The sequence below is a fragment of the Rhinoraja longicauda genome, chromosome 4, assembly GCF_053455715.1.
Source record: "Rhinoraja longicauda isolate Sanriku21f chromosome 4, sRhiLon1.1, whole genome shotgun sequence".
Taxonomy (NCBI): Eukaryota; Metazoa; Chordata; class Chondrichthyes; order Rajiformes; family Arhynchobatidae; genus Rhinoraja; species Rhinoraja longicauda.
In genome coordinates, this window is record NC_135956.1 from 1,734,306 (window position 1) to 1,871,209 (window position 136,904).

Here is a 136,904-nt window from a genome sequence, read left to right on the forward strand (position 1 = left end):
ATACAGTTAGTAAAATTTAATCAGGAGGACAGTGAAACCAGTGTTGGCGAGAGGAGGACTTCTTCAAAGTGGGCATACCTTGAGCACATCAGAAAGAGGAGGAGGACGTTGGTGTAAACAAGCATCTGCAATTCCTTCCGACACAAGTGTATCTTCGGACATTGTGTTAAACGAGGGAATAAATTGCTGGGGCCCTGGCAAAGATATTTGCATTATTGTTAGACACAGGTAAGGTACCGGAAGGCAGGAGGGCACTAATGCTGTCCTTTATTGCAGAAAGGATGAGATCACAAGCCAGGAACTTGTAAATATTTCACGTGCACAAATGAAACATTGAACATGAATGATCCCAAGCAACCATTCACAGAGATGTTTTCCAATCCCTGGGCAACTTTTCTCCTTGGACTACTTCCGTTTTTTATTTTCCAAACACAAATTAATTGCATCCACTGGAACGTTTTCAACCTTTCTCTCCCTACCAGGCTGCAGCCCCATCAGCCTGGGGCCCAGCAGAGTATTTGAGACAGCAAGTTAAACCCTGTGAAACAGGAGCAAAAGCAGCATTAATACTTAACATTTTGGCTGAATTCTACTTAAAGTTGTGGCTTCAAAGCAATATATGAAAATATTAATTTATGCCAAATTAGCAGGAAATGTGCTAATAAAGAGATGACCTGTGCATCACAAGTAACCACATGGCTGATCAACTAATACAATTAGCCTGTCTGAGACTTCCATTCAATTGCTATGTTTGCACATTGAACTGCCTGTCAAACTTGCCATACAACATTAAGTCCGATAATTAAGTTTCAGCAATGAGATAATTGTCTCTCGATCAATAAAACTTAGAAGTGAACGATTAAAAGTGTTCATTAGTTTCCTTTCTGACTTTTTTCTTTCTATCTCTCAAGCAGAGCTTCCTTTTCCTAATTGGAGGAACAGCGCCTCTTATTTTGTTTGGGCAGTTTACACCCCAACGGTAAGAACATTAACTTGTACACACTGGAATTTAGAAGGATGAAAGGGGATCTTATTGAAACATATAAGATTATTAAGGGGTTGGACACGTTACAGGCAGGAAACATGTTCCCAATGTTGGGGGAGTCCAGAACCAGGGGTCACTGTTTAAGAATAAGGCCATTTAGAATGGAGATGAGGAAAAACTTTTTCAGTCAGAGAGCTGTGAATCTGTGGAATTCTCTGCCTCAGAAGGCAGTGGAGGCCAATTCTCTGAATGCATTCAAGAGAGAGCTAGATAGAGCTCTTAAGGATAGCGGAGTCAGGGGGTATGGGGAGAAGGCAGGAACAGGGTACTGATTGAGAATGATCAACCATGATCACATTGAATGGTGGGTGCTGGTTCGAAGGGCCGAATGGCCTCCTCCTGCACCTATTGTCTATTGTCTTTTGACTTCTCTAACTTCAAATCACCCTTGCTTTCCCTCTCTCTCCATTTTCTCCCCTTTCCCAGTTCTCCCACCAGTCTTACTGTGTCTGACTACATCCTATCTCTGCCCCACCCCCTCCCCTGACATCAGTCTCTCGACCCGAAACGTCACCCGTTCCTTCTCTCCAGAGATGCTGCCTGTTCCGCTGAGTTACTCCAGCATTTTGTGCCTATCTTCCTTTTCCTCACTACTGTATATCTTTCTGTATCAAAGATTACATTGATTCACCTATTCTAATGAGTCCTCTTTAGTTATCAATCTTGAAATCACAAAGGTTAAGGAAATCATCTAAAGAAGGGTCTCAACCCGAAACATCACCCATTTCTTCTATCCAGAGGTGCTGCCTGTCCCGCTGAATCACTCCAGCTTTTTGTGTCTATCTATGTAAGTTAGTTCTGTTGTTCACCAGGGTCCTGTGTGCCCCATGGCTCTTGTTCTGCTACAGGGACCCTCCCCCCCCCAAGGTACGAATGCCCGACCTACGCAGTAATAAGTGTTTGGGATGGATATTGCTGGATTTGACAGCTGCTGGGGCCTGCAGGTATTTTCTATTGGGTGAGAAAGGGGCATTTATGCTAGACTTCCCTCCTCACAACCCTTCATCCCTAAGCCACAACATCCCTGGAGCTGGATGGAGCTGAGCAGAGTTGAGAACGCTTTAGCAGCCTCACTGTATAGGTTGGAACTGCAGATGCTGGTTTAAACCGAAGATCAAGACAAAAGGTTGGAGTAACTCAGCATCTCTGGAGAGAAGGAATGGGTGACATCTGGAAATGTCACCCTTTCCTTTTCTCCAGAGATGCTGCCTGACCTGCTGAGTTACTGCAGCTTTTTGTGTCTAACTTAGCAGACTCACTCACTTGCTCACTCACTGAGTCAGTGAAGCCACTGGTGGCCATGCCTCCCACATAGGGTTGCCAACTATCTCACTCCCAAATACAGGACAAGGTGACGTCACTGCCCCGTGCCCCACGTGACCTCACCCAGCTAGCGGCCACATGCTCCCGCTCCTCCAATGGCGGCCATCCGGGCCGGGAGGCAGGTTGCCACGCAACCTCCGTTAGGTGAACACACTCTGTTAGCCTACAGTGTCCCGGCCTACAGCGGCCCACGGGCCTAATACGGGACAAGGGCGGTCCCATATGGGACAAACCAATTTAGCCAAAATACGGGATATCCCGGTTAATACGGGACAGTTGGCAACCCTACCCCCACATCCACTTGCTCCCCATCACAACTGTCTCTGTGATCCCCTCCCACACATCGTATGTTCAATTCAATTGTTGCGGATTTTTCCCCTGCTTGAGAAAAATAAGACTCTGACACGGAGAAGGCTCTGTCCACCAGTCTTTATTAGTGTGGTATCACGGGGAACTCAGCTCTCTAAAGCGAGATAGCTACAGCTCCGAAGCAGCAAAGAACCTAAGGCTCTTTATACAGGTAGTTCACCATAATTCATCCGGTATAATCTAACCCGATATCACGATACAAAATGTGTCAGTCAGCAAATTCCTTAAGTAAACTTAAACACAGGATACGGTTACATCTGGGACTAGATAAGAACAACACTCACTTCTTCACACAAACATTGCAACCATTTGTTAAGTAATTAAGCAAGACGGTCTCCTAAACAAGACACCCACCAGGATAGACAATAGACAATAGACAATAGGTGCAGGAGGAGGCCATTCGGCCCTTCGAGCCAGCACCACCATTCAATGTGATTATGGCTGATCATTCTCAATAAGTACCCCGTTCCTGCCTTCTCCCCATACCCCCTGACTCCACTATCTTTAAGAGCTCTATCTAGTTCTCTCTTGAATGCATTCAGAGAATTGGCCTCCACTACCTTCTGAGGCAGTGAATTCCACAGATTTACAACTCTCTGACTGAAAAAGTTTTTCCTCATCTCCGTTCTAAATGGCCTACCCCTTATTCTTAAACTGTGGCCCCCGGTTCTGGACTCCCCCAACATTGGGAACATGTTTCCTGCCTCTAACGTGTCCAACCCCTTAATAATCTTATATGTTTCGATAAGATCCCCTCTCATCCTTCTAAATTCTAGTGTATACAAGCCTAGCCACTCCAGTCTTTCAACATATGACAGTCCCGCCATTCCGTGAATTAACCTAGTAAACCTACGCTGCACGCCCTCAATAGCAAGAATATCCTTCCTCAAATTTGGAGACCAAAACTGCACACAGTACTCCAGGTGCGGTCGCACTAGGGCCCTGAACAACTGCAGAAGGACCTCTTTGCTCCTATACTCAACTCCTCTTGTTATGAATGCCAACATTCCATTGGCTTGCTTCACTGCCTGCTGTACCTGCATGCTTCCTTTCAGTGATTAACCCTTTCACAGCTGAATTTCTTCCACAGTTCCTTTTGGGAACTTCCTTATCATCTCATGCGATTCTTCCACTTCATCGTCATCCGGATTAAGATTTCTCAGGTCAAACTTTAGTCCATTTATTATACTCCCGGTTGTTGCAGCTGCTAATACCACTTGAGCTCTCAAATGTCTAACACGCCACCACATAATTATAATGACCATTAACAGTAATGCAGCGATTACACGCATCACAACTATCGGGTGAACGGCCAGGTTTAATATAGCCGAAGCTTTAGGGGACCATCCATTAAAAACGTCCCACCAGTGATGTACAGTTAAAGCAGTGACTGTATCAACTACACACACCAGCTCACCCTCCATGTAACTCATTTCAACTCTTAGCTGATGGAGCCATCTCCAAGCTGCGCCAGATTTTCAGACACCTGACCACTGTTGTGGATCAATGCGTGCAGCTTTGTCAAATTAATCATGGGGGGGAAGGGTGAGCTCTTATGGATAGCGGAGTTCTAGATAGAGCTCTTAAGGATAGCGGAGTCTAGATTGAGAATGATCAGCCATGATCACATTGAATGGCGGTGCTGGCTCGAAGGGCCGAATGGCCTCCTCCTGCACCTATTGTCTATTGTCTATTGACATGTAAAGCTCTCCTGCGTTCTACTGCAAGAGTTCCTTCTCCAGTCTATTCTTCCCTTCATCTCTTCTCTTAAGGACGGCTGATGTAACCCTCGAGTTCGTCTAGACCGACCCTGATACGGCTGCTGCTTCTTACATGGAAATCTAAATTCATCTGTCAGGCATTGGAAATTAAACTGGCACAAAGCGTGTCCGCAGGGTACAGCCCAATAGGCTTGGTCTCTCAATTGTTTAGCTCTGGTCTTATTAAACCATCCTGAGCAGGGTCCTATTCTTTCTGCCTTCCAGGGTATTGTGCCATTGCCTCCTCTGCACATCATCTGATCGTCTCTACATAAATGTCGTGGAGTAAATACAGATTGACCACAATCCCGTAAAAGGAACATTATTTTACAATGCTCAGCCTTAAGAGCATATAGTTTGAGATTTCAGACTGGATGTCAATGTCCTGTCGAGACCTTCGGCTTCAAGTTCATTTGTGTCGGGGCTTCTTCCTTTTCTTCCGACAAATGCTTTCTGCACCTAATGGCGTGTATCCAATCGTTCTTTCCTTCAAGCCTCACCGCTGTTCGCATGATCAGCTGTACGAGGTAGGGTCACGTCCGCCTAGGAGAAAGAGATTCTCATTCAAGACTTTTTACATACACTTGGTCTCCTGGTTTAAATGGATGTACCACCTCCTTCATGGGCCTTTGGGCTTGCCTCATCTGCTCATGTCTCTGCTGGCACAGGGCTTGGGCATATGACAGGGTATTTTCATTTGTCCAGACTAGTGCCACCTTTCCTAATTCTAGTGGGGGTCGGCTTCCCGCTCTCATGGGTCTCCCTAACAGGGCTTCATGTGGATTAAGTCCTGTCGCTCGATGTTTCCTATTCCGGATTGAATAGAGTACTACCGGCAGGGCGTGTGGCCAGGCTAAATGATGTTCCTGACATACCTTGGCTAAGCTCTGTTTTATTTCTCCATTCATTCTTTCTACAATGCCTGAGGACTGCGGCTGATACGCGATGTGTAGTTGCCACTGGATTCCCATGACCTGGCTGAGTTCTTTCACCAATTTTCCCGTAAACTGTGTTCCCCTCTCACTGTTAATACTTGTGGGAACCACATACCGTGGGATGATCTCTTTCCATAATAACTTTACAACAGTGTTGCTGTTATATCTCCTTGTGGGGTAGGCTTCCACCCATCGGGTAAACATATCCACTATCACTAATAGGTACCGATAGCCTTTCGAGGGCGGCATGTGTACAAAATCAACTTGTAAATTTTCGAAAGGAAACTCAGGCATTGGCAAATGATCGTATTTTGCAGGAGCAGATGCTGTAGAATGTTGTTGGCGAATGGCGCATTGTCTTACTGTGCACTGTGTACTGTACTTACTGTGCACTGTGTACTGTACTGTACTTACTGTGCACTGTGTACTGTACTGTACTTACTGTGCACTGTGTACTGTACTGTACTTACTGTGCACTGTGTACTGTACTGTACTTACTGTGCACTGTGTACTGTACTGTACTTACTGTGCACTGTGTACTGTACTGTACTTACTGTGCACTGTGTACTGTACTGTACTTACTGTGCACTGTGTACATGTACAGGTCTTACTGTGCACTGTGTACTGTACTTACTGTGCACTGTATACTGTACTGTACTTACTGTGCACTGTGTACATGTACAGGTCTTACTGTGCACTGTGTACTGTACTTACTGTGCACTGTGTACTGTACTGTACTTACTGTGCACTGTGTACATGTACAGGTCTTACTGTGCACTGTGTACTGTACTTACTGTGCACTGTGTACTGTACTGTACTTACTGTGCACTGTGTACTGTACTTACTGTGCACTGTGTACTGTACTTACTGTGCACTGTGTACTGTACTTACTGTGCACTGTGTACTGTACTGTACTTACTGTGCACTGTGTACTGTACTGTACTTACTGTGCACTGTGTACTGTACTGTACTTACTGTGCACTGTGTACTGTACTGTACTTACTGTGCACTGTGTACATGTACAGGTCTTACTACCTTTGCAATTATTGGTGTGATACCGGGTGCATACCAATGTTGTTCCATTACATGTTGCATCCCTCATTTACCCAGGTGAGCTTGCAAATGTACCAAGCGAGGCAGGGGCAGGAATAATGGGTGCGGACAAACCACGCGGCCATCAGGGTGGTGGTATAAATTACTTCCCCGCTGACAACCCTCCCGCTCCCAATACCGCTGTTCCTGTTCTGTTGCCAGTCCTTGTGCTGTGATTAACTGGTCAGTTGCAATTGGTTGTTGAGATGCAGCTGGAGCTTGCTGCATTGGTGCTGTTAGAGTGCAGCTTGTAGCATTGGTGCATGTCGGAGTGTTGCATGTCGGAGTGTTGCATGTCGGAGTGCCGCATGTCGGAGTGTTGCATGTCGGAGTGTTGCATGTCGGAGTGCCGCATGTCGGAGTGCCGCATGTCGGAGTGTTGCATGTCGGAGTGTTGCATGTCGGAGTGTTGCATGTCGGAGTGCCGCATGTCGGAGTGCCGCATGTCGGAGTGTTGCATGTCGGAGTGTTGCATGTCGGAGTGCCGCATGTCGGAGTGCCGCATGTCGGAGTGCCGCATGTCGGAGTGTCGCATGTCGGAGTGCCGCATGTCGGAGTGTCGCATGTCGGAGTGTCGCATGTCGGAGTGTCGCATGTCGGAGTGTCGCATGTCGGAGTGTCGCATGTCGGAGTGCCGCATGTCGGAGTGTTGCATGTCAGAGTGTTGCATGTCAGAGTGTTGCATGTCGGAGTGCCGCATGTCGGAGTGTTGTATGTCGGAGTGCCGCTTGTCGGAGTGTTGCATGTCGGAGTGTTGCATGTCGGAGTGCTGCTTGTTTGGCTGCGCCGTCAGCGAGGGCATTCCCTGCAGAAACGTCATCCTGTGTCAGACTTTATAACTGCCAGTTGTTGTGGTAAGAGTGTGCGGGCAGACAGTCAGACAGTCAGACAGTCAGACAGTCAGACAGTCATACAGTCAGACAGTCAGACAGTCAGACAGTCAGACAGTCAGACAGTCAGACTATCCTCTTGCCCCAACAATGCTTTTATTTGTTCTTCATATTCTGGGTCAGGATTCCTCAGGTACGTTACAGCACAATACAGGTGGGTTTTCCAGGGGAGGACCTCCAGCATTAAGTGAAGTGTTTGGGTTGCTGGAGACAACAGTTGTGGGTTGTCTGGCAGTTTCATGGTCAGTTCCATGAGTCGGGTGGCAAACGGACTGCCAGCAATACTGGATAGGCGGTTGTTTATAAGGGGAAAGCCTAACTAACTGGTGCTCCCGGGACACAGGAACGTCCATTTGCATCCCGGTTGGGAGCAGTAAATTGTAGCCCCTAACTGGCAGAGGGCTGTCCGCCCAAGTAATGGAACAGGGGTAATGTTTGATACCACAAACTGTTCCATTACTTGGGTTCCCTGGACCTTTATAGAAATCATTTTCATCACGGCCTCCACTTGGGGGATTCCTGCCACTCTGACGGTTGTTATATTTGTGCCACTTAGGGGTAGTCCCACAGAAGGGGGTACAGACGTCAGAGAAGCTCTGGTATCTACCAAAGCTTGGATCTCTCTACCATCTACCGTAAACGTTATCTTGGGTAACTCCTCCAAGGCTTCAAAAGAGGTGTCTGTCCTTTCATGTATCTTGGGGCTTGGAGTTGGGATGGTTTATCTTCCTTTCTTGCTCGCTGGCGGGTCACTACCTCAGAGACTTCACGGGATGAGGAAGAGGGAACCTCAGTGGTTTGTGGTGCTTGGTTGCCCACTACCCCCCCCCCCCCCTCCCCAGCTGCAACTCAGCAGGCTGAGGCAACTGAGGCAGGGGTCTTTGTTCCCATGCTGTGTACCAATGTACCATGTCTTCCCAATATTTTGTATCCGTTCTAGTTGGTGGGTCAGCATCTCCCCTATCCACCTCATTCTGTTCCTGTGTTCTCACCATCTGGGCAAGCTGAGCTAGACTAGGATGTAACATGGGTATCTGGGGGTAGGGTGGTGACATAGGCAGTGGTGACAGAGGAGCACATTGATGGGCAGGCAACACAGGCAGGTTAGGAATCACCATTTATTCAACAAGTGTATTTTTGGACTCCGCCGAATCGATGGGCTTTGTTGATTTTGGAGGCTGGTGCCACTTGGCTACTTCTAACCATTTGTTAAAACAACCGATCACATAATCATAATCCCACTTTGTGTCTCCGTCCCCGTTTTCAACCGAGTCCTCCCCAACCAGTTATTAATGGTATTTTGAACCACCAATCCCCGTGAGACCAACCGTATAGATCACTGGAGAAAGGCAGAGTACTGTGAATCTCTGTTTTCCCAGATTACAATACCTGCCGGTGACCCTGGTAGAACCAAGGGGTGGATCTCCTACCTTCAGCCGCGCTTTCACCAATTCTGTGTGTCGTTTCTCCATCCCCTTCTTTACGAGTAGTGGCTTTTTCCTTTTGTTGGGAGCAGCGATAGCCGCTCGACCAACTTTATTTCCCATCCTGGTTTCTGGAAAAGATTTTACTTATACACAATACAAACTATACAAAAATAACCACTTATTCTTTACCCCCTCCCTCCCTCCCTCCCTCCCTCCCTCCCTCTCACCGGTGAGATTTGCAAGATCTGGTTAGCCGACGTCACTCCGTGTCGGTAACATTTTCTTCACTCTATTTCTGTAGCTACCCTTTGACCAGTCTTCCCTTTCAACTAAAGACTCTCCTCTCTCGCTCAGCTCAGCTCTCCCTTCCAGCTGAGCCAGCGACTGACTGACTGTGCCCTCTCTTTGTCAGCACACCTCTCAATTCCTCTTGCCTTCTATTGGCAAGAGTAACATCTTTTCTTCTAAATGTTCTGGGAATGGCGTAAGAGTTGCTATCTTGCTTTTGCTTTGTCTATAACTATCCCATCCTCGTCGCGGATGTTGCGGATTTCCCCCCTGCTTTTCCCCTGAAAAATAAGACTCTGACACGGAGAAGGCTCTCTTCACCAGTCTTTATTAGTGTGGTATCACGGGGTACTCAGCTCTCGAATGCAAGATAGCTACAGCTCCGAAGTAGCAAAGAATCTAAGGCTCTTTATACAGGTAGTTCACCATAATTCATCCTGTACAATCTAACCCGATATCACGATACAAATTCCTTAAGTAAACTTAAACACAGGATACGGTTACATCTGGGACTAGATGAGAACAACACTCACTTCTTCACACAAACATTGCAAGACAATCTCCTAAACAAGACACCCACCAGGATTAACCCTTTCATGGCTGAATTTCTTCCACATCAATGGACAATAAAAGTTAAACCTAAGGTAGACACAAAATGCTGGAGTAACTCAGCGGGTCAGGCAGCATCTCTGGAGAAAAGGAATAGGTGTCGTTCGGGTCAAGACCCTTCTCAAGGGTCTCGACCTGAAACGTCACCCATTCCTTCTCTCCAGAGATGCTGCCTGACCCGCTGAGTTACTCCAGCATTTTGTGTCTACATAGAAACATAGAAAATAGGTGCAGGAGGAGACCATTCGGCCCTTCGAGTCAGCACTGCCATTCATTGTGATCGTGACTGATCATCCACAATCAGTAACCTGTGCCCAACTTCTCCCCATATCCCTTGATTCCACTAGCCCACAGAGCTCTATCTAACTCTCTTTTAAATTCATCCACTCTTTTGAATTGGCCTCCACTGCCTTCTGTGGCAGAGAATTCCACAATTTCACAACTCTCTGGGTGAAAAAGTTCCTTTTCACCTCAGTTTTAAATGGCCTCCCCTTTATTCTAAGACTGTGGCCCCTGGTTCTGGACTCCCCCGACATTCGATCTACCTTCGATTTAAACCAGCATCTGCAGTTTTTATTCCTAAAAGTTAAACCTAAATGTGCACCAACTAATTTGCATCATCATATTTTTGTATTGATAAGACTCCACGAGATAATATGTAACAGGCCAAGAAGTCAGGGAAGTTATTTGTTACATATTTAAATCATCTGCCTAAACAGCTCAATGATGACTTGTATTTTATTAACCATGATATGTTTAACCACTAGATGGTGGTCAATATCAACCTTCACCTTGCACGAAATTCTAACAGTACATCTCTACAAGTGTAGCCTGAACAAAACTCTAAGTGCTGGAGGAATTCAGCGGAGCAGGCAGCATCTGTGGAGGGGATGGACAGATGTCAGAGTTGCGGTAGAGCATCTGAGACCCGGGTTCAATCCTGACCACGGTTGTTGTTTGTACGGAGTTTATCCGTTCTTCCTGTGATGGCCTGAGTTTTCTCTGGGAGATCCGGTTTCCTCTCACATTCCATAGACGTGCAGGTTGGTAGGTTAATTGGCTTCTGTAAATTGCCCCTGGTGTGTAGAATGCAGGATTACATAGAGCCTGTGTGAACGGGTGACCGATGGTCGGTGTGGACCCGGGGGGGCTAGAGGTCCTGTTGCCACACTGTAGCTCAAAACTAAACTAAATGAAAAAGGCACATTTCGGGTCTTGAAGAGGTGTCCTGACCCGAATCGTTATCTGTCGATTCCCTCCAGATTACACATGATCCATTGAGTTCTGCAGTGTCTCAATAGTCCATTTCTATCTGAAACTTGCTCATTGATAATGTTAGTTCAGAGATCAATGGTTCCTGTGTAATATTTTGTCAGTTCAGTTTCAATGATTTCCCTCCAGTGCACTTAAATTACTTCAGCTTTATTTTCCAAACAGAAATCATTTGCATTCATCGCATTATTTTCAAGTTGTCACTCCCCACCAACAAACCCCATCATCCTGAACTTTTAGCAGAATATTAGACAGCAAATTAAACTACATGAAGCAAACGCAACTGAGGATTTATGTAGGAAAGAACTGCAGATGCTGGTTTAAATGGAAGATAGACACAAAATGCTGGAGTAACTCAGCGGGACAGGCAGTATCTGTGGACAAAAGGAATGGGTGACGTTTCGGCTCAAGACCCTTCTTCAGACTGAACTGAAGATTTAGTTTATTTCAGCTTATGGTCACATGTACCGAGGTACAGTGGAAAGCTTTGGTTGTTTGCTATCCAGTCAAAGAAAAGATTATATGTGAATGCAATCAAGCTGACCACGGGGTACAGATACAGAATATAGATGACAACAATCAGTGCAAGATGAATCAAAGTTATGAAAAGTGATTTGGTAAAACCAGAAGGAAACACCTCACTCCCATGATGTTACTGTGAACAGTAGGTATCAACACAATTGCTCAGGCCTGCTTATTTCAGAACCCTTTGAGTAGAAATGTTTCTGTGTAACTGATACAGCAGCAACTGCTTGTGTGTGCCAGCCTTCAGCAAGTGAAATTCATTGCAAGCTGTATCACAAATGAAGGACAATCATGCATGCACCATATTTGAACGTCCAATCAGCAAATTTATCAAGCCAATTGAGAGGGTTCCCCGGGACATGAAAGCATCTACACTGACCAACAATCTTGAATCAAGAGAAAATGAACATGTGAGGGAAACCTTGGAGAAATGCCTGTCCAAGATGTAAAGTGGCAAGATCTTCCCAAGTGCCAACAGAACCTGTTGTACTTTGCTTCAGTTGGAGGCTGTGAAGCAGCTTCTTAAGAGGTTGAAATGCTGGAGTAACTCAGCGGGCCATCTCTGAAGAGAAGGAATGGGTGACCTTTCAGGTCAAGACCCTTCTTCGGACTGAGAGTCAGGGCAGAGGAAGACACAAAGATATGGAAGGTTAAAGGTGTGATACCGAGACATCAAAGGGGACCAAGTTCAAGGAGAATGTAGGATAGATCGTTGTTAGCTGGGGGCAGGTGACAACGGAGCATACAAAGATAAAATTTAATCAGGAAGACAATCAGACTGGTCGGAGAAGTAGGAGGGATGGAGAGAGAGGGTAAGCAAGGGTTATTTGAAGTTAGAGAAGTCAATGTTCATACTGCTGGGTTGTAAGCTGCCCAAGAGGTTCACAGCTTTGGGCAGCAAGAATGTGATGTGATTTCTATGCAAATGTGCGAAGGAAATTGAATTGCTGTTAATTAATTAATGCATATTTTGCACAGCATATTTTAAAAGGGGGACCAAGGTGCCTTGACCCAATCCAAGGATGAAAAAAACAAGCAACAGGTGAAAGTAAGTATGGAAATAGAATCAGTAACGTCTAAAGATCATTGGAGAAAAAGGACAAAGAAATACAAGAAAGTTGTAAATAATCCCACTGTTGTGAAATTGCCAAGTGATTGTGTAAGTAAATTCTTTAACTTGGACAGCTAATAACAGACTGCCCTCTGCAGTCTGGATGGGATCATTCACCCTGGCCCAAGTCTCTCAAATACTTACCACATTTCTTTGCCGGTCAGCTTCTCAACTTCATGGGTGACCCCCACAGGCACTTTGTAATTGTTACCTTTTGTACTTTATCTCATTGTGTTTGCTTCACTCGTCAGAAGGGACGTATGCTCAGTCCTTGTGGCTGACACCTGAACAGGCAGTGATGAAAATCTATGGCTATCCAAGAATACCTGTAGTCTGGTCTTCGTGTTTGATGGTGTATTGTTTATTAAAATCACCCCTTCTCACTGCAAACCCACATTGATACCACGTTTGCCCTCACTGCCATGCTGCTTCACCACGGCCCATGGCAGCTTGCAGCACGACTTTCCTTTGGTTTCCTTGGTACACAACACATACGTACATGCAAAAGTGCTGACCTACCTTCTCCCATTGAAGTGCATTTTACTGCTGGACTCCCCTTTGAGCTTAACATTTCCCTTCCAATGGACTGCTCCATCTAGAGTGGTGTTGATGCACCACTAGTGAACATTGACCACTGTAACTACCCTTGTTAATACATCTCCCTGTGTTTGAAGCACTCCTGCCCTGGGCTGTGTTTTCTCTCACTGTTTCAGCTTGTTTTCTATTGCCGTCATAGAGTCATAGAGTCATAGAATGATACATAGAATACATACATAGAATGATCCCCGTGACCTGCGTGGGTTCTCTCCGAGATCTTCGGTTTCCTCCCACACTCCAAAGACGTACAGGTATGTAGGTTAATTGACTGGGTAAATGTAAAAAAAAAAAATTTTTTTTTAATTGTCCTTAGTGGGTGTAGGATAGTGTTAATGTGCGGGGATCGCTGGGCGGCACGGACTTGGTGGGCCGAAAAGGCCTGTTTCCGCGCTGTATATATATGATATATGATATATGATATGATATGATACAGTGTGGAAACGGGCCCTTCGACCCAACTTGCCCAACATGTCCCACCTGCCAGCAATTGGTCCATATCCCTCCAAACCTGTCCTATCCATGTACCTGTCTAACTGCTTCTTAAATGTTGGGGTAGTCCCTGCCTCAACTGCCTCCTCTGGCAGCTTGTTCCATACACCCACCACCCTTTGTGTGGAAAAAAACCCTTCTTCAAGCTGAACCTGTAACCATGGCAATAAGATCTCCTGGCTGAAGACTCCATGGAGCCTGGCAAGCCCACCTGACTTGTGGTGTGCCCAATTAGGGCCAGTGCACCCCTAAATACGTGGCTTCCAGATCTCCTTACAGCCTAAGGCTATGATCCTGTGAACTCATTTCAAACACCTGAACTACCTTGTAACTCTAAAGTCCACCACAAAAGGATTTGAATGAGCATTTGAGATGCATGTCCTTGTTTCCTGCAGACCGATATTAATGTATCAGTGTGCATGTTTATAGATACTTCCACAATCAACAAAGTGACCTTAAATTGAATCTATCTATTACTCTCCTCAGCAATGTCATGGAGACTTCCAACATTCTCACCTGCATCTCTTTGCATGGTACCCCGGTGGGATTATTCCAGTCAGAGAAGGAACATTGAAGATGGCAGATGGATTGCCAATCAAGTGGACCGCTTTCCCTAGATGGAGTTGAGCTTCAGTGTTCCTGAGGTCTTGTTACTGGTCCTCACACCAGAGGTTTGTGGGGCAAAATAATGAAATTAGCTTGAATACATCCTGACACAACAACCTAAAACGCTGTGTAGAAAGGAACTGCAGATGCCGGTTTATACTGAGGATAGACACAAAGTGCTGGAGTAATGCAGTGGGTCAGGCAGCATCTCTGGAGAATAAGGGAAGAATATTGAAAAAGAGTTCTAACCCGAATCGTCACCCATCCCTTTTTTTCCAGAGATGTTGCCTGACTCGCTGAGATACGCCAGCACTTTGTGTCTATCTTCAACCTGAAACCTTGACTGCTTCCACGTCCCAAATGCTGCTCGACTGTTTTTGTTTCAGATTCCAGTATGCAGTTTTCTTTCTATTCCTAAACATGGCCAATTTGAAGACCACTTGACAACCTGAAGACTTACCATTTTTTTGGACCTGATCACCCTGACCTGACGATTGTCCAAAATGTGACAACTCCATTGATGCTGTAGTTCTGACTTGTGGTGACACAGCAACAAAAAAAAAAACCAGCCAATACCCCTTACTTTCTGAAAGTTACTATCTTCCAAACAAATCATACTGTGATGTTAAAGGGCTCAACTGGTTGAGCACATTATGGCTTGACACGATCCAACCCAACCTGTCCTGAATAAAATAGTGTACAACCCAATTTGAACCTGTCCCATCAAGGTTTGGCTGTACTCAGGACAGCTGAATCAAAGTTCAAACTGCAGATTATCCTTGGTTCACAGCTCATAAAGTTTCTGGATTTTCTTAACTTTTTAATTCCACCATCTGTTCTTTGGTTCATAGTTTTTTTTGTTGAACTTTGGTCTTCAGATGCCGTGGAACTGCTGTTTTTGCTTGGGTAGAGATGGAATTTCCAATAAGAGTTTGCTTTTGGTTAATGATTTATTTGCTCCTGGATCTTCTGGGTCATCTTGGTAGTGTTTTCTGGGAGGGAAACTGTGGCTTCACATGTTTAGTTTACTTTAGTTTAGTCAGCATGGATTTATGAAAGGGAAATCATGTTTGACTAATCTTCTGGAATTTTTTGAGGATGTGACAAGTAAAATGGATGAAGGGGAGCCAGTGGATGTAGTGTATCTAGACTTTCAGAAAGCCTTTGATAAGGTTCCTACACGGGAGGTTGGTGAGCAAAATTAGAGCACATGGTATTGGGGATAAGGTGTTGACATGGATAGAGAATTGGTTGGCAGACAGGAAGCAAAGAGTAGGAGTAAACAGGTCCTTTTCAGAATGGCAGGCAGTGGCGGGTGGAGTGCCGCAAGGCTCGGTGTTGGGGCCGCAACTGTTTACCATATATATTAATGATTTGGATGAAGGAATTAGAAGTTACACTAGCAAGTTTGCTGATGACACAAAGCTGAGTGGCAGTGTGAACTGCGAAGAGGATGTTAGGAGGTTGAAGGGTGACCTGGAAAAGGTTGAGTGAATGGGCAGATGCGTGGCAAATGCAGTATAATATAGATAGATAAATGTGAGGTTATCCACTTTGGCGGCAAAAACAAGGAGGCAGATTATTATCTCAATGGTGTCAGGTTAGGTAAGGAGGAAGTGCAGCGAGACCTGGGTGTCCTTGTACACCAGTCACTGAAAGTTGGCGTGCAGGTACAGCAGGCAGTGAAGAAAGCTAATGGCATGTTGGCCTTCATAACGAGAGGATTTCAGTATAGGAGCAAAGAGGTTCTTCTTCAGTTGTATAGGGCCCTGGTAAGACCACATCTGGAGTATTGTGTACAGTTTTGGCCTCCTAATTTGAGGAAGGACATCCTTGTAATTGAGGCAGTGCACCGTAGGTTCACGAGATTGATCCCTGGGTTGGCGGGACTGTCATATGAGGAAAGATTGAAAAGACTAGGCTTGTATTCACTGGAGTTTAGAAGGATGAGAGGGGATCATTTGAGACATATAAAATTATAAAAGGACTGGACAAGCTAGATGCAGGAAAAATGTTCCCAATGTTGGGTGAGTCCAGAACCAGGGGCCACAGTCTTAGAATAAAGGGGAGGCCATTTAAAACTGAGGTGAGAAGGAACTTTTTCACCCAGAGAGTTGTAAATTTGTGGAATTCTCTGCAACAGAGGGCAGTGGAGGCCAATTCACTGGATGAATTTAAAAGAGAGTTAGATAGAACTCCAATGGGCTAGTGGAATCAGGGGATATGGGAAGAAGGCAGGGAAAAGGACCCGTTTATTCCTACTCTTTGCTTCCTGTCCGCCAACCAATTTTCTATCCACCTCAACACTGAACCCTCAATACCGTGTGCTTAAAGTTTGTACACCAATCTCCTATGTGGGACCTTGTCGAAGGCCTTCTGAAAGTCCAGATATAACACATCGACTGGTTCTCCCTTATCCACTCTACTAGTTACCTGGCCCCATCCTACCTGACTGACCTCCTCCACAGGCACACTCCCACCTGCACCCTCCGCTCTGCTGCTGCCAATCTCCTGTCCCCCCCCATCCGGACCAAACTCAGATCCTGGGGGGACAGGGCTTTCTCCATCGCTGCTCCCACCCTATGGAACTCACTACCCCAAACCGTCAGAGACTCCTCCTCACTCACCACATTCAAAACATCACTGAAGTCTCACCTCTTCAGCACTGCCTTCAACCACTGAAGGTCACCTCACCTTCTGTCTCCTTTCTCTGTTCGTTTACTTATTTATCTATTTATTCACTTCTCTATGTTCTAGAAATCCCTGTAAAGCGTCTGAGTATTTGAAAAACGCTATATAAATGTAATGCATTATTATTATTATTATTACATCCTCGAAAAATTCTATAAGATTCGGCAGACATGATTTGCTTTTGGTAAATCCATGCTGACTTTGTCCGATGATTTCACCACTTTCCAAATGTGATGCTATCACATCTTTAATAACTGACTCTACTTTGTGTTTTTTTAATCGATTCCAGCATCTGCAGTTCCTTGCGTCTAACATTTAAAAGACATTTAGACAGGTACATGGACAGGAAAGGCAAATGTGTCAAATGAGGGTAAATGGGACTAGCTCGGTTAGGAAACTTGGTCGGCGTGGACAACTTGGGCTGAGAGGCCTAGTTCTGTGCTGTATATCTGTACTGTTTGAAATAACAGCAGATAATATTCCATATGGACAACAGTTAGGTGAGCATCTGTGAGAGAAACCATCAGGCCCTAATTCAGAAATGAATGATGAGCAACCTTGTAATATGAGGAGGGAGCAGAGAAAATAGTTGGGAGGGAAACATTCAACTGAAGTGTTTAGGATAGAAACTGAGAAAAAATGTTAGATGATATTAAAAAATTTGAACAATAGAAATATTACTTCAACAGGTATGAAGATACTTGATTCTTGATTAGTACGGGTGTCAGAGGTTATGGGGAGAATGGGGTTAGGAGGGATAGACCAGCCATGATTGAATGGTGGAGTAGACTTGCTGGGCAGAATGGCCTCATTCTACTATCACTTATGACCTTGAAGGTTCCTACGCAGAAAAGAACAGAAGTAACAAGGAGACACGAGTAACTGCAGATGTTGGAGGAACTCAGCAAGCCAGGCAGCACCTGGGGAGGGAATGCACAGACAACATTTCAGGTTGGGATACCTTTTCAGACTGATTACAGTAGTGGTGACAAACCATGACAGACACTCTTTATCGGGCACACTTTTGTCTCCTTGTCACTTACTCACCTGTCTGCCCCCCCCCCCCCCACCCCCCTCCCCTCCCACCCCTCCCCTCCCACCCCTCCCCCCTCACACACCCCTCCACCTGGATCCACCTGTGTAGGAAGGAACTGCAGATGGTGGTTAGACACAAAAAGCTGGAGTAACTCAGCAGGTCAGGCAGCATCTCCAGAGAAAAGGGATAGGTGACGCTTCAGGTTGAGACCCTTCTTCAGACTGAGAGTCGGGAGAACGAGATATATAGACGGTAATATAGAGATATATAGAACAAATGAATGAAAGATATGCCAAAAAGTAACGATGGTAAAGGAAACAGGCCATTGTTAGCTGCTTGCTGGGTGAGAACGAGTTGTAACTCATGTAGCTGGTAGAACGAAGTGAATGAAAGCGACAGGGAAAGAGCTGGCAAGTGATGGGTGGATACAGGTGGAGAGGGTCATTGGCAAGATGAGTCCTGTAAAACAGTGAAGGATGAGGACAGTACCCAAAGCTGGAGGACTAAAGCGTGACAAAGGTGGAATCTGATTAGAAAAGGTGGGGAATGAAATGTAGAACCAGAGGTTGGGTTAGTGGGTAGAAGTGAATGGTGTGGGGCAGGGAAAATGGGGGATGGAGTATAGAGGGGTGGTAATGAGTGGTGGTAGAAGGGAAAAGATGTGGTGACACAGGTAGGCAAAGTGAGAAGGAGTGAGCAACTAGGAGTTCCAGCTAGCCCTGGCTGACACAGTGCAAATGTCCAGCAAAGTAGTCACCTGGTCTACATTTGGACTCACCGATGCAGAGGTCACACCAAGAGCATGGGATGCAATGGATGAGGTTGAAGGTTGAGGTTGAAACTAAGCTCAAGGTGCATGTAAACCTCTTTCACCTGGTAGTGCTGCTTGGGTCCCTGAATGGAAGTGAGGTAGGAGGCCCAAGAACAGGTAGTGACACCTCTTGCAAGTTCAGGACAAAGTGCCTGGGGAGGAGGAGGGGTGGTGGGAAGGGATGAATGAACCACACAATTACAAAGAGAATGGTCGCTATGGTAAGCAGAAGGGGATGGGGGGCAGGAAGATGTGACTGGTGGTGGGAGTGCGATGAAGCATGCAGAAATGTAGGAGAATGATGTGTTGGATATGGAGGCTGGTGGGGTGAAAGTTGAGTCATAGAGTCATACAGTGTGGAAACAGGCCCTTCGGCCCAACTTGCCCACACCAGCCAACATGTCCCAGCTACATTAGTCCCACTTGCCTGCACTTGGTCCATATCCCCCCAACCTGTCCTATCCATGTACCTGTCTAACTGTTTCTTAAACGTTGGGATAGTCCCAGCCTCAACTACCTCCTCTGGCAGCTTGTTCCATACACCCATCACCCTTTGTGTGAAAAAGTTACCCCTCAGATTCCTATTAAATCTTTTCCCCTTCACCTTGAACCTGTTCCTCTGGTCCTTGAATCACCTGCTCTGGGCAAGAGACTCTGTGCATCCACCCGATCTATTCCTCTCATGATCTTATACATAAGCTGAAGACTTCCAGAAACTGTCCAAGCCACATGCACCAATAATCCCTGTATTGTCTGGGGAAATCAGCCACACCAGTGTGAACTTGTGTCTGGGGTTATGGGGAGAAGGCATGAGAATGGGGTTGGGAGGGAGAGATAGATCAGCCATAAACGAATGGCCTAATTCTGCTTCTATCGCTTATGAATTCTCATGACAGGGTGCAATAGGGCGTGATTTTGTTGTTTTTTGCATTTTGTCTAATTAACACCATTTGCATTAGGAATAATGAAAAAAATAACGCACTAACTTTATTTAGATTGATCCAGCTTGCTCAATTACAACAACTCAATTAACAAGTCAAAGATGGGCTGCTGTTGTTGACGGTTCGTTGTGTTGGTTCGTGTGGATGGGTACAGCCGGGTTTGGGTTGATTTAGATTTTGTACCCTCACTAGGGTTGCCAACTATCTCACTCCCAAATACGGGACAAGGTGACGTCACCGCCCCGCGCCCCACATGACCTCACCCAGCCATCGGCCACGTGCTCCCGCTCCATCATTGGCGGCCGCCCGGGCCAGGAGGAGGGTTGCTACGCAACCTCCGTTAGGAGAACATACTCGGCCCCACTCCCCGCGGCCATTGTAGGCAGGGACAGTGTAGGCTAACGGAGTGTGTTCGGGGAGCGGGACCGAGTGTTACACAGCCTCCGTTAGACGAACACACTCAGCCCCGCTCCCCAAACACACTCCGTTAGCCTACAGCGGCCCTCGGGCTAATACAGGACAAGGGCGGTCCAGTACGGGACAAACCAATTTAGCCCAAAATACGGGATGTCCCGGCTAATACAGGACAGTTGGCAACACTAGCCCTCACATTAAGTGCGTTTTCTTCCTGCCCTTCTGGCGACTGAACCTTCCCGCTCGGAACCGCTGCGATGCTGAGGAGCTGGCGGTGTGTGGCAGTCCGCGTTCCCGCACACATCCTGGTCCCGCTTTTGGATTTCGCTGTTCAACTCCAGCAAGGTTTGAGCCAGCTGCCGATCCTGGCATCGCATCTCCAGCTGCAAAGCAAAAGACGTGAGACAGCCTCCTCCCATAGAGCCACCGATGCCCAGACACTGGACGCCAGCCTGTGCCACAGATACACGGCAAACCCCGGGGCAAGTCGATACAACATGCTGCAGCAACTCAGCGGGACAGGCAGCATCTCTGGAGAGAAGGGGCACAGAAGCAACTGGCTCACTCGCCCCACCAACCATGCCTCTCCACATTGCCTCAACTAAACGCACTTACAGATCAGAGAAGAGGTGATTATCTTTTAAAAACAAGGCACGCAGATTGGGTATTTCGGAAAACATTTCGAAAGGCAGTTTGTTAGATCCTCCAGCTGGTGGGAACTCCTATCATCTCCCTTCATCTGCATCTTTTGATCTATATCTTCCTTATCTCTGTGTCTGCCTCTCCCCTGACTCTCAGTCTGAAAAAGGGTCTCAAAAAACAATTTTTTGGCTGAACCTTTGCTTGCCCGTTTACTTATTATGCTTAGCATCAAATTCGGTCCGATATGAGCCTTTGACTTGAATTATCAACTCTGTTTCTCGTCCCACGGATGCTACCTGACCAAAGTCTTTCCAGCATTTTCCGCTTTAAGGGCCTGTCCCAGTTACGCGATTTTTAAGGCGACTGTCAAAGTCGTAGTAGATCGGCAAAATTTTCTTTTACCCTACGACAATGACCACTGACAATGCCGAGTCAGGTCGATACAAGTTACTTTTTTAGTGAAACTAGCATCTGGCTAAGAGATTACACCGTCTTCGGAAACATTGCGAAATTCCCACTCTTATCTGACCGTCAAACTGTCCCCTCCAATCTACCTGTCAAATGTCCTGATGGTAAATAAATTGGTTTACCAATTACCTCCCGCACTCCAAATAAAACAAAACTGTAAAGATGGTTCTTGGACACCATTGTATCTTTAACTACTTTTATTAACACACATCACTGCCCTGGCTGTACATGGTCTGTCACGATCACTAGAGAGGGAGCTAGGGGTGGGGAAGCTACAATTATACCCACCGGTGAGGGAGTGGTTAACATGGACCTCGTCACTATTAATTAAAGGAGTACACACATATCATCTACATCCTTCCTCTACAAAACAGACAGTGAGTGACAGGGCGACCACGTCTCATGCACTAGGGTAAATGCAGACAGCAAGGCACAGGAATACAGAATCACACGTAATCGCCGTAACGGACAGGCGGCCTGACCAGGCGACCAGACCGGGTCCGAACCTCGCCATCACCTCCTTCCCCGACGGGAACAAGTGGGGACGGCGCCGTGGCACGTGGTGGGCTACGGACGGGAGAACCCCTGGGAGATGAAGGCTGCGGGGTGGGCTGCGAGGAAGAGGAGGAGGTCGAGGAATCCGGAGAAAACGGGACCGCAGCCGGAAGACGGACAGGAGAAGGACCAAGGGGGGGGGTTTGCCCCAGAGGAGCGGGCAAGGCACTGGGCCGCGAAAGTGGCAGTGGAGGGGCATACGGAGCCGCCGGGGGAGGGACTGGCTCGTCCACGAGCCGGAGGTGCTGGCGGGACCGGCGGTACACCGTGCCGTCGTGGTTGACCAGGTACGAACGGGGGGAGCCAGCAGAACCGATGACCACGGCCAGTCTGGAGCGGCCAGAAATGGACCTCATGCGGACGACCTGGCCGGGAAGAAGAGGGCGGAGGACACGGCAGGACTCGTCGTGGGAGCGCTTCTGAATACCGTGTCTGCGGGCAATGCGTTCCCGGACTAAGGCAGGTTTAAGGGCAGAGGGAGACAGGGACTGTTGGGACACCGGGACCGTGGGCCGCGTGACACGGGACATGAGACGCTGAGCCGGGGAACCCAGGACATGATCGCGGGGGATGTTGCGGAGGTTCAGCAGGGCCAGGTAAATGTCGGAGCGGGACAGGCGGCAACGTTCCAACAGTCCTTTTGCGCTGCGGACCGCGCGCTCGGCCAGGCCGTTGCTCTGCGGGTATTCCGGGCTGCTGGTGTAGTGCCGAAAATTCCACTGTTCAGCAAAAGCACGGAACTCGGCGCTGGTGAACTGGCTGCCGTTGTCCGATTGCATGCTGGCTGGGGACCCGAAGGTGGCAAAGTGGCGGCGTAGCTTCTCGATGACCGCGGTGGAAGATAGGGAGTGGAGCTGGTCAACTTCGAACCAGCTGGAGTAAGAGTCAACTAGCACCAGAAAGTGCTTTCCGTGCCATTCGAAGATGTCGGTTGCCAGCGCGGACCAGGGCAGGTTAGGGGCTGGCTGCTGCAGGAGCGGCTGCCGCTGTTGCTGTGGAGCGAGGCTGTTGCAGGTAGGGCACGCGGAGACTCTATCTCGGAAATAGCGAGGCATGTCAGGCCAGAAGAACTGACTCTGAGCGATGGAAAGGGTCGCTTCGGCCCTGGGATGGCCACGATGAGCAGTTTCGAAATATTGTTCTTGTAGTGCTGCGGGCACCACCACCTTGTGCCCCTTCACAATCACACCCTCACGCAGCACCAACTCGTCACGAACCAGGAAGTAAGGCACCGCTGCGGCCGGCAGGGAAGAACGGCGGCCTGGCCAGCCCCGTTTGATGATCGCGGCCAGCTGTTGTAGCGAAGCGTCAGCTGCCGTGTGCTTGGCCAGGGACTTCAACTGACTGGAGGGCACGAAATTGACGTTTAGGACTATCAGATCGGACGCCTCGTATGGATGTCGGGTTGTGGATGGGAGGGGCGCCCGAGACAGCGTATCAGCAACAAACATGTCCTTGCCCTTTCGATAAACCACGGTGAAAATAAAACGTTGTAGCTGGAGCATCATGCGCTGGAGCCGGGAGGAGGCCACGTGTATCGGCTTATTGAGGATGGTAACCAGAGGCTGGTGGTCCGTTTCAACAGTGAAGCAAGTGCCCAGGATATAGTCCTTGAACTTGGAGCAGGCAAAAACAACTGCCAGCAGCTCCTTCTCAATCTGGGCATAGCGTTGTTCCGCGGTCGTCATCGTGCGGGATGCATAGGACACCGGCAGTTGCACCCCGTCGTGGACCTGCAGGCAGGCGGCCCCTAGGCCAAACCTCGATGCATCACATGTGAGAACGATTGGGCGCTGGAGGTCAAAGTACTTCAACGTAGGCATGCTGATCAGCTTAGATTTGAGGGTGTCGAATGCTTTCTGGTGTTGCGGGAACCAGGCCCAGGCAGCGTCCTTTTTCACCAGGTCCCTCAGAGGGGCGCTCAGTTCACTCAGGTCGGGGATGAACTTTCCCAGGTAGTTGGCCATGCCCAAGAAGCGCTGTAGGCCAGGCACGTCAGCAGGTGCAGGCATCTCGGATATTGCGGCTGTCTTTTGCGGGTCGGGCTTCAGCCCTGATGCTGTGAAGACCTGTCCCACGTAGGTGACCTCAGGGACCCGGAACCGGCATTTCTTCGGGTTGAGCTTCAGGTTGACATCTCGGGCCCGCTGTAGCACCTGGCGAAGGTGGTGGTCGTGCTCCGCGACATTCTTCCCGTAAACCAGAATGTCGTCGACAATGATGGCACACGGGAGCCCAGCAAACAGTTGTTCCATGGTCCTTTGGAACACTTCGCTGGCAGAGTTGATCCCAAACGGCATGCGGAGGAAGCGGTACCTGCCGAAGGGCGTGCCGAAGGTCGTCAGGTGCGAGGATCGCTCGTCCAGAGGTATCTGCCAGAACGAGCTCTTGGCATCGAGAACCGAGAACACAGTGGCAGGGCCGACCTGTGCAGCAACATCCTCCACTGTCCGCATAGGGTAATGCGGGCGCTTGATAGCCAAGTTCAAATCCTTAGGGTTGATGCAGATCCGTAGTTCACTCTTATCCTTCTTCGCAGCGACGACCATAGTGGAGACCCACTGGGTGGGGACCGTTACTGGCTTCAGGATGCCCGTGGCCACCATCTCGAGAAGAGTGGACTCGACCTTGTCTCTCATGGCGAAGGATACCCGATGTGGGGGACGGACAACCGGCGTGATGTCGGGGTTGAGGGCAATCTTGTAGCTGCAGGGCAACTTCCCCAGCTTCGAGTCAAAACGGTCCGGGTATTCGGCCAGCGGGTTTAGGGTTGCCTCCACCATGTGGACATCGCTGTGGAATCTCACCAATCCGAGGTCCTGGCAGGCCTCCACGCCGAGCAGGGGGACACATTTACCGTCTAGCAGAAAGAAAGAAAGGGGCCGAGAGGTCTTCAGCACCTTGCAGTGGAGAGTGGCCTTCCCCACAGGAACAAGTACACCGCCCCCATATGCACGCAAAACAGCACTGTCTGTAGAAACGAGCTCATTATCTCTTATCTTCTTGAATAGGCTTGTTGACATAACATTGGCAGCAGCCCCCGTGTCCACCTTAGCAGAGAAGGCCATGCCGTTCACCGTGACTCGGACGGTTGGGTCTCTTATCAGAGCAGGTGCACCTCGCAGGGAAAACACACGCATTTCGCTCGTGGAAGAGCCAGAGTCAGACAGGGGGAGTTCATCATGCTGGAGATGATAACCAGACGCGGTATCAGCACGTGTCAAGTAGCGAGAGGGTTTCTGCCGTGGCTGTGCAGAGTTCCCACGGGAACGGCAGGCCGCCGAAAAGTGGTTGGGCTTATTGCAGAGATTGCAGGTTTTCCCCAACGCCGGGCAGACATTAAAACGATGCGAAGGAAAGCTGCAGTTCGGACAGCGTTGGCGCGGCCTAGAGCTCGGCGTCGGGCTTGCCCTCTGTCGCTGAGGAGCAGAGGTGAAGCTAGCTGCGTGGACCACAGGGTCCGGTGGCTGTACAGCAGAGGAGACAGCCTCAGCTAAACGAGAGGCATGCAACGCCTCATGAAATGTCAGATCAGGCTTACGTAGCAGCTCTGAGCGCAGCTTACCATCCCTTGGACCAAAGACCAAGATGTCGCGGGTTAGAGTCTCAGGGGTCAAGACGTGCAGGTCGCATCTGCGAGCCATTCGGCGCAGCGTGGCCACGAAATTGTCAACAGATTCCCCAGGGTTTTGGCGTCGGGAGAACAGTTTAAAACGCTCTAAGATGTGGTTCGTGGGGAGGTCACACATAGCCGTAAATTTAGCAAGCAGACATACCGGGTCCTGGACACTCTCGCCTTGTCCATAGATGAATGACTCCGACCGCTCAAGCGCTTCGGGACCAGCCAGGTTTAGTAAAAGGGAGGCTTTGACCGCAGGGGCCACGGCAGGGTGAGCGATTGTGGCATAATGCTCAAAGTCACGTCGGAACACACTCCAGCGATGAGTGATGTACACACATATCATCTACAAAAACTATCTACTGGTATCTTCAAATGCCTTTTCTTAATTTAATATTACGTGCTTCTAAATGCATCTGCGACAACCTAGCAAACCTGGGGACAGCATGCGACAGCGCCCGCAATAAGCTACGATACCTGGCGACAAGCCAGCTGTCGCCGAGAAATTTCTATCTGGAAGATGTTTCCGTGACGCGCCGAGATCCGTTACGATTCATTGAAGACCCCTCACGATTATGCCCGCGGCATCCCGGCAAACGTTCAGTGACAGCCTAGTCGTCGGCATTCGCCTTAAAATCGCCTAAGTGGGACAGGCTCTTTACTGTCTCTTTGATAATGGTTGATAAAGTTCTTTTAAATAAATTTGGACACATTTAATGGTCAGCACTGCCACATAAAATGCTAATTATTAAATTTTGTGAAGAGACAACAGCGATATTGCAGATTACTGTCAAAGCTGAGGAGATTTTGCGAGCATCAAGAAAATGGTTAAATGATGCTGAATTAGTTGTAAGGCTGAATCACACGAAAAGAAGGCTTGGTTACTTGGTCAGAAGACTTCATCCTAGACCACAGACCCTTTTTCCTTACCTTAGGATTCTCACTTCACCTGGACTGTTCTCTCTTGTTTCTTGCCCTCACTAGATGTATTCACTAACTGCCCACACATGCACAAACATTTCCCCTCTCAAACCTCCTGTACACTGAGGACCAACATTGATATTTTCAAGAGACTCGCTGATTAAGACAGTGCTGTTGTAGTTTGGTGAACTGAGCTCTATCTCAGAGGCCAAACCTCACCTCTGAACCACAACCCCACCAATGAACATTTGTCGTTGTCTCCTAGACAATCATGGATCTCATTTTGATGGGAGATCTTCACTGTACAATCTACTTTTATCATCTCTACTTTTATAGTCTCTAAAGATTTATGACCAACCCCGCACAGCCCACTTCTAATTCCTCTCCAAGACCCAGTGGCCAAGCGGTAGATTTGCTGCCTTACAGCGAATGCAGTGCCGGAGACCCGGGTTCGATCCCGTCTATGGGCGCTGTCTGTACGGAGTTTGTACGTTCTCCCCGTGACCTGGGTGGGTTTTCTCCGAGATCTTCGGTTTCCTCCCATACTCCAAAGACATACAGATATGTAGGTTAATTGGCTTGGTAAATGTAAAAATTGTCCCTTGTGGGTATAGGATAGTGTTAATGTGCGGGGATCGCTGGTTGGTGCGGACCTGGTGGGCCGAAGGGGCCTGTTTCTGCCCTGTATCTCTAAAGTAAACTAAACTGTACCCAGGTGCTGGATATCTGGGCATTCATAATTTCAGCCTGCTCTTGCCCCACCAAGGTTATTTCTTCCTACCTCAACTCCATCCTTTTACCACCCTTCCCACCTGCACCTGCAACACCTCCGAGGGCTTCCACTCTATTTGATTCTTTGCAATTTCTTGATCCCAACCAGTTTTTCCTTGCCCAAAGGTGCAATCTCTCTGTACTCTCCTCTCCAACTCCTTACCATCAGCGCGCTCATTCATCCTTTCAGCTTCTGCATTCAATGGATCATCCTTTCCAATTTCTGCCACTTGCCTTCAGCTCTTCCCCTCCTCTTTCAGAATTCATAGAAACATAGAAACATAGAAAATAGGTGCAGGAGTAGGCCATTCGGCCCTTCGAGCCTGCACCGCCATTCAATATGATCATGGCTGATCATCCAGCTCAGTATCCCGTACCTGCCTTCTCTCCATACCCCCTGATCCCTTTAGCAAAAAGGGTCACATCTAACTCCCTCTTAAATATAGCCAATGAACTGGCCTCAACTACCTTCTGTGGCATAGAATTCCACAGACTCACCACTCTCTGTGTGAAGAAATGTTTTCTCATCTCGGTCCTAAAAGACTTCCCCCTTATCCTTAAGCTGTAACCCCTGGTTCTGGACTCCCCCAACATCGGGAACAATCTTCCCGCATCTAGCCTCTCCAACCCCTTAAGAATTTTATATGTTTCTATAAGATCCCCCCTCAGTCTTCTAAATTCCAGCGAGTACAAGCCCAGTCTATCCAGTCTTTCCTCATATGAAAGTCCCGCCATCCCAGGGATCAATCTGGTGAACCTTCTCTGTACTCCCTCTAAGGCAAGAACGTCTTTCCTCAGGTTAGGAGACCAAAACTGCACACAATACTCCAGGTGCGGTCTCACCAAGGCCCTGTACAACTGCAACAATTCCTCAGGGGTATTCCTTTTGCGACTCCGTGGTCTGCTCTTCAATTTCCACCAACCACTCCCTCTTATTGCACTTTCCATACGACAACAGGAGATGCTGCAACACCTGCCGTTTCACCTGTTCCATTCTCCATCAGGGGACCCCAGTCTTTGCAGGTAACTTGCACTGATCTCATGTACTACTTTTGATGCTTACAATGTGGTCTCGAATACATTGGAGCAGTCAAACACAGATTGGGCAACCTTTTTGTGGAGCACCCATGTTCAGTTTACAGGAATAACCTTGAGCTGCCAGTACCCTGTCACTTCAATCCTCCATTCGCCTCCCACTCTGGCCTATCGTGCACAATTCTAACAAAACTCAATATAAACAAAAAGAAAGGCTCCTCCAACATAGCAGCCTTTGGACTCAATATCAAATTCGGGAATTTCAAGGAGCTCACTTTCAGTTTGTATCAGAAGTGATTATCAACTCTGCTTTTCTCTCTTCACTGGCACTGCCTGCTTTACTCAGCATTTTGTACAGTTATGACCTGCATTTCACACCTCTTCCATGTCCCTCTGTTGGCTTTCCCTGGATTTCTCAAACAGACCTCTCTCAAGTCAACAACCTATTACCAAGGCAACACTGGCCTCATCCTTTGTCCTATCCATCCAAGAACCCCCTCACCCCCAGCCATCCCTCTCTGCAAATTACAATACATTTGTCTGCTTCCTTTCCCAGTTCTGATGGTATTTAACTCAGTTTCACTTTCTAAAAATGCTGCCCGAGCTGCCAAATGCTTCCAGCATTTTCAATTTTCATTTCAATCAATGAAGATTTGCTGAGCATTTGAAAATAGTTTTAATAACTGTTCATTTGTTCAAACTGAAAACTCATTTCATCTATTGTCCACCAATAATACAAAACTACATTTAAGTTTTATTATATAATTCAGTTATTGAAACAGAAAGCATTTTCATATAGATTAATAAATTATTTGTTAACAACAATAATAAAAATCATTCCAAAGTACGATACGATGTGATAGAACTTTATTTATCCCAGGAGGGAAATTGATCTGCCATTAGTCATAAAACAACAAGGGAGAGAAGGAATGGGTGACGTTTCGGGTCGAGACCCTTCTTCAGACTGAAGTCTGAAGAAGGGTCTCGACCCGAAACGTCACCCATTCCTTCTCTCCTGAGATGCTGCCTGACCTGCTGAGTTACTCCAGCATTTTGTGAATAAATACCTTCGATTTGTACCAGCATCTGCAGTTATTTTCTTATACTATATGTCATAAAACAACAAGATACATGAAATTAAAGTGACGAGTGGAAAGGATTGGGGATGTGCAAAGATTTGGGGAGGGGAGTCAGTCTACCCCACGACAGAAGGGGGAGGAGTTGTACAGTTTGATAGCCACAGGGAAGAAAGATCTCCTGTGGCGTTCTGTGCTGCATCTTGGTGGAACCAGTCTGTGGCTGAAGTTACTCCTCAGGTTGACCAGTGTATGATGGAGGGGGCAAGCTGTATTGTCCAAGATGCTCCGCAGTTTGAGGAGCATCCTCCTCTCCAAGACCATCTCCCATGAATCCAACTCCGCCCCCAGGATGGAGCCGGCCTTCCCAATGAGTTTGTTAATCCTGTTGCCGTCTGCGGCCTTCCCTCTACTGCCCCAGAACATCTACAGCATCATGCTGCAGACGTTGAAGGAGCAGAGCCTTCTCAAAAAGTACAGCCAGCTCTGTCCCTTCTTGTACAGGGCCTCAGCGTTCCTGGACCAGTCCAATTTACTGTCCATGTACACTCCAAGGTATTTGTACTCCCTGGTAAACTGCACATCCACACCATTGATGGAGACAATCTCCCTCTAAAGTCCACCACCAACTCCTTAGTCTTGTCAGTGTTGAGCTGCAGGTGATTCAGCCCACAACACTCAACAAAGTCGTTGACTGCACCTCTGGTTCCCTCCCCTCACTGATGCAGCCACTGAATTAACAAAATAATTTAATGCAAATGTTTTTCAATCTTCTACATCGGTTTTATTTCTTCAATAAAATCTGGTTGTATTTTTATTGGAGTTACTCTCAACTTTTATTGTTTAAGCAACAGTAAGTTAACATTTGAAATTTGTTTTAACAAATTTGGAACTGTCAACAAATGTTAAGTGTACACCTAGATTTCCATCGTTTCAACCACCCTGCACCGATGAAATTATCTGATTATATGCTCATTGTTCAGTTAAAACAATGTGCTATATATAACAAAATATTAACCTACATTAATATACAATCAGATTCTAAAATACAATTGTTCAACTAATAAAAGTATATTTCCCTGCAAAATAATGCCCAGTCTGAAGGGTCTCGACCCGAAACGTCACCCATTCCTTCTCTCCAGAGATGCTGCCTGTCCCGCTGAGTTACTCCAGCACTTTGTGCCTCTCTTCGGTGTAAACCAGCATCTGCAGTTCCTTCCTACACATCACAATTAGAAGCAGGATCCAGAATGTGTGGTATTTTATTGCCATCTGGTGGTAAAAGTCACTCATTGCTTCAGGATCACAGCACTTAAATACATAGCAACAAATACATCTGCCAGTCAGGTAGCACCTGTGGCAAGTAATGGACAGATGGCGTTATGGGCTGGGACCCTTCTCTTGTGTCTTTACTTGAATACATGTCAAAATACCAGAAAGTCAAGTAAAAAAGGGTCTTTCACTTGGAAAATGGAGAGTAACTTGTACCTATTCTATTCAAGTTGGCTTGTTGAATGCACCCAGATTTTAATGTCACCATAGTCTGCAATCTATTCAAATTAAGTCAGTGAGAGCAACACATTGTGCTGCTTTTATTAAATATTTATTTTAAAAAAGAACAAGGCAGCAATTCTCAGATTTTCAAGAGGATGTGCTGATCCAATTGTACCTGGATGCTGCACCTTGGTTTTTCCTAAAGGGTTAATAGCAAATGAATAAATGTATTGCAATCTTCCAGACAACGTATTACCTTATGTAGTGGATGTTCAAAATATGAATTCTTGATTAATGTAAGTGATACTCTTACATCTGAATAATTTACATATAGCCAATTAATTTGCAAAGCAGCATATCTTTGGGATGTGGGAGGAAACTGTGGTGTAGGCCGAAAATCCATAGGCAACAGGGAGACCATGCTAATTCCACATGTACGAAGAGAAGGTGACAATCAAACCCACTTTGCCAGAGTTGTGAAGCAGACAACTCTGTGTGACCCGTCAATGAGAACTTTTAAGCTTTGGATGAGATTTTAAACCAGGCCCCTCAGATGGAGAAAACAATGGGGTGCTATTTCCAGAATATCATCACCAATATGAACCCCCTCACTCAAATTTCATATTGCTGCCTCTCAGAGCTTGATTTGCAAATTGGCTGCCAAGTGTCTCAGAGTTAACACTTAAAAGCTCCAACAGTGAAACAGTGGAATAAAAAAATGACAGCACATGTAGCATTTGTTGACGTTTAGTTTCATTTAGTTACATAGAAAGTAGGTGCAGGTGTCGGCCATTTGGCCCCTCGAACCAGCACCATTGAATATGATCATGGCTGATCATCCAGAATCAGTACCCTGTTCTTGTTTTTTCCCCATACCCCTTGATTCCGTTAGCCCCAAGAGCTATAGCTAAATCTCTCTTGAATACATCCAGTGAATTGGCTTCCAGTGCCTTCTGTGGCAGAGAATTCCACAGATTCATAACTCTCTGGCTGAAAAGGTTTTTCTTCATCTCAGTCCTAAAGTTTAGAGATAGTGTGGAAACAGGACCTTTGCTCACCGAGTTCACACTAACTAGCGATCAGCTGAGGTACAAATGGCTGCCCACCAAGGGAACAGTTGACTAAATACAACATGAGGAGACCTGGTGAAACAAGTCAATAATGATCGCACAGTTGAATTTTCCAGCGGCTAGAATTGTACACAGAAAAGGTTTCTGATCAGGAAGCCCATTCCTTCCCTCCTGAGATGCTGCCTGACCCGCTGAGTTACTCCAGCGTTTTGTGATACTTTCTGATCAGAAGATTGATATACACATAACTATATTTAACTGCTTCAACAATGAATTTCTCCCTACAATGTTCAAGAAGTGCACTTCACTGATGACTGGTGTTGACATCAACGTATAATTTATCAAATAAAGTACTCCAACTATAAAATAAAGTACCCCAGTGTGAATTGCAAATTTTCTTCAATTTATGTTTATAACTATATTCATAAGATATCGGATCAGAATTAGGCCTGCTCCGATAGGCTGGATTTTATCTGAATCTCTTGACAAAACACGGTCGAGGCTTGCTCAGATACATGGTGTGAAAGTTGATTGTTATTTAAATACCAGGGAGCATCTGCTTCCCCTAAAACAGAACAAATGACCTCTCCATGAAATCAAGGTAAACATTTCAGTGATCCCCACATCCAAAAACTTAATGGTACTTAAAACCTCAAAAACATATACAAGTTCCTGTGTTTTATAAATCAGTACAATTAATACAAAAGTAAAACTGTACATATGACCAAATTAAGTTTTATATCTGGTTTTGTCTGAAACTTTGAAAATTAAATAGATATTGGCGAGAATACAAAAAAGAATCAGTGAAAACATATCAATGGGAAAATTTAGTTATAGACAAATGATAAATTTTCATATTTGTTCAGTTTTACAATCAAATTAAAGAGATCTGACTCAGTAAATTACAACTACACCGATCAGCCAAAACATTATTACCACTGACAGGTGAAGTGAATAACATTGATTATCTTGTTACAATGGCACCTGTCAAGGGATGGGATATATTAGGCAGCAAGTGAACAGTCAGTTCATGTGAAGTTGATGTGTTGGATGCAGGAGAAATGGGCAGGAGTAAAGACCTGAGCAACTTTGACAAGGGCTAAATTGTTATGGCCAGACGACTGGGTCAGAGCATCTCTGAAACGGCAAGGCTTGTGGGGTGCTCCCGGTCAGCAGTGGTGAGTACCTACCGACAGTGGTCCGAGGAGGGACAAAACCACAAACTGGCGACAGGGTGTTGGGCGCCCAAGGCTCATCGATGCGCGAGGGCAATGAAGGCTATCCCGTCGGGTCCGAACCGACAGAAGGTCGACTGTGGCACAAGTCACAGAAAAATGTTAATGGTGGTCACGGGAGGAATGTGTCACAATACACAGTGCATCGCACCCTGCTGCGTATGGGGCTGCACACGGAGGACCAACAGCATATTAGGCAGATGGTCATAATGTTTTGGCTGATTGGTGTACAATACAAATTATAAAGGACTATAAAATAGAAAGGAAAAATACCAATATTCAGTGATGTATCATCCCAAGAAGGAAGGGCATAAACTAAAAAAACATCAAAATAAAAGGGGAAGCAAAAAGAATCCAACTGATTGGAAATTGTCATAAATGCATAACGTATAAAAGTCTTTAGATGGGAGAACGGGAGGAAAGGTAAGTAGCGAGCACTGATACATGGTGGATGTGCAATGGGCCAAATGGCTTGGTTTTGCAGAATTCAACAAATTATAATAGTCTCTACAGTTTCAATGATTTAACAGTTATAAAATGGTCAGTTACACAAAAACCAATAGAAAATATTTTTCTGCAATATCATTCTATGGTAAACAAATGAGTACAAACAGATTTCACTGTAATCAAATAACAGTTGTACATTTTTAGTAACAATCTCCATGAACAGAACTTTGTTATTCTCACTAGATTATTCATAGATAAAGGTTTCAATTTCTTCCTTGATGGGTACCTCAGATCTCTCATAATGTGCATGAATATCACATTTTAAACCGATCTCACATTCACAGTTTCTAAACTTTGATATTTCTGCTTTAGCTTTTCGCCACTGCTTATTAATGTCCATGATTTTTTCCCCAATATATCGATTTACTTTATTTAGTCGCTTATGGATCTCATTGTCATCTTTGGCATCTTGTCGTATTCTAGTCAGTAATTGTTCTGGAGAAGAAATAGAATATTACTTAGTTTGATTAATAAAATAACCAAAATATCAATCCAGAGTTCTAAATTGTAGGAATTGATTTGCTTTTGTAAACAGAAGTACAGTTCGTCACATTAGCTCAGTGGCACCACTGTTGCCACCGACTCACACCATCACTCAGTGGCATTCTTGCCATGGACTCAATGAGTGAGGGGGGAGAATGGGAAGGTGAGATAACACATAGAAGGAAGACCAGAAACAGCATAATACAACACATGGGAGTAATACAAGGCTAAATTGCATCCACTTTAATGGAAGGAGTCCAACTAATGAGGCCGATGGAGCAAGAGAACCAATCAGAATGTAGGAAGATGACATTATTGCTATCACAGAGGCACGTTTAAAAGAAAGGCAGGACAGAAAATTCAAAATTCCAGGGTATAGAATCTTAAGAACTGATATCCTGCCCTAAAATTCACGGACTATCCCCTTTCTTGATCTCTCTGTCTCCAGGGGGTCAGACTATTGATTGTCGTTAACTACGAATCTACTGACTATCAGGGAACATAAAAGAAGTGGTGACATTGCAATATTGTTTAAGAAGTGAATGAGTGCAGTAATGAGGGAAGTTATTCTCAATGGTTCTTCAAATAGAGTCATATGAATTAAGCACAAGAACAAATAAACGAGGGCGTTTGCCGAGGATGTCCTCCAGGCCTCCGAACAGCCTGCAGGACTTAGAGTAGATATGTTGAAAATTCAGAGATATAAGAGTAATAGCATTTTAATATCAGGAGATTTCAACTTCCCCAATATAGAATCAGTATCCTACAGCACAGAAACTTTGGCCTGATGTCAATGCCAACAAGATGCACATCAAAGCTAATCCTCTATGTTTGTGTTCAACCCATGTCCCTCTAAACCGTTCATACCAACGTACCTGTCCAAATATCTTTTGAATGCCTTGCACTTACCTTTAACAATTTTCTTATAAGATTGAGGAGATTCTTTATGTCGACAAATACAAACTTAAACTTCTACAGGTGTACGGTAGAGAGCATATTGACTGATTGCATCATAACCTGGTTCAGAAACTTGAATGCCCAGTAATGAGGGAGATTGTAAGGGAAATTTGAATGCCCAGTAATGAGGGAGATGAGGGAGAGGGTCGTGAGGCTCTATCCAGTCCATCACGAGTACCGAGCTACCAACCATCAAAGGGATCTTTAGGAAACACTGCCTCAAAACGGCAGCCAGCATCATCAAAGACCACACCACCTTGGCCACACTCTCATTTCACGCCCAACAATGGTGGTAAAGGAGTCTGAAAACTGTGTTCATCACATTTAAGAATAACTTCTTCCCAACAACTACCAGGCTCATAAACACTACAAGAGACTTGTTTTAATCTTCAAAAGTCAGGGAGAGAGTTGGTGAGCATCCAATTATGTGAGGAGAGAAATATAGACACAATGAACAGCAGATGCTGGTTTACAAAAATGACAATGTTCTGGAATAACTCAGCAGGTTAGGCAGCACAAAGCATGGCAGGCAATAGGTCGATACAGGATAGTGGGGAGGGAGGGAGGGGGTTGAACTTATCCCAAACCAATTTTGCTTTACTAACACAGTCGTTGCCTGGTAGAACTTGTCCTTACCCTCCATAACTCCTCTCACTTTTTCCAAGTTAAAGGTGTAGCCACGGGCACCCACATAGGCCCCACTTATGCCTGCCTTTTTGTCGGTTCCATCAAACAGCTCTTGTTCCAAAGGTATACCAGCACCATCCCAAACTCTTTCTTCGCTGCATCATCGACTGCACAGGTACCAGTGCAGAACTCAGTAATTTCATTAACTGTACCGTTAATTTTCACCCTGCCTTAAAATTCACTTCAACTATCCACTTTCTTGATCTCTGCCTCCAGGGGGACAGACGTCTGTCAGACATTGTCGTTAACTACGAATCTATCAGTTGTTATAATAATAATAATAATATATTCCTTTATTCGTCCCACACCGGGGAAATTTACAGTGTTACAGCAGCAAAGTGGACAGCAAGAGAGCAAGAGATCATTCATTATAAATAAAAGATACATAAATTGTCATCAGATTTCTGTGTGTTCTTAGCTGTTATTGTTGACTGGTCTGCTGGGAGCAGTGCTGGTTGTGCAGTCTCACAGCAGCGGGAAGGAAGGACCTCCTATATCTCTCCTTCACGCATTTGGGGTGAAGGAGTCTGTCACTGAAGGAGCTACTCAGTGCAGTGACAGTGTCCTGCATGGTGTGGGAAATCGTTGTCCAGCAGCGATGTTAGCTTTGCCATCATCCTCCTCTCTCCCACCACCTGCACTGAGTCAAGGGGGCAACCCAGGACAGAGCCGGCCTTCCTGACCAGCTTGTCGAGTCTCTTCCCCTCCGCCGCTGAGATGCTGCTGCTCCAGCAGACCACTCCATAGAAAATGGCCGATGCAACCACCGTGTTGTAGAAGGTCCTTAGGAATGCCCCCTGCACTCCAAAGGACCTGAGTCTCCTTAACAGATAAAGTCTGCTCTGGCCCTTTCTGTATAGCGCATCGGTGTTTTCAGTCCAGTCCAGTTTATTGTTGAGGTAAACACCCAGGTACTTATGAGTCCACCCTTTCGATGTCCATTCCCTGGATGTTCACCGGTGTCGGGGGGACCTGGCTGCGCCTGCGGAAATCTACCACCATCTCCCTGGTTTTCCCCGCGTTGATCCGGAGGCAGTTCCGCTGGCACCAGTTCACAAACTCCTTGATCAGTTCTCTGTACGCCCTGTCATCGTCGCCTGTGATGAGGCCGACGATGGCAGAGTCGTCAGAGAACTTCTGTAGATAGGAGTTTGCAGAGCAGTGTACAGGGTGAACAAGAATGGAGCTAGCACTGTTCCCTGCGGAACCCCAGTGCTGCAGACCACCCTGTCCGAGACCAGGTCCTATGTCCTCACGTACTGTGGTGTAGCCTACACCTCCTCCCACACTGCCTCTAGCAAACATGTTTCCAATTTCTCTGTCTCTGCCACTTTTGCTCCCAAGATCTGAGATGTCCTCTTTCTATCAAGTTTCTTTCTCTCCTTTCCCCCAAAAATCCGTCTGGTGAAGGGACCCGACTCTAAACATCACCACATTCATTTTCTCCAGAGATGCTGCCAGACCCGTCGAGTTACTCCAGAAGTTGTCTATTTTTTAGAAGAGGGAAAGCATTTTTCAAAAATCAAAGGCAGAGTTCAGTGAAGGAGTAGGTTTTGATTGAAAATAATCTTTTATCAATATAATGCAGGACATTTTTTTTAAAACAGCCTTTTGACTGGTTGAAGAGGAGATGGCCGCCAATAAAAGGAAGAGAGCAGAGAGTGCGGGGGATTTTTTTTAATCTTCAAAATTTGAGCGGGGAATTGGTGAGCAGCCATTTCGAGAGCTGGGAAAGGATTTTTGAAAAATCCAGGTGAGTCGAGTGAAAGAACAGGTTTTGATTGAAAAGCATTTTTCAAGAGAAAGCAGAAATGTTGATCGGCTGAGGAAGAGACACAGAAGCCAATAAAAGGAAGGAAGGGTGTAGCAGAGCAGCCTATTTGGAGAAGGCTTGTGTTGGGGGCAAGTCTAGCACTGAGGCTTTGACTCAACAGGCGAGAGGCCTGAGGAAGAGTAACTGCAGGTTACGGTGCAAATTGCTTTTCTGTGTAGTTCTTCCTAGGTTTTTGGTGTCATGGAGACAGCAGGTGGAATGTTCCACCTGCAAGATGCTGGAAGTCAGGGGCATTTCCTGTGCCCCTGAAGCTTCACTTGGAGTAAGTGTGTTCAGCTACAGCTCCTGAAGAACTGTGTTAAGGAACTGAGGTTGCAGCTGGATGACCTCAGGATTATCCGGGGAGTGAGTGTCATAGATAGGAGTTACAGTTAGGTGGTCACACCTAAGGTGCAGCAGGACGTAGCTGGGTGACCACCAGGAAAAGGAGTGGGCAAAAAGATCAGGAATCCCCCGGGGCAATTCCCCTGCATAACAGTTCTGCTCCTTTGGATACTGTTGTGGGGAAGGATCGGTCATGGGAGAGTAGCAGCAGCAGAAGCAGTGACCCAGAGTGCGGTGTTGGGCCTGGTTGTTTCTGAGGCACAGCTGCGAAGGGAAAAGTCAGACAGAGCCAATGGGAAACGAGACTCATTAGTTAGGGGGACAGACGAGAGATTCTGTGGCTCATTAGTTAGGGGGACAGACGAGAGAGTCTGTGGCAGTAAACAAGACTCCAGGATGGTGTGTTTCCTCCTGGTGCCAGAGGCCAGGATGTCTCCAAGGGTTTGTAGAACATTCTCAAGAGGCAGAGCGAGCAGCTGGAAATCATTGTGCACATCGGTACAAATGACATAGGTAGGATAAAGGACGAGATTCTGCAAAGTGAATATAGTGAGTTAGATAGAAGATTATAAAACCCCGAAGGTAGTAATCTCCAGATTATTCCCAGTGCCACATCCTAGTGAGGTTAGGAATAGGTAGATGGGACAGATGGATTGATACAATTATTTTAGACCATTGGGATCTCTTCTGGAGCAGAGGTGACCTGTACAAAAGGGATGGGTTACACACCTGAACTGGTGGGGGACCAATATTCCTGCTAGGAGTTTGCTAGTCCTACACGGGAAGGTTTAAACCAGAGAAGCAGGGGGGTGGGAACCAGAGTAGTCAGAAATTAGAAGAGGTGATGTAAAGGTAGGGGTGGGCACCAGTAAGTTTCAAAGGAAGGACAGGCAACGAGAGACAGAGGAATACGGTGATACCAATGGACTGAAGTGTGCTTAGTTCAATGCAAGGAGTATTGTGGAGAAAGCAGATGAATTTAGACTCTGGATCAATGCTTGGGACTATGATGTTGTGGCCATTGTGGAAACAGGGTTTTGAGAGGGACTCAACCAGTAGCTCAATGTTCCTTGGTTTCATTGTTTCAGACGTGATCGAGAGGTAGGCAAGAGGTGAGTAGTTGCACTACTAATCAAGGAGATTGTCACAGCGGCACAGAGGACATACTGGTGGGTTCGTCTGCTGAGGTGATATGGGTACAGCTTAGAAACAAGAAAGGTGCAAGCACTCTAATGGGATTATACTATAGGCTCCCTAATAGCAAGCGGGAGATAGAGGAACAGAGTATTCAGACAGATTACCGAGAACCCAAAGCAACACTGTTGTCTCAGTGGGTGACTTTAACTTCCCCAATATTGACCAAAACTTGGTCAGTGCCAAAAGCTTAGATGGGGCAGAATTTGAGGTGCATCCAAGAGGGGTACTTAATATAGTATATATATAGATTGTTATATATAGATTTGAAGAAGGGTTTCGACCCGAAACATTACCCATTCCTTCTCTCCAGAGATGCTGCCAGCCCCGCTGAGTTACTCCAGCATTTTGTGTTTACCTTTGGTTTAAACCAAGCATCTGCAGTTCCTTCCCACACAAATTGTCCTTTGGCTTACCTTTAATAATCTGCACTTTGTAGGGGGAAAGAGGTGGTTTTGGAGATGACTTTGTTGAATTGCATGCAATTCCAGTGACACTTCTGTCCTTCAAGGTATCCACTCCCCACACCGCGACAGCCAAACACTTTGTGAACCTTGAATCACTTGGCTGACGTTTAACTGCTTCCCACTTGTCCTCATCAATCCATATATTAGCTCCAATGTGAACCTATCAACAAATAGTGTAGAATCTGTAAATTTCGCTTGTACATACAATGCACAAAGAATTCCCACCACATAAAACTATTACCTTTCCATCCTGAACAGAGTAGACACTGGGTTGAGCCAGAGCAATGGCTTGTGTGGCAGCCCATGGACACGACAGCATATTGTTCCCATTTTCGGTCTGGTTATCCAGATGATCAGAAGTTGTTGGAGCTGGAAGAAGAGGATGTGGACTTTTCTTGCAGGGATAAATTCTTTGTTGCATATTCAAATGATCCTGCAGAACTGAAGATACCGGAGGACTAGAAATTAGCTGATGAGCAGCTGGGTTGTCAATTAACTCCTCTTCAGGATTGGAACCATGGTATTGCTCTGGTACTGAAAATATAAAAACACGGAAATAAATGTTAATGGCCAATTTGAAACTAATTAAAGAACGGACATGAACCAGACATGGATAAAGCAAATGACAATAAAACAATCTGTGCGAGGTCCCAATAAAAATAAAAATAAATCTGAAAAACAACAGGATTAATGATACATAGTAATTTACACAGGAGAGTACTGAGGAATAAAGGATGGAACTAAACAACCATAAAATTGGTAAAGGCCATAGCAGTTTGAAACACAGCATTATTTATAACTCAAAATCTTCCCAAATGCAAGCCAGTGTGTAGAAATTAGTCACCAAAAAGAAAATGCCATAGGTCTTCTCACTGAGTTTAGTCAGAAAATCAACCAGACATGTTTTCAGAAGCCAATTCCTTTAAACCAAATGCTACATCAGATAGTTGTCCATTTACAAAAAAACCCCAAATATATTAGCATTTATGATAGGAAATATCAACATAGCCGGTTTACTCAAAGTATAAATGTTTAATAGCACGCTTATTCACCCAGAATAATGTTGGATTCAGCCATTTGATTCCTACTTATGGGTAGATCACAACCTCATTCCACGCGATACCACCATTCAAATTTTGCATTTAAACAGAGTAGTTGAAAAAGGCTGGATTAATAAGGTTTCAAGGTCAGTTTATTGTCACATGTATCAATTAAGGTACAGTGAAACTCATATTACCATACAGCCATACTAAAAAAAAAACACCAAGATACACAACTACATAAAACTTAACGTAAACATCCACCACAGTGGATTCCCCACGTTCCACTGCACATCTTGTATGTGTATGTGACAAATTGACTTGACTCAAATAAGGTCCAATCTCCTTCCTCTTTATTCTCCTGCTGTCGCGGCAGTCGAACCATCCGTAGTCGGGGCGATCGAAGCTCCCGCAGCCGGCGGTCGAAACCCCCGCATTGGGGCGATCGAAACCACCGCGTCGGGGCGATCGAAACTCCCGCGTCGGGGCGGTCGAAACTCCCGCGTCGGGGCGGTCGAAACTCCCGCGTCGGGGCGGTCGAAACTCCTACGGCTTGGAGTCCCCGATGTCAGTCTCTAACCAGAGACCGCGGGCTCTGTGATGTTAAAATCCCGCAGCTCCCACGGTTGGGGCCCCAAAGACGTCTCCTGACAGGGATCGCGAGCTCCGTGATGGCAAGTCCACAGTGCGGACGGAGATACGATACGGAAAAAAATCGCATCTCCGTCGAGGTACGAGATTAGAAATAGTTTCCCCCAACTCCCCCCCCCCCCCCCACACCCCACATAAAACAATCTAAAGAACAGTAAAAAACATACATCTAACACACACAAAACAGATACAAAGATGGAAAGGACAGACAGACTGTTGGCGAGGCAGCCATTGCTGGCGTCATCCGGTGAATAATTAATAAGCAGGAGATACAAAGAACTATTGCAGATGCTGGAATCTTGAGCAGAACACAAAATATTGGAAGAACTCAGCCTTTTCCCAGCCTCTATCGTATTACGTGGCCTGAGCCAATCATCCCTGTACCAGAATGATTTTGTAGTGCGGCCCAACTTGTTACTCCATGTTATAACATGTCACTACATCAATACTCACCTAACGCACAACTTTCAAATAACACTTCCATTTAGGACAACATAAATAAGACAAGTTTAACCCGGCTATTTTTTCAATTGCAAAGTCTTTCTCCATTGTAATGAAAACGAGTTGGGAAAAAAATAGTACAATGGAATTCAAGAATCAGTGGTTACGACCTGTTTTTTTAAATGGAATGTTTGGCAAGTGACAGAAATGAAATTGAAAGACTGAAATACCAATGGATTTTAAATAAATTCTTAGGAGGATCACAGTTTTAAGCACATGACTGATAGGATTTAAGTGCTGAAGTAAGTAAAAGGCAAATTCACAAATAATGTGTCTGGAACAAAGTAGTACAAAAATGATAGAGTTGTAAAATTGATCAAAAGAGATTGATGGAGGTATTGCAAATTATTAAGGGATGAAGTGGCAGATATTTTCAACATCTCAATTAAGTCCACCTCATCTTAACCCGTTTAAAATACCCCAAATAGTACATCCTAATATAATCAGGACTGCAGTTCCAGAACACTATAAATTACCCCCATACTTACTTAGCCGAGGAGTTTGAGAAGAGAACAGTTAGCAGTATGTAATAATTTAAAAAGTATATTCTGCAGAAAGAAATTAAACTCTTCACTAGTTAACTGGAGTTTGTTAGACTTCAGTTTGCAAAGTAGCAAAGCAATAGGCTGCATTAACAAAAATACACAATTAAATCTTAAAATGTACTTTATCCTATTTGATGGTGAATTTTATTCTGCTTGCCAAGAGTCATAAAGGATGTATGAAGATCAAGACAATTTGGTACTAAAATTCATTTACAAGTTTACCATTCCAAATATTAATAACTTGCTTCAGTTTGAACTAGCATTATATTTAAAGACAAGACTTACATCTAAATAACTTCAAAAGTAGTGCATTTTGAAGATCCATATTGAGGTCTCTCAGCCTTTGTAGCTCAGAAGCCATATGTTCATATTCTTTTTGCTTTTCTTCAACATACCGAAGTTTTGTCGTAACTTTTTTAAGTTCCTGAGTCAGCTTTTTATTGTGAGCTTTGGCCCGAGAATATTTGTGTTTTAGTTCATCAAAAATCTTCAGTGTTTGGTCGTCATCATCATCACTGCTATCTTCAAAGCAGGAGATGCTTTGAGGGGCTTGCTCCTGAGAGAAATAACATACATTATTTTCAGTATTCGTTCAATTCAGGAAACACCAGATTCTCTACAGGAGGAGAAACAGATATCTTCCAGGTATAAATTATGAGGAATAATTTAAGATGTCTACCACATTTCACCATTGTTTCATTGCTAAATTTCACAACACAAAGAGTGTTGCATCCGAATTTCGGAGTAAGCGTATGAAATATAACACAAATTACAAATATAAAGACTTCATGGCAGACAATGCAATATTGTTGATTTTCTGTTTTCAACTTCTCATTTGAAGTGTGATTGGATTGGCCATATTGCCTGAATGTATAACTGGCTGCTATTAAAATAGTCAACACTAAAAGTAAAATGTTTTTTATAGCAATATGCTTTTTATCACCTTGAACGTTAACACAATTTCTGCAACCTGGTTTAGAAACAAATAGAACAAATTACTGTATATGCTACACAAGAGGATGCTAGTATCCTTGAAATGTTTGTGTGGAAGACATTCTTCTTTGTCTTTATTTTATTCTGATGCTTTTTATAGGAAACAAAAGGAGAGAAAGGCAAAATAAAAGGAATCTTAAAAATGATAAGATTACCTCCCAATAGTTCAATTGATAAAGGAACTGGAGCTCATGAACAGGTCAACAAACCCTTAATTTGCTTCCTATTCTTACTATTAAGTCTGTCACGGGAAAGGGATGCATTCACTTAAACTCTCACAAAATATAGAGGGGATACATTTTTGATATTTTCCATTTCTTTTTGTTTTCAATGATCTCTTAAAACTAAGAGCACCAAACGTTGAATAGCTGTTGGATACTTCTCAACCCAAAATAAACTTTCATTATCTCTGCACGTCCTTCAGGCCATGAGGCTTTATTGAAATGTAATCACTGCTGTATTGTACAAAAGACATATTTACAAAGAATAGGCAAGTACTGGAGGGACTAGAAGAAAATAGAACATATGGAAAAAAACTGCGATGTGTGAATATTGAAATAATTTGAGGCCACAACTTGTTCCGGAATGGGAAAACATCAGCCAGAAGTCGTTGTGCACATTGGCACAAAAAAGTAATGTAGGAAAAGAGATGAAGACCGGCAAAGTGAGTATTGGGAGTTAGATAAAAGGTTAAAAAGAAGGACCTCAAGGGTAGTGATTTCTAGATAATTTCTGCTGTTACGTACGAGTGATGGTGGGAATAGGAAAATAGGACAGGTAAATGCATGGCTTAGGAGTTGGTGCAGGTGGCAGTGAATCAGATTTTTGGATCATTGGAATCCAAATCTGGGGCAGAATAGACCTGGACAAGAGGAATGGGTTGCCACCCGAACTGGAGGGGAACCAATCTCTGAGCAGACAAGTTGCTAGTGCTACCCAGGAAGCTTTAAACCAGACTCTCTTGGCTCGATGGGATCCAAAGCAGTAGCGAGGCAGGTGGGAGGTTGGAAGTTGGTACAGTCAATGAAAGCGGGTTCAGAAGACAGGATAGCAGGAGACGGCAGGGAACATAAAAGATGATTGAACTAAATCACATTTAGTTCAATGCTAGAGGCCCATGAGGTAATGCGGACAAGCTGAGCTCATGGATAGGTATGTGCGACTGGGACGTTGTAGCCATTACAGAAACCTGGGTATGGCAGGGAAAGAACTGAACAGCTTAAATGTTCCAGGGTATGTGCTACAGGTGAGATACAGGTGGAGGTAAAAGAGGAAGGGGAGTTGTTTTATTGATTAAAGAGAACATCACGGCAGTAGTATGAAATGATAGTACTGAACGGTCTTCCAATGGATGGGTTATTTGGCTATTTGGGTGGAGTTGAGAAATAAAAAGGGGATAATCATATTATTGGGATTGTACTGTAGGCCCCTGACAGGAATTAGAGTAATAAATATGCTGGGTGATTGCAGGTAACTGCAAGAGTAATAAATATGCTGGGTGATTGCAGGTAACTGCAAGAGTAATAGGGTTGGCATGGCAGGGGATTATAATTTTCCCAATATAGACCAGGAGGGCCTTAATGCCAAGGGCTTAGATGGGTGAAATTTGCCAAGTTTGTTCAGGAAAGCTTCCTCAGACAATATGTTGAGGGTCAACAAGAGAGAAGGTAAAGCTTGATCTACTCTTAAGGAATTGGGCAGGGCAAGTGACTGTTGTGTCAGTGACTGAGCATTTTAGGATCAGCTATCACAGTTATGTTAGCTTTAAAATAATTATGGATAAGGGCAGGGCTGGTCCACAAGTAGGGGCAAGGTGGTATTAGACAGAAACTAGCAAAAGTTAACTGGAGTAGGTTGTTTGTGAGCAAAGGGACATCTGGAAAGTGGAATGCTTTTAAAAATGTGACAGTGAGAGTTCAAGGGATGCATTTTCCTGTTAGAATAAAGGGCGTGGCAAGTGGGAGTAAGGAACTCTGATGAGAAAAACTGAAACTCTAGTCAAGAAAATCGAGCCCTGTATCAGGTGGGTTCAACTGTATCCCTGGAGGAGTGCAGACATTAAGGGGAATAATTAAGAAGGAAATCAGGAGAGCAAAAAGGTGGCATGAGGTAGCATTGGCAGATTAAGGAGAAGAAAAGAGATAACAGGAAATTATATTAAGGGAAAAGCTTGACGATAAGATAGGGACCCTCAGAAATCAAATTGGTCATTTATGTGTGGAGGTACAGGAGATGGGCAAGGTCATCAATGAATAATTCTCCTATGTTTTACTGCAGAGAAAGACATGAAGACTTGGGAGGTTGGGACAGTTAACAGAGATGTGTTGAAGACAGTCAGTATTACAGTCGAGGAGGTGTTGGGCATCCTAAGATGCATGAAGGTGAATAAATCTCCCAGGCCTAATCAAACATATCCAAGAACATTGTGGGAAGCTACACAAGAGATTGCAGGAGAGCTGGCTGAGATATATAAATCATCATTAGACGTGGGTTAGGTGCCTGTAGACTGGGAAGTTGTGAATGTTGTGCTTCTATCTAAGAAAGGCGGCAAAGGAAAAACCTAAGAACCTTAGACCAGTAAGCCTAATATCTGTGATAGAAAAGTTACTGCAGAGGATTCTGATAAGTTATATGTGCATTTGGGTAGACAGGGGTTGATTAGAAATAGTCAGCAGAAGTTCTTTATGCAGAAGGAGTAAAAAAGTTGACAAGAGCAGGGCCGTAGACATAGTCTATATGGACCTCAGCAATCCCTTGATAAGGTTCCACATGGTAGGCTGCTCTGGAAGGTTCGATCGCATGGGATACAGGGAAAGCTAGCTAACTGGATACTGAATTGGCTTCTTGGCAAGAAACAGAGGGTGGTAGTGAAAAACTGTTTTTCCGTCTGGAGGCCTGTGACTAGTGGTGTGCTTCAGGATCAGTGCTTGACCCATTCCTGTTTGTTATCTATATCAACGATTTGGATAAGAATGTATAAGGCATGATTAGTATGTTTGCAGATGACCCTAACAGAGGTGGTATCATAGGCAGCGAAGATGGTGCTGTTGTTTCAGTTTAGTTTACAGGCACAGTGAAAAGCTTTTGTTGCGTGCTAACCAGAGTGGAAAGACAATACATGATTATAATCAAGCCATTTACAGTGTATAGGTACATGATAAGGGAATAACATTTAGTGTAATGTAAAGCGAGCAAAGTCCGATCAAGGATAGTCCGAGGGTCACCAATGAGGTAGATAGTAGTTCAGCACTGCTCTCTGGTTGTGTAAGAAAATAACTGCAGATGCTGGTACAAATCGAAGGTATTTATTCACAAAATGCTGGAGTAACTCAGCAGGTCAGGCATCTCAGGAGAGAAGGAATGGGTGACGTTTCGGGTCGAGACCCTTCTTCAGACTGATGTCAGGGGGGCGGGACAAAGGAAGGATATAGGTGGAGACAGGAAGACAGTGGGAGATCTGGGAAGGGGAGGGGAAGAGAGGGACAGAGGAACTATCTAAAGTTGGAGAAGTCAATGTTTATACCGCTGGGCTGCAAGCTGCCCAGGCGAAATATGAGGTGCTGTTCCTCCAATTTCCGGTGGGCCTCACTATGGCACTGGAGGAGGCCCATGACAGAAAGGTCAGACTGGGAGTGGGAGGGGGAGTTGAAGTGCTCAGCCACCGGGAGATCAGGTTGGTTAAGGCGGACTGAGCGAAGGTGTTGAGCGAAGCGATCGCCGAGCCTGCGTTTGGTTTCGCCAATGTAAAGAAGTTGACATCTAGAACAGCGGATGCAATGGATGAGTTGTGGTAGTGGTTGTGGTAGGATGATTCATTTGCCTAATACAGCTGGGAAGAAACTGTCCCTGAATCTGGAGGTGTGAGTTTTCACACTTCTATACCTTTTGCCTGATGGGAGAGGGGAGAAGAGGGAGTGGCCAGGGTGCGTTATCAAGGGATAGTTATCAAGAATTATAGCAGGATCTTGATTAGCTGCGTAAGTAGGCGTAGGAATGGCAAATGGAGTTTATTTCAGATAAGTGCAAGGTATTGGTTTTTGGCAAGTCAGCCAAGGCAGGTCCTTCACAGAAAACAGTAAGGCCCTGGAGAGTGTCACAGAGTAATTTACAGATACAGCATGAAAACACTCACATGTAATCATTGGTTCCACATGATCCCACTTTCATATCCACACCTTAGACACTCGGGGCAATTTACAGAGGCAAATTATCCTACAAATTCACGTCTTTGGGAAGTGGGAAGAAAATGGAGCACTCAGCGGAAAGCCCCGCAGTCACCCAGGGTGAACGTGCAAACTCCACATGTACAGCACTCAAGGTAAGGATCGAACCTGGGTCCCTGGTGCTGCGACTCAGTGGACCTACCAGCTGTGCCACTGTGCTGCCCTGGTACCAGTACATAGTTCTTTAGAAGGTGGCTTCATAAGCTGATATAGAGAAGCGGCGGCTTCGGCACATGACTTGCATCAATCAGGGAATTAAGTATAGAAGTTGGGACATTACATTACAGTTGCACAAGATGTTGCAAGACCATGCTTGGAGCATTGTGGCCACCCTGCTACAAGAAATATGCCATCAAAGTAGAAAGGATGCCAAGAAGTTTTATAATTCTGCTGCCAGGACCCGAGGGCCTGAGCATTAGGCAGATGTTGAGCTAGGACTTGATTGCTTGGAGTGCATGAAACTGAGGGGTTATCTTCCAGAGGTGCATAATATCATATGGTGAATTGACAGGTTGATTGCACATTCTTCTTCCCAGGGTAGTGGAATTAAGAACTAGAGGCCACAGGCTTAGGGGATGCAAAACATTTAATAGGAACCCGAGGGGCAACCTTTTCACACAGAGGGTGGTGGGTATATGGAACAAGCCTCCAGAAGAAGTAGCTGAGGCAGGGGCAATAGCAACATTTAATAGACATGTGGACAAGTACAAAGGAAAAGTCAACACGGGGAGAAAAGATGAAATACGAAGCTAACTAATAATATAAAAGAGGATAGTGTGGCGGTCCCTGGGTATCAGGCCACTCCTAGGGTCAGCCCCCTCGGCACTTGACGGACAGGCTTACGGGGTTAATACTCAGGCCGTTTGGGGGAGTGGTTCATCCCTGCGGTGGACTTCGTTGTGAGTGGAGGCTCACAACCAAATAAAGAACTTTCTAAACCTGCCTGGCTTCCAGCCTTTTTCTGGCCTCAGCCAGGCCACTACAATAGCAAGAATTTCTTCAGTTATTTAAAGAGGAAGAAAAAGGCAAGAGTGGATGTTGGACCGCTGGAAAATGATGCAGGAGAAGTGATAATGGAGAATAAATGAATGGCAGAGTTAAATAACTTTTTTGCCTCAGTCTTCACAGTGGAAGACACCAGCAACGTGCCAGAAATTCAAGAGAGTCAGTGGGTGGAAGTTAGTGGAGTGACTATTACTAAGGTGAAAGTGCTTGGGAAGCTGAAAAGGTGGATAAGTCACCTGGGTTCTGAAAGAGGTGGATGTAGAGATTGTGGAGTTATTAATGGTGATATTTCAAGAATCACTAGTCACTAGTGGTTCCAGACAATTGGAAATTTGCCAAAATTACCCTGTTGTTCAAGAAGGGAGCAAAGCATGTTGTTCAAGAAGGGAACTATAGGCCGTTTGGTCTGACTTCAGTGGTTAGTAAGATTTCAGAGTCTATTATAAAGGATGATGTTACGGAGTACTTTGAAGTTCATGATAAAATAGACCGAAGTCAGCATGGTTTTGTGAAGGGGAGATGTTGCCTGACAAATCTGCTGGAATTCTTTGAAGAAGTAAATAGCAGGACAGACAAAGGAGGGTCAATGGATGGAGTTTACCATCGAGAAAGTGTCGCACGTGAGGCTGCTAAGGAAGACGAGAGCCCATTGTACCAAAGGGCAGGTACTAGCATGGATAGCAGGTTGGCTGGACGGCAGAAGGCAAAGAGTGGCAATAAAGGGGGCTGTTTCAGGTTGGCTGCCATTAACTAGCAGAGTTCTGCAGGGGTCGGTGCTGGGGCCGCTACTCTTCACGTTGTATGTTAATGATTTGGACGAGGGGATTGAAAGCTTTGTGGCCGAGTTTGCGGATGATACGAAAATAGGGGGAGGGGCAGATAATGTAGAGAAAGTCAGGACTCTGCAGAAGGACTTGGACAGGTTGAGGGAGTGGGTAGAGAAGTGGCAGATGGAATATAGTGTAGCAAAATGTGGAGTCATGCATTTTGGTAGTAGGAATAAAGGGATAGACTATTTTCTAAATGGGGAGAGAATCCAGAAATCGCAGGTGCAAAGGGACTTGGTAGTGCTGGTGCAAGATTCCCAAAAAGTTAATCTGCAAGTCGAATCGGTAGTCAAGAAGGCAAGCCCAATACTAGCATTTATTTCAAGAGGGCTAGAATACAAAAACAGGCATGTAATGCTGAGGCGCTTGGAGTATTGTAAGTAATTCTGGGAACCATATCTGAGGATGGATGTGCTGGCTCTGGAGAGGGTCCAGAGGAGGTTTACAAGGATGATCCCAGGAATGAGTGAGTTAACATATGATGAGCGTTTGACGGCACTGGACCTGTACTTGCTGGAGTTTAGAAGGATGAGGGGGGATCTCATTGAAACGTACCAAATAGCGAAAGACTTGGATAGAGTGGATGTGGAGGGGATGTTTCCACTAGTGGGAGTGCCTAGGACTAGTGGTCATAGGCTCAGAATTAAAGGACGTTCTTTTAGGAAGGAGATGAGGAGGAATTTCTTTAGTCAGAGGGTGGTGAATCTGTGGAATTCATCACCACAGAAGGCTGTGGAGGCTGTCAATGGATATTTTCAAGGCAGAGATAGACAGATTCTTGATTACTATAAGTGTCAGATGTTATGGGGAGAAGGCAGGAGAATGGGTTTAGGAGGGAGAGATAATCAGCCATGATTGATTGGCGGAGTAGACGATGGGCCGATTGCCCTAATTCTGCTCCTATCACTTATGACCTCAAATGGATATGAGCCAATTGTGATTAAATCGGAATAGTTTAGATGGGGTGTCTTGGTCGGCATGGTCTAGTTGAGCAGAAGGTCCCGTTTCTGCGGTGAATGACTCTAGTCAGCAGTCTGTCATATGGTGGTACTACAGCATATAGAATGAATGTGCGTAGGAAAGAACTGCAGATGTTGGTTTAAATCGAAGGTAGGCACAAAATGCTGCAGTAACTCAGCAGGACAGGTAGCATCTCTGGAATGGCATATGGAATGAAAATCAGCTTCATTTCATCTTTAATTTTGCCTTACTTGTGTTTTCCGTTTGATATCAATTTACGGGAATAACTGAAATTCTAGCAGCGGACAAAACATCAACTCTTGCCAGCTGGTCTTAAAACAATTTGAGGTCATTCATATACTGGAGCTATTCTGATCAATGATACACAATAAAATGGCATCAATGACATTAGTATACTGTACAAACTAACCAAAGCATTTCTTTCAATTGCAATGTCTACACAATTTAAAGCTTATGAAATAGAAAAACACTCATTTCGGCTTTGATATGATTTATACTCATCTGGTAAGAGGATAAATATATTTAACCACCCCAGAGGGGATTAATATTTTTTTTCTCACAAATATTATAATCCCTAGTCCTTCCCATTTCAGTGATAAAATTCATAACTTGTTAGATGTCACAAATTAAAAGATTCCAGATTTGAATAACTCAGAATTGATCTTTGGTTTCACTGACATACAAATAATTCAGTCTAGATAAAATATATTAGGTTTATTGCAAAATTAAGAGTACCGTCCATCCTACTTTGTAGTTTAGTTATTTCTTTAGGAGTCATTGAAGCATGTTGTAGTATGATAATAGGATGCATTTCAACACTTTTCAATGTAATCAGCAATGGATTTTAAAAAACACATTTATTTAATCCTTTTTAAACTGGAAAATACTTGCAGCATGTTTAGGCTCAGCAAGCCAAACTTCATGAAAAATAAATGAATAAACTGTCAAAGGTAAGATTAGCAAATGGCAATGCACCTTCCTTCGAGATCTACAAATGTTCCCAAATTTATCCCATTGCTTCAAGGAGTCAATGAAGGTAAAGTCAAAATAAACAGGCTTGAAGACAAATTTATCCAGAAATAGAATCTCCTTCTAATTCAGTTAGTAAATAAGTAAGTAAAGGCAACATAGTGGGTTGTTACTAGACTAATATGAGGCAGGTGCCACAGATTCAATCTCCAGAGTTAAGTTCCAGTAAGTGAATATAGAATCTAAATTAACATCACATAAATAAATTGTGCACGTAATGCTAGTATCAATAACTGTTGAAAATGAAGCTAAAGAATGATTATACAAACTAAGCTGATTCACCAATGTCCATCCTTACCCGGTCTGTCCTACATGTGACTCCAGACCCACCAATGTGGTTGACTCAAATTGCCCTCTGAAACCACTCAGTTTAAGGGGCAAATAGGCATGGACAATAAATGCTGACCTTGCCAGCAATGTCCACATCCTGTGAATGAATGAAAATAAAAGAAACTTTAGCTTTTTATTAAATAAATGGCTCAACAAAATGTTAAACACAAAGTGAATAATGCCGTTTTTCCACAACACTACATGGACTCAACAACTGCTACCAACATCACCATAAGGGAATTTCTGACGGCCAGTATCATTAAATTAGCCTCCTCAATCCTTAAGGATGCACAAAATCAAAACTTATGTTGCACAAAATTAAATTACAAATCTCCCATACATTGGGCACAACTTATTCCAACCAATTCTAAAAGTAGTAAGGGGAAAGAAGACCAACATACCATTTACCTTCTTAACTGCTTGCTGTACCTGCACATTAGCTTAAAGTGATTGGAGTGCAGGAAACACTCAAGTTCTGAACACCAATCTCCTTCAATCGCTCATACTGTATTTTACTCTGTTTTATTTTATGTTACCAAAATGGATAATTTAACAATTTTTCTATATTATATACTGCTATGTCCACACCCATTCAATTAGTCTGTCTATATTCCCTTGCAGCCTCTCAGTATTTTCCTCACCTCATATCACCATCTAGTTTTGTATCAATAGATAACTTGAATGTACCAAACTCATTCATCCAAATGTAGACACAAGGAATTGCAGATGCTGGTTTACCAAAATAAAGACACAAGTGCTGGAGTAACAGCGGGTTTGGCAGCATCTCCTGAGAACACGGATAGGTGACATTTCAGATTAGGATCCTTCTTCAGACTGATTGTGGTGGGAGGGGTGCAAACAGGAAAAAAGAATTGGTGTGGGACAAAGGCTGGCAAGTTTAGTTTAGTGCAATCCCCGCACATTAACACTGTACTACACATACTAGGGACAATTTACACTTATACCAAGTATACAAACCCAAGCTAATTAACCTACAAACCTGTATGTCTTTGGAGTGTGGGAGGAAACCGAAGATCTCAGAGAAAAACCCACAGTCACGAGCAGAAGGTACAAACTCCGTATAGACAGCACCCATAGTCAGGATCGAACCCGCGTCTCTGGTGCTGCAAGCTCTGTAAGATAGCAACTCTACCGCTGAGCCACCGTGCCGCCCAGTATTTAGGTGGATACTAAACGTTATCTATCTGTATTTGCCAGTAATGCTGCCTGACCCACTGAGTTACTCCAGTGGTTTGTGTCTTTTTTCCCCTCATCCAAATGTTTGTTATGGATTATGAACACCTGAAGAAAAAACACTTCTACCTTTGGCACCCTAAACTACCAAGCAAACAATGACCAGTTTATTCCTATTGTTTTTCTTCTTTTAAGCCATGTTTAATCCAAACCAGTATATTATCCCCAATCTTACATTTTAATTTAAGCAAAGCACAGGTACCCAAGGAGTACATGGTAGCATTAATAATGGACCCAAATTAAAACACAATGCAAGGCATGAAAGCAGAAGGGAAGATTAAAAGCTATAAAGTACCGATAGGAGACGTGGCCTGAACGTCCTTTGTATGAATGTTTATACAAACTCAAAATACAAAGAACAAAATGAATGAATTGCAGGCATATATTTAACTAGGAAGACATGGTAGCCATTATTGAAACAAGTCAGAATTAGGGAGGGTGGGCAATGCGGGGGAGGGGATGTCTTAGCTATTAATTAAAATTCCACTTCAATTCAGAGAAATGGAAAAAAAATAAGTGAGCAGCATCTATGGGTTGAATGAAAAAAATAAGAAGGTTTTTGCACTGTAGTGGGAATTGTGCATAAGACTCTCAGTAGTGGTTCTTAAGTGGCACCTATTTTCTATGTTTCTACGATTGCGCAACTGGTTTCTGAAACAATTTATCCTAATTCCTGGAATGTAATACAGAGAAATGTGACATGTTGGATTTTGGGAAAACTAACATGGGCAGCACCGACACAGTGAATGGCAGGGCTCTGGGGAGAGTTGAAGAGCAGAGGGGTCTAGTTCGTTGAAAGTTCAGGTACATAGTTCGTTGAAAGTGGCATTACAGATCGATTGGGTCGTCAAAAAGGCTTTTGGCACATCAGCCTTCATCAGTCAGAGTATTGAGTATAGAAGTTGAGAGACCATGTTGCAGTTAAATAAGACATTGGTGAGGCTGTATTTAGAGTATTGTGTTCAGTTCTGGGCACCATGTCATAGGAAAGATGTTGTCAAGCTGGAAAGGGTGCAGAGAGGAATTACGAGGATATTGCCAAGAAGCATATTGTTATTGAGCAATAGGAAGAGGTTCAGCAGGCTAGGACTCTAATCCTTGGAGCGCAGGAGAATGAGGGGTGATCTTATGCAGGTGTACAAAATCATGAGAGGAATAGATCGGGTAGATGCACAGAGTCTCTTGCTCCGAGTACGGGAATTGAGAACCAGAGAACGGGTTTAAGGTGAGGGGAGAAAGATTTAATAGGAACTCGAGGAGTAACCTTTTCACACAAAAGGTGGGTGTATGGAACGAGCTGCCAGAGGAGGTAGTAGAACCTGGTACTACCACAACATTTAAGAAACATTTGGACGGGTACATGGATAGGACAGGTTTAGAGGGATATGGGCCAAACACAGGTAGATGGGACTAGTGTTGATGGGACACGTTGATTGGTGTGGGCAGGTTGGGCTGAAGGGCCTGTTTCCATGCTAGAATTCAATGATTTGGCCATATTGAGATTAATGAGTAAAAAGACAGATTTAGCTAATACCCTTAAGATCTGTGAACATTAATATACCAATAGAGATTATAATAGAATTATTATTTTTATGTCTTTTAAGTATATTTTAATTTTTATTATTTATAGTTTGGTTTTTTTCCTCATTTCGTACCAAATGTCTATGATCACATTTGGAAATCATGCAAAGCCATCCAAAATCCAAAAGAGGCAGAAAGCTATTGACGTAGTCTCTATGAAGAATCTCAGTTTGAACATCTAAGGTGGCTTCTAATGCCAGCTTTGCAGCCAGACTGCACAGCCCCCAGGTTGTTGGGATCCGAGCACAGCCACAATACTAGTGATGGAAGCTATCACAAAGAGTGGGCCAGCTCCAGTGCAATATGATCCAATGAAACAGAAACCATCCACAGTAAAATTAGAAAATCTGAGTTCTGGCAAAAGGTCCTAGTGCTGAAATGCAACCTCCATTTCTCTGTCCATGGATGCTGTCTGACCAGTTGAACGTTTCACAAAATTTGTGCTTTTACTCATGGAAAATCTGTTCGTAGGTAAAGCAATCGATCATCATTGGAAGATATTGAACAAGTTATCCAATGTGATACTGGCTTGTTCTCTTAGGTGATAATTACTTTACTTTCACCTCCCTACCAAAATAAGGATAAATAAAAACACAAGCAGCAATACAAGAAGCAAACAAAGGAAAATGCAAAAGACTAACACAATTCTGTGAGGAAGATACTAAGAACATGAGAAGACAAAATATATGCAGAGAATTTAAAATTGAGGTTTATGTAGGATTAGTCTAAAATGGACAGTTGATGGTTACAGACATGTGAGTGAGGTAAAAAAAAAAAGAGGAAAAGAGCTGAGCGCTTGTGCTAAAAGAGGCTTGATTACACTCAAATTCAGATTAGTTTACCGTCATGTAAACCAGGATGCAATGGAAGTCCTGAAGATCACGGAGTAAACAACTTACGGTCCTCTTCATAACAGATTTTGGTACAACGGGGGTCAAAAATCAGAAAATATTTGAAAATTTACACACAAAATTACCAGTTTCAAGCCTTTTTTTTAGTGCATTTCAAAGTTTAAAAAATTACAAAATAATGTGAATATTGCACTGTACACTAATAACATTTTGAAGTATATTTGCACATTAATTGGTAATCAGCCCAAAAAGGTGGTAATTGGATTTTCTGCTGTTTTATATTTTAACCCTGTCTTAATTAATTTAGTTATATAATCTTGCACTTAAATTTAATATTTACTCATTACAGTTCCACCACTGATTTTCAGGTCTTTGCTGGTTTATCCAGCCGGCCAAGGAAGTCGGCGATGGGGATAGATGTGCTGGCTCCAGCTGGGCTGGAGTTCCAGAGCCCCGGCCGCAGGTTGCAAATTCAACCCACCGATCGACCGTGGAAGTCCCGATGAGGTCGAGATTGGATGCCTTGCCCAACCTAGGTGCCACATTTTCGGAGAGACTTCCAGGGCGCATGGGGGGGATTTCTCACGGAACCTCTAGCGACCGAATTGACAATTGGCCATGGAAGTCCCGATGAGGTCGAGATTGGCTGCCTTGCCTAGCCTTGGTGCCACATTTTCGGAAAGACTCCGCGCGGGGAGGGGGGAATTTCTCACAGAACCCCTAGCGACGCCTAGCGGAACCCTAGTGTTCATTACAAGTCTACATATCGGGTTTTTTCTTTCTTTTTTTCGATCCGATTTCTCCGTTTATTTGGCAAAGTGAAAAACACGGAAACCATGCAAAAAGCGCAGAAAATGGATTTTAAAAACGCGGAAATCCGCAGAAACACAGAAAATTCACATGCATGTGGTTAGCATGGTGCATTGAAGACCTGTATCTCCCTACGACATTATAGAATAAGGACCTTTTAGAAGTGAGTGTTTAAAAAAGCTAGAAGAGGCACAAATCAACAAAAACATTTGATGGTTATATTAGGGAAAACAGAATGGCAATGCTGCAAATTAAAATAAGAAAACAATGGTCACAATAATATCGCTGTCAGTGTTTATTGCAGAAGAGGATTGCAGAAGATATTAATAATGAATCAAAGGCAAGGACTCAAGAAATTTAATCAAGAAAATATTACTAATGAAAGAGTGGCAGAACCTCCAGATCATATTATTTCCATCCAAAGTTTTAAAGGGAAGTATCGCAGTTGTCCTAACTAGAATTGTTCAAAGTTCTCTCAATTCAATATCTCTTTTCTTAGAATGAGAGACTACCTGTTCCTGGCATTTTAATGATCTATGCAGGAGGACTCCATCGCCTCTGTGGATTCCGATGAGAGCTGAGGGTTTGTAGGAGTGGAGGGCTTGTTTCCATGCTATATCTCTAAATTGAATAATAACCCATCACTTGCGTCATCATTAAAGGACAAGCTCACAATCCCCACTTTCCAGTTAATAAATAATAGCAATCCATGATCTGCACTCCGTGTTTCATTAATGATCATACTTTTCCACCAGAGTGTTCAGTTCAATGAAGTGACAAATTTTAGTGAAAGTACTTCTGGTCGTTGATTGATGCACGTTCAAAATATGAGAGTGGGCCACTCAACGTTGTCGATCTCTTCACATGCTAGAATACGGCTTTACTAGTGATGTCATCTGCAACAACTTTATCTGTAAACAAATGTGCAAAGTGCTTCACTCAATCATTCACGGCACTCAAATTATAGAAAATTGTCTCACACTATAGCTACAACAACCAACATGAACTTCCATTGCTTGTTCAAATGCTCACACGTCAACATGTGACAACATGTGACAACTGGTGACATCTCAGCTGTGGGCAACCATAATTGAATGACTTTGCTATTAATTCTGACCATTGCCAACTCAAAATATAAAGTACTATAGATGCTGAAACTCTCTTGAAGCATCAGAAATATGCAGTGACCCGATATCAAATATCAAAACCCGATATTTCTCATTCTGATGCGGTCATTGCCCTGAATCATTAACTTTGCTTGATTCTCCACTCTGTGACCCGACTGTTTCTAGCATTTCAGATTACACTCAGATTCAGATTAGTTTACCGTCATGTAAACCAGGATGCAATGAAAATCCTTGTTCACATGAAGATCACGGAGTAAACAACTTACAATCTTCATAACAGACTTTGGTTTAAGCGGACTGGTTCTTTAAATACACAGGCTGCTAGTTACGCAGAGGAGGCCACTGAAACTGACAAGCCATTGGAAGTGACAAGCAATCACTTCCACTGCACAATTCTATTAAACAATGTTACAAACAGCCTTTAGTATTTTAGCTTGCAGTAACAAAAATCCTTTAGTTCAGCAGGTTATGTCTTTGGTAGAGGAAATGCAGTTAACGTTTAAGGTCGATATCCTTTCAACCACAACTCTGGGCAAGCAGTTGGCCGTGGGAATCTCAGTTAGAGCTGGACAGGGTTTCCTCACACCACCATCCCAATGCCGCAAATCTTCCATTTTGCTCCCAATCTCCACATTTGGGGATCAGCAGCAGGGGCAGGGATTATTGCTGTTCTCCAGTTGTGCTGGACAAGGTGGTGCTGGGCGACCTTGTCGGGGCCCTGCACTCCGTGTCCCACTGGGCTCTCAGTGACGGGGCTCCGGGGATTTGACCCGGTGCCTGGGCAGTGATGTCAAGGGGGGACAAACTTTTACTTGGCGATAGCAGACAATCGGCAATAACGGACACCATTCCCTCCCCCCACCCTCTCACGGCACGTTATAATGAGGGATTACTGTAATTACTGTACATACATTCATGATAAAACAATGACCAGTGCAAAATAGTGGAATAGTGCAAGATTACAGTGCAATTCAAAGTTGTGTGAAAAAAATATTAAAGAATAGTAACAGAATAACAGAACGAGGTAGAGTTAAGAGTAAGTGGCAGCATCACCAAAACTAGATTGTTGTGAAAGAGGTTGGTGTTTCTGGAGTCCGAGACCATTGGGAAAGAAGCTGTATGTAAGCCTGGACATCCGAGCTTTCAAGCTCCTATATCATCTCGTTGAAAAAAGGAAAGGGAATGACAGGGAGTCAGGCGTCATTGACAATACTTTCCGAATATGGACCGGATGGAAATAAGCAATGAGCCTGTAATGGACTGGGCCGTGTTCATCACTCTCTGCACATTCAGCCAGTTAAAAGCAGAGTAGCTACAACACCAGACTGAGATGTATCCCATCAGAAACCTTTCATTGCGCAGCTGTAGAAGTTCGAGAATAATCATGGACATGATGAATCTCCTCACATGCCAAAGTACACACACTGGTGAGCTTTCCTGATGACTGCATTCACACAAAAGGTCTTTGTTATGTCGTTGGTGATAGGGATATCTGGAAATCCAAAGCTGTCGACCATCTCTACAAGAACTCCATCGATGAGGACAGGTTTGTGATCACCCCTCGCCTCGCAAGGTTAGCACGGTGGCGCAGCGGTAGAGATGCCGCCTTACAGCGCCAGAGACCCAGGTTTGCTCCTGATCTCAGGTGCTGTCTGTACGGAGTTTGTACATTCTCCCCGTGACCATGAGGGTTTTCTCCACGATCTGGGTTTCCTCCCACACTCCAAATATGTACAGGTTTTTGTAGGTTAATTGGCTTGGTACAAATGTAAATTGTCCCTAGTGTGCGTAGGATAGTGTTAATGAGCGGGGATCACTGGTCAGTGTGGACTCGGTGGGCCGAGGGGTCTGTTTCCACGCTGTATCTCCAATATAATGTGGATAAATGTGAGGTTATCCACTTTGGCGGCATGAACAGGAAAGCAGAGTATTACCTGAATGGTGGCCAATTAGGAAAAGGGGAGATGCAACGTGACCTGGGTGTCGTGGTGCACCAGTCATTGAAAGCAAGCGTGCAGGTGCAGCAGGCAGTGAAGAAAGCGAATGGTATGTTAGCATTCATAGCAAGAGGATGTGAGTATAGGAGCAGGGAGGTTCTGCTGCAGTTAGAAACATAGAAACATAGAAAATAGGTGCAGGAGTAGGCCATTCGGCCCTTCGAGCCTGCACCGCCATTCAATATGATCATGGCTGATCATTCAGCTCAGTAGCCCGTACCTGCCTTCTCTCCATACCCCCTGATCCCTTTAGGAAAAAGGGCCACATCTAACTCCCTCTTAAATATAGCCAATGAACTGGCCTCAACTACCTTCTGTGGCAGAGAATTCCACAGACTCACCACTCTGTGTGAAGAAATGTTTTCTCATCTCGGTCCTAAAAGACTTCCCCCTTATCCTTAAGCTGTGACCCCTGGTTCTGGACTCCCCCAACATCGGGAACAATCTTCCCGCATCTAGCCTCTCCAACCCCTTAAGAATTTTATATGTTTCTATAAGATCCCCCCTCAGTCTTCTAAATTCCAGCGAGTACAATCCCAGTCTATCTAGTCTTTCCTCATATGTAAGTCCCGCCATCCCAGGGATCAATCTGGTGAACCTTCTCTGTACTCCCTCTAAGGCAAGAACGTCTTTCCTCAGGTTAGGAGACCAAAACTGCACACAGTACTCCAGGTGCGGTCTCACCAAGGCCCTGTACAACTGCAGCAGAACCTCCCTGCTCCTAAACTCAAATCCTTTTGCTATGAATGCCAACATACCTGTACAGGGCCTAAACTAAAAAACTAAAACCAATTCTTTCATCTTGCTGACAAGGGCTTTCATCACCAAACCGCAGATCAAAAAGATGTCAAAAACGCAGGCAGTCCCAAATCTGCAATGTGCTTGCCTCCCTCAAAGCAATTTAAGATTATAGTGCATCAATATGTAACAAACCACCCCTGTTCCCAAAGCTGCCTACCTATCCATGACAAATGATATCTGTCATGTTTCTGCCCGTTGCATTAGTCTTTCTACGTGCTTATTTACCAAGTTGACAAACGTATCTACAAACTTCCAAAGTATCCTCCCTATAACCAACTTTAGGTCAATCACAATGTGACAAAACAAGCAATTGGTTGAATACCACTTGCAGAGGAAATTCACTGTGCACCATTTCTTCTCTTAGCCTGTTTCAAATCCATTTATCCAGTCTTTTGCAAATTATCTAGTGTTTCAACAAAATGCAGATTAAATTTAATCTGACGAATTACTGGTCCATCAGTTTACCCCAAATCATAACAACGTGAAGCAAAAGTAAAATACTGCAAACGTTGTAAATCTGAACTAACAGAAAGCAGGTCAGATTTTGATGAAAATCCATAAACCTAAAACGAACTAAATAACGAGATATAATCAATAGTACATCATTGTAGCACATATTTATCAGTAACCTACTCTCCAAAACCATGTTATGGTTCAATCGACAACTCAGCTCTGAACCACTTTACAGCATTCAAATAAATTTGAACAAAAATAGAAGGAAAGCCAAAGGTGTTTGACAGAATGGCATCCTTTGTTGCAACAAGGCCCCTAAGTTAAATTTAAGTTAATAGGAAGAGTTCAAAACGTAGGCTGCGGTTACATTTAGTACAAATAAAAATTATTTTAGTAATAGTTGGAGGCCAATTACCTCCAGCTGCAGGAGTTTAAGGCAGCTTTTAAAACTGTTTCATCAGTGTTCCATCGTCCAAACTTAGTATAGAAATGAATGCATTACTAATAATTTGATGTTTATTAAATCGTTTCCCCTTCACTTTAAACCAATGTCCTCTGGTCCTCGATTCACCTACTCTGGGCAAGAGACTCTGTGCATCTATTCCTCTCATGATTTTATACACTTCTATAAGATCACCCCTCATCCTCCTGTGCTCTACTGGAAGAACTGTGGTTCAAGCAACCTATCTGGAGGCAAAGGGATTGTCGATATTTCAGGTCAAGACCATGCATTAGAAAACGGTGCAGGGGGAAGGTAGAGGGAGGTGTGAGACAGAGGCTGGTAGGCAAAAGGTGGAACCAGAGTCTACGTAATGGGCAGAGACGGTATGGAAAAGGCAAACAGAAATTGGGAATACGAGAGGAATACAAGGAAAGAGGTTACCCAAAATTCTCACCAATGTAGAGGAACACCGAATGCAATCAGCCGAGCAGACTACACGACCACCTGCACTCTATCCGCAATGCAACATCGATCCTGAGCTTCTGGTTGCATGTAATGCCAACTCACAGTCCTATTTCCATACTGATCTGGCAGTCCTTCACCTTATTCACTGCCACAGAGAAAGTACAAAGCACAATAGCAACTCATTTTCCACACAAAATAGTGTACAGCTCAATGGATGAATATTGAAGTTTCTAATTTCCACCCAGATTTCATCTGGGATTTTTTTTTTCTCATGCATCCATCCACCTGCCAGCCTCACTCAATATTCCACCATCCCCTCCTGGCTCTGTTTGCCCATCACCCTCTCCTTCATCTGGTTCCACCTGTCGCCTACCAACCTGTGTCAGCTCTCTCTTTCATTTCTATACACTGGCTATCTTCCCTCAACATTCTCAGTCTCGCAGGGTCTTGACCCCAAACTTAGGCCATCTCTTTGCCTCCACAGACGTTGCTCAAATGTTGAGTTCCCCCAAGAGTTTTTATTTTGCTCCAGATTCTAACAACTCCATTCATTTTAATGTCCTCTAAACTCTTCCAGTTCTCCCGACAAGTTCACCTAAACCTCTGATATCACAGAGTAACAACAGGCATGTCCTATTTTTGCATCATCCCCGTGTTTGTTGAATTAACCAAGCTCATTGCCACTACCACCCTAATTTTACATTGTAACTTGAAATGTCCAGATGGTCTCAAACAAGCAAAGCTAAGAAAACTATTGTACATAAAAGGACCCAGTCTGAAATCAGCTCCAAATAAGCATGGCGTACGCATGGCACTCAGAGGGAAATAACTTCAACCATGATCAGAAACCAAGCAGGTTGAATGAAATTCTGCAGTGATACAAACAAATGTGAGACTGCACTCCAATATGTGAGACAAGCCCCCTTTAGAAAGGAGAAAAGAGAAGGAAATAGCAGTGTAATATTTTGTTTCCAAATTAAAGGTAAAACATTATTCAATTTATTACCTGAATGTTGTTGAATTGATGTGGTTCATCTTCAACACTTTCACCATCTTCTGATTCAGACAGTTCAATGAAACTATCTATTACTTTAGGCATTTTGCACTTTTTCAGTTTCAAAACTTTTTCCAGTTCTTGTCTGCTGTCTAAAAATAAAATAGAACCATATTATTTTGCAGTATTTGGTCCACTAGACCCTGTCACAGCTGTAACTCAGAATAAAAAGTGCAGCTATTACTCACCGTGGAAATATCTGGAAAATATCATGATGTTAAAGGGCAAAATTGTGGAGTACAGCTTTACTTACACATGCCAAAAACTCAAATTATGGGGAGATGTCCCAAAGTAAAATTGTATTTTAAGTCTAGAAATGTAAATAACTATTCACTTATCAAGTAAACAACGCCAGGTACAAGAGTGGATATATGAAAACTTCTGGGAAAGTGATGCATTGGGAGTTTGAATGGGGAGTATGAAGACAGGATGTGCAAGAAGGAACGGCAGATGCTGGTTTAAACCGTAGACACAAAATGCTGGGGTAACTCAGCGGGATCGGCATCATCTCTGGAGAAAAGGAATGGGTGACGTTTCGTGTCGAGACCCTTCTTCAGACAAGACAGGAGATATGTTCGATTTATTTTACATGCTGAACAGAAAAGAAATATAACGCCTATTTTCAATATTTTGGTCATGAGGGTGAAACTGAAATGGCTGTTGGATAAGAAAGTTCAAAGCGCACTAAAGGAGGTGCCCACGCCTGGAATAATAACAACGATCAGCTGTCACTCCACAGAAAGACGGGGAGAAGAGGAAACGGGGGGGGAGGGGGATTGTGTCGCCACGTGTTTCAACAGATCATTGAGGGGGAATTGGCTGCAAATGACCGCCGGCTTTTCATGGCTAAGGCCGGCATTAGGCTGCCAGGGGACCGAGTGATTGCCTACCTCCCAGAGCCAGGATCTGGGCCTTGCGGCAGTGACTCCCCTTGGTCGCGGCCTCCATCTCCAGCTCTCCCTGCCCGCCGCTGCTGCTGCTGCCGCCGCCGCCGCCGCTCCCCGGGCACATCGGCGGGAGCATCAACAACCGGTACACTTGCTTCTTGTTGAAGTCGCTCTTGGAGGCTGGCTGGAAATTCCTGATCTGAGACGTGGGCACGATGTGATGCACTTGGGTCTGGAGGAAGCGGACGCAGGCGAACATGGTCCTCGCTGTCCGGCTGAAGGCAGCGGCAGCCCGAGCACCACAGACAGGGCCGCCGCCAGCAGCAGCGGCAGCAGCGGCAGCCCGAGCACCACAGACAGGGCGGCCGCCAGCGCCAGCAGCAGCAGCAGCAGCAGCGCCCCACGTAGGCGTCGGCCCGCCCAAGCAGGCGGTGCAGCAAAATAGCCCACTTCAGTCAACTGGCAAGCTGGGGAAACCTTACCACCCGCCAGCAGAATCGCATGGACAACGTGTCGGCAGGAACTGCAGATGTTGGTTTCAAGTTAGCAGAAGGCAGACACAAAATGCTGGAGTAACTCAGCGGGACTGGCAGCATCTCTGGGAGAGAAGGAATGGGTCGAGACCCTTCCTTCTTCAGGACCAATAGCCAGGGGAGAGGGAGAAAGATTGCAAAACGAGTCATCAAAAGAGATGCAATTCAAGGAAAATGTAGAATAGATCGTTGTTGGCTAGGAGAAGGTGACAACAAAAAACTCACACCCCAGTGCTATGAATATTGACTTCTCTAACTTCAAGTAACCCTTGCTTTCCCCCCTCTCTCTCTCTCTCTCTCTCCATCCCTCCCCTTCCCAGTTCTCTGACCAGTCTGACTGGTCCCCCTGATTACGTTTCATCTGTTTACTTTGTTCCTTTGTACCTGGGGAGGAGGTGGTTTGGGTGGGCAGGGATGAGCCAACCAGGGAGATGCAGATGGAACTGTCTCTGCGGAAGGCAGAAAGGGGTGGCGATGGGAAGATGTGACTAGTGGTGGGATCCCGTTGGAGGTGGCGAAAATGTCAGAGGGTTATGTGTTGTATGCGATGGCTGATGTGGTGAAAGGTAAGGACTAGCTGGGGGACTGTCCCTGTTGCGACTGGGAGGGGGGAAGCAAAAGGGGATCTGCGGGATACCAAGGAGACACGTGTGAGGACCTCATCTATGGTGGAAGTGGGGCACCCCTGTTCCCTAAAGAATGAGGACATCAAATGGCTAACAATGACCTGCTTCCTTTATCATCATTTTTTTGCCTATCTTTCATTCATTGTTTTTATCTCTCTACATCATTGTCTATAGCTCTCGTTTCCCTTTTCCCTGACAAGTCTGAAGAAGGGTCTTCACCCAAAACGTCACCCATTCCTTCTCACTCCACTGCGACGTCATCTATTCCTTTTCTCCAGAGATGCTGTCTGACCCACTGAGTTACTCCAGCTTTTTGTGTCTATCTTTGCATGAACAATGGCTTGGCGGCGAATTACGTTGCAAATATTTCAGTCATTTGTCATAGTGTATTAATTGGTGCGGTGGCGCATGGGATAATCTGGCATGCAACGCAAAGCGTTTCTGACGACAAATAATCAGACAAAGAAACTTAAGAGCATTGAGCAAAATGTCTTAACAAATCAAATTTGAGTTGACACAAAACTCATGATGCAGCAGATAGCCTTTTGAGAGAGCATCATACAAAGAAAACATGCACTGATCTTTTTCCTTTGCTCATGGAAGCAAAGTGTTCACTTTGAGTTATTCAGTTTTGACCCTAACCCAGATTTATGCATGTTCTCTTATTTTTAGTAAGACAAATGCATCCATGTGGCTTCCTGCAAATTATGTAGCACCCACAAGCTGTTCATGTGCGTGTTCATGTCCTGATCCTTATGGGCAAGCTTGAAGTGGTGAAATTTAGTGGGACAGCTGGGGCACGTTTCTCTGCAATTGCACTGGAATTCACTGAAATTTAGAAGGAAGAGAGGGGATCTTATAGAAACGTATAAAATTATAAAAGGACTGGACAAGCTAGATGCAGGAACAATGTTCCCAACGTTGGGGGAGTCCAGAACCAGGGGCCACAGTCTAAGAATGGGGCCATTTAAAACTGAGATGAGAAAAAACCTTTTCACCCAGAGTTGTGAATTTGTGGAATTCTCCGCCACAGAAGGCAGTGGAGGCCAATTCATTGGATGAATTTAAAAGAGAGTTAGATAGAGCTCTAGGAGCTAGCGGAATCAAGGGATATGAGGAGAAGGCAGGCACGGGTTACTGATTGTGGATGATCAGCTATGATCACAATGAATGGTGGTGCTGTCTCAAAGGGCCAAATGGCCTCCTCCTGCACCTATTTTCTATGTATCTATGCATTTGGAAATATGATAATAATATTCAGTTTTAAATTGTTATGGAACAGTCAAAACTAAATATTGTTAAAAGGTAGAAGGTAACTAGACATTTAAGAATCCAGCTTGGTTTTTTTAAAATCAAAAATTGGTAAACAAAAACTAAAAGTAGGATAATAAAAAGGAAATATTTCAAATATAGATGCAGTGGCACAAAGTGGACAGGTGGGGCAATGAAAACTAGAGCTTCCAGGTTAAGACCTACTACCATCAGATACAATCACTCCACTCTTCTCAATCTCTTTTCTATTGTATTTGAGTTGGAACTGTATGTATAGAATATCTGATTTGTTTGAATAGCATGCAAAACAAAGCTTTTCACTACCTTAGTACATGTGACAATAATAAACCTAAACCCAAATAAAAGAAAAAGAAAGCTCATCACACTTATTAGATGGGTAAAGTAGATGACAAAATCAAAACATATCCCAGTGTAAATGTAAACGTACACTTCAAATTGGAACACTGAAATCCTCTCCCTGTCCTGCCCCTCTCCCAACCCCCTCCTCTCCCCCCCTCTCATAACCAATCCACTTCCGCCAAATATTTTCTCTCCTCCCTATCTCTCTCAAATCTCTCCCCCCTGTCCGTCCCCTCTCTTCATCACCCCCAAACCTCTCCTCCCCATGTCTGTCCCCTTCCCTCTCCCCATCTCTCCCAAATGTCCCCTCTTCTCTCCCTTTCTCTCCCAAACTCCTCATCTCCCGTCCCTGTCCATCCACACTCTCCCTCTCTCAATCCCCTCTCCCCCGTTCTGCTCCCCATCCCACCCCCTCTCTCCAAGTTCCGATCATCCATCCCTCCCCACCCACCCACTCCCTCCCTCTTTCTCATTAACTTCCCCTCCCCCAGTTGCCCCAGTTTGAGTCACCTCTCAGGTAGCCCCTCCTGTTCTGTTTCCTTCTGCAGCGAGTGAGCATTTAACCCTTCCCTCCCACTCATTGTTCCCCTCCCACAATCCCCTTCATCCCCCGACTCCTCCCTCAGTAAACACCATTTACCCTCTCCCGATCTTCCAACTCTTTCCCCCCCCCCTTTTCCGTCCCACCTTATTTACCCCCTTTTATCCTGTCCCATTCCTCCTCACTCCCCCTGCCCTAACCTCTCCCTCTTCCATCCCATTCACCCTCCTTCCCCCCCCCCCCCCCCCCCCCGCCCAGCCCCCGCCCAGCCCCGCATTTTGCACAAAGGAAATCCCAGTCAATATTGGGGAAGTTAGTCACCCAACATGACAACCGTGTTACTTTTACATCTTTCTCTCACCTGTCTACATGTTTAGAAACAGAACTGCAGATGTTGGTTTATAAAAAAAGTGTTGGAGTAACTCTGGCAGCATCCTTGGCGGACATGGATAAGCAGCTTTTCAGGTCGGGACCCTTGTACAGACTGGCTGGGGGGGGGGGGGGGTTGATAGGCAGATGGTTGGACAAAAGCCAGAGGTTGGCTCCACTCATGCCCCCTTTTCTCACTCACTCGCTCTCACCCCCATTCCTCACACTCTCGTTTCTCCCCCCTTTCGCGCTCACACTCTCACCCGTTCTTCCTTACTCTCTCGCCCCCTTTTCCACACTCACTTTTGCCCGCTCTTCCTTACTCCCTACCCCCTTTTCCACACTCACTCTCGCCCTGCTTTCCTCACCCTCTGCCCATTCACTCACTTGCCCCTCTTCCTCACTCGCTCTCTCACCCCATTTCCTCCCTCACTTACTCTCGCCCCCTCTTTCTCCCTCACTCACTCTCGCCCGCTCTTCCTCACTCCCTCCCCCTCTTCCTCACTCCCTCCTTCTTCCTCACTCCCTCCCCTCTTCCTCACTCCCTCCCCTCTTCCTCACTCCCGCCCCCTCTTCCTCACTCCCGCCCCTCTTCCTCACTCCCACCCTCTCTTCCTCACTCCCGCCCCCTCTTCCTCACTCCCGCCCCCTCTTCCTCACTCCCGCCCCTCTTCCTCACTCTCGCCCCCGCCCCCTCTTCCTCACTCCCGCCCCCTCTTCCTCACTCCCGCCCCCTCTTCCTCACTCCTGCTCCTCCACACTCGCCCCCCTGCTCCTCTTCCCTCACTCCCCCCTCCTCTTCACTCCCCCCCTCGTCTTCACTCCCCCCCTCCTCCTCTTCCCTTTCCCCCTCCTTCTCTTCCCCTTCCACCTCTTCCCTCACCCCCCCTCCTCTTCACTCCCCCTCTTCCTTCACTCTCCCCCTGCTCCTCTTCCCTCACTCCCCCCTCCTCCTCTTCACTCCCCCTCTTCCCTCACTCCCCCCTCCTCCTCTTCCCTCACCCCCCCTGCTCCTCTTCACTCCCCCTCTTCCTTCACTCTCCCCCTGCTTCTCTTCCCTCACCCCCCCCTGCTCCTCTTCACTCCCCCTCTTCCTTCACTCTCCCCCTGCTCCTCTTCCCTCACTCCCCCCTCCTCCTCTTCACTCCCCCTCTTCCCTCACTGTCCCCCACCTCCTCTTCCCTCATTCCCCTTCCCTCACTCCCCCCTGCTCTCCACTCACTCGCCTCCCCTAGCGGTTGAACGGTAAACATCCGCTGGGTTTGAATGTCTTTGGGCGGGAAGCGGCCGTGCCGCCGCCATCTTGTGCAGCGCCGCTGTGTTTGTCCGCTGCGAGCGGGCTGTCGACGGGGCGGGCGGGCGGTCGGTGGGGCCGCGGAGGCGAATCAGCCGCACACCGGGGCTGCGGTCGTGCTCCTTTAACTTTCAACCGTAAGTGACAGCGCATGTATCCGAGCTGTGGTTCGCGGCTGCCGGACGTTGGGGGTTTATTGACGGCCGCGGGACGTCAGCGCCTGGCTGTAGTGAGGCCCGTCCTGCCCTGCCCTGCCCGGCCCGGCCCGGCCCGGGGCCTCGGCGCCTGTTTGCAGCGGCGGCGCTGCCAGCGCTCGGCTCTAACGCGGAGAGAAGCCGAGCAGGCCCACTAGAGAGGATGGCGCCTTCTTTTAGCCCGGCCGGCGATGCGCGTAAAATGGCGACAGTCAGTCAGTGGACGAGCCGCGGCCCTGTCTTGTCCCGACTCGAGTTCCCAGAGTGTCCGCGCTTCCTCCTTAGCAGAGTCGGCCGGGCCGGAAGAAAGTGGCCGCTGTTTCATTTCGGCCTGGACTATGTGCTAACTTATTTTAGTTAGACCTGACCCCTCCACTCGTTGCCGGCTGTAGGATTGTTACTCACTCCAGTCTCCGCTCCATTTCACGCCCAGTTTTCCAGTCATTGCGGCGCTGCTGCCATCATATGCGCCGTAATGCCCACATTCTGCGCGGCTCGCAGGCTGTATCTTTAATCCCCAGCCCCATTCAGACAATTTTTAGTTTTTAACATTGTTCCTTATCCTATTTGCAAGACTGAACTAGTGAGCATCTGGGCATCTCTACTTTGACCTCACGCCCACGAGGTTCCCATTCTCGCATTAAATTATTTTCGACATGACAACATTAAAAAAAACAAATCGTCTCTTGACCTGATGGATACCCCCATGGTAGCGCAGTTAAAGCAAACTCATTTTAATTTTACAACTCCTTTTATGCAGGCAATGTCACGGAAGTACCTTTGTTCACGAAATGAGCAAGTAGCCAGCATGGAAATGTTTATATTTTTGCGTTGAATAACACTGACAGGACGGACATCATTTTCCGTAAGGCTTAAGTGAAAACCGTTTGTTTATGGTGTTACAGTCTAAATTACTTTTGTCTTCTTAAAATAGATTGACTACTATATACATCCTCGTATGGAAAGTCCATTTATCAGGTTTAAACCGTTACAACATGTAGGATTTGGTTTATAGACGAGAATATTTTATCTTAAATTTATTGCTCAAAACAATTCAAATATGAATTGTACTATTTTGTTGGTAAAATTGCTGTTGGTCCATAGGGTTTGAAGAAGGCTTACTTTTGATCATAGTTTGGTAGATTCTGAGCTAGCTAATGATAGAAACATGGAAAATAGGTTCAGGAGGAGGCCATTTGGCCCTTCGAGCCAGCACCACCATTCATTGTGATCATGGTTGATCATTCACAATCAGTAACCTGTGCCTGCTTCCCCATATCCCCTGATTCCACTAGCCCCTAGAACTCTGTCTAACTCTCTTTAAAATTCATCCAGTGATTTGGCCTCCACTGCCTTCTGTGGCAGAGAATTCCACAAATTCACAAATGGAAAAAGTTTTCTTCTCACCTCAGTTTTAAATGGCCTCCCCTTTATTCTTAGACTGTGGCCCCTGGTTCTGGACTCCCCCAACATTGGGAACATTTTTCCTGCATCAAGCTTGTCCAGTCCTTTTATAATTTTATATGTCTCTATAAGATCACCTCTCATCCTCCTAAACTCCAGTGAATACAAGCCCAGTCTTTCCTCATGACAGTCCCTCCATCCCAGGGATTACCTCATGAACCTCCATTGCACTGCCTCAATAGCAAAGACGTCCTTCCTCAAATTAGGAGACCAAAACTGCGCACAATACTCCAGATGTGGTCTCACCAGGGCCCTATACAACTGTAGAAGGACCTCTTTGCTCCTATACTCAAATCTTCTTGTTATGAAGGATTAACCTTCTTCACTGCCTGCTGTACCTGCACGCTTACTTTCAGTGACTGGTGTACAAGGACACCAAGGTCTCGTTGCACTTCCCCATTACCTAATCTGACACCATTGAGATAATAATCTGCCCCCTTGTTTTTATGCCAATTTGAATGCCAATATCGCACTCTTCTGTAAATTTTGGTAGAAGGTGTTGCATGGGTGCGTAGTTGGTCCATTCTTTCCTTCACTTATCCAGGGGTTCAGCATGTTCCCGATGCACACATGTAAGGTTATCAATACCATCCTGAACATTCTCCAATTTGGATGGTCATGGGTGAATCATTCCAAAACGTTAACTGGAACATTGAACTTCTTCAGAGATTCTGTGTGACACCAGGGCAGATTAGCATTGTGCAGGTGCTTATGCTTTGTGTGTTGAAGAAATGTTGACTTGTAACGAGGTTTGTATAGGTGAGAAATCGGTAACACTAGTATTTTCTCGTCAAAGTATTAGGTTAAAAAAAAATGTTTCACTTAATCCTTATCTCTTGGATTACTACTGCATTATGACTGGTTAAATAAGTGGCTGTTGTGTAAACACTGGATACCGAAGGATGACTGTTTCTCATAAATAATTTAATGTGCACACAAATTAATGGCAAGACTTAACAGCATTTATGTACAGAAAAATCTTGAGGTCCAATTCCATACCTTGTTAAAAGTAGCAAGACAAGTAGATTGTGAGAAGGCATTTGGTATGCTTTGAGGCATTGAATGTGACACAGGATGTCATGTTGCAGCTATACAAATCTTAATAAAGGCTGCGTTTGTAGAAATATGTGGAGTTCTAATTGCCCCATTACAGGAAGGATGTGGGGAGCAATGGAGAAAGTATAGAAAAGGCTTCCTGAATTAAGGAGTATTAGTATTAGGAGAGTTGATGGTAATCTTCCACCCAGGAAGGAAATGGCAAAGACTAGAGGGCAGAGGGGAAAGTTTAAAGAAGATATGCAGGGCAAGTTTTTTTTACACACAAATGGCAGGTGCCTAGGCTGGTGGTAGTGGAAGTTGACCTGAGAGTGGTGTTTAAGAAGCTTTTATGTAAGCACCTGAATATGCAGGGAATTGATATAAATGGATGTGTGTAAGCAAAGGGGATTAGTGTAATTTAACATTATGTTTTTCATAATGATGTTTTTTGTGCTTCTAACTTTGTCAGTCACTTTGGGTGTTATTTACTTTACTCTAGACTTTAGAGATACAATGTGGAAACGGGTTATTTGGTCCATCGAGTCTGCGCCGACCAGCGGTCAACCCGTACATTAGCACTATCTTACACACTAGGGGCAATTTACAGAAGCCGATTAACTTACAAACCTGTACATATCTGGAGTGTGGGAGGAAACTGGAGCACCCAGAGAAAACCTATGTGGTCAGGGGGAGTACGTCCAAACTCCGTACATTCGGGACCCATAGTCAGAATCAAACCCGGGTCTCTGGCGCTGTAAGGTAGCAACTTTACCGCAGCGCCACTGTGCCTTCCTTTTTGTTTAAACTATCCTGAGATTGAAAGGATATGCTCAGTTCATCATTTTTTTTCTAAAAGGAAAATAATATCATGTTAGGGGTAGTGCAGTTGCGCCATGGTAGAGTTGCTGCTTCACAGCGCCAGAAAGTTCCATTCTGACTACGGGTGCTTTCTGTGCGGAATTTATATGTCCCTCCTGTGACCGACCGCATGGATTTTCTCCAGGTGTTTGGATTTCCTCTCACATTCAAAAGATGTGCAAGTTTGTTGGATAATTGGCTTCTGTAAATTGCCCCTAGTGTGTAGGATAGGGTATGGGTGTTGGTGATCAGTGTGGACTTGGTGGACCGAAAGGCCTGTTTCTACGCTGTTATGTCTAAGCTCAACTGACCAAATTTATAGGTTAAGAAGTACAAATATAAAGCACAGTATAGTTAATATGTTTAACATTAGTGCACAAATGTGATTCTGATGGCCTAGTTACATTACTGTATTGCATCATCTTCATCTGCTAAACGCCTTGTTTTTCTCATCACGGTTCTTATTTCCCCAGAGTAGCTACTATGTTCAGTAAGTATCAGGGTAGTGAATAAATGCGCAAGTCAAAGTATCTTCTTTCTTTTCCTTTTTAGTGGTGCAATTTCAATTACAGTGCATCTGTTCTTTTCAAATCTCTGTTCTTGAGAACAGAAATTATTCCGTAAGTGGAATCATCAACACAGAAAACTCAGACAGTAAATTGACTCGGGTCATATTGCAATTTATCCTAATGCTCTGGTTTGCGTTCGTGGTGCATAATCTTATTAAATAATGAAGTGCTGGTAAATCTTCTGATTATAAACTTATTTGTGTTTTGTAGGAGCTTGAGTGTATGCAAATTGACTATCACAGTGACTACTAATTCGGGTGACATTATTCTCAGTTGGAATGCAGATACTGGTTAATTTGTCAATCGAGGCCAGGGACTGAACTGGTTTTGGAAACTAGGGTTGACTTTACAGTGTCTTTGTAGCTATTCCTCACACAATGCTTTCCGTTGCAATTATAATCAATTGATGCCACTGCATTTACTTTAGAATAAATAGGCTTTTATCAGGTAAACCATACTATTAAATAGTCTCACTGGAATGTTTACTTGTAATGTTTTGTTTAGACACTATTTACTGAGTAATTTGATTGGGAGTATTATCAGTGAACACAGTAGACGAGAACTGTGTTTCAGAAATAATTAATTGGCTGTGCAATGCTTTGAGGTGTTACCAGGGAAGTTGAAAATGAACTATTCTTTCAAAACATTTTCCCTTGCAGTAAAATAATGAACAACGTAGCCAGGGTAGATTGAATAGAAATAGAACACAGTATTAAAAATTCTAACAGTTTAACAGAGAAATTGAAGTTGAACTGAATAGAAGTTGGTTTCATGCGGACCATTCACATTCAAGATTAATTTACATTTGAAATTTTTTGAAATTTCAAATTTTGTAGTAAGAAATGAGTAGCACTGTTTTCACGAGCTTAATTTTAATTGCTTGTTGTAATGAAAATTCAGAATCAGAATATTGCCATTAAATGTAAAATTAATCGTTGGATGGTGTTTATGTTGTAAATATTTAGGTGCAGAACAAATGTTGATGAGATAGTACTTCACCTTCAGCTTGCTATATTTCTATCTTCATAGGAACATAGAAAATAGGTGCCGGAGGGGGCCATTTGGCCCTTTGAGCCAGCACCGCCATTCATTGTGATCATGGTTGATCATCTACAATCAGTAACCTGTGCCTGCCTTTTTTAGATTTAGAGATACCGCGCAGAAACAGGCCCTTCAGCCCACCGGGTCCGCGCCGCCCAGCAATCCCCGCACACTAACACTATCCTACACCCACTAGGGACAATTTTTACATTTGCCTAGCCAATTAACCTACACACCTGTACGTCTTTGGAGTGTGGGAGGAAACCGAAGATCTCAGAGAAAACCCACGCAGGTCACGGGGAGAACGTACAAACTCCGTACAGACGGTGCCCGTTGTCAGGATCTAACCTGAATCTCCGGCGCTGCATTCGCTGTAAGGCAGCAACTCTACCGCTGCGCCACCATGCCGCCCACCATGCCTTCTCCCCATATCCCTTGATTCCACTAGCCCCTAGAGCTCTATCTTAAATTCATCCAGTGAATTTACCTCCACTGCCTTCTGTGGCAGAGAATTCCACAAATTCACAACTCTGGGTAAAAAAAGTTTCTTCGCACCTCAGTTTTAAATGGCCTCCCCTTTATTCTTAGACAGTGTCCCCTGGTTCTAGACTTCCCCAACATTGGGAACATTTGTTCTGCATCTAGCTTGTCTAGTCCTTTTATGATTTTATACGTCTCTATAGGATCCCCTCTTATCCTTCTAAACTTCAGTGAATACAAGCTTATGCTTTCCAATCTTTCCTCATATCACAGTCCCTCCATCCCAGGGATTAACCTCGTGAACTTACGCTGCACTCCCTCAATAGCAAGGACATCCTTCCTCAAATTAGGAGACCAAAACTGCACACAACACTCCAGATGCGGTCTCACCAGGGCCCTATACAACTGCAGAAGGAATTCTTTGTTCCTGTACTCAAAACCTCTCGTTATGAAGGCCAACATGCCATTAGCTTTCTTCACTGCCTGCTGTACCTGCACGCTTACTTTCAGTGACTGGTGCACAAGGACACCAAGGTCTTGTTGCACTTCCCCTTTACCTAATCTGATACCATTGAGATAATAATCTGTCTCCTTATTTTTGCCGCCAAAGTGGATAACCTCACATTTATCCACATTATACTGCATCTGCCATGCATCTGTCCACTCACTCAACCTGTCCAAGTCACCCTGCAACCTCCTAACATGGTCTTCGCAATTCACACTGCCACCCAGCTTTGTGTCATCTGCAAACTTGCTAGTGTTACTTCTAATTCCATCATCCAAATCATTAATATATATTGTAAATAGTTGCGGCCCCAGCGCACTCTTGTGGCACTCCACTCGCCACTGCCTGCCATTCTGAAAAGGACCCGTTTATTCCTACTCTTTGCTTCCAGTCTGCCAACCAATTCTCTATCCATGTCAATACCCTACCCCCAATACCATGTGCTCTAATTTTGTTCACCAACCTCCCATGTGATACCTGATCACAGGCTTTCTGAAAGTCTAGATACACTACATCCACTGGCTCCCCTTCATCCATTTTACTTGTCACATCCTCAAAAAATTCCAGAAGATTAGTCAAGCAGGATTTCCCCTTCATAAATCCATGCTGACTTGGACCAATCCTTTTACCGCTCTCCAAATGCGCCGTTTTTACCTCTTTAATAATTGACTCCAGCATCTTCCCCACCACCGATGCCAGGCTAACTGGTCTATAATTCCCCGTTTTCTCTCTCGCTCCTTTCTTGAAAAGAGGGATAACATTAGCTGCCCTCCAATCCACAGGAACTGATCCTGATTCTATTGAACATTGGAAAATGATCACCAATGCGTCCAGGATTTCTTGAGCCGCCTCCTTGAGTACTCTAGGATGCAGACCATCAGACCCTGGGGATTTATCAGTCTTCAGTCCCATCAGTCTACCCAATACTATTACTCGCCTAATACAAATTTCTTTCAGTTCCTCGGTCTCCATTGATCTTCTGTCCACTAATACATCTGGGAGATTGTTTGTGTCTTCCTTAGTGAAGACAGATCCAAAGTACCTGTTCAACTCTTCTGCCATTTCCTTGTTACCCATAATAATTTCACCAGTTTCTGCATTCAAGGGACCCACATTTATATTTACTAATCTTTTCTTTTAACATACCTAAAGAAGCTTTTACTGTCCTTCTTTATATTCTTGGCCAGCTTCGCTTCGTACCTCATCTTTTCAGCCCATATTGCCCGTTTTGCTGTCTTCTGTTGTTCTTTGAAAGTTGCCCACTCCTCTGGCTTCCCACTATTCTTTGCTATCTTATACATCTTTTCTTTTAGCTTTATTCCATCTCTAACGTCCCTTACTTCCCTTAGAATCTTTCTTCCTCTTTGGAATGAAATGATCCTGCATCTTCTGGATTATGCCCAGAAATTCCTGCCATTGCTGTTCCACTGTCATTCCTGCTAGGATCCCTTTGCAGTCAACCTTGGCCTGCTCCTCTCTCATGCCTTCATAGTCCCCTTTGTTCAGCTGCAACACTAACATTCCTGGTTTAACCTTCTCCCTCTCAAATTGCAGATTAAAACTAATCATATTATGGTCACTACCTCCAAGCGGTTCCTTTACCTTGAGTTCCCTTCTGGTTCATTGGACAACCCTAAATCTGCAATTGCAGATTTGCCTTCTCTCTGGTAGGCTCCAGTACAAGCTGCTCTAAGAATCCATCTCGGATGCACTCTACAAACTCCCTTTCTTGGGGTCCAGAACCAACCTGATTTTCCCAGTCTACCTGCATATTGAAATCCCCCATAAGTACATTGGCATTACCTTTGTTACATGCCAATTTTAACTCCTGCTGCAACTTACACCCTTTCTCCAGGCTACTGTTTGGGGGTCTGTAGATAACTCCCATTAGTGTCCTCTTACCTTTACAATTCCTCAACTCTATCCACAGTGACTCTACATCGTCAGTCCCAATGTCACCCCTTGCAAGGGACTGAATTCCATCCCTCACCAACAGAGCTACCCCACCTCCTCTGCCCACCTGCCTGTCCTTTCTATAGGATGTATAACTCTGAATATTAAGTTCCCAGTCCTGATCCTTCTGCAGTCACATCTCTGTAATCCCCACAATGTCATACCTACCAATCTCTAACTGAGCCTCAAGCTCATCCACTTTACTTGTTATACTTCGAGCATTCATATATAGTACTTTTAATCCTTTGCTCATCTCAGCTTCCACATCGATTCCTATTACACTTGGCCATTCTCTCCTATTGCTTCGTGAGCTTTCTGTCCTGTTAATTCTGGGCGGTTTCTTAATTATTCCTATACTCTCTTTTCCTTTAACTCCATCCTTGTCTATCCCATTTGAAACCCCCCACTATTTTGTTTAAAACCACCTGTGTAGCAGTGGCAAATCTGCCTGCCAGAAAACATTGATCTTGAATGTTTTCATTCATCGATTGATTTGATCGATTGAATAACCATACAACATTGAATTCTACCAACAAGGGGCTAAATTTAAAGCAATAGATAGAAATATTAGGGAATAATACAATACAATATATCTTTATTGTCATTGTATAGGGGTACAACGAGATTGGGAATGCGCCTCCCATACGATGCAATAATTTAATTAATTTAAACAACAACAACCCAACGAAACTAATTGTAACAGTTTTAAGACAGAATAAAGTGCAAGTAGATCTGTGCTGGATCACTGTGCGATGTGACCATCCGGCTCAGCAGGACCGGTTCATAGCAGCTATGGCCCTGGGGATGAAGCTGTTCCTGAGTCTGGAGGTGCGGGCGTAGAAGGCCTTGTATCATCTGCCTGATGGAAGGAGTTCGAACAGACTGTTGCAGGGGTGTGAAGAGTCTTTGTGGATGCTGGTGGCTTTTCTGAGGCATCGTGTGTTGTAGATGCCCTCCAAGGCTGGTAGCTGTGTTCCGATGGTCCTCTGAGCTCTATGGACTACCCGCTGAAGAACTTTTCTTTCTGCCTCCGTGCAGCTGAGGTACCACACAGGGATGCCATGTGTTAGGATGCTCTCTATGGTGCAGCGGTAGAAGGTCGTCAGCAGCTTCTTCAGTGTTCTTAGGTAGAACAGTCGTTGCTGTGCCTTCTTGACCAGCGCAGCAGTGTTATTGGACCATGTTAGGTCCTCCGAAATGTGAGTGCCCAGAAACTTGAAGCTAGACACTCTCTCCACACTGTCCCCGTTGATAAAGATCTGGGTGTATTCCCCGTATGTGACCTATGGAAGTTGATGATTAGCTCCTTGGTCTTGGTGGTATTTAGGGACAGGTTGTTATCAGAGCACCAGTCCGCCAGGTTCTGCACCTCCGCTCTGTATTTTGTTTCATCACCGTTGGTGATAAGCCCGATCACCGTTGTGTCGTCTGCAAACTTGACAATGGTGTTGGTATCGAAAGCAGGAACGCAGTCGTATGTGAAGAGGGAGTAGGGCATGGGGCTCGGAACACAGCCCTGCGGTGTGCCGGTACTCAGGGTGATAGTGGAGGACAGGTGCGGGCCCATTCTCACTGCCTGCGGTCGCTCCAGCAGGAAGTCCAGGATCCAGTCGCATAATGACGAGCTGAGGCCTAGCTGGTGGAGTTTGGTGATGAGCTTGGTGGGGGTGACCGTGTTGAAGGCAGAGCTATAGTCTATGAATAGCATCCTCACGTACGTGCCCTGTCTCTCCAGGTGAGTCAGGACAGTGTGAATAAATGAGGAAGATAAGTTTCAACCAAGCACCTGGAACTCGATGAAAGAATAGTAGATTCAGAAACACCTGTCAGGTTCATAAGAAATAATTGAATGTTCACTTGAAATGCCATGACCTACAGTACTAAAGACCTTGTGCTGGAAAATGGTATTAGGCTGGGTGGCTCTTTTTATGGTCAGTGATGGACCAAATGGCCTTGCGTGTTGCTAACTTTTATCGTATTATCTTAATATCTGATGACTCAAATCATAAGACACTTTCAGTGGACCAGCTTGCTGAAGGTGAAAGAACCAAAATGTATTGCAATTACTTCTCAGTTGTGATAGCTCAATGGCAGGGCGTGCAGTTGAGTATAGGAGCAAAGAGGTCCTTCTACAGTTGTACCGGGCCCTGGTGAGACTGCACCTGGAGTACTGTGTGCAGTTTTGGTCTCCAAATTTGAAGAAGGATATTCTTGCTATTGAGGGTGTGCAGCGTAGGTTCACTAGGTTAATTCCCGGAATGGCGGGACTGTCGTATGTTGAAAGGCTGGAGCAATTAGGCTTGTATACACTGGAATTTAGAAGGATGAGGGGGGATCTTAATAATAATAATAATAATGCATTTTATTTATATAGCGCTTTTCATATACTCAAAGACGCTTTACAGAGATTTTGAGAACATAGGGAAATGAATAAATAGATAAATAAGTAAATAAATAAATGAACAGAGAAAGGAGACAGAAGGTGAGGTGACCTTCAGTGGTTGACGGCAGTACTGAACAGGTGAGACTTCAGCGATGTTTTGAATGTGGTGAGTGTGGGGGAGTCTCTAACGGTTTGGGGTAGTGAGTTCCATAGGGTGGGAGCAGCGATGGAGAAAGCCCTGTCCCCCCAGGATCTGAGTTTAGTCCGGATGTGGGGGGATAGAAGATTGGCAGCGGCAGAGCGGAGGGTGCAGGTGGGAGTGTGCCTGTGGAGGAGGTCGGTCAGGTAGGATGGGGCCAGGTTATGGAGGGCTTTGTAGGTTATGAGGAGGATTTTGTACTGAATTCTCTGGGGGATGGGGAGCCAGTGGAGTTTATAAAGGACGGGGGTGATATGGTCACGGATCGAGGTGTGTGTGAGTAGACGGGCAGCGGAGTTTTGAATGTATTGAAGTTTATTGATGATTTTTGAGGGTGCGCCATAGTCCAGACGGGAGGTGATGAAGGCGTGGATGAGGGTTTCTGCAGCTGTGGAGGAGAGGGATGGACGGAGACGGGCAATGTTTTTGAAATATCTTATTGAAACATATAAGATAATTAGGGGATTGGACACATTAGAGGCAGGAAACATGTTCCCAATGTTGGGGGAGTCCAGAACAAGGGGCCACAGTTTAAGAATAAGGGGTAGGCCATTTAGAACGGAGATGAGGAAGAACATTTTTCAGTCAGAGAGTGGTGAAGGTGTGGAATTCTCTGCCTCAGAAGGCAGTGGAGGCCAGTTCGTTGGATGCTTTCAAGAGAGAGCTGGATAGAGCTCTTAAGGATAGCGTAGTGAGGGGGTATGGGGAGAAGGCAGGAACGGGGTACTGATTGAGAGTGATCAGCCATGATCGCATTGAATGGCGGTGCTGGCTCGAAGGGCTGAATGGCCTACTCCTGCACCTATTGTCTATTGGCATGCTTTGTATTTCTAGAACTTGTTTAACGGGAGATGTGAATTTTATAATTGATGGCTTTGTAACTCTTCAGCATCCTACTTAATTCCATTAATTATTTTGTGCCTTTTTGTCCAATCAATTAACCTGGCTGATTCCTAGTGATTTAGGTGCAGTGTGATATTTCTGATACTATTTTAAATTCAAAGGAGAGTATTAAAGGATATTTCAGGGATAAATATTAGATTTTTATCGTTTCCGGTACAATGTAGTGGAAAAGAGATAACAATGAATGAAATTCCCCTCTCTTGCCTTTTCCTTTTGAATTTGGAGCAATATCAAATTTGAAGTAAAGTAAATTATTTTTCAATTATATCGCAGTATTGTGGTCAATAGAGAAGCAACAGTGCGCACCAGTGACCTTAAAGAATGTAGCCACAATAATTTTCCAACACGAGCGGTAGAAACTAGTGAATTGGTGAGAAGTCCAGGCTTTTAAGAACTTTCTCACTGGAAAAAAAACCCTGAAACTCTTTTCTCAACATTCTGTTCCATTACACTCTTCCATGTCCACAACACTCGCTCCCTTTTTCACGCAGCTACTGCGGATGCAACACCTTCCCTATTACATCTTGCCACCCACCATCTCGGTGAAATGGCGATTCACCTGTACTACTTTCAGTTTAGCGTATTGCATTTGCTCCTCAGCATGTGCTCCACATTAGAGAAAACAACTGCAAATTAAATGACCATTGTACACCATGTTTTATTTCAACCAGCATTTGATTAGACCACATTTGAATCACTAAATTTCCTTTTTCTCCACATTAATAGTGATGAGATATGACAGGAAATAACAGGGAATAGCTATTATTATCAGTTAAGTTAAATCATGGAAAATTCTGACCTCTTTGCTGAGATTAAGATTGAGGTATTGTAATAAAGATTTCAAACTGATTAAAGGTTTTGAGGTTAAAGAGAGTAGGAGCTATACCACTGATTGGGAGCACATATTTAGGATTATTACTAACACTTGGAAGATACTGAGACAGATCTACGTTAGCAACTGCCTTTTCTGCATCTGCTGCTTCCTCCAGTATAGAATGTCTCTCCAGCAGTATGCTTTCTCCCCTCTGGTGAGGATATCTTTGGCAGCTTCAGACCCTGGTTCTGAACGTTTGTAAACATCTTTGATACAAACATTAGGAATCGCATCAAATCTGTCAAATGTTTTTCAATAGCTAAGTTTAATGCAAAATGGAAATCTATTTCCTTGTTGCAGCTAATGTACCCCTTTCATTTTAATGGCACTGCTCTACTTGCCCAGGGTTTTAAGTGAAAAGATTTCTCTGTTTAAGAGTTGGAAAATCTGAAGCTGTGACGGTTGAATAACAAAATGCAGATCCATGTTGGTGGAAGATCTGCCTGAGTTTTTCCACGTTTTGCAGTATGGCCATTAAGGTATAAAATATAGTGTAAGAAAATAACTGCAGATGCTGGTACAAATCAAAGGTATTTATTCACAAAATGTAACTCAGCAGGTCAGGCAGCATCTCAGGAGAGAGGGAATGGGCGACGTTTCCGGTTGAGACCCTTCTTCAGACTGATGTCGGGGGTGGGACAAAGGAAGGATATAGGTGGAAACAGGAAGACAGTGGGAGATCTGGGAAGGGGGAGGGGAAGAGAGGGACAGAGGAACTATCTAAAGTTGGAGAAGTCAATGTTCATACCACTGGGCTGCAAGCTGCCCAGGCGAAATATGAGACGCTGTTCCTCCAATTTCCGGTGGGACTCACTATAGCACTGGAGGAGGCCCATGACAGAAAGGTCAGACTGGGAATGGGAGGGGGAGTTGAAGTGCTCAGCCACCGGGAGATCAGATTGGTAAACGCGGACCGAGCGCAGGTGTTGCATCTCGTGCAGTTGCAGGGGAAAGTGCCCGGAAATGGGGTAGGAAGGGACGAGTGGACCAGGGAGTTACGGAGGGAACGGTCTCTGCAGAAAGGGGAGGGGATGGGAAGATATGGCCAGTGGTGGTGTCCCGTTGTAGGTGACGGAAATGTTGGCGGATGATTTGTTGGATACGCTGGCTGGTGGGATGATAGGTGAGATCGAGGGGGATTCTGTCCTTGTTAAGAGTGGGGGGAGGGGAAGCAAGAGCGGAGCTGCGGGATGTAGAAGAGACTCTAGTGAGAGCCTCATCTATAATGGAAGAGGGGAAGCCCCGTTTCCTGAAGAATGAGGACATCTCTGATGCCCTAGTGTGAAACATCTCATCCCGGGCGCAGATGTGGCGTAGATGGAGGAATTGGGAGTAGGGTATCCCCTACAGGAGACCGGGTGGGAAGAAGTGTAGTCCAGATAGCTGTGCGAGTCAGTGGGTTTATAGTAGATGACAGTCACTAGTCTGTCTCCTGTGATGGAGATGGTGGGGTCCAGAAACAGGAGGGAGATTTCGGAGATGGTCCAGGTATATTTAAGGGCAGGATGGAAATTGGAAGTGAAGTGTATGAAGTCAGTGAGTTCTGCATGAGTACAAGAGGTAGCACCAATGCAGTCGTCGATGTAGCGGAGGTAGAGTTCGGGGATGGGGCCGGTGTACGCCCGGAACAGGGATTGTTCGACTGCGCTCGGTCCGCGTTAACCAATCTGGAATGGGCGACGTTTCGGGTCGAGACCCTTCTTCAGACTGATGTCAGGGGGTCGGGACAAAGGAAGGATATAGGTGGAGACAGGAAGACAGTGGGAGCACTATAGCACTGGAGGAGGCCCATGACAGAAAGGTCAGACTGGGAATGGAAGGGGGAGTTGAAGTGCTCAGCCACCGGGAGATCAGGTTGCTTTAAGGCGGTCTGAGCGAAGGTGTTGAGCGAAACGATCGCCGAGCCTGCATTTGGTTTCGCCAATGTAAAGAAGTTGACATCTAGAGCAGCGGATACAATAGATGAGGTTGGAGGAGGTGCAGGTGAACCTCTGTCTCACCTGGAAAGACTGTTTGGGTCCTTGGATGGAGTTGAGGGGGGAGGTAAAGGGACAGGTGTTGCATCTCGTGCGGTTGCAGGGGAACGTGCCCGGGGATGGGGTGGTTTGGGTAGGAAGGGACGAGTGGACCAGGGAGTTACGGAGGGAACGGTCTCTGCGGAACGCAGAAAGGGGAGGGGTGGGAAGATGTGGCCAGTAGTGGGGTCCCGTTGTAGGTGACGGAAATGTTGGAGGATGATTTGTTGGATACGCTGGCTGATAGGGTGGAAGGTGAGAACGAGGGGGATTCCGTCCTTGTTACGAATGGGGGGAGGGGGTGCAAGAGCGGAGCTGCGGGATGTAGAAGAGACCCTAGTGACAGCCTCATCTATAATGGAAGAGGGGATGCCCTGTTTCCTGAAGAATGTGGACATCTCTGATGCCCTAGTGTGAAACACCTCATCCCGGGCGCAGATGCGGCGTAGACGGAGGAATTGGGAGTAGGGGATAGACGTTTTGCAGGAGACAGGGTGGGAAGAAGTGTAGTCCAGATAGCTGTGCAAGTCGATTTATTCACAAAATGCTGGAGTAACTCAGCAGGTCAGGCAGCATCTCGGGAGAGAAGGAATGGGTGACGCTTCGGGTCGAGACCCTTCCTCAGACTGATGTCGGGGGTGGGACAAAGGAAGGATATAGGTGGAGACAGGAAGATAGAGGGAGATCTGGGAAGGAGGAGGGGAAGGGAGGGACAGAGGAGCTATCTGAAGTTGGAGAAGTCAACGTTCATACCACCGGGCCGCAAACTGCCCAGGCGAAATATGAGGTGCTGCTCCTCCAATTTCCGGCGGGCCTCACTATGGCACTGGAGGAGGCCCATGACAGAGAGGTCAGACTGGGAATGGGAGGGGGAGTTGAAGTGCTGGGCCACCGGGAGATCAGTGGCGTTAATGCGGACCGAGCGCAGGTGTTCAGCGAAGCGATCGCCGAGCCTGCGCTTGGTTTCGCCGATATAGATGAGTTGACATCTAGAGCAGCGGATGCAATAGATGAGGTTGTGCAAGTCAGTGGGTTTATAGTAGATGATAGTCACTAGTCTGTCTCCTGTGATGGAGATGGTGAGGTCCAGAAACGGGAGGGAGATGTTGGAGATAGTCCAAGTATATTTAAGAGCAGGATGGAAATTGGAAGTGAAGTGTATGAAGTCAGTTCTGCATGGGTACAAGAGGTAGCACCAATGCAATCGTCGATGTAGCAGAGGTAGAGTTCGAGGATGGGGCCGGAGCACGTCCGGGACAGGGATTGTTCGACGTGTCTGACAAAGAGGCAGGCATAGCTAGGGCCCATGCGAGTGCTTTCTTATGATGCCTTTCTTTCTCATGATGACAGTCACTGAAAGGAAGCATGCAGGTACAGCAGGCAGTGAAGAAAGCCAATGGAATGTTGGCCTTCTTAACAAGAGGAGTTGAGTATAGGAGCAAAGAGGTCCTTCTGCAGTTGTACAGGCCCTAGTGAGACCGCACCTGGAGTACTGTGTGCAGTTTTGGTCTCCAAATTTGAGGAAGGATCTTCTTGCTATTGAGGGCATGCAGCGTAGGTTTATTAGGTGAATTCACGGAATGGCGGGACTGTCATATGTTGAAAGACTGGAGCGACTAGGCTTGTATACACTGGAATTTAGGATGAGAGGGGATCCTATCGAAACGTATAAGATTATTAAGGGGTTGGACACGTTGGAGGCGGGAAACATGTTCCCAATGTTGGGGGAGTCCAGAACCAGGGGCCACAGTTTAAGAATAAGGGGTAGGCCATTTAGAACGGAGATAAGGAAAAACGTTTTCAGTCAGAGAGTTATAAATCTGTGGAATTCTCTGCCTCAGAAGGCAGTGGAGGCCAGTTCTCTGAATGCATTCAAGAGAGAGCTAGATAGAGCTCTTAAGGATAGCGGAGTCAGGGGGTATGGGGAGAAGGCAGGAACGGGGTAGTGATTGTGAATGATCAGCCATGATCACATTCAATGGTGGTGCTGGCTCGAGGGGCTGAATGGCCTCCTCCTGCACCTATTGTCTATTGTGTTTATTCTGAATGCAAACCTTGGATGTCTGCTTCTGGATTTTGACTGACCAATACTAACCACAGTCACCAGTACCAGGATTAGTATAGACTCTTGTCAGGTTGTCTCCAAAGTATGGTGTTCTTAAAACCTACTCCCCAAACTCGAATTCCCGTCCTGGCTACATTTGCCATCTTATTTTTCATATATGTACCATTGTCATCATTCTGACAAGCCCTATTATTTCTTCTTCTGCAATACTGTCTGAATGCAATTCGAGGGTCTGTCTGCATTAACATGGGTTGCATCTTGAATTAAGTAATTTGTAATAGATTTGGATTATGCTGGCATCATGTTCTCAGATATTTTTAATTCCATAGACTTCTGTATGCAAAAGGTATTGTCGTTGTTCGATTAGTTTAAATTGTGATCTTGTCATTCTGCACATTCCTATCACAACAACACAAAGTATGTTCTTAGTATTCTATTTGATTTTTTTCGTGCTCTATCACCTGGGTTAATATAATTCACGGATAAACTTCACTTCATAAATGTTTACTTTTGTTATTTATCCAAATATTGTTCACTCTTCATATCCTGCTTAAATCCTTTAAGAATAGAAGAAATAAATTCAACGCATTTGTCTTTAAAGATTTCTGTTACCACCTCACCAAAATATACCAACTGTTCCAACTGTATATTAGTTTAATTTAATTTATTGTTACATGTACTAATGTACAGTGAGAAGCGTTTGTTGCCTGCTAACCAGTCAGCGGAAAAACTGTACACGATTACATTAGAGTCATCCACAATGTACAGATACATGATAAAGGGAATAACATGAATAATGTTTAGTGCAAGATAAAGTCCAGTAAAGTCTGATCAAAGATATGCCGAGGGTCTCCGATGAAGAGGAGAGTAGTTCAGCACTGCTCTCTGGTTGTGGTAGGATGGTTCCGTTGCCTGATAACGGCTGGGGAAAATCTGTCCCTGAATCTGGAGGTGTGCGTTTTCACACTTTGAAACCTTTTGCCTGATGGGAGAGAAGAGAAGAGAAGAGGGAGTAGCCGGGGTATCAACACTGCAGTTTTCGCATGCATCCTTCATAATATATTGGAGTTAACTTGTAAAGGAGGTTTTCTTCTTTTGCTAGTTCCGTTTCTAAAAAACAACTTGATATAGCTTTATCAGGGTCATTAGCCAATCTGAAATTGTGGACAATTTACCACAGAGGACTTTTCCTAAATCCTTTTTTTTTTTTAAACCTTTACTGGCTGGTAGTAACAATTTTTGTATCACATGAGTAAGTGCATTCTTGTTTTAATCAGAGTGGAAAAAAATCATTTGAACAGAATTGTGCTACTTACTACTTTGTCTCTGGTGACGTCCTTGTTCATACCATTTAATGCCATACACTGACAAAACATTGCATAAAGACTAGAATCTTAAAATCTAATTCTAACAACAAATATTATTCTGTTTTTTAAAATCTGTCTTTTTACAAATAATATATCTTGTCTTCATTGCAAATCAGCTTGTGCTTCACACATCGTATGAACTTTATGATACTTTTCATTCTCTAGCGCTGGACTGACTGATTTGCCTGATTGCTGGATGTTGATACTACATTATTAACATTCCAACAAGTTTTCCATTCAAATTTATTGCGATGTTGCCAATTTTTAAAAATGGCCAATTAAGGTTCATAGCATGTTCAGAGGGATTATGATGGTGTAGTGCATGAATTTTAAAAAATCAATTGGCAAACCAAAGGTAAAAAAAATAGATAAAATGGCAAAGACATGATGGCCTTTATTGCGAAAGAGTTTCAGAATAGTGAGGCTTTGTTACAGTTGTATTGAGCGTTGATGAGGCGATGCCTGGAAGATTGTGTACAGTTTTGGTCCCCATACTGCAAAAAATATTATAGGAGCCTTGGAGGCAGTCCAAAGGAAATTAGCCAGGCTAATTTCTGGGATGAGAGTTATCTTGCCAAGAGAGACGAAACAGTTTAAATGTGTGTTCCTTGAAGTTTAGAAGAATGAAGTGTGACTTTATCCACTCAGAAGGATCCCAAGGTTGCTTAACAGTGTAGACATTGAGATATTTTCACCACTAGGAGAGTCGCAAACAAGAGGATGTAGCAACAGAATAAGGGTCTATCTGAGTTGCTTAGAGATTTCTCCTCTCAGAGGGCAGTGAATCTCTGGGATTCTTTGCCACCAAGGGTGGTCTGGGCTAGGCATTAAATATATTTAAGGTGGAGATAGATAAATATTTTTCAAATATTGAAAAGATGGTCAGACAAAGACCATAGTTGAAAAGACAAAGTGCGAGGCAAAAGGATTGAAGAGTTATGAATTGCGAAGCTAAAGGATGGAATATAGCAGGAGTGGCAGGGGGAGGGGAGAAATGGGTGCGAGTCCAGGTGGGGCACGGGGAGGGGGAGTTGTGGGGGAAGAAGGAAGAGGGGGTTAGTTCTGCTCTCAATCCCCTCCCCTCAGGCGGGATAAGAATAGAGTCCCTGGTCCTAACCGTTCGCCTCAGCAGCCTCCGCATCCAACACATCATCCTTTGACATTTCCTTTACCTTCATTGTGATCCCACAACCAGTCACATCTTCCCATTCCCAGCCCTTTCCGCCTTCCACAGATATGGCTCCCTCTGCAACTCCCATTCATCCCATGGGGAAACAGCACCTCATATGCCGCTTGGGCAGCTTACAACTCACTGGTATGAACATACCAAGTCTCAAATTCTAGGTAACTGCAATACCCCCACCTCCACTGTGCCCCACCTGGACTCGTACCTATTTCTCCCCTCCCCATCTACCTACATTCCTTCCTCCAACTTTACAATTTACAGCTCTTCAATCATTTGGGTCACACCTCCTGCCTTTTTGTCTCCAGTCTTTGTCCAACCATTTCCTATCAACCTCTCTCCACCACCCCCACCCCGGCCAGATCCAGGCTTTGTCCTGACCCATCTCCCTTCCAGCTTTCTTACCACCAACTTCTTCACACACCCCTCCCACAGTCAGTCTGAAAAGGGTCCCGACCTAAAACATCACCTATCCATATTCTCCAAAGGTGCCACCTGACTCAGTTACTCCAGCACTTTGTCTTTTATGAACCAGCACCTGCAGTTCCTTGTCTCAGTACTCACGTAGTGTTAGTGGAGAAAAAATTAAAGTTGTGCTCTTTGGTGGACATTTCAACAACTTTATCTTCCTCACTTTATTTATACTTTGTGGCCATTTCAATAGGATTATTAGCTTTCAACCACTGTGATGTCATCAAACTTTTTTATTGACATTCAGGGAAGTGCACACATGATAAAACTCTGAGGACAATGTCTGGATGTATGTGGGAGTTAGACGATACCTGGTTGTAATGAGATTAATAGATCCCATTGATCTTTATGCACTTCCAAAAGCCCTGGGCCAGCTTCCAACCTTCCGGCTCCTATGTGTACAGTTGAATGGGTTCAAAGGAAATTTGAGTTTTGTAGTGTTCAAGTCTAAAAAATAATTTGCTTACCATAAGTTTGGAACGGTGGCAGCAGGATTTTAAACTGGTACCTTCAAGTACAATTGTGCCTTCTTTATTGCTACTGAGAAAAGTGAAAAGGTTCATTGTTAAAGTTTTTGATTGGATAATCAAGGCCTGATTAGAAACAGTCAACATGGATTTGTGCCTGGAAGGTCATGTTTGACTAATCTTCTTGAATTTTTTGAAGAGGTTACCAGGGAAATTGATAAGGGCAAGGCTGTGGATGTTGTCTATATGGACTTCAGTAAGGCATTTGACAAGGTTCCACATGGAAGGTTGATTAAGAAGGTTAAATCGTTGGGTATTAATAGTGAGGTTGCAAGATGGATTCAACAATGGCTGAATGGGAGATACCAGAGGGTAACGGTTGACAATTGTATGTCAGGTTGGAGGCCAGTGTCTAGTGGAGTGCCCCAAGGATCTGTGTTGGGTCCACTGTTGTTTGTCATTTACATTAATGATCTGGATGATGGTGTGGCAAATTGGATTAGTAAATATGCAGATGATACTAAGATAGGTGGAGTAGTTGATAGTGAGGTAGATTTTCAAAGTCTACAGAGAGACTTGGGCCTTTTGGAAGGGTGGGCTGAAAGATGGCAGATGGAGTTTAATGCTGATAAGTGTGAGGTGCTGCATTTTGGTAGGACAAATCAAAATAGGACGTACAGGGTAAATGGTAGGGAATTGAGGAATGCAGTGGAACAGAGGGATCTGGGAATAACTGTGCATTGTTCCCTGAAGGTGGAATCTCATGTGGATAGGGTGGTGAAGAAGGCGTTTGGTATGCTTGCCTTTATAAATCAGAGCATCGAGTATAGAAGTTGGGATGTAATGTTGAAATTGTACAGGGCATTGGTGAGGCCAAATCTGGAGTATGGTGTGCAGTTCTGGTCGCCAAATTATAGGAAGGATGTCGACAAAATGGAGAGGGTACAGAGGAGATTTACTAGAATGTTGCCTGGGTTTCAGCACTTAGGCTACAGAGAGAGGTTGAACAGGTTGGGTCTTTATTCTTTGGAGCGTAGAAGGTTGAGGGGGGACTTGATAGAGGTTTTTAAAATTTTGAGAGGGACGGACAGAGTTGACGTGGGTAGGCTTTTCCCTTTGAGAGTGGGGAAGATTCCAACAAGGGGACATAGCTTCAGAATTGAGGGACAAAGGTTTAGGGGTAACATGAGGGGGAACTTCTTTACTCAGAGGGTTGTGGCTGTATGGAATGGGCTTCCGGTGGAAGTGGTGGAGGCTGGCTCGATTTTATTATTTAAGAGTAAATTGGATAGGTATATGGATAGGAGGGGATTGGAGGGTTATGGTCTGAGTGCAGGTAGATGAGACTAGGTCAGGGAGAATGGTCGGCGTGGACTGGTAGGGCCGGACAGGCCTGTTTCCATGCTGTAGTTGTTATATGTTATATGTTACTGTGGCATATAAAATAGCCACAATTCATTTCTGATCTGCATTGGTGTAGTTGGTGTTTATTTTGAGATTACTTCCCTGAGATATTAATCTGTGTAATTATTTCATAAGGTACTGTAATGTACTGTAAATCCTTATGTCATTATCTACCAATGATAGTTTTATGTTGAATGCTTTTTCTTTGTGCCTATTCACTAATGTATATTAAATATCTATTAAATACTATTCTAATAAACATTGTCTCTTTTTATTTGTGACAGTTTAAATATCTTTTTCTGGATTACCTTTGGTGTTTATTATCAACGTTAATATTATTGTTAAGTTATTGATGTTTTTCTTTATCTAGATTTATGGTGTGGTGCTAAAACTAAAAACCCAAGATGTTCTACGCTCACTTTGTGTTGAGTAAAAGGGGGCCGCTTGCCAAAATTTGGCTTGCAGCCCACTGGGACAAGAAGCTCACGAAAGCCCATGTATTTGAATGTAATCTGGAGAGCAGCGTGGAAAGCATCATTTCCCCCAAGGTAAATCTTAACGTTAACCTATTTAACAAACATATATTTCTAAATAAATATTAAAATATGTCTTGTAAATGCCAATCTCAGAAGTCGTGCATTATAGCATATGGTATATGCACAATGACTGATCAAGTTATCTTTATTCTTTGCCTGCCGCAGTATACAATGCAGAATTTCTAAAGTCAGCGTTTTTCATGGTTAATTACTTTCAGCAATACAGTAAGCCCTCATTATAACAGACCATGGGGTGGTGGGGGGGGAGAATAATTTCTGATTGTCCACTATAACCACAGTAAGGTATTATTTTTGTATGCAGTAGAAACAAAGAACAGCAGGTGCTGGTTAATACACAAATATACAATGTGATGGAGTAATGCAGCAGGTCAGGCAGCATCTCCAGAAAACATTGGGCTGGTGCCAGAGGCCTGGGTTCGATCCCGACTATGGGTACTGTCTATACAGAGTTTGTGCGTTCCCCCTGTGACCACGTGGGTTTAACCGGTTGCTCTGGTCTCCTACACTCTAAAGACATACAGGTTTGTAGGTTAATTGGCTTTGGTAAAATTGTATTTTGTCCCTATTGTGTAGGATTGCTGGTCAGCGCGGACTCGGTGGGCTGAAGGGCCTGTTTTTGTGTTGTATCTCAAAGTCTTCTTTAAAAAAAAAGGATGGGTTATGTTTCGGGTTGGGACCCTTCGCAATGATTCAGTCTGCTGAGTTACTCCTGTGCACTTTGTGTCATATAGCCTTAAAATTAGGCACTGGTCTGCACCAGCGAGCCCTTCTTCCCCAGCTGCCACACTGTCTAGTTGACGTGGCTGTAGTTGCAGCTCACGTTGTAGCCTCTGGCCGGCAGCGCTTTCTTCAGGCTATTGCCACTGACAGGACATGTTGTTGGGTGTCATGGAGTTCCTTCCCCTCTCAGCAGTTGTCGCTTCTTACCGTCGGCTGTCGCTTTGCCTGCTCCCTCCTCCACCGCCACCGCCTCCTTCTCCCCTGCAGTCGCCGACAACTTCCAAAGTGGATAGACACAAAAAGCTGGAGTAACTCAGCGGGACAGGCAGCATCTCTGGAGAGAAGGAATGGGTGACGTTTCGGGTCGACACCCTTCTTCAGACTCCATCTTCCAAGGTGGAGTATGTCGGCAACTAAGCGGGAGAAGGAGGGGGCAGTGGCGGAGAGGGAAAGAGGCCGAGTGGACAAAGTGACGGCCAACAGGAAGAAACGGCATTGAGCCGGGGGTGGCATCGTCAGCAGTCGGTAGGTCCGTTAACTATAACTGACATTCATTGTAATGGCGTCTGTTAAAACGAGGATTTACTGTAATACCTATTTATGTTTTGTGCCAGGACTGCATAATTTCCCTGCAGTAATAGTATCGTTTTCTGTCAAGTTCTGCATTTGACAGGTTGAACTGAAGTCAGATGACCATTTAATTAGTATTCTCTGCACCTCTGTCAGGCTATTGCTCCCTTGGCGCAGTGGGGCCCCGGCACCCAATTGACACGATCTGCCTTACCATTCCCTCTGATTTGCCACCTATGAAGTGTGTTAATTTGTCCAGTGCTGGATAACTGAGTTGTTACTATGTAGAATGTAGATATATTAATGATTTAATCTCTTGCGTTTTAGCCTTATTATCAAAACCTAATTTAGATGAGTTAATTTACTTCATAAATAATAAATTTTGTGATTTTTATCTCCCTAGTCACATTGGTGGAGAAGTTGAAACATTAGAAGAAGCATAAATCTGGGCCTTGGGTGAAAGTATTAAATTGGAAAAAGCAGATTGCAGCATTATTAGCAGGTGGTTGGGAGAATAAATTGGGAACAATTGCAATTGGGTAGGTTCACATCTGACATGTGGCTGTTGGTTAAAAGCCAACTGATCAGCTTTCAATTCTGACATGTTCCAATAAGGAGGAGAGATACAGATGGCAAGGTAAGGGATCCTTGGATGACAGAAGGTTGTAAATTTGGTCAAAACCAAAAAGGAGGCCTATAGAAAGTTTAGAAAGATGAAATCAGGCATGACCTTTGTGGAATATAAAGCAAGCAGGAAAGAACTCAAGTGGACAATCAGAAGTTCCAATAGGGGTCAAGTAATGTAATTGCGAGTCAAATTAAAGAAAATCCTAAGACTTTTTATACCTTAATTAAAAACGAGAGTAACCAGAGAGAAGGTAGGACTGCTCAAAGATAAATGGAGAGAATTTATACAGCGTCAGGGAATGTAAGTGAGGTACAAAACATGTACTTTGCATCGGTATTCATCAAGGAAAAGAACATGGATAGTGAGATCAGTGTGGAGAATACAAATCTGCTCGGGCAGTTTGAGATTAAGAAAGAAGTTGGAGCTCTCGAAGAACATTGAGGTGGATGAATCCCCAGGGCCTGGTGGGACCTATCCCAGATTACTGAGAGAGGCAAGAGAGGAGATTGCAAGGGACTCGGTGAAGATCTGTGTATCTTGCAACATTAGAGATATTCTAGGAAATTGTAGACAGGTGTCAGCCTCGTCAGTTGCAGGGAAGATGTTAGAGAAGATTCTTCGGGATAGGATTTACTCCCATTGGGAAGAGAATGGGCTAATTAAGGACAGTCAGCATGGCTTTGCCTTACAAACTTGATTGAGTTTTTTGAGTAGGTGCCAAAGGTGAACAATGAGGGTAGAGCAGTGTAAAATTGTGTCTACGTGGATTTTAGTAAGGCATTGATCAAGTCCCTTGAGGTAGGCTGATTCAGAAGATTAAGATGCATGGGATCCACAGTGGCGTGAATGCTTTGAATCAGAACTAGCTTACTCATAAAAGATAGGGTTATGTGGAAGGATGTTATTCTGACTGGAGGCCTGTGATCAGTGGAGTTCTGCAGGGATCTGTGTTAGGACTTATGTTGTTTGTGATATGTATAAACAACTTAAATACCAATGAGCTGGCTGTCACGCAGCACCAAATTGGTGGTGGTGTGGAAGTGAGGAAGGCTGTCAAAGTATACAATGATAGATCAGCTACAAAAATGAGCAGATAAATAACATAACATAACAACACTTTATTGTCACTCGGCACAACACCGAGCGAAATTTCAGCAGTCACACAAAATACAGCAAAAAGAAAAGAACACAGGACACCCGACCCCAACACAAACATCCATCACAGTGACTCCAAACACCCCCTCACTGTGATGGAGGCAACAAAACTTCCCCTCTCTTCCCCCCGCACCCACGGACAGGCAGCTCGACCCCTACCGAGGCAAACGACACGCACAGCCCCCGCAAGGGGATGGAAGGCCCCCCGGCCGAGCCGCCCCGGGCACCGAAACGTCCCGCGGCCACACCGGGCGATGTTAAGTCCAACGGCCGAGCCGCACCGGGCACTGAAACGTCCCGCGGCCGAACAGCGCTGACGATGTTAAGTCCAGCGGCCAAGCCGCACCGGGCACTGAAACGTCCCGCGGCCACACCGGGCGATGTTAAGTCCAGCGGCCAAGCCGCACCGGGCATTGAAACGTCCCGCGGCCGAGCCGCACCGGGCACTGAAACGTCCCGCGGCCACACCGGGCACTGAAACGTCCCGCGGCCACACCGGGCGATGTTAAGTCCAGCGGCCAAGCCGCACCGGGCACTGAAACGTCCCGCGGCCGAGCCGCACCGGGCACTGAAACGTCCCGCGGCCGCACCGGGCGATGTTAAGTCCAGCGGCCGAGCCGCACCGGGCACTGAAACGTCCCGCGGCCGAGCTGCGCCGGCAATGTTAAGGCCCGCAGCCGAGCCGCACCGGGCACTGAAACGTCCCGCAGCCGAGCTGCGCCGGCAATGTTAAGGCCCGCAGCCGAGCCGCACCGGGCACTGAAACGTCCCGCAGCCGAGCTGCGCCGGCAATGTTAAGGCCCGCAGCCGAGCCGCGCCCCGGGGAAGAGACCTAATAAAATAAAGGTTTCCCCCCGCCCCACCCCACCACACACCCCCACCACACATACACAGCCAAAAACAGAAACAAAAACCATCCCAACACCGACACAAACAAAAAAAAAGAAAAAAAGACAACAGACTGCCAGAGAGCCGCAGCCGTTAGGCGCAGCCAACTCCTCCCAGATGGGTTTAATAAGGTGAGGTGTTGCATTTTGGGAGGTGAGGGAAAAGTATACGGTTAATGGCAAGACCCTTAACTGCATTGATGTGAGAGCAGTCTTGGGATCCAATTCCTTAGCTTCCTGAAAATGGAACACAAGTAGATAGAATGGTAATGAATGTGTATGGTATGCTTGGCTTCATTGGTCAGGCATTGAATATAACAATCAGGAAGTTTTGTTGCAGCTTTATAAGACTTTGGCTGGATTTGAAGTATTGTATGCTGCTTTGGTCACCCCATTACTGGAAGGCAGTCGAGGTTTTGGATAGGATGCAGAAGATGTTTACCAGAATGCTGCCTGGATTAAAGGATATTAGCTAGAGGGAAAGGTTGGACAAACTTTGATTTTTTTTCCCCTGGAGCATTGGAACCTGAGGGGGCTAATTAGAGACGGTAAACGTGGCTTTGCCCATGACAAGTCATGTCTTACAAACTTGATTGAGTTTTTTGAGTAGGTGATGAAGGTGATCAATGAGGGTAGGGCAGTCATTGCCGTCTACATAGATTTTAGCAAGCCATTGATAAAGTCGCTCCTGGTGGGCTAATTCAGAAGATTGAGTTGTATAGGATCCAAGTATGTTTTGAATCAGAAGACAGTTATGTGGGAGGATGTTATTCTGGCTGGAGGTCTGATCAACCAGAATATATTTTATGTACTATATGAAGTAGACAGTCCGAACCTCCATGATGAAAATGTCAAAGACTAGGCGAGAGGAGCAAAATTTAAAGGAGATATGCAGGGCAAATATTTTTACACATGGTGGAACACTGACAAGGGTGATGGAGGAGACAAATATGATCATGACATTTAAAAAGATTATGGACAGACACATGGCTACAAAGGCAATGGAGGGATATGGATCATGTGCAGGGAGGGGAGATTAGTTTAACCTGACTGGGAATGAGAGCTGAAGAGCCTGTTCCTGTGCTTTACCTTTCTATGTTCCATTTGATGCTTGATGATTTGGAGAATTTGTCAATGTTAAAAGTTTGTAAATATTGTTTTCCAGGTCAAGATGGCTTTGCGAACCTCTGGGCACCTTTTGCTTGGTGTGGTAAGAATTTATCATAGAAAAGCCAAGTATCTTTTGGCAGACTGCAATGAAGCCTTCATAAAGATTAAAATGGCTTTCCGACCAGGTAGAATATTGATATTTTGTTTTGCATACAAATAATGTTTTTGAGATCTTTAAAAATTGAAGAAGGGCAGGAAAAATGTTCCCAATGTTGGGAAAGTCCAGAACCAGGGGCCACAGTCTTAGAATAAAGGGGAGGCAATTTAAAACTGAGGTGAGAAGGAACTTTTTCACCCAGAGAGTTATGAAGGGCGGCACGGTAGCGCAGCGGTAGAGTTGCTGCTTTACAGCGAATGCAACGCCGGAGACTCAGGTTCGATCCTGACTACGGGTGCTGTACTGTAAGGAGTTTGTACGTTCTCCCCGTGACCTGCGTGGGTTTTCTCCGAGATCTTCGGTTTCCTCCCACACTCCAAAGACGTACAGGTATGTAGGTTAATTGACTGGGTATATGTAAAAATTGTCCCTAGTGTGTGTAGGATAGTGTTAGTGTGCGGGGATCACTGGGCGGTGCGGACTTGGTGGGCCGAAAAGGCCTGTTTCCGCGCTGTATCTGAAATATGAAAAAAGTAATAATAATTTGTGGAATTCTCTGCCCTGGAGGGCACTGGATGAATTTAAGAGAGAGTTAGATAGAGCTCTGGGGGCTAATGGAATCAAGGGATATGGGGAGAAGTTGGGCACAGGCTACTGATTGTGGATGATTAGCCATGATCACAATGAATGGGGGTGCTGGCTGGAAGGCCTCCTGTACCTATTTTCCATGTTTCTAAATGCTTTCATTTGGAAATGGTGTAAGATTTTACATGGTACCTTGGAGTAACTGCCTATAAAACTTTACGCCAATATTTCTATTGCTTTGTTTCTGGATATGTATAGATTAATTGGTCCTAATTTTGAATATATCCATCACTGCAATGTAACTTTGTTACAATCTTCTAAATCAGCAAAATCGAAACAACAAAAAATGGTATGCCAAACTTAATGAGTTGCTCTTGACATTGTTGTGGAACCTAAAGTTTCTAGTATTGCTAATTATTTGCTAATAATTATTATTTCATATTCAATATTATTGGTGTAAAAGTTTGGAATACATCTGAGGTTTTTGTTTGTTTTGTGGGAAATAAAGAAAGAAAATTAGGAAGTATATTCTTTAATCCAAAATGATCAGCTACATTTTATATCATTATACATATTGCAAAATTTCCACTGTAGAGAGACTTAATTCAATTTAATTTCATTTTTAAAAAGGTTGTAATTACAAATTCAATCCCATTTTAGATGCTTTGTGGTTAATCTCAGAAGGCATACAAATTCCAATCAAATTCATATTTCTGACTGTAAATTTGTTTTCAAATGGAATTTTAAAATTGCTTGATGAACATGCATACGGTTCCTTGGTCTTATTGTAGAACGTGATGTGTTCAGTCATTGAAGCTTAGCCTAAACCTGTGGTCAGAAACTAGTAATTGATAGTGGCCTTGTGATAACATCGGCACTCTTTCTAATTTCACTATTCTAATTTTTTGTTGCGTAGCAATGGCTGACTGCAGAATAGGGACTTTATAAAAATCAACTGAATTTTATGTGCCTTGTAGGTGTGGTCGATCTTCCAGAAGAAAACCGGGAAGCTGCATACAACGCTATCACTTTGCCTGAGGAATTTCATGATTTTGATCAACCATTACCTGACCTAGAGTGAGTGCTATTGATTTTTGAACATGATTATTCCTGCACATCTCACAAGCATTCTGAAAGCTAACTCAATTCAAAAGAACATCTTATAGTTGAATAATGTTAAAAATAGCACATTGACTGTTGTCAGAATGGGAAAAAAAGGGTTAACGAAAATAAAGAACGTGGAGCAATTAAGCCTGGTGGCATTGTGTTTGATTGAAAATTCAGCCAGGATTCCAACTATAGACTGCTATCAAGTAATTGCTATTGGAGTGCCTTTGTATGTTTTTGAATTTGCATGTCAAAAAGGTAGGTTGAAAAGATAAATACTGGCTGTGTATTTGCCATGCCACCTATGAGTTTGAAGAAGGGTCCCAACCCAAAACATCATCTATCCATGTTTTCCAGGGAATGCTGCCTGACCCACTGAGTTTCTCCAGCATTTTGTCTGTTTTTTAAACAACCATCTGCAATTCCATGTTTCTCCATGTCACTTATCATTGCTTTAAGGACATAAATTAAAAGAAATGTAATTGTGAATGTAAATATGATGTTTCAGATAGGGGCCTTTCTCGAACTGATTGAATTGAGGGGAAATAGTTTTATAAATCATAAGGTACAGGTCCACCACTGTTTTTTACAGCACGCTTACTTCCAGAGCCTTTCTGGATTATCTGTTTAGCCAGACCAACAGATGTCATGGTCTCTGAGAGCAGTCTGCCGAGGGGCCGAGATACTGGCCTGCAAACTCGGTCTGTGAAGTCGGCTATGGGAACGGATCTGCTGGCTTTGGTCAGGCCAGAGTTCCAGAGCCCTGTCCGCAGGGGGAAATTTAACCTGCCGATTAGCTGCCGAAGTCAGCTATAAGAATGGATCAGCCGGTTCCAGCCGGGCCAGAGTTCCAGAGCCCTGGCCGCAGGGGACAAATTCGATCATCTGATCAGCGTGGATCTGTCCAGGAGGTTGTGTTCGGCGGCATTAACCTGCCTAAGAACCACATTTTAGGGGGGACTTCCACGGGGGTGGGGGGTTTCAAGTGCATTCTCGTGATCTTGTCTGGAATAAAGGAGGCGCCGGACCATCAGTCGCCAGAAATTAGGTGGAGGATTTGTACTGCAAATTTTCAAAAGGCACCAGAAAAAATATATATCTTTTTTTTAGATTTGCAACTCAAAACTGCCATTAATGACAGTGTTGTTGTTTCTTTGATGACCCTCCAGTATCTTCCCAAGTAGGCAAACCTTGAAATAAACATCACAACAGACTTAAGATAACTGCGGCATTGGAAATGAGTCATTTGATTATGACCATACTCGGTACGCACACAAATGCAGTTTTAGTCTCCTTATCTGCGTAAAGATGCTCTTCCAATGGAGTAGCACGTGCTTGGTTGACTGATTCCTGGAATGACAGGCTAGCATATGGGAAGACTGTGTCATTTAGGCCTATGTTCACTGGAATATTTAAGAATAAAGGGATCCCATAGAAGCCTATAAATATTCTAACAGGACTAAACAAACCTGACACAAAAAAAGATGTTCCTGATGGCTGAAGACTCTGGAACCAGAGGTCACAACGTTTAGATGAGGGTTAGAATCGAGATCAGAAATTTCTTCACTTAGAACTTGGTTAACCTGTGCAATTCTTTGCTAAAGAAGGCAGTGAGGTCAAGTCATTAAATGTTTTTTGGGGGGAGAAGTAGATGCATTTGTTGATGCCAGATGAATCGGAGGATATGGAGAGAAGGTAGGAACTGAGCTATTATTGTGCTGAATCGTTGTGCAGGCCGAAAGGCTGTATAGCCACATCTTTGATGTTTCACTTTTTCAAACTATGGGATTATTTAGTGGTTAGGAAGAAAAAACGTAAATAATTTCCTTTTCCTCTTTTAAACACGGGACGCAGGTGCCCGAGTGAAATGATAGCTATTTTATTTCTAATTAATATTGGACTTTGCATGTTGAGGAAAGTTGCAATGCTCCAAAGTAGTTCATCTTCGACTATGGAGTAATGTCTTTTAAAGTTGTTGCTTGTCCACTGAAAATAAATGTAAGGACAAACATTATTAGGCTGAGCAACATCAGTGCTGTTGCATATTATTAAAAAACTGCATCATAGTTTTGTTTATGCCAGCTTTGTAAACAGTGCCAACATTTTTGTTTGCAATCCTAATGTAACTATATAAAGTCCTGTGGACTTTCCAAAATACAGCTTTTAATACAGAAATTGAAAGATTTTAAACTAAGCTGTCCAGTGGTGAGCTACACCGATTTGACTATATGATATTCTGTGCATTATCATCAAATACAATTGCTGAAAAAATGATCTTGTTCTTTATGTTGTCAATCATTGATTTCATAATACATCAATAGAACAACTGTCCAGTAGTCACTCCAATGTAGTATTCTCGACTTGAGCAGCATTTGGTACAAGATCATAACAGATTTTTATGGCATTTTGAGTTGCTACTTTCTGGTCTAAAACAGTTAAAACCTGAGTATAACAGGTATAACAGAGCTTTATTTGTCGTTCGGTACCGAAGTACCGAACGAAACTACATAGCAGTCATAGAAAAAAAAAAGAACACAAGACACATAACCCCAACACAAACGTCCATCACAGTGACTCCAAACACCCCCTCACTGTGATGGAGGCAACAAAACTTCCCCTCTCTTCCCCACGCCCACGGACAGACAGCTCGTCCCCGACCGACCCGCACAGTCCCCGCACCAGGCGCTGAAACGTCTCGCGGCCGAACCGGGCGATGAAAGGCCCGCGACCAAGCCTTGCGCAGCTAAGTCCCGCAGCCGAGCCGCACCAGCGGTGAAAAGTCCCGCAGCCGAGCCGCACCGGGCGGTGTTAAGTCCCGCAGCCGAGCCGCACCAGCGGTGAAAAGTCCCGCAGCCAAGCCGCACCGGGCGGTGTTAAGTCCCGCAGCCGAGTTGCACCGGGCGGTGTTAAGCCCCGCAGCCGAGCTGCACCGGGCGGTGTTAAGCCCCGCAGCCGAGTTGCACCGGGCGGTGTTAAGCCCCGCAGCCGAGTTGCACCGGGCGGTGTTAAGCCCCGTAGCCGAGTTGCACCGGGCGGTGTTAAGCCCCGCAGCCGAGCTGCACCGGGCGGTGTTAAGTCCCGCAGCCGAGTTGCACCGGGCGGTGTTAAGTCCCGCAGCCGAGTTGCACCGGGCGGTGTTAAGCCCCGCAGCCGAGCTGCACCGGGCGGTGTTAAGCCCCGCAGCCGAGCTGCACCGGGCGGTGTTAAGCCCCGCAGCCGAGCTGCACCGGGCGATGTAAAGTCCAGTGGCCGAGCCGCACCGGGGGATGTTAGGCCCCGCAGCCGAGCCGCACCCCGCGCCGTGAGGAAGAGAAAAGTTCCCCACACCCACCCCCCACACACCACCACCCCCTCCCACACATACACAACCAAAAAAATATATATAAAAATCATCCCAACACCGACACTCAACAAAAAAAAGACGGACAGACTGCTAGTCAGCCGCTGCCATTAGGCGCCGCCACGTGAGTATAGTGAGTATCAACTTTTTTGGGGACAAACTATCATATGTAAATTCTGTAATTATTATTTTCTAAAGTTGAGAAAAGTACATATTTCTAATATTTAACGTGGATTTTTTATGTACTATGGTCACTTTGGTAGCTCCTGTCTTAACTGGATATGTGCATACAATGTTTTTGCTGACGCACATAAAATATGATCTATTTTCTAGTGATATTGATGTGGCTCAACAGTTTACCCTGAACCAGAGTAGAGTGGAAGAAATCACAATGAGAGAGGAAGTGGGCAACATCACTTTAATTCAGGATAATGACTTTGGTAAGAACTGAATTTATTTTACTACACCAGCACATTTTGTTAAAGCTTGGAGAAAACTCATTCATTTTTTTCATTAATCTAATAACTTAGGAATTTTGTCTTTGCTGCTGTTGTGTGGAAATTACTAAGTATTGTTTAATTGGTCAGGTAAAATCGTGTGTGACAGATAAGCAAAGCTGACAGCTCAATTGTTCACTATTCATCAATTGCTTCATTAATATACCACAAGGGCATTTGATTTTGATTCAAATCACTAGCCAACAGCAATTTTTTTTCCTGAATATTTTAAAGTTCAGAAAGCATAATTGCTGTTTTTAGAAATGGTTGTAGTTGTGGTAAGGACGCTGAAGCAAAAACCGTGGGCAGTACGTGGTGAAAAGGAATCTCCAGGGGGAAATCATTGAGCACCAGAGGGTATTTTGTCCCACTGTTCAATAAATGATAACCTAACCCTAAATAACATTCAGGCAGGGACTGAGAAATAGTGTAACTTTTGAATGTGGGTGTTATTTGGCTTTTTTACCTGAAAAAATAATTCCAAAGTTATCAATTTATTCTCTCCTCTTCCACTCTGTTAACAGGCTAAGATTTTAAGTAAGATTTTCCCCAATGTTTGAGAATGTTGCTTCTGGCATTCTGGTAAGATTATCATGTCAATAACAAAATTGAATGCTTTGGAGTGAAATGTTTTTCAGTGTTCAGCAAATCTGCCCATGTATGTTAAGTATTAATGTTTTGATCAACAACACTAATGAATATTGGATGTTAAATATAATGGACAATGATAAATATATAAATACTTTAAAGAACAAGTGCTCCTTCGGTTATGATGACCTGACTTAAAGAAACTCTACATAAATTCTCCCATATGTTTTTAAAGCTTTTTCTAAGATAGTAATAATAAAATGTTTTGTGATATTCGCATTCAGTATGTATGCCATTGGTTTAATTATGGGTGGTGTGAGCGTAAATATTCAATGGAAGGAATGTATGGAGAGCAATACAGTAATGGTTATTGTAGAAAACAGACAGCTCTCAGGAACAGAAACCTTGTGACCCCTGGACTTCTTTGATCTGGAACAGTGTATGGCACTATGCTAACTGGATGTTATTGCTCCACTGTTGTTATAACATTAAAAATTGCATAAAGGAATCTAAATTTGCCTTCAGAACATTTAAGAGAGCAATTTTGTTTTAATGTTATTTACAGGGTTTTACAATATATTTCTGATATGTAATTTTTACCTTAAATAAAGGTGATTTTGGAGTTGATGACCGGGAGATTATGCGAGAAGGAAGCACATTTGAAGAAGATATAATGGGAAGCGCAAGCGATTCCAATCTGTTGTTGGACCCAGTGCAGAACACCACAGCTCAGCATGCCGAGAAAAGCAATCATCTGGTATACGATGATCCCCTCAAAAATGATGGATTTGGAGATGGTATTGATGGTGGAATTCTTGGTATGCTTTACTTATCTTTCTTGCGGATTCTTGGAGAATTTAGAATATATTTAGAAGTTACAAAAATTCCTAGAAATTAAAATGTGAGTGGTATGAAAATGCTTTCAAGCTAAATATAAAACATTTTTGAACTTCATATAGCTTTCATTTGTGTACGATTCAACTGCATTAAACCCTCTAAAGTAGTGCAGCTTCAGTATTCAGCTATCTGCTATCCAAAGAATAATAGCAGAATCTTTACTTGCCATCAGAATTTTCACATACAAATCAATACAAATACATGTATTAGCTAGAAAATCAAACTGCACATTCATCCCTTGTTCTTTTTGTTTGAAAGATTTGCCCAATTTGTGAATATTTCAGATGGGTTGCCAGTGGCGGAGGCAGATACTATTACAACATTTAAAAGGCATTAGGATAAAAGAAAACAGAAAATGCTCCTCTGCGCTTCCCCATTAGTCCGAAGAAGTCAGCTGAACCCTTCTTTTCCCTAATTAGAGAGATACAAGCCTAATGCAGGCAAATTGGGTTAGTGTAGAGAGGCAACACAATGAGCATGGACGAGGTAGCATGCAAAGGCCTATTTCTGTGGTGTACCTTCCTATGATTCCATTAAGTAATGTTACACTGTGGATTATTCTTTCAGATATATACCTCATTTATCTTCCAAACTGTCATTGAATCACCTCCCATCCATAAAATAGTGTTTGTCAGATTAGAAATATTCACTGATTTTAAAAAATTCACATCTCCTCGTCCTTTTGCTAATCATCAAATCTTTCCTTTGATTAGTGACAACTATTTCTTCATGATTACTTAAAGCCGTCATAATTTTGTACAATATTCATCTCTCAACATAATTTCCATATTAGAAAACAACACAATTAAAGTTTGTGGTTTATTTCTAATAATTAATGTCTAATAATTAATATAACCAACCCTTCAATTTCCTTTCTGGGGGTTTCAAGGCAGAGATTTGCAAACTATTGTCAACATCTTCCCAAATGCCTTTTAAACTATCTTAACAACTTATCTTTCCACCTTAAAAGATATTAGAATGTGAATCTGCAAATTTTGCTCTTTTAGCTGAGATGAGTGCATGTTTTTTCATGCTTTATTCTGCTTACACTCTTAAATATTTTATTTGCCAGATGATAAGCTTTTAAGTCATAACGATGGTGGTATCTTTGATGATCCACCTGTGTTAACGGATGGAGGAGTATTGATGCCAGAAGAACCTGTTCGTAATGATGATGAGGATGATGTCATGTCCAGTAAGTATTTTGAAATGTTTAGTCTTTAATTCTTAGATCTGAACTGCTTTGTATCATGGCTCTTTGAGTGTTACATAATGGATATAAAAATAATTCTTCACAAATTTCTTTAAAAAACAGTGGGTGGACCTGGTAGTCCAGACTCCGATGACCGTGTTGAACCTATGCCAACAATGACTGATCAGACAACCTTAGTACCAAACGAAGAGGAAGCATTTGCATTGGAACCAATAGATATAACTGGTAAGCTTTTTTTTTCAGAGCAATAATTTGGGTCATATATCAAAATGAGGACTTTCCAATCACTTCTATAAAATGAACCAAAATTCATGAGCAATTGTGCTTGGAGCTTGCAGATCAAGTTCTTGAATTTTAATTAAAATCTCCAGTGTGCCAATTTGATTCCCAAAATTTTTGTGAAGTCTTAATCACCCCAAATCATCACCTTGCATTATTTACACGGTATTTCATGATCCCTTGATCAATAGCCTTTGTTTGGAGGCCTAATGAATGCTTCCATCAATTTTTGCTTTGCTGTTTTTCGTCTCCATCCAAACTGATTGGCACGATTTGCGTGAAATTAAAATGTGCAATGACATCATGCTTTTTTATCAGACCTACACTGTGTTGGTTTCCGTTTTGTCTCCATTTCCCCCATTACCAAAGTGTCCTCTAATATTCAGTTCCCATCCGCGGTCTCCTTGCATACTCTTTTTCTAAAGGCCGCAAGATAATATCCCTGGCTATTTACAAATATAGTGAACCCTTGTTATAACAGCTCGCGGTGCAAGGAGTGGTGTTCATTATTGCTGATTGTCCACTATAATCAAGCACCGTATTATCATTGTAGGGGGAAAAGACTGCATATGTTGGTTTGAATTGAAGGTAGACACAAAATGCTGGAGAAACTCAGCGGGTCAGGCAGCATCTCGGGAGAGAAGGAATGGGTGACTGAAGTCTGAAGAAGGGTCTTGACCCGAAAAGTCACCCATTCCTTCTCTCCCGAGATGCTGCCTGATCCGCTGAGTTACTCCAGCATTTTGTATCTACCTTATCATTGTATGTAGTCAAAACCAAAAAGTTGCAGATGATGGTTAACACACAAAAGGACACGGTGCTGGAGTATCTCAACAGATCAGGCAGCATCACTGAAGAACATGGAGAGATGATATTGGGACCCTCCTTCAGACTGTTTCAGTCTGCTGAGTTACTCCAGCACCCCGTAACGCTTCAACTTAAAATTAAGTATAGATGCCGCTGGTCTGCACCAGCGAGTGCTTGCCTATCAGCTATCCTACTGTGTAGGAAGGAACTCTACAGATGCTGGTTTACACCCAAGATAGACACAAAATGCTGGAGTAACTCTGCGAGTCCGGCAGCATCTCTCGAGAAAAGGAATAGATGACGTTCTTCAGACAGTCAGAAGAGAGAGAAATTAGAAATATGGAAGGGTACAAAGTGAATTTTTAGTGTGAAAAAGATAGATCCAAGCAGACAATGATCAAGGAAGTGTAGAATGGTTCACTTGGCTGAGGGGAACGTGACAACGAGGCATCCAAACAGTAAAAGCAATCGAGGACAGTGAAACTAGTCGGAGAACCAGGGTGGGCAAGGGGTAGAGAGAGAAGGAAAGCAAGGGTTACTTGAAGTTAGAAAAATTAATATTCATGTCGCTGCGTTGTAAACTGCCCAAGCGAAATATGAGGTGCTGTCCCACCAATCTGGGTTTGGCCTCACTCTTGACAGTGGAGGAGGCCCAGGGCAGAAAGGTCAGCATGGAAATGGGAGGGAGAGTTAAAGTGTTTAGCAACCAGGAGATCGCGTAGGCCCAGGCACACTGAGCGCAGGTGTTCAGCGAAACGATCGCCGAGCCTGCGCTGGTATACAGGAGTCCACACCTAGAAGAGCGGGTACACTAGATGAGGTTGGAGGAGGTGCAAGTGAACCTCTGCCTCACCTGAAAGGACTGTCGTGTTCCTTGGACGGAGTCGAGGGTGGATGTATAGGGATAGGTGTTGAATCTCCTGAGATTGCAGGGGAAAGTACCTGGGGAGAGGGTGGTTTGGGTGGGAAGGAATAACTAGGGAATTGCGGAGGGAACCATCTCTGTGGAAAGGGGTGGAGAAGGGAAGATGTGGCTAAAGGTGGGATCCCATTGAAGGTGGCAAAAATGTTGGAGGATTATGTGTTGTATGGGACGGTTGATGGGGTGAAAGGGGAAGACGAGGGGGACTCTGTCCCTGTTGTGACTGGCGGGAGGGGAAACAAGTGCGGAGCTATGGGATACCGAGGAGACCCTTGAGGCCCTTGTCTATGTTGGAAGAGGGGAACCCCTGTTCCCTAAAGAAGGAGGACATCTCAGATTTCCTGATATGGGACATCTTTTCTTGGGCGTAGATGCAGCGTAGACAGAATAATTGGGAGTAGGGGATAGACTCTTTCAAGGAGGCAGGGTGGGAAGAAGTATAGTCTAGATAGTTGTGGGAGTCAGTAGGTTCATAATAGATGTCCTTCGATAGTCTATCTCCTGTGATGGAGACAGCGGGATCAAGAAAAGGAAGGGTGATGTCGGAGATGGTCCAAGTGATTTTGAGTGCAGGATGGAAATTGATACCCTACTGCCAGGCTGATCCCGGGCACAGCCTCTGGCCGTCAGCTTCCTTCAAGCTGCCACCCATCTCCCCGTAGTCACCAACACCCTCCAAGGTGGAATATGTCGGCAATTCCAGGGGAGGGGGAGGCTGTGTGGACAAAGCGGTGGGAGGAGGAGGATATTGGAGGAGACGGCAGTGGAGTGGGGAAGCGGACAAAGCAACGGGCCAACAGGAAGAAGCAGCAGCCAGTGATAGTGGAGGGATCCCTACAGTGATCGCATGCGTCCCACTGGCAGCACGGACCCAGGAAAGCACTCTCCCCAGGGACTGTAATGTGCTCCACCACAACAGCCATGTTCGCCGGATCGCCCAATGGGCGAAAACGGGTTCACTGGTGCACCTTGCGAGTTGGTAGCGTCAGAAGCCGAACCCGGGGAGGCCATGAGAGCTAGGATGGCTCTCCTCGAGCCGAAACCCATTGGCACATCCATCTGCTCGAGCCGAAACCCATTGGCAGATCAGATCCATCTGCTAGAGCCGAAACCCATTGGCAGATCCATCTGCTAGAGCCGAAACCCATTCGCAGATCCATCTGCTCGAGCCGAAACCCATTATAAAGGGGTCTGTTAAAACGAGAGTTTACTGCACAAAGTGTCCAGGAGGCTTTCTCACTCTACCTTTTTTGCAGTTTAAAGTTCAGATTCCAACTTGAGCAGAGAATAAATTGATAACTTTGGAATAATTTCTTTCAGTTAAGGAAACAAAAGCCAAGAGGAAGAGGAAGCTGATTGTAGACAGTGTAAAAGAACTGGACAGCAAAACTATTCGGGCACAGCTAAGCGATTACTCTGACATTGTAACTACGTTGGATCTTGCACCACCCACTAAGAAACTTATGCTGTGGAAAGAGACTGGTGGTGTGGAGAAGCTGTTCTCACTTCCAGCTCAACCTCTCTGGAATAGCAGATTGTTGAAAGTAAATAATGGTTTAAATATCCATGTTCTGTTCATGCTCGTATATTTATTGGTCATTTTTAATGATTAAGAGTAAAGAGAACATTTTAAAGTTTAATATTTATGCAATTCCAATGTCAAATTCAACACCTGTTTCTACTATTAAAATATTTTTGGTATTAGCAAGCCAGAATATTTTAAGTAGTTTTATCTGTTATGTTTAATAATACAAATTACTGTGGTTGTTATAATTTGTTATACCTTCATAGATTAGCATCTTTGTCTATATTAAATGTTATTTATAATCCTCTAATGTCTACCCTCTGCAGCTGTTCACACGTTGCCTCACACCAATTGTCCCAGATGAACTGCGAAAAAAGAGAAAGGGAGGTGAAGCAGACAATTTGGAACAATTCCTGAAAGAGATTGAAAATCCAGAAGTCCCAAGGGAGGAGGAACATCCACAACTACAGCAGCATGATGTAATTGGTAAGAATTATTCTTGCTTTTTTTTTTTGCCATTCCTCATCTCTTTGCTCGTGTTGAGGCTCAATATGAAATTATTTTCATTTCTCACAAAAATCTGATCACTTCAATTGAACAAATTGCCCAAATTATCCATATCCCTCTTTGAATATTAGATTTTTAAAGGTAGTGTGCCAAAGTTGTTTAGTATTACATATGTAGTAGATATGTAGATGACATCTTAATTGTAATCACCTTCAAGAAATCCGACCACTAAACTGCGAAAGGATCTCCTTCAAATGGCTAATAATCTGAGGTCAATTTTAATTTTAAGTCTATGAGATAAATTTTAAATATGTGACAGCTTTTGTTAACTAATACATAATTTGGGACTGTGGATCAAAGCAGATTTATGAAGTTACTTGAACATCAGAGCATGCATAAGGAGATAAGTAGCCCATTCATATTCATGTGATATCCACATATTACTCAGTTTAGAGAATATTACAGATGTTGCCTTAAAGATTTATAGTCATTGTCTTTTTTAGAAAATATAAATTATTCCTGTGTTCCATTAGCAGAAAATATTTTTAAGAGCATTTGTATTTTTAGCGCAGATTCTTTGCAGTGCTGAGAGGAATTCTTAAAGCACAGGACAAGCATAACTTTAAGAGTGAAAGTACTGAATAAGTTTATTTTGATCTTGGTATCAGTGAGGTCAAGATCTCCACACTGGGATCAAGTTTGACTTTCTTTTCCTTATCTAGAATCATCCTTAATGGCTTCTTGGCCATTCCAAACAGGTTTTTTCCCCCTTTTCATTGCTGCTGTTACACCCCTCCCAACCCTTCCGAATTTGGCGGAAAGTTTCCACTTTCTTATTTCATTTCCGCCTTTCCGATTACGCCTCACATTTTTCCGCAAAACAGTCAGTAATTGCAATTTGTCAATTCGGCCGCTAGAGGTCACTAGGGGTTCTGCGAGAAATCCCCCCGCCCTGGAAGGCTCCCCGAAAATGTGGCATCTCGGCTGGGCAAGGCAGCCAATCTCTACCTCATCGGCACCTCCATGGCCGATCGGTGGGTTGAATTTGCAACCTGCGGCCGGGGCTCTGGAACTCCAGCCCAGCTGGAGCCAGCACATCTATCCCCACAGCCAACTTCCTCGGCCGGCTGGATAAACCAGCAAAGACTTGGAACCAAGAGTGCCAGAAAATCAGTGGTGGAACTGTAATGAGTAAATATTAAATTTAAGTGCAAGATTATATAACTATATTAATTAATTAAGACGGAGTTAAAATATAAAACACAGCAGAAAAGCCACTTACCACTTTTTTGGGCTGATTATCAATTAATGTGCAAATTTACTTCAAGTACTTCTGTACGCTTAGTCGAGTCGCATATATCAACTCTTTCTTCATAACTTAGTCATACATTTTATGACCATTGTTCTTTTATTCAATACCAAGAGAATTGGGATGTGTAAGGAAAAAGCAAAATAGAAAAAACAAAACAATACAAAATTTTCTTTGTGTTGCAAAAAGTATCTCTGTTCAATAACCTTTCTTTAAATAGCAGAATATACTCATGATAGGCTTGACATTGTACTTGTAGTCCAAGAACTACAGACTGTTGGAAATAATAGTTGTTTTTCACACATGAATGTAGCGCAATGCGTATGTGCATTTGGTGTGCATACTTTTTTTGTTGCATTACGCGCCATATTATGAATTTTGATGTACAATTCTGAATTTTGGACATCAAAATTATGAATTTGTAAAATCAAATGTTGGGAGGTCTGCTGTTATGTTTCGCACATTAATGTTTTGCGATTTTGCTTTATTTAGAATTATCTTTGCTGTTAATGCACATTGTAATGTAAAAAATACAACTAAAACTTGTAATTGAATTGTCTGGCAAAATACGCAGATTAAAATTGTCAGTGTTTTTGGAATCTAGGTGAACCCATCTTGGAAGAGCCCAGTCGCCTGCAAGAATCGATATTAGAGAGCAGTAGGACTGCACTAGATGAGTCAATCATGCCACCACCACAGAGAGTTTCCAAACGCAAATCAAAGGAAATGGAAACTGAGCCGCCATTACCTGTGAGTATAGTTTTTATTAGTAATAATTCTTGAAAACTGAACAAATGTCAAATAGAATCAAAAAGCAGCAAGTTATGTTGAAAAATAATATATACCCTGTGACTCAAAATACCAGCTACATTATAGTCATGAAGTGATATAGTGTGGAAACAGGCCCTTCGGCCCAACCTGCCCACACTGGCCAACATGCCCCAACTACACTAGTCCCACCTGCCGTGTTTGGTCCATATCCCTCCAAACCTGTCCTATACCATGTACCTGTCTAACTGTTTCTTAAATGTTGGGATAGTCCCTGCCTCAACTATCTCCTCTGGCAGCTTGTTCCATATACCCATCACCCTTAGTGTGAAAAAGTTACCCCTCAGGTTCCTATTAAATCGTTTCCCCTTCATAAACCTATGTCCTCAAGTCCTCGACTCACCTACTGTAGGCAAGCGACTCTGTGTATCTACCTGATCTATTCCGCTCTTGATCTTATACACTTCTATAAGATCACCTCTCATCCTCTTGTACTCCCAAGGAATAGAGTCCCAGCCTACTCAACCTCTCCCTGTAGCTCAGAACCTCTAGTCCTGGCAACATCCTTGTAAATCTCCTCTGTATCCTTTCCAGTTTGACAACATCTTTCCTATAACATGGTGCCCAGAACTGAACACAATACTCTAAATACTGCGCCTCACCAAGGTCTTGTACAACTTCTATACTCAACACTCTGACTTTCTTGATTAGTACATGTGTCAGAGGTTATGGGGAGAAAGCAGGGGAATGGGGTTAGGATGAAGAGATAAATCAGCCATGATTGAAAGGTGGAGTAGACTTGATGGGCCAAATGGCCGAATTATGCTCCTATTCTTTATGACATGATGAAGGCCAATGTGCCAAAATATGAATTTTCTTTTAAATTCATAGCTGCTTGAATATTATGTGCCCAATGAGAAAAGCAATGTCTTGCTGTTTTTCCCAAGTGCCAATGCAGTGATGGTAGTCACTGTTAGTTTCTTCTCCTGACAATGAAAATCTTTGAGGTGATCTGTCTTTTACAGTCCATCAGTGGGAGGATGCATCTTTTACAGTTCAGGTGTGATGCCCTTCTGTTTTGGCAACAGTTATTGCATCTTGGTAAAGAAACTTCATTCACATTCCTGTGGAGCCTAGTTTGAATGGAGATAATTTTTCTCGTTTCTAACTGAATTTGTGAACTTTATTGCAGCAAGAAGGGCAACAACAGCTACAGCAACAAAAGCAGGAACTGGAAATTCCACCTGTAGAGTGCCTCCCAGAGGAGCAAATGCATATCACGGACCTTGTCCCAGAACTTGCAGAACTGCAAGAGAAAAAGAAAGATGAAGAGGAAGAGGAGGTGGGTATACCTACTTGTTCGTTCACTCGGGTGGCTTTCTGAAACATGAAATTTGATACAAGGATTTATTTTTCTTTTCTCCCAAAATGTTATTAATGTTTAGATTCTTTGTATAATTTGGGACTGTTTTTAGGCAATATGTATTGAGACCACAGCTATTGGAGATGGTGTACGTTTTTTCAACACAATATTGTCACATACTTGATGTGAAACTGAGCAGATACTGGTCGGAAAAATATGTTTCATTGCCTCCACAATTTAAGGTTAACAGATTGAGCACACTAGTTATTTTGAGATTGTTGATCTTGCTTAGTGTAATTCATCCAGGCATCGTTGCAGAGGTAAGACATTTTGCCTGGGGTTTACATTAATCATTGTGCACGTTGGTGCCAAGTGAGAGTAGATTCCGTTCAACAGTGATACCTTTTTTCAGATACTGGAATTGGTTGCTTAAGCAAGATACTGGGGAACTCCCATGGATACTTGGCCCAGAAACACTTTGATAGCTTGAAGAAAAAATAATAAAAAGTGGGGGAAGGGGGGTCAAAGCTGTTCCATACTTGCCTTCACCTAAGCTTAACTAAAAATCAAATTCAGTGAAAAGCCCTTCAGTGTATGCAGGTATACTGATCGGCCATCTTAACGCACTAGGCAGTCATTTGCGTGCTTTCCAGTTTGCAGCAATCACTGCCTGCAATTGGTGGCAATGAATCGATGAATTCTAGTATTGATACTAGAAGGTTCTGTAAGCTTTTTAATGCTTTAGTTTTATATAGCTTTTTTTTTAAAAATACCACAAAGGTGGTTGTGGAATGGATTTGATCAACAAAGTAAGAATCATTTTATTTTGATTGACTTTTTAACTATGAATAATAAATACTATTCTATAAGGAATTCAGATACATGGCCTGAAGTGATTTGCAGACTTATCTGGTGCCAAATGTAGCAAATCCTATTAATGGAAGTTGTTGCTTAGTGAAAGCAAAAACGGTGACAATAATGGGAAATAGCTGCAAATGTTATCATCAGTATGGCCATATTTCTTTGAAACCTAATTACTGCCATATATCAACTCTCAATTCATATATTTGGAGAATTAGAATAATCTGTAGATTTAAGGTTTCAGAGAAATGTCTTTATTCATGCCTTTGGGATTGAGGTTGGTTTATTGATGTTTCCTCTTCCATACTTAAATATAATTACTAAATCATAAAACTATTTTGTTTTCAGGAAGAGGAAACAGTAGGAGGTGATCAGGATCAGGAAGAAAGGCGGTGGAATAAGAGAACTCAACAAATGCTTCATGGTCTACAGGTAAGTCATTTAAATAATTTAGAAATAATTAACATTCTGAAGAGATTTGTGCAGCGAAATTGTATAAAATGGTCCAAATATTTTGTCGCCAACAAAGACTTTTCAGATAACAAGACTTGGCAACAAGCATTAGGAAGGATATGAGGCTTTTGTGTGATTTTGAAGTACAGTCTGACTTAATCCCACTCTACACATTCCCCATTTTACTTCTGCATTAGTTTCTTTAATTTTCTTTAAGTTTCAATTGATCCATATCCATTATTCAGTCACCCAGTGCATTCCACATTTTTAAAAGATTTTTCTAAGTCAGTTATTAGAAATAATTCCTTTTTATTTAAACACTTCATGATTTGGAAATAAATGTTCTTGCTGCTTAGTGCTCTCTTAGTGCTGCAAAAGTAACAGTCTGGGAGTTCCCTATTCTATCCATAACAAAATCCATCCCTGGATAAATTCTAACAAATTTATGGTTTCTCTTAAATCTTCATTTCTGTCCTCATTTGATGCCCAGAGCTAAACACAGCACTCTGCCTGGGGCCAAAACATGATTTTATGTAAAATCAGTATTTAAATCTACCAGCTCTTCCAGTTTTTCAAAATGATAACATTTAGATTCTATTGTTTCTCTTCATTCTTCTTATTGCAATGTGTGGCCTCATATTTTTCTGCTTGGAATTTCACTTGTTTTATGTCCAGCTGCTTCACTGATCTGCAATGTTGTAGGATATTTCTTGCTGATACCAATGCTCATCTCGCTTTCTATGCCATCTAAATTTTGAACTCATGCTCTAAAACTCCAAATGATCCATCAAGAACATGGCCCTGCGCTGAGCCCCATAAAGTGGGGGGTTTTTGTGGACTTGTGGCCACATGATTTTAAGTTTATTAAGATCAGTGACATTTAAAAGAGAATCCCTTTTTAATATGGTGGACCAAGTAAAATGAACGTAAGGTACGACTGCAACCGTTTTGTTAAAGTGAAGGATTTTTTTCATAAATTATGCTCGTGATACAAAACAAAATCCTTGTTGTGATTCTATCCTAATTGTAACGGCAGTTTCTATACCTTCTCAAAGTCCAACTTCGATAGCCTTTACTGCTCGGGGATGGGGTGATGGTATAGCTTACGCACTCACCGCACTCTGAGATAACAAAAACGAATCTTCCAAATGCTGTTTCTTGAATAATTGGTCTTTATTAAAGTAGCACAAATCAAAAGAATAATTCATAACTTTTCGTTCTTACCAACTGTTTCTTCAAACAATACAGTTGAGATCGTGTAGTCGTTACCATGTGGTTGTGGTAAAAAACTGTATTCTCTCCAACCTCTGACACTAAACTGACCCCCAATCTCTGTGGCTACGCTAGCCTCCTCAGATGTAGTCACTCCCCATTACGTATCAAATCACACCCACAAGCATGCAAAAAAAACAGACACTAGAAATGTTAAACATGACCGTAATATAATGACAGTAACTAATTTAAGCGTAAATGGCTCCTACACTAATGAAAGTTATAACAGGAAGACTAAGATTGGATACGGGTTTTTTTTAACAAACAATACACAGATAGATCTGCTATAAGCAATAGTTGTGTTCCTAAAAAGGGTATGGAAACTCGCATTATAGCAGAACTACGTGAAACACACAGCCTTTCTTATTTTCAGCCTGCAGTAATAAAAATAAACCTTTTGTTTGAAAATCCTGCAGAGGAAAAAAAACCTGTTATAACCTGTTAAAACTCCTTAGCCTTCAATCCCCTTTACCCTATTTTTGCAATTTTACACGATGTTTCTTAGAAACACATCTATCATGTTACATCAGAACTACTTGTACATCTGCAAAGTCGCAAGCTTTGTTGGCCCTTCAGCACCAAATGTAAAGTTAAATTGCTACTTTCATCCTTCAAATTTTAAATCTGAACCTGGTTTGCTGTCCACAATTTTAAAATCTGGGTATAAGTTTTCAGTTTAAATGTAAAAGTTTTTCTAGGAGCTTTATCATTTTCTGTTTTAAATGAAATCTTATGAATTACGACAACTCGCTCAATTCCTGATACACACTGAACTGTGTGTGGACAACCTTGAGATTTCACAGACTGAAAGTTCTGAAGTGGTGTTTTCAGTTTGCTGCCATTCTTCTGCTTGACAACATCTTTCCTATAACACAGGTGTCCAGGACTGAACATAATACTCTAAATGCGGCCCACCAATGTCTTATACATCTGCAACATGATCTCCCAACGTCTATACTCAATACTCTGGCTGGTGAAGGCCAATATGCCAAATGTCTTTTTGACCACCCCATCTACCTGCGACTCCACTTTCAAGGAACCATGCACTCCTAGATCCTTCTGCTCTACAATACTACCCAGATCCCCACCATTCACTAACGTCTATTACAAACCCAGTGACTCCCACAACCATCTCGACTACACTTCTTCCAACCCTGCTTCTGGCAAAGACTCTATCCCCTACTCCCAATTCCTCCGTCTATGCCGCATCTATGCCCATGAGGAGGTGTTCCATACTAGAACATCTGAGATGTCCTCATTCTTTAGGAAACGGGAGTTCCCCTCTCCCATCATAGATGAAGCCCTCACTCATGTCTCCTCGGTACCCCACAGCACCGCCCTTGCTCCCCCTCCCCCTAGTCGCAACAGAGACAGGATGCCCCTGGTCCTTGCCTTCCACCCTATCAGCCGTCGCATATTACACCGAGTCCTCCGAAATTTCCGCCACCTCCAACGGGATCACACGACTAGCCACATTTTCCCATCTCCACCTCTTTCCGCCTTCCGCAGAGACCGTTCCCTCCCCAGGTACCTTCCCCTGCAACCGCAGAAGATGCAACACCTGTCCCTATACCTCCTCCCTTGACTCTGTCCAGGAACCCTGACAGTCCTTTCAGGTTAGGAAGAGGTTCACTTGCACCTCCTCCAAACACTTCTACTGTATCCATTGTTCAAGGTGTGGACTATTATACATCGGCGAGACCAAACACAAACTGGGCAATTGTTTCGCGGAACACCTTCACTCAGCCCGCGTGAACCAACCTGATCTCCAGGTTGCTGGACGCTTTGATTCTCCTTCCCATTCCTACGCAGACCTTTCTGTCCTTGGTCTCCTCCATTGTATTGATTTCTCTCACTTCAGGTAGCCCTGGCATTCCTTCTCGATCCCTCCCCCACCCAAGTCGCACTAGCTTCTTATTTTCACCGTACAAACAGCCTGTTTCCTTTATCATCGTTACCTTTTTGCATATCTTTCATTTATTGTTCTTTATCTCTCCACATCACCATCTATATCTCTCGTTTCCCTTATCCCTAACCAGTCTGAAGAAGGGTCTCGACCCGAAATGTCACCCATTTCTTCTCTCCAGAGATGCTGCCTGTCCCACTGAGTTACTCCAGCTTTTTGTGTCTATCTTTGGTTTAAACTAACATCTAGCTGAGGGAACTAACTACCTGAAGTGAGATGAGGAAAAACTTTTTCAGTCAGAGTTGTGAATCTGTGGAATTCTCTGCCTCAGAAGGCAGTGGAGGCCAATTCTCTGAATGCATTCAAGAGAGAGCTGGATAGAGCTCTTAAGGATAGCGGAGTCAGGGGGTATGGGGAGAAGGCAGGAACGGGGTACTGATTGAGAATGATCAGCCATGATCACATTGAATGGCGGTGCTGGCTCGAAGGGCCGAATGGCCTCCTCCTGCACCTATTGTCTATTGTCTTTTTATCTGCAGTTCCTTCTTACACACTGTGTACGTACTGCCCATGTTAGACTTCCCAAAATGCAACACCTCACATTTCTCTATTAAATTCCATCAACCATTCCTCATCCCACCTGGCCAATTGATCAAGATCCTGCTTTTCACAACCATCTTCACAATCTGCAAAGCCACCCAGTATCCTCAGTAATTTTGCTAATCTTGCCCTGTATGTTCTCACCCAAATCGTTGATATCGATGTCAAACCCTGAGGCACACCACTAGTTACAAGCCTCCAATCCCCAGAAGCAACCTTCCACCATCACCCTCTTCCATGAAGCCTATTTGCTATCCATTCAGCTATCTCTCCTTGGATCCCATGCGATCTAATCTTCCAGAGCAACCTACCATGCGGAACCTTGTCGAAAGCCTTACTGAAGTCCATATATACAACATCTACAGCTCTCCCTCATCAAGCTTTTTGGTCACGTCTTCAAAAAACTCTGACCTCCCACGTACAAAACCATGCTGACTATCCCTAATCAGCTCTTGTCCGTGTAAATGCCTATTCAGTATATCCTATCCCTCAGAACACTCTAGTGACTTTCAAACTACAGATGTTAAGCTCACTGGCCTTCCCTCCTGTATTTAAGGACGACTCGTAAATTTCAACCAGGGCTCCCGCAATTTCCTCTCTGGTTTCCCACAATGTCCTCGGATATATCTGAACAGTTCCTGGAGATTTGTCTACCTTCATACACGACAGTACCTTCAGCACCTCTTCGGCCATAACACTGACCGCTCTCAAGACTTATTGCCATTCAAGCTTGGGACTATTATTTTTCCTTTCTGGTCATTAAGTCAAATCCTTAGTTTGTAATCAGGTGGCCGTACCTTCGTCACAGACAGCAAATGATCAAGTTGTCAATTCATGGTCAAAGGGAATGGGGAATAAATAAAGGCCTTGCCAGCATTTCTCACGCTACATGAATAATGAGTAAAAATAAAAATCCCTTTTATCCTTTAAAATGGCTTCAAGCTCAGGTTTTCAGGCAAACTTTTTCTTGTCCCTTGTTAAATGGATAACTCTTGTGTAGTTGTTTGTTGATAAATATCCATAGATTGATTTTGCAGTATGCCTTCAATATTTTCATCTTTTGCAGAGAGTTTTGGCTAAAACGGGAGCTGAATCTATTAGCCTGGCAGATCTATGTCGGAAAAATAACCGAAAACAAGCAGCTGCAAAATTCTACAGTTTCTTGGTACTGAAGAAGCAACAGGCAATTGAACTTGCGCAGACTGAACCTTACAGTGACATTGTAGCAACACCAGGACCCAGATTCAATATTGTCTGATTGATCTTAAAGGGCTAGTGTTTATTCACTAGATATGTATTGCCCCAAATGGGGAATCGAGACCATTGCAACTCTGAAATGATGGTTTTAATGTATATTGACTATTGAAAGATTATTTTGATCAGAGAACTCAATTTTTTGGGATAGGTGTGTTATTCCAGTGTTTATGGCAAATATAAATAATTCTCACCCCTTGTCAGGTTTTATACTGAAAAATCATGATTGGAGAAATACCTAATATTTCAGATTATGAATACATTTAGTATGTTTCTGTGCAGACATAATTATGGGTTTGTTGATTGCATTTTTTGAAAATGTCACTTGTGTGCCACAAGTGCTGGTAGATTATCTCAATAAGATGCCATTTCATTAAATTAAAATTGCATCTCAGTACGATTAAGAGTTGGGAATGAATACTTGCACTTAATTTAACTTTTACAATTATGCGCTGGGTCGTCTGCGTTGAGATTTTTAGAACACATCTACCAGTATGCCCATTCTGCACTGGAATTTCAAACTATTTGTTAAAATGCAACCAAGGATAAGAAATATTCAATTAATTCTAAAGTTATGCTCATAATTTTAGTATGCTCTAACTGTCTGGAGTGTTACAAACCTGTTATCATTTTAAACATAATGTGCCTGTAAGCTTAAATTCCCTTTTTTGTATAAAATGTGTAGATAATTTTTAATGAATGTTTAATTATGAAAAAGTTGACAGCTTTCATTTTAAGCAGCATTTTGCTGATGCTACTGAGTCTCTAGTTCGTTGCTTAATTAGGTCATTGCTAAATGTTGCTGAACTGTGATAGTTCTTGCTGTTATGTATAACTTTTCTAATAAAATACGTGTATCGGTTTTGATAGTTTTGTGGAACAATTTAATCTGAATTTTGTTTTGGAATCATGTATATGTCTGTCCCAATATTTTCTCTTCCCCTCGCCATGCCCCTAACAAAGTCTATTCTGCCCTTGTTACCAAAAAAACCCCAATATTCTTGGGTCATTCTTGAATGGAAAGATAACAGCTGGCTACCTTTCTCAGAACTTCATCAATTGTAACACCTCTTCGACTTGTATGATATTGAGATGAAAATTACCCATTTAGATGCTTTACCTGTTTTCATTGCTTTGGTTAGTAAAGAATGGAGAAAAATTAGAATGTATCATGAAGGGGCAGGATCAAATGCTTAGGCATCACCAAAGATAATGAGCAGGAAAAACAATCTGCAGATGCTGGTTTAAATTGAAGGTAGACACAAAATGCTGGAGTAGCTCAGCGGGTCAGGCAGCATCTCCCGTATTTTGCCACTTTGTGAAGAGCAATCTCATATCTGGAGCAGGGTTATAAGTTGATTAGATGCAGTTGTAAGAAAAATGGGCATTCACCTGAGAGATCTCAATAATTTCATGATTTTTATAGAGAAAAATGTTGCCGATGGTGCTGCAGTTTGCAATCCCAGAGTGCAAATACCTGACAGAAGGGTGCAGAAAATAAGTTGGGAAGCCAGTAGTTTAATCAAGTCAAGAGAGCAGAGATGCACACCAAGGAAAAAAAATAGTTTAGGCTTAGTGAAAACATTGAAAGTAGATAGGGGAGAATTTGCAGGGGCAAATTAATGCCTCCTGTAGTTTGTGTTGCTCTGCAATCTCCTTTGGTGTCCATGCTTTTCGCATCAACCCCACCCCTCCATGATGCATGTTACTTTTAAAACAGGTGTTTCTAGGGTGCTGTGCAGTTTTATGTTTCTGATTATTCCACTCCCTCCAAATTGTCATGCAATTTGCCCATTATTGAGCATGGAAAAGCAGAAGTTTGCTCGACTATCAGAAGCCAGTTACTAGTGGATTTGGATCCCGCTGCTGTCTATTCTCTAACCCCCGATGCTTTCCACTCCCTTTCATTTAATTTAAATTGGACCAAATTGTACTCCAGATTCCTCTGTCTTCATTGTACTTGCTTTGATAACAAGACTTCATTCACATAGCTGCCTCTAAGATGTACAGCTCTTGCCCCACCCCTCACCTCTTTATCCTGGATATATTCCTACTCCGAGTCCAGGTGAACAGTCCCAATCGATAATGTTCACTATCCACTCCCTTCCATGTGTGCGACAACGCCTGCTGACTTCCTCCAGCAGTTCGTTGCTCTGGATTTCCGCATCTACGTCTCGTGTCTTCCACTAAAATGTCTTCCATAATTGTTACTTTCTCTCTACCATAATTGATAGTCAGAGACAGCGTCCCACATACTTCTGACTCTGCCCTTGCCAAGTCTCCTGGACAGAAATCTTGTCCTCAATTTTCACTGTCCTTTGCAATTTCTGCTACCTCCAGTGTGATTCCACCACCAGACTCTCCTTTTTAATGTTTTGAAGGGATTGTCACCGTTGTGATTCCCTTTTGTGATCTGTCTTCACCAATCATTTCCTTTCTCAAAGCACTTCCCTATCCAACCGCAGGAAATGTAAGTGTTATTTAGTTTCCAAAGACGTACAGGTTTGTAGGTTAATTGGCTGGGCAAATGTAAAAGTTGTCCCTAGTGTGTGTAGGATAGTGTTAGTGTGTGGGGATCGCTGGGCGGCACGGACCCGGTGGGCCGAAGGGCCTGTTTCTGCGCTGTATCTGTAAATCTAAATCCTTGCTAGGTGCCATCCAGGGATTTAAACTGAAGCAGTGATTCACTTGTATTTCCAACCTAGTACACTGTATTTAATGCTCAGAATATAATCTCTACAGTAAAGAAACCAAATACAGATTGGACTGTTTTACAGGCCACCTGTGTTCAATCTACAGAGACTTCCCTCCACTTTGCCTACCATTTTAATTCTCCATCACACTCCCTATCTCTGAGGAATGCTACACTATTATAACAAAGCCCAATGTAAGTTTGAAGAACCAACCTTGTTTGCATGTGGCATGTTCAGCTATACATTAAGGTAATTTACTTTCTCAGTATCTATTTATCATTCTAATATAATGTGTCCGTTTGTCCTCTATTAGTATGACATAACTTTCTGGACATTTAGTACAGCTCTGATTTTTCTAGCTTTCACCTGCTTTGTTCTTGGTCTTTCTCTCTGTCCTCATTAATGGATCAATGAGATGAGTTCATTTTCAGTCTATTCCCCCATGGCAACCCTGACCTTGCTTTATCAAAGATACTCCCTTTGTCCTATCCTTTCTTGACATTCTCTGCAACTTAACTAACCTCACTTTATCAGTTCTTCAACCTGATGCAGTAACGTTTATTTTTTCTGCATGTATCACCACAATCCAAAGATCACCACCCTTGAGGTCCTGTTTTAGTTCAAACTAGACCACGTGGACCTCTCCTGCATTGGTGCAGCACCCTCTCCTGCCCCCTCCACCCCTCCCCTTTCCCACCTCCCCGCCCCCTCACTCCATGCCCCTCAACCCCCTTATCCCTCCACTTCCCTCCCTCCCTAGGAGATGGATTTAAACTTTAATATGTGAATAACTTAAAAAATATAACACCGATTTCAATGAAAGTTCTTCCATTACCACCAAAGGGACAACGGTGAGTAAGGTGGGCATAAAGTTGTCACGCTATCGTGTACCGTTTTGGCTGTAGTTCAGGAGCAAACACACAAACAAACGAGAGTTTTAATATATAGATCGTTTCCTCCTCCAAGGATCTTAGATGTCTTGGAGTGGCTGCAGAACATTCTCAACAGCCAGAGTCGTTATGCACATTGGCACAAATGACAGGTCGGAAAAGGGATGTGGTCTCTCCGAGTGAATATAGGGAGTTAGGCAAAAGGTTAAAATGCAGGACCTCAAGGGTGGTGATCTTTGGATTGTTACTAGTGCCACATGCTGGTGAGGATAGCCATAGGAGGATAGGACAGATGGAATGCGTGGCTGAGGAACTGGTGCAGGGGACAGGAATTCAGATTTGTGAACCATTGGGATCTCTTCTGGGGCAAGGGAGACAGGATGCACCGGTACTGGAGAGGCACCAACATCCTTGCAGGGAGGTTTGCTAGTGCTACTCGGGAGGGTTTAAACTAGAATAGCAGGTCAGCAAATGGAAGGGCTGATGAGAAAGTGGAGGTGATGACTAGTAAGTCTCAGGAAGGACGGGCAGGGAGTGGTTCATGAATATGGGGATAATGAAGGCTGATGTATGTTGTGGGTAAAGATGACGAGTTCAGTGCTGGAATTGTGACCTGGCCATTACGGAAACTTGGTGCAAGAAGGACACAACTGGCAGTTCAATGTGCCTGGGTTTTGATGTTTCAGACGAGATGGAGAAAGGGGTTAAAAGAGGTGGAGAAGTTGCTTTGTTAATCAGGGAGAATGCCACTGTGGTAACCAGAGAGGACATACTGGAGAGTATATCTACTGAGGCTTCATGTGTTGAGCTCAAAAATAAGAAAGGAAGGAGAAATTACTCTAATGAGATTATATTATAGGCCACCCAATAGCCAGTGGGAGACAGAGAATCACAAATGTAGACAGATTGCAGAATTATGCAAGAACCATCTTTAGGGCGGTGCGGTGGCACAGCAGTAGAGTTGCAGCCTTACAGCATATGCAGAGCTGGAGACCCGGGTTCCATCCCGACTACAGGTGCTGTCTGTACGGAGTTTGTACGTTCTCCGCATGATTGCGTGGGTTTTCTCCGAGATCTTCGGTTTCCTGCCACACTCCAAAGACGTACAGGTTTGTAGGTTAATTGGCTTGCTAAATGTAAAAATTGTCCCTAGTGGGTGTAGGATAGTGTTAATGTGCGGGGATCGCTGGTCAGCGCGGACCCGGTGGGCCGAAGGGCCTGTTTCCACGCTGTATCTCTAAACTAAACCAAACCAGAGGCTTGTGGCAGTGAGTGACTTTAACTTCCCCCAATATTGACTGGGACTTACTTAGGCCAAGAGGATTAGATGGGGCATAATTTGTTAGCTGCATCCAAGAAGGTTTCCTTAAACAGTATGTAGAAAGTCTAACGAGGAGGGACGTTATATTGGCAAATGAGCCTTGCCAGGCAACTAGTATTGCGGTGGAAGAAGAATTTGGGGATAGTGATCTTTTAAGATAGGGACAGGTCTGGATGGTGTGGGAAGGTACTTAATTGGGGCAAGGTGGGTTACCATGAGTATTGTTAAAAAAAAACAACCATTTCAGCTAAAATTGAGTAATCAGCCAAATTAGCAGCACAACATTCCAAACCCTTTGAAAACCAGATTTTCCCAAGACAAGTGGGAGATGTTTTTGCACCTGTTCTCACACAATACCTGGGAATGTCTGCCTGTTCCCACACAATACCTGGGAATGTCAGCCTCCAATGCACTTCAGGAGCCCAAGTGCTGAACTGCTGAGGTTGTGCAGATTAATTTTGTTCTTAATATTGAAGACCGACAACATTGAGAAAATGGAGACACCAGGAAATGCAGGAATCTTGAGCAAAACACAAAAGAGCTGGAGGAACTCAGTGAGATAGGTAGCATCTATGGAAAGAATTGACAGGCATGTGTTGGGTCAGGACCCTTCCACAGACTGACAAAAACTAGTATTAAATAAAAGTGAGTTGACCCGCACTTCTATTTGTTTTTAAAACAAAGTAGACCATTAAATCATGGCTATGTGATTTCTTCTAGCTACTGTCATCTTTTTCAACGTGCATCCCTTGGTGGACTACAATTCATTGTTCCCATGCAGGAACAATTCATCCAGATTAGGTGTCCGAGTGGCAGGTGAAGACTGCAGGCTAACAATTCATCAAAATGATTGGATATAATGATTTGCACTCGGTTAACACCAATTATGACAAGTGGTGCCCCCCAAAACCAGTATTTTCAAACTAGATGTGAATGTCACTTCAAGTAAATAACTCAAACATAGAACATAGAACAACTCAGCACAGGAACGAGTCCTTCGGCCTACAAAGTTTGTGCTGAATATGATGCTTAGTTAAACTGCTCTCATCGGCCTGCACATGATCCATATCCCTCTACTCCCTACTCTTCCGTGTGCCTATCTAAAGGCCTCTATGGCATCTGCCTCCTCCACCACTCCTGGCAATGTGTTCCAGGCCCTCACCACACTCTAGGGGTGCCAACTATCTCACTCCCAAATACGGGACAAGGTGACGTCACTGCCCTGCGCCCCACATGACCTCACCCACCCAGCGGCAACGTGCTCCCGCTCCACCAATGGCGGCCACTCGGTCCGGGAGGTGGGTTGCTTCGCAACCTCCGTTAGGCGGCGCCCGGGCCTCCGGACCTAGACTCTGGAGCTAAAATGTCGGAAACCTAGACTGTCGGGACCTAAACTGTCGGGGCCTATATCGTCTGGGCCTACAGTGTTCGGGCCTACAGTGTCCGGGCCTAGAGCGCTCCCCGGGCCTAATATGGGACAAGGGCGGTCCCGTACGGGACAAACCAATTTAGCCCAAAATACGGGATGTCCTGGCTAATACGGGACAGTTGGCAACCCTACCACACTCTGTGTAAAAAAGTTAACCTGCACATCTCCATTGAACTTCTCACCTTGCAGCTATGCTGCCCATTGTTGGACTCTTTCACCCTGGGAAAATGTTCTGATCGTCTACCCTATCCATGCCTCTCATAAATTTATATACTTCTATCAAGTCTCCCCGCAACCTCCAACTTTCCAAAAAAAAACAATTCAAGCCTATCCAACCTCTCCCTGTAGCTGAAATCCTCTAATCCAAGCAAGATTCTGGGAACCTCCACTATGCCTTGTCCTAAGCTTCCACATCGTTTCTGTAATGGGGCGACCAGAACCGCATGCAATACTTCAAATGGGGCCTAACCAGAGTCCTAAAGTGCATCATGACTTCTTGGCTCTTATATTCAATGCCCCCAGCAATGAAGGCAAGCATGTGCTGCCACCTTTATCAACATGGACTTCAAGGTCCCTCTGCACATCAATGCTGATAAGGGAGTAAATCTCTCTGGAGAAAAGGAAAAGGAGACGTTCAAGACCCTTCTTCAGACTCGACCCGAGATGTCACCTATTCCTTTTTTCCAGAGATGCTACCATCCCGCTGAGTTACTCCAGCAATTTGTGTCCATCTTCAGTGTAAACCAGCATCTGCAGTTCCTGCCAACACAATGCTGCTAAGGGTCTTGCCATTAACTTTATACTCTCTCCCATACATTCAACCTCCCAAAGTGAAACACCTTGCATTTGCTCGGGTTAAACACAATCTGCCCACTTCTGCAGCTGACCTATATCCCGCTGAATCTTCTGACCGCTTTCCTCATTGTCTGCAACTCTAAGTTTGGTGTTGTCAGTAGTGTTGCCAACTATCTCACTCCCAAATGAGGGACAAGGTGACGTCACCACCCCGCGCCCCACGTGACCTCACCCAGCCAGCGGCCACGTGCTCCCGCTCCACCAATGGTGGCCTCCCGGGCCGGGAGACGGGTTGCTATGCAACCTCGGTTAGGCGGCGCCTGGACCTCCGGACCTACACTGTCCGGACCTACAGCGTCCGAGCCTACAGCGTCCGGGCCTACAGCGCCCCCCGGGCCTAATACGGGACAAGGGCGGTCCCGTACGGGACAAACCAATTTAGCCTAAAATGCGGATGTCCCGACTAATACAGGGTAGTTGGCAACCCTAGTTGTCAGCAAACTTACTCATCAACCCATCTACATTTAGATCTAGGGCATTTATATATATCACAAACAGCAGAGGATCCCTGCGATACCCCACTGGTCACAAACCTCCAGCCAGAATATCTTTTTTTTCAGCTTCAGTTTAGTTTATTGTCACGTGTACCGAGGTACAGTGAAAAGCTTTTGTTGCGTGCTATCCAGTCAGCAGAAAGACAATACATGATTACAATCGAGCCATTTACTGTGTATAGATACATGATAAGGGAATAACGTTTAGTGCAAGGTAAAGCCAGCAATGTCCAAACAAGGATAGTCTGAGGGTCACACATGAGGTAGATAGTAGTTCAGCACTGCTCTCTGGTTGTGGTAGGATGATTCAGTTGCTTGTTAACAGCTGGGAAGAAACTGTTCCTGCTGTCTTTCACCCCAATCCTCTGTCTTCTATGAATAAGCCAGTTCTGAATCTATACGACTTAGGTTATCATGAATCCTGAACATCTTAATCTTCTGGATCAGCTGACCATGGGTGATCTGATCAGAAGCCTTACTAAAGTCCATGTACACAATATCCACCAGCATACCTTCATCAATCCCCTTTGTAACTTTCTCAAAAAACTCAAATCAAGTAGTGAGACACGACCTATTAAGGGGTTGGACACGTTATTAAGGAGTTGGACACGTTAGAGGCAGGAAACATGTTCCCAATGTTGGGGGAGTCCAGAACCAGGGGCCACAGTTTAAGAATAAGGGGTAGGCCATTTAGAACTGAGATGAGGAAAAACTTTTTCAGTCAGAGAGTTGTGAATCTGTGGAATTCTCTGCCTCAGAAGGCAGTGGAGGCCAATTCTCTGAATGCATTCAAGAGAGAGCTAGATAAAGCTCTTAAGGATAACGGAGTCAGGGGGTATGGGGAGAAGGCAGGAACGGGGTACTGACTGAGAATGATCAGCCATGATCGCATTGAATGGTGGTGCTGGCTCGAAGGGCCAAATGGCCTCCTCCTGTACCTATTGTCTATTGTCTATTGTCAAACCCGTGCTGGCTATTGCTAATTAGCCCCTTCTCGTACGATGGGAGTAAATCATATCTCAAATAAATCTCTCCCAATGATTTCCCTACTACTGAGGTGAGGCTCACTGGCCAATAATTCCCTGGATTCCCTCTACTTCCTTTCTTAAACAAAGGAACAAGATTGGCCATCCTCCTGCCTTCCAGGACCTTGCATGTTTCTAGAGAAGCAACCAAGATCCCCGTTAAGGCCCTGCAATTTTCTTGCCTTCCTCAACAACCTAGACCCCATCAGGCCCTGCGGACTTATCCACCTTACTGTGCTTCAAGAGCCTCAGCACCACCTCCTTCTCGATCTCAAACTGTTCTAACATATTTGTATGGTGCACACTGATCTCGTTGTCCTCCAAGTCCTTCTCCATGATGTATTTGTTTGTTTGTGTTGTCTGCAGTAATCCCACAAAGATCACGTTCATGAGAGAGGTGCTCCTGAACATTAGACATACGGTACCTTCAAACATCGTTCTGGATTTCTCTCACTCGCTGGGTTATTTGGACATCCTCGTCGGCGGGGCTGTTGCTGCGTTCAAGGTCTTGAAACAGAGGAGGACCCGTGGGAAGCGGTCTGGAGCACTCACCCGACTCCGCCCCTGAGTATATTCCTCGCAAATCTACGTTCCCTCAACGACAAAGTGGACGAACTGCAACTCCTGTGCCACACTAACAAGGACTTCTGTCGAGCTGCTGCAATGTGCTTCACCGAGACCTGGCTGTGTGAGTCGACCCCGGACAGCGCGCTGCAACTGGCTTTCAACTACACAGAGCGGCCCACCACGCAGAGGCAGCGGGGAAATCAAGAGGAGGTGGAATATGCTTCTGCACTAACCAGGACTGGTGCAGCCACATCACGGTACAGTGTAACTTCTGTTCCCCCAATCTAGAATCGTTCTTTTTCAACTGCAAACCCTTTTACTCTCCAAGGGAATTTACCTCTTTTATTCTCGCTGGAGTTTACATCTCCCCCCCCCCCAAGCCTGCGTACGTGAAGCGCAAACGCAACTCGCTGACCAGGTATTGAGGGTAGAGAGTGACTTCCCGGGCTCCATGGTCATTGTTTTGGGGAACTTTAACAAGGCCAACCTCAGTCGTGAGGTCCCAAAGTACAGACTTCATGTTACCTGCCCCACCAGAGGGGAGAGGACACTTGATCACTGCGACTCTTCAATCAAGAACGCATATCGCTCTGTTCCTCGGGCGGTTCTGGGTCTCTCCGATCATTGTTTAGTTCACCTTATCCCGACCTACAGGCAGAAACTAAAATCTGCTAAACCTGTGGTCAGAACAACGAATAGGTGGATGAGCGAGGGTATTGTAAAACTTTGACTGCACTGATTGGAATGTGTTCAGGGAAGCAACCACAAGCCTCGATGAGTACACAGACACTGTGACATCCTATGTCAGCTTTTGCGAGGACAGTTGCATTCCCACGAAGACACGGATCTGGTTCAACAACAACAAGCCCTGGTTCACAGCAGAATGCAGACAGCTCCGCCAGTCAAAAGATGAGGCCTACAGGAGTGGGGATACAGACCTCTACAGACAGGCCAAGTACAAGCTGAGAAGAGGAATCAGAGCTGCCAAGGAAAGGTATTCTGAGAAGCTGAAGAGCAGGTTCTCAGCTAATGAAGCTTCTTCAGTTTGGAAGGGCTTGCAAGAAATCACCAGGTACAAGAGGAAAACCCCCCGCTCCTTGGACAATCGTCAGCTGACCAACGACCTGAACGAGTTTTACTGCAGGTTCGATAGACAGAAACATAACCCTGGTACTCTTCTCTTCCCTTCCCCCCCCCCCCCCCCCCCCCCCCCCCCAAGGTGACCTCATCACCCCCACGTGACCTCACCCAGCCAGCGCCGGAGCCGGGACCGGAAGCATCTCTGAGCCGGTACGGAGTGCGGAGCGACCGGTGGGACGGAGCGGAGCGGCCCGCACAGCGCCGGGGACCGGCACGCCCGCAGATCGCCGTGCCCAAATTGAGCCGTGCGTTACAGGGGCCGTTTAATCTCAGTCGGGACTGTCGTTGGGCTGGGGAGAGGGTGGGGATCGAAGAGTAAGGTTGGCTTGTGCAGACAACACTCAGAAATAAAATATTTTAGTTCAAAAAAAAATCTTCAGTCTGAAGAAGGGTCTCGACCCGAAACGTCACGCATTCCTTCTCTCCCGAGATGCTTCCTGACCCGCTGAGTTACTCCAGCATTTTGAGCCAACCTTCGATTTTAACCAGCCCGGAGGCCCACAGCGCCCCCCGGGGCCAATACAGGACAAGGGCGGTCCCGTACGGGACAAACAAATTTAGCCCAAAATACGGGATGTCCCGGCCAATACGGGACAGTTGACAACCCTAGTTTCCCCCTCTACCCTCAAGCTCTGTGCCGAAGAACTGGCACCAGTCTATACATTTTCAACGTCACTGCAAACCTGCACTGTCTCTGCCTGCTAAAGTCTCCACTATTGTTCGTGTACCCAAATATCCAAGGATTACTGGTCTTAATGACCACTGACCTCTGTAGTCATGAAGACCTTTGAAAGACGTGCTGGCCCAGCTGAAAAACATCACAAACCCCCTGCAGTTTGCACATAGGGCCAATAGATCGGTGGATGATGCAGTCAATCGGTGGATGATGCAGCCTGCACTTCATCCTCCAGCACCTAGACCACAAGGGGACCTATGCAAGGATTTTGTTTGTGGACTTTAGCTCTGCGTTTAACACCATTGTGCCAGAGCTACTACACTCCAAACTCTCCCAGTTGACTGTGCCTGAACCCCTCTGTCAGTGGATCATCAACTTCCTGACGGACAGGAAGCAGCATGTGAGGCTGGGAAAGCACATCTCGGACCCGCAGACCCTCAGCATAGGAGCACCGCAAGGCTGCGTACTCTCCCCTCTCCTTTACTCTCTCAACACCAACGACTGCACCTCCACACACTCCTCTGTCAAGCTCCTCAAGTTTGCGGATGACACTGATTGGACTGATCCAAGAAGGGGAGGAATCTGCCTACAGATGGGAAGTGACACAGCTGGTGTCCTGGTGCCATCGCAACAACCTGGAGCTCAATGCTCAAGAGAGTGGAACTAATTGTAGACTTTAGGAGGGCTCCCCCTCCCCTCCCCTCCCCTCCCCCCACTCACCATCAACAACACCATAGTCACATCTGTGGAGTCATTTAAGTTCCTTGGAACCATCATTTCCAAAGACCTTAAATGGGGGGCCACCATCGACTCCACAGTCAAAAAGGCCCAACAGAGGATGTACTTCCTGCGGCAACTGAAGAAACACAATCTGCCACAGGCAATGATGGTCCAATTCTATACTGCTATCATTGAGTCCGTCCTCACCTTCTCCATCATGGTCTGGTTTGGCTCAGCCACCAAGCACGACATCCAGAGGCTGCAACGAATCGTTCGATCAGCTGAGAAGGTTGTTGGCTGCAACCTTCCCCCCATTGACGAACTGTACACTGCAAGGGCCAGGAAGCGAGCGGGCAACATCATCTCTGACCCCTCTCACCCTGGCCACAAACTCTTCGAAGCACTTCCCTCTGGAAGGCGACTCCGGACTGTCAAAGCAGCCACAGACAGACATAAAAACAGCTTTTTTCCACGAACAGTAGAACTACGTAACAACCAAAAGTCTGTAGCCTCCTTTTGCTCTGGTATTTTATTTCGTTCTTCACATGTTTAAATGATAATGTTTTATTCTTAATTGTTTACTGTATGTCGTGTTGTTACTTGCGAGCAAAGCACCAAGGCACATTCCTTGTATATATCCATACTTGGCTAATAAAATTTATTCAATTCAATTCAATAAACATAGGGATTTCACATTTAAAACTTATTGAAAATCTGAAATTTTCTGTAATATATAATACTAGTGCAAAGCATTATAATTATTTTTCAATAGTCATTTTCTTTGCTGCAAATGTTGCATTATTGTTATAAACAGACCATTGGCATTTAGGGAATGTTTCTTATGAAAGTACAAATACTGTAAAAATCCAAACAAATTTCTCCAACACTTTTTAAAAATGGTCTTCAAAACTAGCTTCATTGTGTTGTACAGTAAAGCTATTATGTGAATTTGTTACAAATTAAAGATGTTCAAATCAGCTCAGTAAATGAAAAAAAATGACACAATGACATAGTTACACTTGGCTGATTTTTAATGTGGTGGGATTTGACTGAGCTGTTGGCCTTTTCTTGCTTGATCTGCTTCGTTTTTTTTCTTTTGTTGGCTGTTGTGTTGGCTTCACTTTCTTTTTCAGACAACTGAGAGGGTTGGGGCCTCCTTTCCTTTTGCGTTTCTTGCGCTGGGATTCCGATTCCTTCACAAGACCCTGCTCTTCTTTCAAGTGCTGAATAGTCTTTTGCTGATGTATGGGGACAAACTGATCATTGTGCAATGATGGTAGCTGTGCGATTGATTTGGAAGAAGGTTTTTCCAAAACCATAGTGTTCTGTACAATGTACATCAGAGGCACTCCTGCCAACTTTTTTATTTTCATAGTTAAATGATGATCCTGTAAAAAAACCAGAAATAATGATTAATTCCAGCACTCTAGTTATAATGACCCAGAAAAGCATGCCATTTAATGAACAGGACTTTTCCTTCACATCAACGCATATTTACATCACAAGTTGCTGCAAATCTATGTATTACTAACACTCTCATCTTGTATATTTGTGGGTTTGTGGATAGATTAGTTCCCGAAATACAGCCAAAACGGTTCCCGAAATACAGCCAAAACGGTCCCCGAAATACAGCCAAAACGGTCCCCGAAATACAGCCAAAACGCAACAATTCTACCTACGCCCACCCTACTCACCATTCCCCTGCGGTCTCGATTGATCAAGTTTTGTTACATTTTAAAAGCAATTAACAATAAAATACGCACCCCCCCCCCCCCCGTGTCGGGAGGGCCGACGCCCGTCCCGGCGTGCCCCGCCCCTGACCTTCCTCCCTTAGTGTAGCTCGGCGCAGATGGTCAAATAAGATGGTCGTCGCCGTCGAGCTGCCGTTGCAGGAGAGGTTTCCACCCAACAGGTTCACGGCTCGCGATGGCTGCCCGGGGCCGGGGTGAGTGGCTTCCTCTCCCCTTTTGTCTCCCCCCTCACCCGCCCACGGCCCTGGGGGACACTCCCCGCCCGGCCAGCAACAGGTCCACGGACCATCAGTTGGGAGAGGGTGGCCGTGCCCGCAGGAGAGGTTTGCAGAGGGTTGCCAGGCCCGCAGGAGAGGTTTGGACCAACGGGTCCACGCCCGGCTAGTACAGTAGTATCTAGGAATCAGCAAGAAGAGTGACCAAACTTTTACATTTTATACTGAATCCTAGAGTAATTTAGTGGAATTTGAAATAAGGATTTCCAATATGAATAACAGTAATGCAGACCAAGGTATATTGAAAAAAATTTGAAAAGACATGCCAGTCTATTTACAGCAAATATTTAAAGATATCATTTATAATTTCTAACAAGTATACATTTCTTAACGGAATAAAGGTCTTTGAGCAAATGCAGTTTAACATGAATAGAAGCAAAATAAATTGGAATGTAAAATTAAATAAGATAATGAAACTGATTTTAAGAGGCTCATTTGCTTCTAAAAGAGGAGCAATGACAAATGAACTCCTTACAGAGTAAGGCAAGAGAAATGACAATGGTAGATGCCCCGAAAAACATTTTCGAAATACAAAAGAATTAGTGGCCAACCACTAGTCCACAATGAAATACTAACAAAGCCTGCGGCTTCGATTACTTACGTCCTACATTTCAAAAAGAGGTGATACAGAAAGCTGGAAAGGAGGCAGGGGCAGGACAAAGTCTGGCAAGGGTCAGTGAGAGGGTAAGTTGACTGGCAGATGAGTAGAGTAAATGACAACGGTTAGAGGTGAAGAGGAGTGAACTGTAAAGCCAGGGGGAGGGATATCGTGGAAGAGGATGGGGAGAGAGGAAAGAGGGGGATAAAAGGGAAGGCTTCAGGGATGGGAGATGAGAGTACGAAGGAGGGGAAAGGAGCAGGGTCGATGGGAAATGGGTTGTGCACGAGAGCGAGGAGAGTGCACAGGAAAGAGACAATGGATAGGGAGGGTATTGATGACAATTCAAATCCAACCATCGATGAAAAAGTTCAAGAGTTGAGATGAGAGTGACTACGTGTGAAATCAACGCCACATTTGACTGAGTGGGGGATTGAGATGTCCAATTAAAACTGGATTCAATGGGCATCAAGGGAAGAGACATTCTTTGCATAAAAGGAAGGTGGTTGCATCTATTGAGGGTCCATCTTCTTACCCGGAGGATATCAGTGCAGGCGTTCCTTGATGTTCTTGATACTACTGCCTTCAGTGCACTCACAATGACCACCCTTGATCGTTAAGTCAGAAGATCAGTGTATATTTAATAGCACAATGTTTGGTTTTGAGATAAAGCATGGAGACAGGCCCTTCGACCCACCAAGTCCCCATCAACCACCACCTGTCCACATTAGTTCTATATCATCCCACTTTCTCATCCACTCCCCACACATTAGGGAACATTTTACAGAGGCCAATAGAACCTACAAATCCATACGCCTTTGGGATATGAGAGGAAACCAGAGAACCCAGCAGTCACAGGGAGAACGTCCAAACCCCACACATACAGTTCCAGGAGTCAGGATCAAACTCGGTCTCTACCGCAGTGAGGCAGCAGCTCTACCGCAGTGAGGCAGCAGCTCTACCGGTGAGGCAGCTCTAGCGCAGTGAGGCAGCAGCTCTACCGCAGTGAGGCAGCTCTAGCGCAGTGAGGCAGCAGCTCTACCGCAGTGAGGCAGCTCTACCGCAGTGAGGCAGCAACTCTACCGCAGTGAGGCAGCAGCTCTACCGCAGTGAGGCAGCTCTACCGCAGTGAGGCAGCAGCTCTACCGCAGTGAGGCAGCTCTAGCGCAGTGAGGCAGCAACTCTACCGCAGTGAGGCAGCTCTACCGCAGTGAGGCAGCAACTCTACCGCAGTGAGGCAGCAGCTCTACCGCAGTGAGGCAGCTCTACCGCAGTGAGGCAGCTCTAGCGCAGTGAGGCAGCAACTCTACCGCAGTGAGGCAGCAGCTCTACCGCAGTGAGGCAGCTCTAGCGCAGTGAGGCAGCTCTACCGCAGTGAGGCAGCTCTAGCGCAGTGAGGCAGCTCTAGCGCAGTGAGGCAGCAGCTCTACCGCAGTGAGGCGGCAGCTCTACCGCAGTGAGGCAGCTCTAGCGCAGTGAGGCAGCAGCTCTACCGGTGAGGCAGCAGCTCTACCGCAGTGAGGCGGCAGCTCTACCGCAGTGAGGCAGCTCTAGCGCAGTGAGGCAGCAGCTCTACCGCAGTGAGGCGGCAGCTCTACCAGCTGTACCACTGTGCCGCTGATTTAATTTCAACGCAACACTTGAGAACCACTCCACGAAAACATGTGGCAGCTAAATAATTTTCAGATAGGAGCTGATAAATGACGGGTAACATTCATACCACATTTCCAGGCAGTGACCTTCTCCAGCAAAAGAAATGTTAACTCCCTAACCGAGACATTCAGTGCCATGACCATCACCAAGTACCCCACTCTGAGTAGACTGAAAGGATTCTCTATTGACCAGAATTCTCTACTGGACCAGTCACATAAATACTATGGATGCAAGAGTAAGTCATCCTGTACTGACCAACACGGTGGCGCAGCGGTAGAGTTGCTGCCTTACTGCGAATGCAGCGCCGGAGACTCAGGTTCGATCCTGACTACGGGCGCCGTCTGTACAGAGTTTGTACGTTCTCCCCGTGACCTGCATGGGTTTTCTCTGAGATCTTCAGTTTCCTCCCACTCTCCAAAGACGTACAGGTCTGTAGGTTAATTGACTGGGTAAATGTAAAAATTGTCCCTCGTGTGTGTAGGATAATGTTAATGTGCGGGGATCGCTGGGCGGCGCGGAATCGGTAGGCCGAAGGGCCTGTTTCCGCGCTGTATCTCTAAATCTAAAAAAACCTAAAAAACACACCTTTGTATACCCATGTTTATCCGCCAAATACATGGCAGTAATTTGATGGTTTAATCTTCACTTGTCTTGGATAAGTGCAGTTTTGACAACAATCAAAATAGTCAACATAATCCAGGGGCCCATTTGATTAACATAACGCCAACCCTAAAAGTTTGTTCCATCCACCACCACCATCACAATATGGCGGGAGTACACAACATTATAAAATGCAGTCATCCGGGCCGAAGGGACCCAACCATCTGTGACTTCCATCACTAAAGACAAGGTTAGTAATGGCATAGGAGCATCACAGGCCACGTTATAGGAATAGAATTAGGCCATTCAGCCCACCGTGCCTACCCCGCCATTCAATCATGGCTGATCTCTGCCACCGTAATCCCATTTTCCTGCTTTCTCCCCATAACCCTTGACACCCTTTCTAATCAAGAACTTATCAATCTCTGCCTTAAAAATATCCACTTACTTGGCCACCACAGCCTTCTGTGGCAATGAGTTCCACAGATTAACTACCCTCTGACTAAAGAAGTTTCTCCTCACCTCCTTTTTAAAAGAGCATCCTTTAATTCTGAGGCTATGACCTCTGGTCCTAAACATCTTTTCCACGTCCACTCTATCTATGCCTTTCATTATTCTGTGTTCCCTTAACCTTCTAAACTCCAGCGAGTACGGGCCCAATGCTGTCAAATTGTCATCATATGCTAACCCACTCATTGTTGGAATCATTCTTGTAAACCTCCTCTGGACCCTCTCCAGAGCCAAGTCACATATCATCCTCATTGTGGCAGGGTTTATCCCGAAACTCACTACCCAAAAGAACTGTGGAAGTATATTTGCCAGAAGGACTTGTCAGTTTCGGAGGGTGGCTCACCAACACTTTCACAAATTCATTTCACCATGGGCAACAGATGTTTCTTTTTCTCTAGAGATGCTGACTGACTCACTGTGTTACTCCAGCATTTTTGTGTCTATTTTTTGTCTTTGCCAATGATATCCATAACTCAAAGAATAAATAAAGTTAAGGAACAGTCACTCAACAGCATTAACTAAGAAGTTAGATAAGTACTTGGAGAAATGAATAGAAGCATATCCTGAAATGGTGAGATGACAAACCTTGTGATAAAGTCTCTGTGGCACATAACACTCATATAAGCTTATTGATCTAAAGGTCCTGTTTCTGTACGGTTAATTCAATGTATTTATTTATATTAAGAAAACAGTATCCTACAGTTAACAAATTGATAATGCTAATAAAATTGAAGGACGATCTCTCAGCACGTTGGGAGCTTTGCTGGTTTAATCTAAATGGATAAATTACTTGCTGTACATAATTTCACTTCTAAAGTAATATCAACTTTGCATTTCTAATTGCCAAACATTGTATTGGGAAAGTTGTTATTATATGGCAATCCTGCTAGGACAAATTGGAGAAAATTATAAACTTCCATAATTTACTACAGGTGCTCCTCAATTTACGAAGGCATTACGAGGAGATCTTATCGAAACTTATAAGATTATTAAGGGGTTGGACACGTTAGAGGCAGGAAACATGTTCCCAATGTTGGGGGAGTCCAGAACAAGGGGCCACAGTTTAAGAATAAGGGGTAGGCCATTTAGAACTGAGATGAGGAAAAACGTTTTCAGTCAGAGAGTTGTGAATCTGTGGAATTCTCTGCCTCAGAAGGCAGTGGAGGCCAATTCTCTGAATGCATTCAAGAGAGAGCTAGATAGAGCTCTTAAGGTTAGCGGAGTCAGGGGGTATGGGGAGAAGGCAGGAACGAGGTACTGATTGAGAATGATCAGCCATGATCACAATGAAGTGGAACCTCAATTTCCATGTAAAATCCCTCCAAAATGAAATAGTGTGTTATGTATAGATGTGTGCCCAGAGAGAGTGAGAGTCAAGCCGAGCAGACTAAAAATCACACTGTTATTAGACACAAAATGCTGGAGTAACTCAGCGGGACAGGCAGCATCTCTGAGGAGAAGGAATGGGTGACGTTTCGGGTCGTGGCCCTTCTTCAGACTCGACCCGAAACCTCACTCATTCCTTCTCTCCAGAGATGCTGCCGGCCCTGCTAAGTTACTCCAGCATTTTGTGTCCATCTTCGGTGTAAACCAGCATCTGCAGTGCCTTCATACAAGATCACACTGTTGTTGAATTTCATTGGTCTCAAAGTGAGAGAATAGTACTGTGCAATAAAGCTCTCAAATGAGAGCTTGGAAAATGAATTAAGACATATTACAAGTTCATTGCAAGTAAAATGTGGATTCTTTAGTCATATTTTTATTATATTTTTCATATTTCAGATACAGTGCGGAAACAGGCCTTTTCGGCCCACCAAGTCCGCACCGCCCAGTGATCCCCGCACACTAACACTACCCTACACACACTAGGGACAATTTTTACATTTACCCAGTCAATTAACCTACATACCTGCACGTCTTTGGAGTGTGGGAGAAAACCGAAGATCTCGGAGAAAACCCACGCAGGTCACGGGGAGAACGTACAAACTCCTTACAGTACAGCACCCGTAGTCAGGATCGAACCTG

The 136,904-nt window shown here is 44.5% G+C and overlaps 3 protein-coding genes across 5 annotated transcripts in view; 1 reads left to right on the plus strand and 2 right to left on the minus strand.

Annotated features, from left to right (window-relative positions):
* Positions 1-29,247: 29,247 nt before the first annotated feature.
* Positions 29,248-63,830, minus strand: LOC144592550 (BEN domain-containing protein 5-like). 2 transcript variants are annotated; one of them, XM_078397129.1, is made up of 6 exons: positions 63,421-63,830; positions 62,483-62,622; positions 42,593-42,863; positions 39,812-40,104; positions 39,520-39,730; positions 29,248-34,059 (listed from the first exon to the last, which is right to left on the minus strand). In XM_078397129.1, exons 1-6 carry the CDS (start codon positions 63,674-63,676, stop codon positions 33,809-33,811), a joined length of 1,422 nt encoding a protein of 473 aa, XP_078253255.1. In that variant the 5' UTR covers positions 63,677-63,830; the 3' UTR covers positions 29,248-33,808. The 2 variants fall into 2 exon arrangements, with proteins under 2 accessions (XP_078253255.1, XP_078253256.1); XM_078397130.1 differs by lacking the exon at positions 63,421-63,830 and adding an exon at positions 62,719-62,835.
* Positions 63,831-68,401: 4,571 nt separating this feature from the next.
* rad21b (RAD21 cohesin complex component b) lies at positions 68,402-118,553 on the plus strand. 2 transcript variants are annotated; one of them, XM_078397133.1, is made up of 15 exons: positions 68,402-68,549; positions 69,367-69,471; positions 90,216-90,393; positions 95,528-95,657; positions 97,192-97,291; positions 100,995-101,101; positions 102,358-102,564; positions 103,716-103,838; positions 103,959-104,081; positions 107,185-107,408; positions 107,716-107,875; positions 109,810-109,955; positions 111,166-111,315; positions 112,546-112,629; positions 117,495-118,553. In XM_078397133.1, exons 3-15 carry the CDS (start codon positions 90,250-90,252, stop codon positions 117,684-117,686), a joined length of 1,890 nt encoding a protein of 629 aa, XP_078253259.1. In that variant the 5' UTR covers positions 68,402-68,549; positions 69,367-69,471; positions 90,216-90,249; the 3' UTR covers positions 117,687-118,553. The 2 variants fall into 2 exon arrangements, with proteins under 2 accessions (XP_078253259.1, XP_078253258.1); XM_078397132.1 differs by lacking the exon at positions 69,367-69,471.
* An 11,464-nt stretch (positions 118,554-130,017) lies between these two features.
* Positions 130,018-136,904, minus strand: part of utp23 (UTP23 small subunit processome component) — an 8,648-nt gene continuing 1,761 nt past the window's right edge. Inside the window, exon 3 of the mRNA XM_078398474.1 lies at positions 130,018-130,880. Within this exon, the coding sequence (XP_078254600.1) occupies positions 130,506-130,880 (375 nt within the window). The 3' untranslated portion in view covers positions 130,018-130,505. The remainder of the gene's footprint in view (positions 130,881-136,904) is intronic.

What these genes read in the sequence shown, in the direction of transcription:
- rad21b (XM_078397133.1), top strand. Translation starts at nt 90,250, where the DNA reads ATGTTCTACGCTCACTTTGTGTTGAGTAAAAGGGGGCCGCTTGCCAAA. An exon ending in GGAATAGCAGATTGTTGAAA is followed by an intron (nt 107,409 to 107,715) that starts GTAAATAATGGT and finishes TACCCTCTGCAG; the next exon opens with CTGTTCACACGTTGCCTCAC. An exon ending in AAGATGAAGAGGAAGAGGAG is followed by an intron (nt 111,316 to 112,545) that starts GTGGGTATACCT and finishes TTTTGTTTTCAG; the next exon opens with GAAGAGGAAACAGTAGGAGG.
- LOC144592550 (XM_078397129.1), bottom strand. Translation starts at nt 63,676, where the DNA reads ATGTTCGCCTGCGTCCGCTTCCTCCAGACCCAAGTGCATCACATCGTG. An exon ending in CCAGATCCTGGCTCTGGGAG is followed by an intron (nt 62,623 to 63,420) that starts GTAGGCAATCAC and finishes TTTTATTTTTAG; the next exon opens with ACAGCAGACAAGAACTGGAA. An exon ending in ATCAATTCAACAACATTCAG is followed by an intron (nt 42,864 to 62,482) that starts GTAATAAATTGA and finishes TATTTCTCTCAG; the next exon opens with GAGCAAGCCCCTCAAAGCAT.